Raw genomic sequence first — 144179 nt, 5'->3', positions numbered from 1 at the left:
ACAGTGTCTAAATACTGTCAGCAGAATCTGCTAAGGCTGATCTTAGTTATTACCATACATGCTTCTATCTTCTCTTTTGAATATATCTCCACAAAATAGGTCTATCTTGTAAGAAAAATAGGAATCTGAAAGCAAATAGTTCTTTTCACACTATGGACACCAAACCACTTCTTTTCTTTTATGACTGCTATAAACCCCAAGTGAAGCAGTAAAGTGGCTCTGACAGACTAATATTTATTTATGGAAGTTAAGTTAAAGCAATGAGGTTTAGGTCTTGCAGTGACAAGGGTGAGACAATATCTCCTTCCATGAATAATATCTTGAAAGATACATTTACAAATCATGTTCTTCAGCATTTTCCATTTAATTTTTAAAAATGAAATTAAAACTATAGAATCACAGAATATGAAGGTCATCTACTGCAATGCTCCTGCAACGAGCAGGGACATCTTCAACTGGATCAGGTTGCTCAGAGCCCCGTCCAGCCTGACCTGGAATGTTCCCAGGGATGGGGCATCGACCACCTCTTGGGCAACCTGAGCCAGGGTTTCACCACCCTCATCGTAAAAAATTTCTTCTTTATATCTTGTCTGAATCTACCCTCTTTTAGCTTAAAACCATTATCCCTTGTCTTAGGGCTACAGACCCTATTCAGAAGTCTGTCCCCACCTTTCTTATAAGCCCTCTTTAAGTACTGGAAGGCTGCTATAAGGTCTGCCCAGAGCCTTCTCTTCTCCAGGCTGAACAACCCCAACTCTCTCAGCCTGTCTTCAAAGGAGAGGTGTTCCAGCCCTCTGATCATTTTCGTGGCCCTCCCCTGGACCCGCTCCAACAGGTCCGTGTCTTTCCCGTGCTGAGGACCCCAGATCTGGAGGCAGTACTGCACGGGGGGTCTCACCAGAGCAGAACAGAGGGGCAGAATCCCTTCCCTCGACCTGCCGGCCAAGTTTCTTTTATAATAAAGTAATTTCTTACATGACATAGTTCTAAGGAAAACTGTAGGAGCTGAAGAGGGAGTAACCAATACAGAAATGCTTAAGGCAAATCTACATGTAGAAATGCTTGGGGGGGGCAAACCTACGTGCTGCAACATAATTCAGTTCAGTCTCACATTAGATTAAATGAGCTTTGATTGAACATTATACTGACTTAATATATTGGCTTTTAGTATTGGAGTGACCATCGTGGGGAAAATATTCAGGATCTCTGGGCTCTGTTGTCTGCTACAGACTGGCACAGTGTGGGTTAACAGAGGGCATAGCACTACGGTGCTGAGCAGCACCAGCTTCCTCACTTATTTCAGTGAGGTCTTAATTCAGCTGCCCACTGATAATTATCAAGGATTAACATTTCCAGCTGTTGTAACCTAGAGGGCATGGCATCGCTCTGCACAGTTTACAGTGGGCGAAGTCTCATTTTGCTGCCAAGTAGGGAATGTTTTGGAGATGTGCCCATCTATTGTTCCCCTTCCAGGAGACAAGCGCAGAATGTCTAGAGCCCAGGGACAGGATGATCAGGGTCTGCAGTCTACTGTGACTGATATCTTATTTATTATGTCTATAAGAATTCAGATTTCCATGGTAATAGGCAAACTCAGAAAAAAATAGTAGTCCTCCTATTTCCCAAACTTTTAACACAAAATTTGGAAGGCAAGAGGATTCCAGAAAAAGAACTATCGAATCTTACTGAAACTGAAAATAATGATAATTAGTATTTTTTCAACTATCTACCGTGCTTGTCAGGCACATTGTTCTATCTGAAGTACACATTACAGCATTTAAATAATAGCTTGTCCAATTCCAAAAATACGTGTAGACTATGTTAAATATTTGGCAGAAACCCAGGCAAATCTCATGTGGATATACTATGTCCAATCATGAAATTGCATTTCCTGCCAAAAACGCCAATCCATGATGCAAGTCATTTATTTACTGGTGAATTGATTTTTTTTAGTTCCATTCCAAGATATAGGAAATAACTGTAAACAATCCCCCCATACCTCTGTTTGCCTGGTGTTCAAATCAAAGTTAGATCTGAAAGCCCAGCAGATGCAATTCCACTAAAGTTCGCTCAGTTACAAGACTCTAAGTCAAAGGATATGATGTCTGGCTCACCGGTTAGGGAGGTATTGGCCAGTACATTCACAGCTCAGAGTAAAATAGAAAGTATTTTATAAAGGTCTTTGAGAACCTACAGGATGCGATGCATAGTTAAAAGCAGAAAATGCACATGGATAGATCTTCAGCTGATGTAAATAAACATTTCTCAGAGGAGCTATACTGCATGCCCTAAGTTTTCTGGATTTGTTTTATTTTTAAATTGAGCTGTCAAGTGAATCCTTCCTCAAATATCCTCAAGTGTTTGAAGAACTATCTCACTGTGCAATGGTCACCCTCATGAAACTCTCCTATGCTTTGAAGTTTACAAAAACTTGATGATGGGTACGGCACAGATTATGGCTGTACTGCCATAACAGTACTAGTATGCTGGTATTGTATAATAAAGCAGGACGTATGGATACTCAGTGTAAATCATCTGGTAAAAGCAAGGAATAATGAGGTGATAAAGGTTGCTGATGGCAAAGTTATTCAGAATAATCAAATCTACAGTGAGCTGTGAAGAGCTGCAGAAAGCTTTCACGTTACTGGAGAGACAGGGTGATAAAATTGCAAATGAAATTCAATGTTGATAAAAGCCAAGTGCTGAGGAAAAAATAACCCTAACTCTACATTTTCTAGTGGTACTCTACCTCTACTTCACTGATACCAGCTGTCATTTTTTCAGAGATGATCTAATTGATACATATTTAACTAAACTCTGAGCAATTGGTCTGTGCTTGTCTTTAGCTTTGAAAGCTGCTGCTTTTCTTTCAGATCTGAATATCTTATGTGCCCAAGAGCTTGTTTTTTATTTTTCAAACTATACCAGTTGTCTAATGAAAGATATTAGTTCTGCTTACAGATCTCATCCCACTTAGCTGCATATACATAATGAGCTCTTCTCATTGTTTCCCTTGAAGAGATCCTTGTTTTGTCTAGACCCAATCAAGAGCCACTAATGAACTTCATACATTAATGGTATGTACGTTTGCATAAAATATGGCTGTAAATCTGCATGTTTATATAAAATATCAAGTCTGATGTACTGGAAAGATTCACACACAGATTTATGAAGTGGGTTTCCAGCTGAAAAGAACATTTTACCCTCCATAAGTTAAGAATTTAAGTGTTCTGCTGAGAGGAGGAGATATTCTGGAGAAGGAGGGCAGTTAATAGTGCAGCGAGAGACAGAACAAACTGTCTCTTGAATAAACCACAGCTAATGAGTGTTTCTGCAGGATACAAATTCACAATACATTGTTCCAGAACATCCCAAGAATAAGAATACACAGTGCCATGTCAGCTGCACAAGCCACTTGAAGGGCTGATGATAAAGGGGGTGTCCATGGAAAAAAGTCTTGCATGTGCCAAAAAAGCTCTCCAGCCTCCAGCGATATGGTGGGGAGTATAATTGAAGCCAAATAGTCCAGGAGAAGCTTATGTCAACTCTAGATTTTATTTTACCACGTTCAGGAAAGTGATGTTAGCATCATTGTGAATAGTGGTCTGAAAGTGCCAGCTCAGTGCTCAGCAGCAGTCAGGAAAGCAAATAAAATATTACGAACTATTGGGAAAGGAGCGGAGGACAGAACAGAGAGCGTTGTTAGGCCACTGTATATATAACTGATGTGCACGTAGCTTGAAAACTACACGCAGTTCTGTTTATCTCATCTTTGATGGCACTATTTAAGTGGAGGGAAGGTTGTCTGTGATGATGAGGTATGTGGGACAGCTACCAATTGAGGAGCAATGAGAACTCACTGCAGAAATGTCTGAGGGAGATAAGGGTGCACTGTAGACAAACCCATGGAGGACAGATGAAACATGGAAGTCTGAATGCAGCCTCCGACGTGAGAAATCCTTAAATCGCTAACTGCTGGAAGAAGGAAGGATCCTATACATTGGCCTTGGTTCCCTCCTTTCCTAAGCAGACACTGCAGGTGAGCGCTGGAAATGGGCTCCAAGGCCAGGATTGCACCCTGACCTGGTGCACTTGAGCTTTTCCTGGGCTCACCAGTACATTTGGACACAGAGAAGGACAGGTTTGCTCTCATTTACTGGGGGGAAGTTTAAACTCTAGAATTCTGGGGATGGTTTCTGGATCTATTTCCAGGGTGCTCTAAAAAAGAGAGGTCCAAGCCAGAGAGCACTTGGTCAAAGATCATGTGCCTTTAGTGCATCAAGGTTGGTCAAGTTTTTGTGGGTGGGTTTAGGACAAGTTTTGTTCCTCCTGACTTTTCCAACTAGAAGAGACTCTCTCATGTCCCTTGGACAAAGTTTTGGAGCCAAGAAAACTTTGATCATTCCTAGGAAACCAGCAACCCTTGTTAGCTAACCAGAAGAAATATCACTTAGTAGATATCTATTTCAAGTGTTGAATGTACCTGAGAGGAAGCTATGTTTCTTCTTCACGTTAGCGCCAACAAAGTGCTAGTATTCACTACAGTCATTATTAATGTATGCTCTTTGTGCTTCCCAAAAGACTGTGGTGGTGGGGAGAATGATTTATATATGCATTTCCTCCCGCTTTGTGGGCTAAAATAGTCCTATTATGCATCATTAACAGACAGCTCCTGGTACATGGGAATAATAAATTAGCACCTGACCAAAAAAAAAGAAAGAAGCTAAGTACATATTGTCTCAGAAATATTGACACTGAATTTTACTGTTGGGTAATATAGATGAGCCACATGAAAGAGTAATAATATTCACAAAGGTCTGAGCTCTGTGATTTACACTGTCCCGCTGGAGGTGTTTGAAATGAAGCACTAAAAAAAAAAAAAAAAAGAAAAAGGCAGCAGTAATTAAAGCCTCCAAATGTTGGAAGTTTGTTGGTTGAACACCATAAAGAGTTCATTCATAAAACTCCTGGCACTCACAAAACAGTCAAACTATAGTCTGTGAGATTATTTTACATTTTACACATTTCTTGTTACATTTTTCCCAGGATGTTTGTTTTTCTCTTTCCTTTCTGAGGGGGAAGGGAAGGTGGGCCACTCAAGTTATATGATATATGTCTGCTAGAAGCATGGATGCAGGACTGGCTTGCTCCCTACTCACATTGCTGCTGCTTTCTGACCTATATAAAGTGCAAACTGTGAATCCAAGCGGAGATTTAGTTTTGCTTTGTCTGCACACAGTGGTGTGCTCACCAGAACATTAAGACGTTAATGTATTTTACTTTTCTAATCTTGCTGTTCTTTTTTTTTTCTCTTCCAAGATTGAATTACAATGAACTAATGCCCTGACTTTTTAAATCAGAAAACGGAATAGCTTAAACAGTACCAAATGCTTAGTCTATGCTAACGTATTTAGAGAGGTCACATTTGCCTGTGCTTAGTCTCTCACACTCACACACACTTATCCACACACATCTTGCAAGGACTCAGGAGGAAAATAAAATATTTTTAATTGTATTACCAGACAGCAGGAACAATCTCATGTCTTTCAGACCGAAGTAAGCTCCATGGGCTGACTGAGATGGAATGAGGAGAGAGCTGCCCTTTGTTATGTCTACGCAGACGTGCCTTCGAGCAAGCTCCAAGTCTGCCTTGGCGTGCAACCAGCCACCTCAGGGTTGCGTCCAAACCTTTGCTCTTTTCCCGTTAGCGCCGGCCGACTGGTGGGCAACTCCTGCCGTTGGGAGAGACTTGAGTCACCAGCCCAGCCTGGCACACGTCCTGCTGGTCCACGACAAACAGCGCGGCTCCGTAGGGTCAAAAAGGGACTTTGGCCCCAGCCTGCCCAGGACCACCCACCGGGGATGAAGGGGAGGTAGAAGAGCTCCAGTCCTGGACTTGGACGTGGGCACTGCCCATGTGGCAGGAGATGGAGAGTGTTTCACATCGGCTGCTCTGGCCCCATCCTCTGGGAGCGTAAATTTTAGCGACTTTTCCATTTTGACACAGGCCACGCTAAGAGTTCTTGCAGAGCTCCGTGTGAACTAAGCCATCCTGTCTTCTGCCCATGCTTCTTCCAAAGTCAAATTCCCTTCAGATTTTGAAATAACTCGAGATTACATCCTGGTCTGAACCTTCTGCGGTGAAATAACAGCAGAAAACTTTTGACGGTAACCACAGCTCTCAGGACTGAACCTACAGTGTCTGGTCAGAGGCGTACTGCTGAAGATTCATTTGCATAAAGCAAAGTTCTTGCTCAAATTTAGGAAATTTAGGTAAATTGTAATTCTCAATCTACTGAATTCAAGCAATTAAGCTCTAGAACTTAAATGAATGACTTCTGATTAAATGTGATTCATTATTGCAACCCTGACAAGTATTAGTTCCAAAATAAGTAAACTGGAATAGCCTGAAAACTAACGGACAGTTAAGAAACTTGTTGTTGCTTAGAAGACAATTTTTCCTGTTTTCCCCTTCACATTTAATAATTGAGTATATCCCCCTTAAATCAATTTCTTTGGTGAAATTACCCCAGGTAATAAATTTACCTTCGCTTCTAAGAAGGACTCCTTAAAAATTCTCATTTGACAGATTTTCATCTATTATTGTTTTAATAAAAGACCAGGTAGTTATTCCATTCCATCTTATTTTCTGTTGTTATGGTGAAATGATTTTTTATGACCATGGTTTGACTACAGGTATATTCTCATCATAAGGCTCATAATACTACAAGCTTTTTTCCGGAAAAGTATAAATTTTAATTTTGGGCAGCATGGCAGTCTTCTTTTGAATCAACACCTTCTTAGTTGTAGCCAGAACACAAAAATCTCCTTCTCCAGATTAAAAAAGAACTGCTGGCTTTTATACTTTTTGTGTAATGCAACTTCCCAGCCCCTCCCCAAATGTGCTACCAAACACATTGTGAGTCTTGAAAACTTTGATTCAAATGCCTCTAAAGGAACAATGTTTAGAAAGAAAAAATCTCCAAAACAAATTGCTTTTGGGGGGGGGCTGAATCAAATACCCGTGGAGGTTCATGAGAACAACTATTGTGGAGTTCAATAGACTTTGAGTCATGGGGCAGAGGCCACTGGTACATGAATGAATAAATGGGGAGGTGATGAAATGCATTGAATACATCTTTCTAGGGCAGGCTGAGGTTTGCTTTCAGATGTACCAGCCAGCTGGAATACCACGGAAGAGCCCTCAGGTTCTGCTCACACCCAACGCTTTAGGAGACGCCACCCTCGGTGGTTATTAAACACACAGTCCCATGGAAGAAGCTTTTAAATGCAAGAAGCTGATGAAGAGCCAGATTGTGACATTTAGCTACAGGCCTAAAATGGTGACTGTGCCCTTCTCGGGGCAGCTCCAGACAGACCATGCCGGAGGTGGTGCAGTCCCTTCCCCGCGGTTTCAAGCCCTGTAGTGTGGATGAACTGGTAATCTTCCTGGCATCTGGCTTTGCCTTTTCCTACCCAGATTTCCAAATACAGCAGAATTTAATGCAATTTTTTTCTCTTTTTTTCTTGGCTTTTATTTGGATGTTAACACCCAAAGTAAGGATTTGAGGAATACACACATTATTAATTCATTTTGCCCGACGTTAATTCATTAATTAATTCCCCAGGTGTGTGCTGTAATGCTTCTACTGCTGTGTTGAATGGGACGACAGACAGGAGGAAGGAGTTTGTCTTTTCCGTTATCAGCTTCCTCCATCTTGAGCTTAAACCACAGGAGCTGACGGGAGAAATCCTTAGAGCTGTCATTAGGAGAATGATGAGAGTTATTAAATCTGATGACTGTCCACTCAAATGAACCACTCTTGGAGACAGTACCTGCAAATGACTGAAACTTGGAGAGAAAGCAGAGCAATAGGGTATTTGGGGGGAGACCATCATCTTTTGATTAGACTAATTAGGAAACTCCCGAAAAGGAGACAAGCTGTCAGACTGCTCTTTTTAGAGAGCAGGTGGAAAGATATGGAAAAAATTACCAGATTGGATCAAGAGATGAAAAAAATAGTCTTCCAGAAAATAACATATGTGCTAGAGAGAGTGTTTGTTTCCTTGCAGTCTTAATCACCAGGAATAAAAGACTGTTGGAAAACCAGAGGTAGAGAAAAGACTAAAGCTTTAGCATTTTTCCTCAAAGTTATGTACGGGATCCTTGATAAAGTCTGTAGTCTGCTTCAACTGTAATATTGGGTCCCTGGACCCAGAACATCCATCACAAGAGAGCTGTGGGAAAGAGCACTCTGAAGTTGAGAAGATTTTTGTGAGGAGGGTCGGAGCTGTTTCTGAGAGCCAAAGGCAGGTGACAGTTTATTAAAAGGCCTAAAAGAACCCTGGAAACAAGCAAAAGAAACTAAAGAACCTCAAAACTAAAGAAAAGCCACGGAAAGGGACAGAGCTGCAGCCTACTCAAGTCAAAGAAAGGTTTGAAGGTACACGGGCCCCGTGTGGTGGGGACCTCAACTCAATATTGTCCAACTGAGGGTCTCTAGTTTTTGGTTCCAAATGAATTCTTTGCAATTCTGTTCTTGTTTCTGACTTGCTGTTCATATACGGATATTTCTTGATCTCTATAATTAGCATAGCAAAGCACATGAATGTTCCCATTTAGAGCAATGAGTCTATTTGCATGCTTAAATGCTTTATTTGACAGGGTTTATGAACCCAATCCAGCAGCACTCAGTGAGGACAATGAAACTCTTTCCCCTGACATGAATGGATAGTGGTTTGGGTCTGGTAAAGGTAACTATTTAAGCTTGCCAGGCTGTTATGGGAAATAAGCACCGTCCTTTTATGAGAAGGAAGTACAATTATACCATACCAAGAAACCATGTCCCTCAGGCTTTCAACATTCTTCCCAATGAATGAAGCCTTATAATTACCACCCCTACCTGTGAGAGCTTGCTAATATTGCATGGGTTAGACTCAGAGTTTAATATCTCTCTTTCAAAAAAGCAATAACAACAACAACAAACCAACCCCTGTGAGCAGCCTGTGGCTTAGAAATGATGCTGTGTTCCTGACACTATTACCTTACATGCAAATATTTTTCTCTCCTTTGCTGTATGATTTTTTTTTTTTTCCTTGGTTTACTCAGCTGGTAACATGAATATGTAGATGATCTAACACAAATGGCTCATCCCTGTAGGCATGTCTCACCACAGCTTCTTAGGTAAAAGGATCAGAAGGGGATAAAACCCAAAGGGTTCACTCCTTAAGAGGCACGTTGCTTCACGTGGGAAGACTGAGTAGAGGACTGAGAAACTTTCTTAGTGTTCAACCATGCCACCCTTCTGTCCAGTCGCTTTGGGCACACAATATTTTCCCTCACTGTGACAAAGACGTTGTAGCAATTATGAGCTCCTTTCAGAAGAGCTGCTATTGTGAACGAAGCGTCATTTGCACAAACATGTAAGATACAGAATAAGGTTAATTATGGTATCCTTATTAGAAGCGTATAGGTGTTATGGTTCTGGTCTTCTCTTCATGGGCTCAAGAGTACTGGGCTAATGGTACTTTGGTGACATACGTGCTTTAATTTTCTGCTTTACCCACACCTCAGCATCATGAGAAAATTTCCCAGGTAGGGAGGCACATTTGGGAAGTTCGGCCAAACTCAATTCATTCTGGTGAACTTGCTTGTTTTTACAAGCTAGGATCAGCTATCATTTTATAAACCAATCCAGGAAAAGCAGTAAATAAGTAAAAGGCCCTGTTGACTTAAACTATAGTTGCCTTGAAATTCCCAGTTGTTTTTCTCACTTACTGACAGAGACCTACTATGCCTGTGCCTTCTAGTGTCACTGAATTGGACCCGCAAACGTACTTTAGTAAAGTTGGCCAGGAAGAGAGCTTTGTTGGTTGCCAGGTGGAAAGATCACAGCACCTGATGGCTCTTGGCTGTAGTAGCGTCTCCACTTTCAGCATAAATCTTCCTCGCGGCGCAAGGGGAAACTGCGTTTTCTTTTCCTGTTTTGTCTTTGTCGATGACGTTTCAGTTTCCTGCAGCAGTAGGGTGAGTGTGGTGTGAAGGTGCAGGATACAACCCTGAGGGTAGGCATTGCGTTACCAGAAGGACCAGCAGGAGTGAGGCAGGGGTCGGCAGATGTTTTGATGTCCACAATAATAACTGGACTGGCAAGGGCAGTTACTTCTCTGCTACCCATCATGATCCTTCAGTCAGGAGCTGCAAAGGGGTCCAGGAGGCAGGAGGCACAGCTGGCAGCCCAGACAAACCCAAAGCCTTCAAGGGCAGGGAAAGGAGATGGTGACTGCTCTCAATGGCTGTGACCCTTGCCTCTTCTGTCCCTGGCTTGTCCCACACTTATCCAAGAAAGTAGATTAACACAACTACCCCACATTTGCTGTTTAGTTTCTGCAGGACTAGTTCAGTAAACCACAGGAATTTATCAGAAGAGAAAACCAACAAATGTTCTTATATGTCTTTATGTAGCGACTACAAAAACTGCTATTGGCACCTCTAGGTTGTGAGGAGAAGAGAAAAAATACGAAGAGGAATATAACAATCCTAAATTTTAAAAATAATTTGAATAGTATAGAGGATGAGGTCTAGATTCAAATAATCACCAAAGTAAGATGCAGAATACCTGCTGATCAGGGAGGACTGTCTGTTCTCTGGGGCAGGAATTTTGTGCAAAATTAAGTGTGCAGCAATGATTGCCATAGGCACAACTTAGTATTGCAATAAATATTAAACATTAAATTACTAGAAACCCTAGCTGTCACTTTTTGACTTAACGGTGCTTGACCTTGTAACCATAAAATTTTTAGAATCTCTTTCTGTTTCTCTACTACTGACCTGGAAAGGCCATTCATTCTAGAAAAAGGAGTTGCAAAAGCATTACAAATTGTCAAGTCTTTTTTCAGAAAAATGGTTTTCATACTGTGGGACTTAAGTTAAATGCCCATTGCTTTCCATTGATCTGCACACACTGCAGTTTAAAATTTAAAAAAAAAGTCAGAAAATAGATTGTAGGGATAATTTACCTTACTCCTAGATAAGTGTCCTGTCATAGATTTATTTTCCTCTACTGGGTAGGTTTTCTCCTCTTTGCAAGGTTACTAACACCGACTCAGTTTTCCAATTCAGTATTAGTCTTTTAAAATATTGGCTGAACCACAGTTTCAACAGCTAATCATATAGTGTCTTGTGAAATACCTTCATAGGTAGTGGGAGTTCATAAAAAAATCTGTGAAAACTATGCAAAGTAAGAGGCTTCCATACCAGAGATTCTTTTCTTCCCATTGCTGGCAAACATATCTGGGTAACGTAGACCTTGTGAGCAAGGATTTAAGAGAGTTTGTTTGCTTTAGGAGAGAAGGTGGGATTTGTTCTTTCTCCTGTTCTCACAAAATTTCCTAGCAAGTTGGTGGCTTAAAAATATTTTTAACAATTACACTATTAATTCCCAGATTTTATATTATTTATTACTTTAATTACAATATTTAAATATTTCAAAGGATTTTATTCTTCTCCTAAGGAGTTGTTTCCACAGTGGATGTGCCTGTGGCTCGTGTAGCTCATGCTTCGGTAGTGACACTTCATGCTACTTACTTACTTTTCACTTACTACTTAAGAGTTAGTGTGAAGTAAACGGGGAAGACTTCAGAGTCTCTCCTCCATAAGGAAGCCCATGCTCAGCTCAGGCAATCCCGGTGAAGTATTCCTGTTCCACCACAGTTCCACGGGAAAGTCGGACACCTAAAGGTCCTGCCCGTTTGCTGGATGCCAAATTCTTTTCTCAGCCTTTATGTCTGAAACAGTGGCAAGTCTCCAGGGGTTTCCCCTTGTTGAACATGTGAGGTGATGAGCTGAGAGGTGAGGGACCTATTTCTTAGCCTGTGTTAGGAAGTGCAATAGAAATACCACAGTTCAATGTCTCCCCCATTTACTTGCAAGTTCTGATACCAGTTTTGTCTAAAGTTTGTTTCTTTATTTGATCTTTCTTTCCTTACAAGAAAGCCTCTTATACAGAAAGCATAGCTATTTGCCAGTAAAAACATTATAAAATCCCTTCCAAGTGTGCAAAAAGGAGGTGCTGGCAGCAATGGGAGGAGCGAAGGTGGAGACAGACAAAATATAGAATTAAGACTTTTCTTGCTGTAACTTATATCTGTGATCCCACAGTCTGTGTTAGCAGCAGGGCAACACCGTTCCCCTTCCCATGCAGCCAGCCTTGGCTTTGACCAGGCTCCAGGTCAAACAGGAAAATATTTTAAAGACAACTAAGCCAAACAAAACCCATCCCACGACTCCTCAGAGCCAAACCCACAGCACTGTGCCCCCATCCGAGGTGCTGGTGAGTGAAGCAAGGGAGGGGGGCTGACACCAGTGCCCCAGGGGAGCCTCCATTCCTGCAGCCTTCTCCGGGATGGAGACCCCAAATCGCTTGTTGGTGGCTGTGCCCTGATTCCTCAGTGTCCCCAGCAGGAATGGGGACTGGGGTCCCCATCAGATGGGCAAAAGGCCCAGGGAGCTTCCTCGTGTCGCCTCCTTGCTCACTGCTAACTGAGCCTGGGCACGACTTTAAGCTAATCAGATTACCTTTACAAGCCTTCCCCTCAGTCAAAACCCCTGCTTCCAGAGTTTTGCAAGGTATTCATTTTTGGAAGGAAAAAAGGGGTTTAATGAAAGGGGTTTTTTTTTTCCTAACCCCACCCTGAGAGGCAAGGTGTTACATCCTTGTAATGAAAACAGGTATTATTAGCTATTGTCTAACCCACTTGAAAGGCTCCGGTGTATTTCCCCAGTGCCAAGGCTTTATTGAAGACTGCAATAAGAAAACTTTGCAGTTTAAGCATTTTCACCCTTGGGACTTAAACTTCCATTTAGGTTTTTATTTGCTACAACCCCAAAGAGCCTACAATGTCAGTGCCTGAAGAAATGAGGCTTGAGAGGTGATTATAGTTTTATGTGGAACAATAGCTGTTAGGAATCGGAAGACAGATGCTAAAAACTGAGTCAGATAAAGGTACCTATTTTGCACTTGCAAGATAGCACAACGCCTTCTGCTGTGTTGCAATCTTTTAATCTCTGTCAGCACATCTTGTACTACAAAATAAGTGTGGATCATGCATATGGATATATGGGAAATATTTATTTTAAGAAGACTACAAACTGCCATACATACATGTAAAATGTAATTAAAAAGTGCACCATAAAAGAACTACTTGAGGATTACAGAAGCTTAGCAGTATTGAACTGTCATATGCTAAAAATATCTTGCTATCTTGCTCTAGATGACTTTCTGAATTAATTGTACAGACACCAAAACATAACCTAAATGCTAGTAATGTCACTTCTTCTTTTCTTTTCTCTGAACCAGTTCCCATAGATTTATTCAGATGTAAAATTTACCCATCTGCTGTATTTTGATCACGGATATACTCATCTTCAGCATCAGGTTTCAAATGCATGACAACACCTAGCTAAGAGTAAGTTAAATACGGAGAAAATCTGGGAAAAGGCATGTGTTGCGTATAGATAACCTCAGGGGGCGAGGTGGGAATGACAACCACAGGGAAGTCTCTTCCTTTTCGGCTTCTTTGCACTAAGTCGAAGGCTTTTCTCCGAGACTGGGGAAACAGCCCCCGGCAGGATGATGTGCTCAGGGGGGTTTCGTGAGCGTTGCCATGACCTCAGCCCTCGGTGGTGCAGAACCGTGTGAGAGCCATGAGCTTGTATGGGGCATCTGATGGTAGTGGGTTTCTGAAAATGCCTCTTCTGGCTCCTGAGAGCTGTTAGGGGTGGTGAGGCATGGGATGGAAGGAGCTTCATTTGGCTACAAGAACCCCAAGTAAAGTTCCTGGGTGCAAAACTAGCTTATAAGAAGTGATATTTCTGCTGCGGTTAATCTGATGATCTAGTAAACAGGGAGGTGGGGAGGGCTGGAGGTGTCTGCAGGCATTGCATGCTGCTTCTACAGATCAGTTCTTTAGAATAAACCTGCATTTAATTGTTGCTGGCGCTGCCAGACTTTGCTACAAAATCATGCTTGTCCCAGACTACAGTGGTATTACCTGTAGAGCTGATGAGATGTTACGACATGCACATTTCACTTATCAGCAGTTTCCATTTGCTAGTAACTGTGCATTCTGCACTGCTTCGTTTCTCAGATATCAGCATAAGGGTGCTTGCAGATTTGGAAGCCTATGAAACGAATCTACGAAAAGTACCATGCTACTCAAAGGTCAGAGAAAGATATCTGTAAGATGTCACCTCTTCCCGCCCACCTATAACAGAAGACAAATGGGGATTAGTTGCACTCTAAATCTGGGAAATGCCAGAAGAAATTTCTCTGTGAATCCTTAATTTGAAGGGGGATTCTCCTTGCCTAACTCGCAGTGTCTTTGCCATCGTCCACACGCCCTTTCCGGTCTCTGGTGAGAAACAGGTATTTCCAAAACACGGTGCATTTTCTCCTCACAGACTCATTTAAAATGGGCCAGATAAATTGCCTTTTAGAAGTGCCCGTTTCTCTCTAGTGACTATAAAGGGAGTCTAGACGATTAGCTCAGAGACAGAAGTCTGCTGTAAACTTCTAAATGAGGAGTGAGGAGTCTCACCCTTGTACCCCTAGGACAGTCGCTGCACTGGGCAGACCTTCACTCCCATCACCTCTCTTCTCCCAGACGAATTCAGTCCTGGCTGTAGGTTATAAACGGTGGTTGATGTGAGATTCCCAGATCCCACTTTTCACTCCACAACCTTAAATTCTTCTGAACTCTCCCTTCAGATACCTACAGCCTTTTCTGGCCCTGGCAGTCTCTGAAAACTACCACATTGCTGTACAAATAAGACCAGTGGCAGTCTACACCGGTGCACTATGGCCTTTATCTTGGCAGAATATGCATACAGTAAATTGCATTCCTTTGGAGCTGAACTTGGCAAAAAATGTCACTAATATGGATGGGCTTCTCTGAGCTGTGCAGTAACATTTTATTACGGCTTTGATCTAGAGGGTTGCAAACAAAAGTTCTTTGTCCTGCAAGACCAACAGTGTATACATTTTTGAAAAAAAATTTCAATGCAAACATTGTTTTTGTTTGCACTAGTATCAGTCTAGACCACTTTATTGAACTCTTACTCCTCAGTTGCAAAGAAGGCTGGATTTCTACCAGGGTAGATGGGTGTTAGAAATCAGCTTTTCATTACAAGGTTCAGAGCTAGTACAAGCATTCACATTTTCATCCACATCACACCTCTGGTGATACATGTGATGCAAATTAAGATGTCAATGCAATAAAGTATTTGATTAATAGTGTTTAATTTTAAGCAGACAAATAGTTATCTGTGTTCAATAGGGGTACTCGGGAAGCATGTGAATAAATGCTTTGTTGGGTTGGCATCTGTATTCCCATAAGAAAAGTTAAAAAAAAAAATATTGCAGAAGAGAACACAGAAACCTGGATATGAGGAATCCTTCTAGGGAAGGCCGAGTTCTAGCTAAGCAGTGGAAATTCATGGAAAAAGGCATCACATGATGACCTCCACACTGACACATTGCATAGCAGACAGATAGTATATGGATCCAATCAGAGATAGTACAGGGAAGAAAAACTACTAGCTAATACTCAGATATTGCCAGAAAGAAATAGCTCCAGTGGTATGGCTCACAATAATCAATGAATTACAAGTCTCTGCATAAGCTGCGTAAATAATAGTGCTATGTGCTGATACTGGGTTGTAAAGGAATAGCAGCAGGGATGGAGGACAAGACTGGATTGTGTGCAGAGTACACCAGGAAAGTAACGTCAAAGCCACAAGGGACACAGAGTAGTAAAAATAGACTCATCTGATGCTATTACCTATAAGAAAACCAGAACTGGACAACAGATATTAAAGGAACTAGGGGGCCACCTCTGCTCTCCGCAGGTAGATCCTTTTTGTCATCCTCGCTTGCAGAATTATTTGCAGTCAAGTGGACACGAATCATTCATTTTACAGTGCCTGTTCACTCCAGCTTTCTCCTACTTGAGATCAGCATGTTTTCACACAGGTGGATTTGCAAATCGACTTATTTTTGGTCCTGTTCCTTATGGATTTGGAGGAACTTCTCAGGAAGGTAAAGCTAAGATGCTGCGTGTGTTTCCAGAACAGAGGGCTCCAGCCATATTTTGCCATGTTCATTTATCTGTCACATGCATGTTCCCTTGTACTGTACGCTCAGAAAAGCAGTAGCACTTCAGTGTTCGGAGTACAAAGATTTGCAATGTTTAATGTAGACCACCTACATAAGGTCAAGCCACATCCTTTCCTGTTGATAGGTGTGATGATGACAAACCAAACAGTTTCACACACTTTCAGAAAGGAGGAATCACTCTGATGAAATAGCATAATACATAAAAATAAATACGTTGAACAGAATAGCTGGGGGTTTTTAAGGATGTTTGTGCTTGTGACCTTTCAGCATGCCCACCTACTGCTTTTGAGCCTCTCACTACACACAAGACGCACAGATAAATACTCAGGTGCATGTGGTTTTGTAAGTGGCTCCAGAGTCTGATACCTGCCTTATCTGTTAAGTAAGGAGAGCTGTGAGAAACGGTGAGATTGGCAACATCACTCTGGATAAACTAGATTATAACATAGGCTTCTCTCCTACAGCAATGCTCATGTAGTTCTGGTGGCTGTTATTTAAGACTGAGATATTACTACTTGGGCATGGGACTACCCAACCGAAAGTCAGGCTGCAGCCCTGGGTACATATTTCCCAGTGGGAACGTTCTCTGGGGTACCCAGGTCACTTGTGACCCTCTACAGCCACCTCGGTTGTGTCAGCACAGCTGTTCACACAGATGTGCCACGAACGGCAGCAGGGTGAGAAATAGGCAAATTCTGCCCTGGCACAGTGGAGAGGAGGGAGGAGGAAGGGGTGGAAATAGGAGAGCGAGGATTTCTTAAAAAAGGTCGGTCTGTTCATAGTCTGACCTGCCAGAGGAGATTTAGGGCTTTCTCCTGCTGTCACTGAATGAAAAAGGCAGCCTTAATACTTGGTCCAACACTAAGTAAAACTAATTAAATTTAGCAAATTTAGTGCATTCTGGATTGTATTCTCCAAACAGATGAACCTTTTCTTTTCATTAACTTGAGAAATTTTCTTTTTAAGGGCAAACAGACAACAATGTAGCGTATGAAATTGTGCTGGTTTTGGCTGGGATAGAGTTAATTTTCTTCATAGTAGCTAGTATGGGGCTTGGATTCCTGCTGGAAACAGTGTTGATAATGGAGAGATGTTTTTGTTATTGCTGAGCAGTGCTTAGACAGAGCCAAGGGTTTTTCTGCTTCTTCCCCTACCCCAGCACAAGGGGGGGCACAAGGAGTCGGGAGGGGACAGAGCTGGGACAGCTGACCCAAACTGACCCAAGGGATATTCCAGACCATGGGACGTCATGCTCAGCAAATAAAAGGTGGGGCAAAAAGAAAGAAGAGGGGATGCTGGAATTGATGGTGCTTGTCTTCCCAAATGACCGCTTTGCGTGATGGAGCCCTGCTGTCCTGGAGATGGCTGAACGTGGGAAGGGGTGGATGAATTCCTTGTTTTGCTTTGCTCACCCAGCTTTTGCTTTCCCTATGAAACTGCCTTTATCTCAACCCACTTTTACTGTTCCGATTCTCTCCCCCATTGCACCAGGGGGGAGTGAGCGAGCGGCTGTGTGGGGCTGAGTTGCCGGCTGGGGTTAAAGCACAACAGAAAGAAAGGTATTCGTGTCACAGCTGTTCTGTTTTCTAGTGCTATTCCTTTTTCTCTTAGGTTGTCATCATCTACTTTTGGTGTGAAATTAAAGAGAGGCTTGTAAACAGCTGCTGATACGTGCAATATGCTACATGCAGCAAGAATGCACATCCTGAGTCATCCACACCCTGTTTTGTCATGTTGGTATTTCCCTCAGACTGTGCCCAAACTATATTTTTTTAAAACCTGCCATGCCCCCCCCCCAAAAAAAAACCAACAACAACAAAAAAAAAAAAAACATACAAAAAAACCAAACCAAAACCATATTTTTCAAGGAAAAAAAATCCTGAAAATGTCAAGTGTTTGCTCAGGCTCTGATCCAACACAATACTAAAACCCTTTTTAATGTCAACTGCATCCCAAACAGCCTGTTCCTCTTGGTAATCTAGACCTTGTAATGGAAATTTTAGCAGAACTGTGACTATTACTAATGCACTTAATACATTAGGAGCTCAATTTTGAATGCCTTGAGCACTTAGTTCCCCTGCTAAAGTGGATCAGAGCTGTGGTGGTGTAACATAACAGGGGCAGTCCCATAGCCTTTGTGACCTTTTGTGAGCATCTGAAAGAGATTGCATTTAATGATTTTAAAATGTCAAGGCCCATTTCAGGCAAAAAGAAAGAAATCAAATTGGGTTTCTGGACTGTGTAAGCTTTTGAAACGAGTCCACGGACATCCTCAGACATAAGGCACTGGGCTGAAATATCATGGAGGCTGAATACATTATATTTCAGAATCAGGTCTCAGAGACAGTAATTTCAAAATCGAGGCCTGCAGAATAATAATGTTACAGCACATGCCTGCCATAATTTGCTTTTTAGTTCATTCTGAATTACCTCAGCACAACCGAGTAATTCATCAGTGCATAAAGCATGCAGAGACTGGAAGTGTGAATTATGCATGAAGGATTATTTTGCTCTGATGTTCTGCTGGATGGCCATGTTTGTGCAGTGCACGCTGGAAAGCTGCACTAACAGCCCGCGATGACTGGGTGTTGGTTTGTGGAATATATGGGGTCTGGTGTTGTTTGAAAGCATACTCAACTGTGATATGACGCTAGTAAGAAAACTGCATCAACAATATAAATAAATGATAGCTTTGAAATATGAATTATGCCATAAATAAATGATCTCTGCTTCCTCACATTCTGCCTCTGTAGAAAGCTAGTTAACCGAACGTGTTATTCACTATCCATAGACAGCCTGACCAAACAAGGTTGTTTACTTCACTGACACGGACAGATCCACCAAAGAGTGCAAACTTGTCATGTAACCAGTAATAAAATACGTGTTGATGACATAATTTGTCTGGCTGGTTCTGGCATGTCTCAGGTTTGAATGAAGCCCTCTTGGGATTTAAAATAAAGATGCAGAATTAGACTTTTGAAGAAGGAATCCAAGTTAATCATCATAATTAAAAACAATATGAGAAGTCATTTCTGGTGCATTATATAATAATCACATAATAACATGTTAAGATGAAGCTAAAGCTGCAGGCATATATTGGTTGATGTGAGTGCCTATTAACTTTTCAAGAACACTAGCAATGAAAGCAATAGAAAATACAGGAAATGTAGAATTAACATGTTACTTCTTTAACAAGTTAGCTTGACCATCTTAATTGTAGAGCTGGTTGAAGAATAGAACTATTGTACGAAATGTCTTTAAAAGTCCACAATTATTTTTATTTTATAAACTCTTTAGGAAATTATACTTTTCTATTATTTTAAAGCTATATGAGGATACTACTTGATTTAACAGATTTCTGGCTTTTGTTGCTTTGTCTCACATTTTTCCTTTTTCACTTCCACCCTGGAAAGCAATATGATTCACACAGAGAAGGAAAAGACAGCAAATAGATTTTTCTATATTTAGTTGATAACAGCATTTAGAAATGCAAGAAGGTAATTTCAGATTAAAAACATCCTTTTTCACAAAAGCCTCAACACACTTTATGTAATTCTGACCTTTTGATTATATCTTGCAGGAAAAATATTCTGCTAGCTTTTCCTGTCATATTTTAAGCCACTATCTTAACCTAAGAAGTAGTAATGCCAATTTTGAGGTTAAAACATCTGTGTAAATTTTAAGAAGTGGAAAATGTTTCAATTTTAGCAGTAAACAAGTTGCAGCTTTAGCCAATCCACTGCTATTTTCATTCACATACTCTGTTTAAAAGCAGGTGATCTGTTCTTTATTGAAAACAATATTGATGATAGCTATATCTTTAATCTGCTCTGTAGTTTGCTCCCAAAATTTTAGTCCCAGATATTTATTGGGAAAAACAATACAGACTCCCAATTCATATGGTGCTGGGATCACTGCCAAAGGTAAAATTAATTCAGGAGGGAATACATGAGAGATGTTAGAAAAAACCAACAGAAACCGGCAACCCTCCCCAGGCTCCCATCCCCAACCTGCATGTTGCAGGAAAAAAATATCCCTGGGATGTGTACCAGTCCGTGATGACAACGACCAGAAATAACTCATTGCTCATGTGCTACCCTCAGGAACGCAAGTAACCCTGGGCCTGAAACACAGCCATTTCCCAAAAACTCTGGTGCAGTCACCGACGGCAGGAATCACTGCTGGATGGTCGTCCTGCCCAGGCAGGTCACCCCAGACCAAGATAAACATCTCGGTATTATCCTGGTAAGGCAAATGGTCCTGTACTGTTGCCACTTCCAACAGGCAGGAATGGGATGGTGGTGAGAAAAGGGGACGCAGAGATCGTCCCCCACAAATATCCACACCAGCAGTCGCTGGCTGTGGTGGTGACTCCCTGAACGGGGACTAGAGATAGAGATTATTGCACTGTTTTCACCCCCAAAATAACTGCCAAGTAGTTTAACAAACGCAAGCCTCTTGCCTATTTTTAGTTATTTAAGGCAAAGTGAGTCCCATCGTTTATCATAGCCTTTTCTGGCACAGTAAGCTCCAGGCTCTGCGGTAGGTTTTGTTTCATCTGCTTGTAGCTATCTGGAAGTCATGAGCCTCGGGTGAGCTAACTGCCACCCTATAGTCCATGAACAGACATGGGCACATCCAGAGACTGATTCCTCCTGCTGACATCAAACACCTATGGCTGGCCGGAGGTATCCTTCTTAGCTGAGACCTAGTGTCTAATGTTTGCATTCCTATAGACAGGCTGGCTAAATTCCCACCCTTAAAATCCAGGCTGGATTTTAAAAATAGACCAAAAAAAACCAGCATAAAAGCAAACAAAACCCCTCAGCTGACTGTGAGTCCTTGAAAAAAAAAAATCTGTGTATCTTCTTTATTCCCTGGGCTATTATGGTTTGTGAAAATTTCTAGGAATCATTCTGTGATGTAAAAAGCTAATAAGTGCTTTTAAAAATAGGATGGCAGAAACAACTCTTTGAGTCCTACGCTGCTCAACTGGGCTCTGAAAGCTTGTTGGTTATTTTCCAACAGATCCTCCAGCAAGGACTGACTTTAGACCTGATTGCCCCGGCGCAGAGAAGTCAAGCAGCCTCCTCTTTCCCCCTGCAGCCGAGGACAGAGCTATCGTTTGGCTGCAAACACAGACAGAGGTGGTTGCTGCTTCCGATGCTGAAAAGGAGCTGTGACGTAGGTTGGCAAGATGAAATTCTGCTCTAATTCCTCTGTGCTCTAGTTAGGCCTATGAGAGGAGCCTGTGGTTGCTCTTCCTAAAGGATTGATGTGAGCGGCTGGACATCGTGTGCCTCTTTGATCTCGATGTTCATAATATTTCTAGCAGCCGCCACTGGAGTGCACAAGTCCCCAGGGCTCACGACCCTCAGTACACCAGCCCCTCCATCATTTACATTCAGAGGTGGTAACAGTCTTGCAAAAAATCAATAGGTTTTAATAGGTATTTCCTGAGGTTTAAGTATCAAACAGAACTGAGACATCCACTTATTGTTTATATCTGCTGTCAATATTGCTTGCCTTTTTTTTTTTTTTTTTTTTTTTTATTAAACTAAAGCAGATGTGAGTTAGTCACTGGCAGACTTCTCATTAAAACAATGTTCGCTGCCTCTTTTGTGGATTGCATAGGAAGGCTGCGATAAACACTTCACATTATGTCGCCCATCAGTTGCTGCCGTTGTTACTAATGAAATACTAATGCTCTGATAATGCAGCTGTAAGTCTAATTTACCTCTTAGGTTTCGACATTATTCACCGAATAAAATGGCATTCTGAGAAACCAGTTCCACTGAGCCATGACAATTTACTCCAGCTGAAGATCTGCCCCCCCTACTCTTGAGGTAGACTTGGACTAGAAAAAGGAGCTGTCTGGCTAATACAAGCATACTCTGTAGCCTTTGTCAAAACAGTTTTTATTCTCATCCGATGCAAACCTCAGGCATTATTACAGGGTTTCATGGAACAGATGTTCTCGAATTTGCATAATGACAGACAGACTGCCTTTTCTTTATGAAAGGTCACTAAAAACCAATGCTACTGTTCAGTCAGTCCTGCCTTCGTTAAGCAATTTCAGGACAAAACTGCTTTGTCTTCAGTTACTGTTTTCATGACCACTACTTTACATACTTTAATCAGACAAAATTAAGGCCAAATCATTGGCTTATGTCACACCACATGGCTGTCTAGCTTCCCCTAATTCCTAAACATTGGGCATTCTTGTATGATTGTTCAAATAACAGGGTCAAATCCTCAGCTGCTGTAAGGCAGAGTAACTCCAGCGACGCTGGAGAAGCTCCCCTGGGTGATGCTGGCTAGAGAACCAGCTGTTCAAGAGAACACCCCAAAACTGGGTGTTTGGCCTCAGTTTAAATTCACTTCTTTATTTATCGGGTGGGGGTTTTTTTGCACCAACAAAATTAAATTGGTATGAATTTTCTGAACAGCATCACTATTTCTCATAAAGTTGATTTCTGTGTATGTACCCCCATGTATAACCAAGCTGGTTTTTTCTTTGTGATTTGTATGGGTACATCAAATAGCTGATGGGAAGGTTTTAAATCTTCTACATCTAATGTTTCAATGACAGACAAATTCCATCATGGAGATCCCCAAAGAGAAGTGCATGTTTGCCTTCAAGGCAAAAACTGAACTTTGCATTCTAGGCAGCATGCAGCTGGAGCGTTATTGAGAAAGCTGATAGAAAATGAGAGTCCTCATAGAAGGGCTCCGGCAGGGGCAAAACCAAGATAAATGAGCTGCATTGCACTGTGCAGTACTATCAAGTCGTGCTGAGATGTCTGAGACAGAGGAGGGAACCCTTTGCCTAAAAAGAACGTGGAAAAAACCACAATTTCAGGCTATGAAATCCCTCAAATGGCCAAATAATGGAAGGTGAACCAGAAAGTTATAATATTTTTTTTATTTTCTAGGTAGCACAGTGTCAATTTTCAGCAAGATATGCAGTTTTCCACTACATGTTTTCTTTTTCCCTGAATTGCATGCTTGCTTTTGCTGTTATACTACCCAGAACTAGATGATGAAGTTAAAAGTTATCTCTTGTCTGTATTTCAGGCTAATTTAATACAACTAAAAGAACTAATGGCTGGCTTCCACACACGCAACTGCACATGAACACAGAACAAAGCACGTGCTGTCGGAATGAGGCAGATATTGCCCAGCCCCTTGAGACAAGAGAAGAGAAGGAAAGAGCAGATTCAGTCCTTGAGTTGCTGGACAATAATTTGGAGGGAACTCTTTTAAGCAGAAGAATGGGAAATTACTGAGAAAAAGGGTGAGTCTGGACATGCTGTGCCACCCTCCTTCACTTGACAATCCCAGTCGACTGACATGAGAGCAGTGGTAGCCCTACAAGCTGAAGTGGACAGTGTTCCTCAGGGTATCCAAACACAAAACAGTATTTTTTTTTTTATTTTCATGGAAGACCCAGTCCCACGGGGCCACGGGGAGCCTGGGCTTTCCTCTGCTTCATTCATCGTAGTGCTGGTGATCCCAGCTGGGACAGTCAGGGACAATTTGGGGCAGACAGCTGGGTCAGGACGTGGCGTGGAAGGAGAGAGGACACACAGTTCCCTTCCAAGTGTCACTCCGGAGAGGAGGAAGTTCAAATAACTTGGCTGTTGTTTTTTTTTTCTCGGCCAACGGTAAAAACTGTGGCATGATCATGCGTCAGTCAGAAGACTTGAAAACCATGTTCTTTGCTCAAAGAGCATATTTCTTATTTTAACATCCCTTTTGATAGTTCTTCACTTCTCAGACTCGTAAAGTTCACACCAGCAAGGCTCAGAGTGAAGCTCTCTTCTCTGAATTATATTTTTCTCACCCTTTCCCAGCCGTTCTTTTCTCCTTACCATCCACCTCTATTCTAACAAGGTTCCAAGCAACCTTCTAATTCATTTCCAGGCATGGATGATGAATGGTGCTGAAGTCTAAAGCTCTGCCTCATTTAGGTTTAAATTCCCTAAAAGGTCCCCTTTTCCCCCAACTTCATACGCTGACAGACCATCAGAAACATTGACACTGGAGTCAGGTGAGTTATATCCAACTCTGTGAGACGAGGTGCTGCTGGCAAAGTGTTTTCTTAGACCAACATGTGAGATTTGCTCCTGTTCCCGTCCAACGCACCACAATTTTGTAACCTTCAGAGAAAGCTCTAAAGCTCCTCAGAGATAAAGAACTCTAGGTAATAACAATAAATGAGATTATTAGTGACAGGACCAAACTTCCATTGCCTTTTAGCTTCAAAAGTCGATGTGGTCGGAGCAGAGACATCTCACCTGCAGACTGACAGATCGCAAACGGAGTGACCCTGACCTTCACGGACGCCCACAGCCACCCTGCAGCAGTGGGGCTGGCAGCTGGGCAAAACCAAAGGAGGGATGACGAAAAGTAGAGGAGGACAGGAGATGCAAAGGAACAGATTTGCAACCTAGCACCTCACTGGCAAGGTCTTTGTTCCTAGTGGAGTCCTAGGAGTGACGGCTTCTTCGGTCCGTGTTCTCTGAACAGGTTGCCATTTGTAAAAGATGAGGCTGGAGCAGCAGCTAGTCAACCCATAAAAAATGATAATATAAATTACTTACACTTGGGCTTTGACAAAGAGGGGTGAAGACCTACCTATTTACGAGAAAATTCCCAAAGTTCCTTAGTTCATGCATTATGTATCTTGCTTAAAAATATATAAATGCACATTAAGCCAACCAACTTCGTACTCACTTAGCAGAATTTTAATATGGGATGCTATATAAAACTGTTCTACAGTTTCACAGTCATTTAAGGATAATTTACACAGTTCATAAGTGTCTGAATGTTTATTCCTTAAAGCAAGTACAGGTTGCACTTGCTCTTCAAGTACAAGTCGAATTTGTTTGTGCTACTAATAAAATAGATTCCAATAATAGATCATTGGTTTGCATGATAACATAGGAGGTGGAAAACCTCAGGATTTTCTGGTTTCTGATTTAAAAGGTTGATATAGTAGATGGGAAACTGAAATTAACTTCAAAGTTTTAGATTAAATTATCATTGCCTATTAGTTGATGAGCTAATTTCCCTCCAGTATCTGTTTCCTGATTTTTTTTTTCTATTAGAAGGCTCTTACAAAGTACAAGATAGAAAGTTTGTGACACCAGTCCTTCTAACAGATAAAATATTTCATTACACCACGCTTGCAAGTAGTATCTTCTAGTAGGTCAGCCAATATTGTTAGAAAAAAAACATGTTTCAAGATTTGGCTTGTCTGTTTTTATATCTTTAAAACTGTATCAGTTGACCTAGCAGTAAATATTATCTGTGTTTATAAACTTTGTCTTGCTTATACTCTGAAATCCTCATGGTTACTGTAATAAAACAAACGTCTCATTTCAGAAATAAAACAATGATGGGAATTAAGCCTTTTTATTGATTAAACCTGGTGAACAAAAGAAGATATTCTTCTGCTTTAGTGAATTCATTCACATTTATCACTAATGAATAAGTTGTTCTCAAAACATAAGTACAATCCTGTAATAAGGTAACTTATTTCTAGCACATGGAAAATTGCCATTTTCTATTCTGTGAAAGAAAGCTGAAAGCTATAGTACAGCTAAGTAAAATATTCATCTTTACTATGATTATAATTTTCTTTTGTTACTGGTTTTTAAAAGTACCAAACATACATGAGATATGTCAGCATTTGACAACAGAAGAAGCAAAGAGCCAACCCCAGACAACTATGCCGTAAGAAAACCGTGCTCATATTATACTGCTGAAATTTTTCCTAACCAGAGAAATTCTTTTTTTTTCCTCGGGAGTCAGCATGCATTCTGTCATTTCCATAATATTTGTTTCTGCCTTCTTTTGATGCCTGGAATTTGACTCCATGCTAGTTTTTAGGCTGGAGCTGCTCAGTTATGAGTGTCAGAAAAATTCTGAAGAGTTTAAAAACTACGCTGTCCACTGGCAGAAGAAAACGGAAGTGAAAACAATTATTTACATATTCACCATATGACAGATGATCTCACAAGCTCAATCCCTGGAGGGCAAATATGAATTTAATTTTCCAGGCTGCAATTTTGCAGGATACCAGCTGACTGTAGGCTCCTTTTCCAACCACTGAATCTGTGCCTGTTTTCCACAACGCTCATATCCCTTTGAAATCAAGCCCTTATAAAATTGCTTGAATATGAATTTCAGAATTTGATTTTAGACACACACGTGAAATGTCTTAGAATTTCCTCACAATGTGCATTAAGATCTAACTTTTAAGTGTCTTCTACAGTTACTATAAATAAGATTTACTATTTAATATGTAACAAAAAAAATAAAAATCTGTTCATCATCTCTCAAAAGCTGACTACCTGCACTGGGATAGGAATGGTATGTGAATGTAGCTGAAGCAAGGCCTTTTGCCAGTGGCAGTGGAGGCTGGGCAAGATAGATAAAGAAAAAGATTTGGCATAACCTGAAATTCGTCACTGAGCTCTTGTTGAGATTTGGAGGAGAGGAAGCTATATGACAGGCTTGCCTGCTTACTCATTTTGGTAACAATGGCAGCAGCAAATAAAGATGTCACGTCTTAATACTAAAGTCAGAGGGGTATAAAAATCATTTTGTATCATGGTGAAGGGAGAGGGAAAGAGGGAGAGATTCCACTGGAAATGCCAGTGACTGGGAAGAAATAGTGGAATGGCTTTAACATACAGGTAAGAGAATTCTAGCAATACCCAAGTCTAAACAAAAGCAGTTGATGAAGAAACTCATGAACATGATCCTAGGACTGGAATGTTTCACTTCGGAGTGTTTTAAATGAAAAATCCAAAGAATGTGCACCTACCATTTCCAGGCTCATGGCTGTGTTTTTCCAGGCACTTGAAAAAAGATGCAAAAAATATTTGGGGCTTTAGGCGCATTCCCAAAAACCCGTAACATAAAAATTTAAAACATCATTTCTATTACACATGTAAAATTATGCATATAGCAAGAAGCATTTACCATATAAATTGATATTTGTATAAAAAGTCATTTTAAGATTTGGTTGATAGTTGAAGCATTATGAAAATTAAAACCTCATCTATTCTAAATATTTCAAATTCAGAAATAACTGTGTCTGGCAACTTCTTTGTTTATTTCAGTGAAGGAAAAATTGTTGTTGAATAAACAAAAATGTCAAACTAACTTTCCATGCAAAATTAAGCTTAACTGAGCCTGAATATACAGAGCAAAACCAGACTACAAAAGCGCTAGTACCCAGTGTGGGAAGGTTCAGCCTACAAAGGTAAGGCTTTCTGCTAACTTTGTACCCAATTTACAAGTTGTTTAAAATCTAAAACTGGCACCACAAATAAATTGTAAGCATGTGCTTCATCTGCAAAAGGAGAGCATTCCTGAGGCTACTCAGGTCATTTAAACAGAAAGAGATATCCAAACAGTGGGTTTTCTTCTTCTCTGAAGAAGCCTAGATTGTGAAAAATAGAAGCAAGAAGTCCAAAGAGTCCATCTTTCTCACCTACCTCCTTCGTATTTCACTTATACACAGGTGTATTTTTAACACATGTCCACAAACCCTCATTTGAAAGCTACTTATTACCTTGAAGGTTGCTTAAATATATTGGTTGGGGAGCTCTTCTGGCCTTGAAGACTTTTTTGGCCAGTTCATGCTCAATGGCAAAACAGCACATAAAGAATACAGAATCAGAACCGACAATGCTGAGAATGGCCATCACGTCATGTTTCGTCCCCTTTCTGCTTCCTTGTAACCGTCAGCTGCTCTCCTTGGGGGCTGAGATTTTCTGTTTGCTCACCGCCTGAAGGTTAATATTTGTTGACTTTTCCTAAAGTTTGAATACAGCCCTGTTGGTTGAAATGGCTTTGAAGAAAAATATCTGCTGTCTCCGCATCTTAAAACGATTTTTTAAAAACAAAACAAAACAAACAACCCTCCACAAAAATCAACAAGAAAATGAAAAAGGGCTCACCCAAATCTTGCTGGCACACAACTTAAAATAGAGAAGTACAAAATGTTAACCCTAGAGCTGAGCAAACTAAAGGGTGTACATCTTCCACGGAACCCTGGGGCAGAATTGTGCATGTAGAGGCAGATACTGTGTCACTTGCTAACAGAGCTTTGAATTATTAATCACACCACCTATCTGGGTGCATCATGAGCCTGTAGTATAGAAGGGAAATGCCAAGATCTCTCCCCTAGCCTTTTGCAAAACTGAAACCAGTAGAGGGGAAACAGTTTCCATTAATAGCGAGCACCCACCATGGCAGCGTAACAAATGATTGCTCTCTGTGTGTGAAATGAAAAGGACGTCTGATGTGCAGGATTGGGTTTCGCTGTTGTTATGCATTCTTTTTGGTTAGATATGCTCTCCTGACCCACAGTGAGTAATGAATTTTCCAGTTCCTGATGTGTATGTATAGCTAAGTCTAGAACTTCTTGCTCTAATGGTTGTTTCAGCACACCCACAAAGTCCAGGTAAATGTCATATATTTTTAACAGCTTGTAGCTGGCTTACAGGTCTGAGCGCACACTCGCCATCATGGCACTAATCTGGTCATGTGCTGAGAGCCTGCAATCAGTAATCTGCAGAAGGAGCTCGAATATTATGCTGACTCCGAGAACTAGGGTGAAATCGTTGTGTCTCTGTGATAAGAACATGCAACTTTAATGGATAACATGATACCGCATGATTCCTTTTATTGCTATCTGAATGTGAAGAAAGAATTTATATATAGTTAGAGTGGCATAAATAATCCCTTTTGAGTTTTGTTGTGTTCTTTACACATACACCCTGTTCTCTTGTGAGCACAGTGTGCTGTTCTGGCTGTTTCAGCTCTAGGTCTAGCTCTGGAGGTGACACTTTGACTTTTACCCTGTCTTTTCCATTAGGTTTCTCATTCTCCACCCTACCTGGTTATACAGGCTTTTAGGCAACTATTTTGTTTCGTGTCATGGCATCATGTTATCCTTTAGAGATGGATAGAGAGATTTCCTTTTAGCATACTTCACAAAATGTGGTATGATGTTCCATATATAAAATTATTACCATCTTCTTTTAAAACCAGAAAATTAATAGCAAGATAACTATAGACAAAGGTGCAAAAATGCATCAGATAAGTGTTTTTAAATATAACTCATGTTATTATTGATCAACTGGGGTTTGACAGATTAAAGAGGAAAACTGAAATGTCTGTTCATGTCTTGGTGTTAACTATTGTCATTTATCGAAACAAAACCAAAAAGTATCATAAACTACAAATGGGGTAGTGATTATTCTATAGCTGTATGACGAGGTTTGCAATGTAAATAATTTTAATGCTGGTAAGGTAAGCATTTTCAAGAACTTTTTTTGTTTCATAAAAATATACAGAATCATTGCAGCCATTTTGTTAAGTGAAACAGTTAAAATGTTCTACAAGTTACTGCTGTATTATTGATACTCTGAAAAAAACCATGCAAACAAGCAGCACTCTGTTCCTGGGCAGTGTATTCTACTCCGTATATGCCAGAGTTGCACATGTGTGTCTGTACAGACAGATGCACACCCTGGGTTTGCAGACATGACTGTGAATTGAGTAATTCTTCCGGAGTGACAGCAACAAAGCAGATCATTAATGTGCTAATCACAGAGCCAGAAGGTCTGCAACTATGCTCTTCAGTTATACCAAGTTTGGGGGTTTTGTTACCAAGTTCTTAAAAAAAAAATGATTGAAAAAATGGCCAGAAGCTAAAAGATCAAACACTGAGCAGGAAGAGGAAAAAAAAAAACAACAAAAAGCAGAACTAAAAAGAGTGCAGAGGATAATATACCCAAACACGCACAAGTGCAAGTAGTCCATACATTAATGTATGGAACAAGCTGCTGTAGGTATTGTTTTCATTACGGTAAATTCTCTGAGAACCCTCTCACTGTGTATGCCTAACGGCCAGCAGTCCCTCTGGATTCAGACTTACATTTGTACAGAAAGGAGCAATATAACTTTATATAACATATATAACATATATATATGTTATATATATAACATATATAACAAAACTAATATATCACAAAGGATCACAACTTTCTCATGACTAGTCATGTAAGACACGTGCCACAAAAGACCTAAGAACTTCAGTCTAGGATCAAAATTGAAGTTCTCAAAGCCTTCATTAAGTTGCTGCCAGTGCTGCCAGCACTTAAATAGCCACATCTCTGAAGTTTGCACCACTAATAAGCTTTGCAAGTATTGATACTTCTATTACTTGGGGTTCTGTACATATTCATGGAAGTCCTGACAAAGCTCAGATGTTTAATCATCTGAGTTGACAGACATACTCTTTCCTCCTCTTAATCCTCAAATAATGGCTCAGGCTATTCATACCCCTAAATCAGAATCCCAAGAGGATGTAAGCATTTTTCAAAAAATGCAAAATAAATTTAAGATTTGTCCCTGTCCTCAGAATTTCTTGCTTGAACAGGCTGCCTTGTTGGCACTGTGGATTCCTCCCTGAGACACTTGGGCGCTTCTAGGGACAAGCTGGATTCTGCTCAAGGGCCGAGTGGCTCAAAGCCTCGAGGCCACTCCTAGGCAACAACGGGGCAGAATAAATGCCTAATTCCCTGAGAGAAGCAGGGCTTGACATAAATAAAACAGATCTTATATCAGTGGGGAGAAAAAAAACCCCAAAGAACAGACATGAGACTTATGAAAAAGCACAAAGTCAATGTCATGGTCCAAAGGGCTTTGGGGTTCAGGTCTCATTCAGGCAGTGCAGTTACATCTCTTGGTGGCCAGTGGTCAAACACCGCAGTTGGCTGAGGAAATACGTTACTACAGGAAACAAAAAATGGCCAAGGGGAAGTCCCGACTCCATGGAATTACAATATGGCTTTGTTCAACCCTCCAAAACTACTCAATCCCTAACACCACTTCTGAGGAGCATAAGGATCAATGCTAGTCACCTAACCCTTAAGAAATCATTACATTGTACTTTTACAAGACTAGCAGATAGCTTTCGTAATCTGTGTCTTCAAAATTAGTACAGGTAGATGCTTAGTTAATGAAAGCTGAAGTGAGATTGGTCTTGGTATTTTTATCTTCCCAAGAATCTGGCTATCAAATAATAATGAGCTCTTTTGACATTGGAAACAGTCTTTGTGCTCTGAGCTAGATTCTGCTGGTATTAGTTAGCATTGCTCTACTGACTTACTGGAGCTTTATCAACTTAATCAAAATGGAAATTTGGTCTGTTTGTTAGTTTAGAAAAAGAAGCAGTATCTCCTGATAATACCTAAATATGCATGATTTGGTAAACAGTTGAGTCAGTTTACCTGAAAATAATTGTGTGATTGTTGTGTACTCTACACACTGGAATCTAAAAGTTACATGAAAAAATTTACTCTATTATTTAAACCACAAAAGATACTTAATTTATTAATGTAACATATGCAAATATGAGTGTCAGACTTCAGCAGAAGATATAGACCATGAATGAGAAAGAAGACATCTGTCCCTATATATGTGAATTCACAGAATATATTTGAAGATGATAGTTTTCATACCTTGTGAAGTTTGTTTCTCACTTTAAAAAAATCTACTGTGATATACGAAGAATAAATAGGTCATAATGGTGCCTAGAGACCAACTTCGACAGTCACTGCAACCTTCAGAGATAGTAGCACACAAATATAAATTTGTAAATAGAAGCTTATTTTTCTGCTGATCTACCTGAGGGATACACTTGTGAGTTTTCTTTATTTGGCTATTTTGTGATGTAGACAAAACAGAATTTGCTTTTATGGTAGCTAAGCTGAAAATGAAAAGTTTAATATATTTCCTACTTAACCACATATACTTCTAGGAAATACCAGTTACCTCTGCTGAAGGATAACATGTTGGGGAAATATCCTCACTTTCATTTGGTTGCTGTTGTCTTGCAAACTCTGTTTCTCTGGGACTCAAAAGCCATACTGAATTGCATTTTAATGAGGCATTTCACTTCTTATTTGGATCCTGTTGTAGGCAAGTGAAAGAATAAATCATAATACACATATTCAAATTTATGTATTTAACTGTGAATTAGAATGTGCTCAAGATCCTTTAGAAAATAATTACCAGATTTAAAACATTTTGAAGAGGAAGAAGTTCTCACCTAATGAGGTCCCGGTATGCCATGAGTGATGAAATACAGCTGTCCTGTAAAATGAGGTTAAATACTACAGGGCAGAAGAGACACAAAAGGCAGTAACCCACCTAGCAGAATGACAGAAGGAGGAACAAAGGCAGAACTGCTACGTCAGATTCTTTACCTTTCTAACGTCTCCTCTGAAGCTAAGCTCCTCTTTTTATTCGCTGCCGTGTGCGTTACAGAAATCAACATTCACAGACCATGCAAAAATGTGAATTTTAGCATATGAATCATGAATATTTAATTCTTCTTTTTCATGTTTTTTCAAGAACATTTGACAATTACTTCACAAGACAGATTTTTCCCTAAGTGAAAACGAAAGCCTGCAACAGCTGAACTCAGATATCTGATAAGATAACTGCTGACAGAAGTGTTCAGGGATGCTCAGACTGCTCTGCAGAAATGTTAGACGTGTCATTTTTCAGTTGTGATTCTGGATTCACTAAAAAGGCAATTTGCAACGTGTAGGTACCAAGGCTTATACAGCGGCATACTTTACACACGTGTGTAGGTACATAAGTGGACAAGACACACTCCAAGACTCTTAGAACCCCCCAGAACATGTATTTTGGTACAGTGAGGTGTGGAAGCTCTTGACCCAGAGCGGGGCTGGATAAGGATGGGTGAAAAGCTTGCAGTGCCTTGACACGACTCGATGCCTCACGGCTCCGTGTGGTCCAGCATAGCTGAGGTTAACGTGAAATCATTTGTAGGGGAAAACATTTTTACAATGGAGGGGCTGCCCATAGAGAAGGCACTGCAGCAGAGCCCCCTTCTTCCAACTGAACAGCCTTTAGGCACCTACACCCCCACTTTTGTCATTTACAAATTCTCTAAAATATATTTCTTGCGGTAATTCTATTAAAGACTGAGCGCTGTGTCAACTTTTAGGGATGTGCGGGAAATGCGAGCTGAAAATCCATCTCCTTGGGTCAGAAAGCTCTGGCGAGACATTGAGAGAAGTTGAAGAACATAGAAGTTAAAGAACATAGGAGTTGAATATACACCTTCCATTTTGTTGCAGTGTTATAACACACGTCTGGAATTACAAGGTAAATTTTGGTCTAGGCTTTCTTCGGCTTCAGAATGGCACTAAGGGGCTATAAAGCTATATTAAAGCTGATTCAGATGAAGAACTTGTATAACAAACTTGGCTTTGAGTTTGTTAGAAACAGACCTGTCCCTCTGTTCTTTCTGAAGCCCCGTGGCATAAGAGGGATGAGCAGGGAGTTGGCCGAAACACCAAGGTGGGCAGCGAGAAACCGTACACTGAGCTTTAGAAAAGCAATTTTAGCCAGTCAAACAGGAGTAATGAAAACCTTTTTGGAGGCAGAGGCTGTCTCACACTCTTGCTCGACTCAAAACCAATTAAAAAGCTGTCTCCACCACGCAGACAGACCAGCAGCTCAGCAGCCGCAGGCAAGGCTAGCGCCTGCTGAGGAGGGAGCTCAGCAGAGATCTTTTGCTGCTCCTAAAAACGTATGTTGTTTATAAAGCTCACAAGTTCATTAGAGTCTCATTTGGGGTCACTTGAGGTATTTAGTCATAAAGCATCCTTAGCGAGTTAGAATAAGTCAATATTGTCAATAGTCATCACCTCCCCACTCCACATGATATATAAATAAGGGAGGAAACCATCACTGTAGCCATCCAGCTTGATCTTCTGCCTAATGCAGGCTGTAGGAGTGCCCTGAAGTCTTAACATCTCTATGAGCTTTTCACCATAAAAATGTAAAACTACTTCAGGCCCCCATTTGGCCCAATATATTGTTATTTATTTCTATTAATGTCATATCTGGAAATCGTGACTGAGATAAGGTGGCAGGCAGTGTACACAAGGGCTTGAGTCATCTCACCTAACTTTATCTACCTATAGTTTAATATCTGATTTAAATTGTTGTCAACGGGAAGAGGTAGTGAATGAGAAGATTGTCCAGTGAGCAACTCATGTTATTCCAGTCTTAGACAAGAAAGATGAATCATCCTCTGAAAGTGTCTCTCTCTCTCTCTATTAAATGTACAGCAAGTCTGGATAACTAACTGAAACGAGATTTCTCACTTTTAGAAGGCTGATGTACGGTGTAGTGTGTCTCACCTAATTCCCTAAAAAACTTACAGTTTAAATGAGGTAGACCGCAGATAGGAAGGAAAATAATTATACAGAGATGAGAACTGATTTGCCTAGAGTAATACAATTGCTTTCCCAGGTGCTTCTTCCCAGCAGACTAACGTCTTTTGGCCCATTCTGTCCCTTCACTGGGTTTTATCAAAGAATGTCATGCAGCGAGACCCAAGAAACACAGTAAAAAGAGTCCTTCAATTTGTCACCTGCACAGTTAGGTAGTAAGATGAGTTGTCAGTTTTCACAAACATTTCTACACAGTTTTCAAATACAACTTGTTCCTTCCCAGGTAAAAGAGGTGGAACTGAATGAAGTATAATAACTTGCCCAGTTTACTCTAATGTTATTAAACCTTTACTATTGTTTTGTGGGATTTTCAAAGTAATTTCCAAAATTATTTCCAAAAGGGCAATCCCAGTTACACTGGAGATGGTGGGAAGACTCAATCACTCCTGCTGGCTCTCTGCTTTCTCACAGAGTATTTAAACATAAAAGTACAGATTTTCACTTCAGATGACAACTTCATTGTCTCAAGGCCTCATCTGATGCTTCCTGAAGTAAAATTTTTAAAAAAATTTTAAAAGCCTCACATTTATTTCACTGACCTTTAGATAAGACTCTGTGACTCTGCAAAAAATTAATTGTGTTTCATATTTGAACTTAATCACAAAACTTAGGGGACCAAACTTCCTAAACTGTTTCCTGGCTCCTTAAAACATAATTAGTCACTGAAAGGTAACCTAACTTTAAAAAAAAATGTTGCACGGAACAGCTTCTCCCTGTGATGTCACATAATACCTTTGCCAGAAAATACAAATTTCTTTCTAAATCTAATACAGTTGCTGAATGTGTCATCAAACTACATTTTCAGGATTGATAAATAGAAGATTGAAGAAGGAATGCCAAAAGTATTTATACAAACTTCAAAGATCCAAAATAACTTTATTCATCCACAAAGGTATCTTATCAGTCAGAATGGATGCTCCAGTAAATATGTGTGCTGAAGACGTAACTCCATTAATAAAAACAAACAACTTTCAATGCTATTACAAACAAAGGTACAGAAATGTTATCAAATGAATGATAATATTGTATAAATCAACGGTGTGTCCTTGTCTGCAATACTATATTCAACAGAAGAAGCTGTAGCAGAAATAGATGGACTTGTGTGGAATATGAATAAGCAATGTTACTGAAAACATAGTTTGGGTACATGAGAACAGAATGGGTAATATAAAGATATATATAAAAAAAACCCCAAACAACAAAAACCAAACACACAACTACTTACTGAAAATATGAATCCCTTTCTGGTTTACCTAAAATGGGAATTTGCTCCAGCTGTACTCATATTTCTGTAACATTTGTTTTCTGTAAATCATCCAACCATCTAATTCCTGTAAGGCTTCTTATAAGAAAAGGAATTTTAATAAACTATATAAACAGAAAAAAAGAAAAAATCATGCAAATGTCATTGAATACTAAGGTTGCTAGTTTTTGTCAGTAATACAGCTTCAAGAGTACGTTTCAGAACTGCCTCCATAGCCCATAGTTTACAGGTTGGGATGTCCAACTCTTTTTTTTTTTTTTTTAGAGATCTGGCCCTGGGTGAAAGCTTACTTATTCATTCCTTGTACAATGCTGAGTGCATGTGAGAGGTCTCTGAGAGCACATAGCTGGCAAACTCATTAAGGACTATGAAATCAGATCATTTCAGTGCTGTTTGCTCTGATAGTCTCTCAGGTCTGAGCATACAAAACAATGCAATGATGTGTTTGAGCTTACACTGGTTTGCTAACATTGGCTAAATAAGTATATGGACATGGAAATATCAGCATTCATTGCCTTCATCAAACTACAGCCCAGGAGTAGTTTGGGGGATGTCAGCAGCAGGGAGGAATTCATTACAGTCCTCTACAACGTCCCTTCCCTCAGCAACCGGTGACTCACAGCTCTTGTTTTTATTTTCTCCTTCACAGCAGCCAATTTAGAGATAGGCAACCTCTGACCCAAATAAAAGCAACTATTTCTAGCTGTTTGATGGCATTTAGCTACAATCTTGTGCTGTTTCCCTCAGGCGAGGAGTCTCTCAGCTCTGTAGTAAACACCCGTCCTTGTCTCCTGAGCTCTCCAGCTCTTTTGTACCTGCCCTGGAGCTACCGGTGGGATCCCAGGCTTCCTCCTCCAGTGTCTGACGGAGAAGAGCAGTGACATGGATGGAGGCAACTGGACATCTCCTTCATTGTAGGTCTTGCCTTTCCACTACTGGGGGGCAACTGGACATCGCCTTCATTGTAGGTCTTGTTTTCCAATACTGGGGGGCAACTGGACATCTCCTTCATTGTAGGTTTTGCCTTTCCACTACTGGGGGGCAACTGGACATCTCCTTCATTGCAGGTCTTGCCTTTCCAATACTGGGGGCAGCCGCCCCCTGAGAGCTGAGCTGCAGGAGCACGGCCTGAGACAGCACCATGCCATGACAGGTTGTCCTGCGAATCCCAGTGACTGATCGATGGAGCAATCCAAGTGTTGAGATGTATTTCCTGAACCGTCGGTGTTTCTTATACATACATACATGCATATATATGTGTATATATACATTTATGTTTATATATGCATAGCTATGCATACACATATATGTACGCAAGCTAAAGAATGGGGTTTGTACAGAATAGATGTGTTTGTCACCTCCTCTTACAAATCACCAAAAGGAGGGTTAGGAGAATTTAGAAATCACCACCACGTGATGGGTTTGGTGGGCTGCTTTGGGTTGGGTTTTTTTGCAGGGCATGGTGATTCACGCATTCAGGCATTTGGGGGGGGGGAAATTAAGTCTTCTAAACTTGTCTTTCATTTTAAAAAAGGGATAAAACTCCAGTGTTTTAGATGAAACAAAATGTAAAGGCATCAAAAAAGGCACTGTGGTGCACTTTGTGAACTCCAGCACCACTGGCTCTGTAGCACTGACATTGCTGTTCCAACAATATCTGAGGGCCAGACAAGTGTTCACCTCGGAGTTGGAGCGCTGCCTGTTGTTTCTCTGCCGTCAGGTTTATTTGCCGTCAGGTTTCTGAACTGCTGTTCCTCCAAAGCTCTGAACACGCATAATGGTCACTAATGATGGAGGTGAGGCTTTAAAATGCCTGATATCAAACCAATTCATTCAGTAACCCATTTCTGGAATATTCTTTCTGAAAACAGTTGGTATTTATGTTTTACATCTGGCTATAAGACCTAAGGTATTTATCCAACCCGTAGCCCATTTTGGTCACTAGTGGTTTCACCGCAGAGACAGAGAAATCAGCTCTCAAAAAAAAAAAAAAATAATCTTATGGAAGAATGTACATATATCTGTAATAAAGGACAGAACAGAACACAGTATGCTGAAGCACTGTATTAAAACACACAACTGCAAAGGCAGAAACATATTTTTCATGAAGATCCAGGGAGAAGTTCTTGTCTAATATTTCTCTTAATAGTATTTCAAGTACTATTCATTATATCTTACATTGTTCATTTTTCTATGTATCTTTCTTAAAGTCAGCTGGGAACTACTAGCAATTATTTATCAGAGTTTAGAACAGTAATTAAGTTGAATTGTTTAACATATTTTTGATGACTGGAGCTCTGACCTGTGTTCCAGGAATGAGTCACCTTGAGCAGTACAGAAAGAAGGTTGTGCTAGATATAAATATACAGTATTGTCTCATTATCTTCCTTCCTCATTAATGCCAGCAATTCATTCATATTTCAGGTATTAGTGTTTCATTTCTATAGAGTCTGAACGTGGTGATTAGCCCTCTTTGACTCCATGGCGCTATATTCTTCTGTGCAGAAAATTACAATGTAAATATTTAAATGTACAGAAGATTCTCGTGTGCTGGTACTGTGTGCTCAGTGTACATTGATCTTATTGTAAAGGAAGGGCAGTATTACACGCTCTCAACTGCACACTACATTTAAAAAAAAAATTTACTTCTTTGTTGTTGTTTTTCTATCTCTGTTTAATTTAAAGCAAGCTCATAATGACTGGAAGAATATGGCAAGCTGCAAAACAATAGTCAGTATCCATGGCAGTTTCCTAATTTGTGTAATTCTCCTGCCACACTGGAACATACGGATCCCTTCCTTTTGCCTCTCATCCCACCTAAATGAGATTTTTATTATTTCTACTTAATTAAAGTTAATTTCTGACGACTGACTGCTTGACTCAACTTCAACTCTGTTAATAGATTTAGATCAAAATCTTCCTAGCATAACAGGACGTATTGTTGAAAAATGAACTTTTAAAAAACAAAAACTCTTGACCATTTTTCTAATTTTTTTAAATTAATTTAAAAGACAAAAAATGTACTTTTGGCTAAAGTTTTTTTTTTTTTCTTTGCTTTTCCTCTACTTTCCTCCTTTTTAAAAGCAAAATGCAAGAAGGCAGAAAAGGGAGGGAGGTAGACTCAGGAGTAAAAAACAGCTATAAAGTTAAACAAAAACATTGCAAAAGAGGTTTCAAAAAAGTTGTCTGTGTAATATTGATGAAAAATTAAAAGGAATGTCTGCATTATTCGTGCAAATGAATGAGTGAATTTTCTGAAAAACTTACATGAATTTTAACTTGTTATTGGGAAACATTTCTTTTTTTTTCTTGGTTTGAGGATGCTGTGACTGGACAAGGGCCATCAATTGACCATCAATTACCAGTTTTCCCTCCAACACAAAACTAGGTGGAAACTTGTTTAAATTTTGTTTTGAAACAAATTGAGAAAGGATCTTGATAGCCCTGGAGTGTTCCATCGTAGCCTTTACCAAGAACAGAATGTCTGCATTTTCCACTCAAAATGACCTTGTTCCATTTTCTTTTTTTTTTCCGGTGTCCTCCAACAGCAACCTCTGTTCTTCATCAGACCTGTCTTTTCCACATCCCAGGCTGGCCAGCTCTGTTTTAAAGACCAACTCCGTTGGACTGCAAAATGATAAACACCTATACTTATTTGATTTTTATCTGCTAATATCCTTTTATTTTTAAAAAGAACATGTTTCTCTTTGTATTGTTATCTCATAAGTCAGTAACTGCCTGCCTTTGGCCAGTCACAAGAGCTTTTTGTTGGTTCTTTTATTTTGGCAAGGTTTAGAGATGGATGTGAGTAAGAAAGGACTTCTGTCTCTTCATCTGTTTGCCCCACTTTTTTGGGTAAAATAAAGGCCATCTGGATTTTATTTTCCACTGAAGAATGTACAGCATGTACAGAATTTGTTTTCCATGTGAGAGACAGCATTCAGTTACGACTGCTTGGATTGTAAGCCTGCAAATGTTTGTGGCAAAATACCTGGCTTCAAGCTCTGCTTTCTAAAAAGAAATGTGAGCTAAGCCTGATCTTGGGGGTGAAGGGGGTGGGGGAAATGCCATGTTGGAGAGCCTGAGCGTTTTGTATAACCCGTGCTCAGCCATTAACGTGTCCTGAACTTTGCCTGGCCCATCTTAATGACATGTAGACTCCTACAATCATGTGGTAGTTCTGGTGAGAACAGATCAAAACCTCAAATAAGACATATAATGGCTTTAAGCCAGGGGAAGGAAAAAAAAAAAACAGCTAAAAACCAGCTTGAGGAAAGTATAAATTTAGCCTGTGGTGTACTATGTACCCGATGGATGCTGTCAGAGAGGGGTGTGGTTTGTTATTGTGAACTTCTCTGCTTTGCAATAACAACTCTACCAGCAATCCCTGCTGTAGCAATCATCGCCATCATCATCATCACAAAGAACACCTGGGCTCTGCGGGGAATATTGTGGAAATAATATAGATATGAAACATTTTTGCATCTGAATTGTTACGCCCATATACTCAAGAAAACTTATTCAAAAAGGTTGACAGTGGCTTACATGGAACGTGCTGCCTCTTCCAGGAGCATTCCATGGCCCAAGGGAGTAAGAGTGGAAGCATGGTCATGTTGTGCCCCCTTCATCCCCAGCATCCCTCAGCCTGGAACGCTTTCAGGTACAAAGAGCCCAGTCCCATAAGGGTTTCACTGAGCCAGCCTCTGCATTTCCCAACTTTCTAGGGGAGAAGAGACCTTGTTATTCTACCAAGGTGCAACAGTAGTTCAGTATTGCCCCCTTGGAGACAGGGCAAAATGCCATAGTCCTAAAACTGGATCTAAAAGCAATTCCAGAAGTTATCTGATATTCAGTGAAGTAAGGGATCAAGCTGTGCTGGAGGACCCAAGCAGTTGGCCCAGGTTCAGTCTGAAAGATTGCTGTATATGTAAGTCTGGCCCAGGCATTTGCATTCAAACTTAGCTCTGAAATAAAGCACTGCTTGCAAGTTTAGGTACTGGGAGGAGGGAGGGATGGTTTGACACATTTCCTTTCTCTTTTTACCTACTTCAATGGTCTCCAAGCTGAGAATTGAAAAAGAAAAAGAAAGAAAGAAAGAAAGAAAGAAAGAAAGAAAGAAAGAAAGAAAGAAAGAAAGAAAGAAAGAAAGAAAGAAACACAAAAAAACCAAATAAACAAACAGAAATGCAGTTCCAAAAGAAGCGTTTCACAGGTGGAGCAAAAATTTCTAAGCTACATGCCTGCTGGACGTACTTGAACAGTCCTGAGGAGAAGTTCCCAGGGCAGCAGCAGTAAGAACATGGGAGGCTGAACTCTCCTACGCTTACTCCAACTTCTGCTCCAGACATCTACAAGCTGGGGACAACATTTGTTTCAGCCAGGAGCAGCTATGTAAAATCCCATTGTTTGGTCTAAACTGAGCACTTAGGTTTCTTACTGGAATTAAGAGCAAAAAAAGGCACCTTTAGAGGGGGATTCTGAGATAGGTGTCTGGACAAGACAGGGTCTGTTGCTGTCTGGACATCGTCCGTAATGGAAATGTTGGTAACTGGCAAGCCTAATTTTTTAGATGCTAAGGAGGCTCCTCTCACAGAAATACCTACAGGATGTAGGACCCACAAAAGAGTTCAGGAAGTTCAGGCCCTGTTGATTATGAGATTTCTTTTGCTTTTTTTTCAAGTGTATATCAGCCAACAGCTTTCAAACCTCTTCATTTTCTTTCAGCTACCACTTAGTGGTACGTTGCTGCCATGCATGTTTCACACGCTGTTCACACAACTTGTTTTTCAAACCGCATCACTCGTAAAGCATTGATTAGCCTTCCCTCCATCCCAGCCAGAATGGAAACATTTCTCCCTGTACAGCATATTTCCATTTCTCCCAGAGATGATTTAATATATAAATAACCCATTATTTAATGTTATCAATCATTTAGTATCTATTTTATCTCTCACACATATAATCACAATTATTATCAGGCTACACATTTTAAAGGTATGTTTGATCTGTCCCTTGTGGTGGGTTTCATAAAATTGCTGCCAAAAAATACTGAGGCAGTTTGTGGGAAGCTACAAGAAGTTCAGCCTGCACAGTCTGCTTCATTAGGTCTAAGATTATATTTTGGTTTTAAACTCAAACAGTGCTCACTGAAATGCCATCAATCAAGATAACAAATGAATTTTTAAATGCCATATGTTCTCCAAGTGGAATTTTAATGAGATATTAAAATGTACTTTAAAGCTCAGGTTATACACAAATATCTTAATGTCAAATATCTCAGTGTCATATAAAATATTTGACTAAGTCAAACATCTATATGAGAGTTTATGGGTTGTTTTAATGGGAAATTTCTTTTCTGGTGGAAGATAAAGCTAAATAGATTTATTCTCCTGAATAGAGTGGTCTTTTTGTAGAAGCCACCTCTCTTAAGACTAAACTCACCTCTTTCAGCAGTAAACATTAACCTGACAATGACCAAGCTAGCAAGGATTTCTGCTTTTTTTTTTTTTTTGTGAAGAGTTACATGCATTGTGTTTTATTTAATAAGTTCATCACCCCATCACTTTTGTCTTATCTAGTATTAACAGCTTCTCCCTTAGGCAGTAAGATTTTAGAGGTGGTTTTCTGTATGTCTTAGAGCAAATTCGCCCTTCATCTTACAGAAGCATCTTCATTTTCCTCTAGCTTGCATGCCTAGTAATACTACTAGCGACCCATTACTTATTTCAAAACTGGTGCTATTTATTCATTTGGGGTATTCAAAACCTGCCAGCCTCTCGCAGGCGTCCCTTCCCCGGCTTTGTTAAGGCTGACGGTCAGGTCTGCGAGCGGCGGTAGTGCTGCCAGGTCGTGTCCCATGTCCTGCCCACACTCACGGAGGGTGTTTAATGGCAATCCTGCATTTCCTTGGGAAAGTTAGGAACATCAGCCATCAGCCAACTGATGCCATCTTTCCCTCACTTATTGTAAGCTCCAATAGACAACGGTGGGAACTGCACAGCATCTTTCTGAATGCAACAACTTATTTTACAAAGAGCCAGTAGAAATCATATCAATCATTGTATTTCAAGTTGCGGTCCTCTTGAGAAATGAAGAAAGTTAACCATGGGAAATGTTCCAACAGATGAGGGAATTTTCCCCACCAGCAAGTAGAGTTGGTTTTTTCCTCCTTGTGCAGTAAAAGCTCTTCAAAGTACTTGCTAGGTCGGTAGTTCTTGCCCAAATTTACTCACGTATTCTTAAAGAGCTCAAATAATGCTGTAAGTAAAGCTAGACAGGAATTTGCATGTGTGTGTGTATAAAAATATAAAAATAGTATACTTTTTAGAATCTGAAAATGTAGCGGTTTCAATGAAGCTTCATTGGGAAAACTAGCTCTCAGATTCAAGCTGGAATGTCAAGTGGGGAATGAAGGGAGGAGACAAACAAGCTAAAATAAAGTTTACTGAAATAAAAGATAACTTGGTGCCAGGGCATTCTTTCTGGGTGCGAAAAATCCCAGTTTACATCTGTGGCCTGAATCACCGAAAATTTGCCTTTCTTCTTGATTTGGGGATTATTTTCTTGGTTTGATTTGGTTTAGGGAGGGTAAGGGTTACTGCTGGTTTTCCTCACTGAAAACCTGCAGTTAGTCGAGATTTTGTCCTAAAGCAGAATAAGAAAAACAAAAAGAAAAAAAGGAGAAAAAAAAAAAGCGCCTCATACTGGAAAGTTTCATGGAACAGGAAAATGATTTCCTGCTTAGCCCAACTAGTAAGAGCTGGCAAAAGCTCCACAGCTGCTCTGGAGTGTCTCCCTGGTGCTGGAAGTTAAACACATCAGAGGGAAAGGAACGCAGCATGAGTAACACGATGAATATTCATGTCCTGGATGTGGGTCTTGGAGTCAGCAGAAGTGAGCTCCTGCCAGATGTGAGGGTTCAGCCCAGACGAAGGAGACTTTCAAAGAATCCTGTGGAAAATCTGTTGTGCTCCTACTGACTGAAAGAGTTCATGTCTCTTCTAGCTGATGACTCAATAAAACAAGTTTTTGCTTTAAATTTGAAAAGAACACAACTGGGTCTAGTGTGTGTGTGCAAGCTTGTAGAAGTGAACGAAACCAAGTGGAGAGCCCAAGTAAATATTTTTCTTCATCTTTTGAGTGACTATGAGGTGCTTCAGACATCTATGCTACTTTTTTTTTTCCGGTACTGACACAGCTAGTGTTGTTGGTAACCAGTAAGTTCAATAAAAGCTTTTTACTCACTTTTTTGTTATTGATCCTTAACCTGTGAGTGCTTCCAGGCTAATAAGACAGAATCTCAGAGAGCGTGGAAACAGCCCCGTTGGCTGCCACATCCCAACGAGTGCACAAAGGCAGCGCTGAGCAGGGCTCGCAGCAGCCGAAATTGCGGAGCCACCTCAGCCTTGCGTGGTGGAGCTCTGCCTTTCCCCTCTCCTAATCATTTCCTGCCCCCTCCACCCCCTTCCAAGTGTGTGGGCCTAGAAAGTACTGGCAGTCCCTCCGTTCATTGTACGGCTGGGCTACATATTATTTACATTACAGTAGCTGCGAATAGCTCCGGTTGGGACTAGGTCTTTTTTTTTTTTTTTTTTTCTTAAACGCTAAACAAATAAGAATGGAAAGTTTTGGGTCTAAAGAGATCACAATCGTGAGCCATAAGAGCAGCTATCACAAAAAGAGCCTGGGAAAAACAGGGGGAGATAAAAACGAGAGAGCACGAGAGCAAATGAACAAGTACAAGCTTGTCTTTGATCTCAGATCTACTCCTAATAGGGTTTTTTTAACGCATTTGTTAAATTTTAGCACGCTAAGCTACTATTTGCTCATGAACTGGAATCAACATCAATGTTAGAATCATCTGATGTGTGTCACTGGGAACCGTAAGCAGAATGGAGAGCCATGCTCCACCTAAAAGTGCTGCCCGTCACATTATTATTCTTACTCTGGCACAATTGGCAGAGAAACAACATTTGAGTATCTTGTTCTGTAATCTGTCAGACAAAGTGATCTGGTATATTAACTATCCCATCCTGTTTATCTACATGGAGATAATGACAAGAGCCAAAACAGATCAAAAGTATCTCAGGAAGAAGAGGCAAAAGAATTTGGCTTTATGATCTGCCTTCATAATCCTTTCAGTTATGGATAAAGGATCAAAAAAGTACAAATGTGTTCTGAAATTTAATGCATGGTGAAAAGTTGGTATCACAATGAAGACCTTGATTTTCTCAGTATGGTTTTCTACCTCCTGCTGGTAGCAATGCAGTCTACCTTTGAAAAACATGAAATGTATCGTTGTACATAGGCTTTGCTAATCTTACTGGGGTTGTTGTAGGATAAACTGAATGAGACTTCTAAGAAAAGCCTGTTGGTAACTTCTGATGACATTATCAGAAGAGGAACAAAAGAAAGTGTAGCGGTTCAGTCAGCTGAAAACTCTCTGTGTGTATAGACCACTGCAAGAATAAACAGAAAGAAATTATACTCTTGCAACATGATAAAAAATATGATTTTCCTGGCATAATAAAGACTTAGTGGGGTAATTCCTATGCTGAAAAATTACAAGAAGGAATACAGATTGTTCATTAACGACATGTGGGGAAAGTTAGGAACGGTGATTTGAAATCATAGAGTAAACCTGATGAAATAGGGTTAACCATGGAAAGAGGAACAAGCGTGAGGACTACAGTGAAGGAGGAGGCAGATCACCATGAATAGATGATCAAGAGCATGAAGCTTTATGTAGGCTGTCCATCAAAAGACAGGGTCTGCTTGGGGCCTGTTAATCACTCATCTTTTCACTGGGGAAAGAAAACAGCATGATATGGAGAGGTGACAATTCTGGGTGTGCTGGAAGCAGTGAGAGAGAAGAATTCAAGTAAAGAAGGACTAGCTGAGAATAAAAAGATGGTAGACAAGCTAGGTGAAAATCACTGTGAAATTGTAAGAGTTCATGATCTTTACAAAGGAAGGGAAGGGAATAGCAAAAATGCCAGTGAAATTTAAGAGGTAGACTTCATACATTCAGAGACTGGAAGATAAAATCCCCAAAGAGATAAGAAACAATTAAAAAAAAAAAACCACAACAGGTAAGGAGAGCCAGCAATTTCCTGAACAATGGTAAGGACTCAGGTACCAGCTATCTCAATGTGGAGAGAGAATGAAAAGCATAGATGGAGCCCTGCTGGCTAAAATCACAGGTTGTTCAATGATCTCAAACCAAAGAGTGGCACAGTAAGAAAGCAGAAACTAGGCAGAGTAATAAGGATGAGTATGAAAGAAGAGCACAGGCATGTGGGGACAAGAGAAGAAAGGGCACTGTACAGAATGAACAAAGAGAGGTGAGTCATAGTCATTCAGTAATCAGATCAGTAGCAAGAAGAAAAGTTGACAGAATAATTAAGAAAGCTGAAATGTTTAATTCCTGTTTTGTTCCCTTCTTCAGTAAGGAGGTCAATGGCAATCATGCAGATATCATAATTAACGTCAGTAACAAGGGAATGAGATCTCAGGTTAGAATAGGGAAAGAAAAGGAAGGGAAGAGAGTAGACCAGGCTAGACTATTTACATAAGTTGGATTGCTTTAGATCAACAAATTCTGATGCAATTTGCCCTAGGGGACTTAGACAACTGCCTGAAACAGTCCTCAGGGACATTATTTGGTATCTTATGCAATCTGAGGAAAGCAGGTGTGGGTTCAGAAGACTGAAAAAGGCAAACTTTGAACCAGTTGTAGCTGGAAAATGAAAATAAATATGACACTAGTGACCCCAATCAAACGTTGGAACTGTTTCCCTAATATTTTGGCAGATTCACTATCACTTAAAATCTAATTTAAGCTTAGATGCCTTTTTTACAAGAGCTGCTTCAACTCAAAGAGAAATTATGGGAAAACATGTGAAACTGAGTATGTAGAATGGAGAATTCTTTACCTGGGAAACTATTGAACATTTGGGGTGTTGCAAAAGAGGGGAAAACAAAATCAGGGCAGTAAGTCAATGCAATGAGCTAATCATCCTATCTCCATGGAGACAACAGTGTTGGAGTAGTAGTCATGAAGTACAAGGTACATTCTAAGACATTTATCATTGTTTAATGCAAAGAAAACTGTAGTGAAGGGTGATTCATTTGAAATGGCAATGCAGTGATTGGGATATGTGGGCAGAAAAATACTTAATACCTAGCAGTATCTCACGCTGTTAGAGCCCCTCTTGATCTTGCAGAGTCAGTGACTCCACTCTTCTCCAGACGAAACATAGTAGCAGTGTCGTTTCAGCAGACCTGGACTATCTTTCCAAAGAAGATAGTAGATCAACAGTACATAACACTTAAATTTTTGAAGAACAAGATGCTTTCTTCATACCTTCCCAATGTTTCTGAAATTCCATGACAAAAATGAAAAAGTCCTTAGAATAATCTCTATTCAGTTTCCTTGAAAAATTCCATATTTTTCTCTTTCAATTTTCTAAACAAATTCTACTTAAAGACTAAGATTGTGTTGCTTTAAGATTTGTTATTGAAAAGCACTCATGTTTTGTTGTCATATCTTTTCAGAAATAGCTAGGTATCTACTTGTAGTCAGTAGAAAATCAGAACACTGAAATCCTGGGAAATTACTTCTATACCCCAGAAAACAACTAGAAGTGATTTGGGGTTTCAGATGTAATATGCATCTTTTTAGTCAGCTAAAACTAAAAGATTTCACTCTATGTAACAATTCTGTTGTTCTGTTGAAATGGAAAATCACATAGATTTTGTAAATTCCCTAGAGCTCATCTTGGGACCTAGCTGGGTTGAAGAAATTACTGTATAGAACTGAGTTGTTTTATCATCCACTTTATGATTAGAATGACACTAGCACAAAAAGGGGCAAACTTCAGGCTGAACTATACTATAAAAGATTATTTTTGAATATAAGAAAGATCTTTTAAAATAGATCAGATTTTTTTTTTAAAGTAACTATCATCTCACACAATTTTCAGCCAACCAGAAGAATGAAAAGCCCTATTTATGGAGAGAATCTTAACCAAAAAAAGAAAAAAGGAAGATGATGCAAAGTCTATTACAAGAAGAGTATTCTGTTATCAGATGTGATTATCTCTGGCTGCACTGCAATATTATCATATTTGAAATGAAAAAAAGAGTCAGAATTAAGATCTACATTCTGCTGAAACCATTAGAGTTGCTCATAAATGCATTATCAAATAATTCTCCAAATGGATATTATTTTCACCGGAGAAAGCTGTTATACCCAAGTGTGTTGGCCATACAACCACACTGTTGTTAAAACACATTATCTAGTTTATAGAGAGCTTTGCATGGTGAATGTATATGTGCTTATCAGCAAAGCATTTGCTTGTTTTCTTCAGCAGGCCCATTTTCTTTATCTGTAGTACCTGTGACTGATATTCAGATCCTCTTTCAAGTAGTTTACCAACCTGTCAAATGTTTGCTTGCCAGTTTAAGTTTATTGATCCACTATAGCGTTAAGTCTCGCAGGTTTTGGGGGTGATTTGGGTTCGATTTCTTCCCCTCACCTCGGACAATGCGAACCACAAGAGCGCGTAGCAGCTGACATACACCTCAATGCACTAAAGCAAATATGTTGTTGGTTCGGGGTTTTTATTGATTTAGAGCAGTGCCATTTTAACCAGTGAGCTCGGCTGGCTATACCTTGTGTAGCTGAAGGCATTTCCTAAGCAATGGAAATCTGCTGTGTAATTACGCAGCGCAATTGAGAGGACAGGTGGTGTAAAAAAAAGGGTTGATCAAACCTAAGCTTGGCACAAACCCTACTAAAACCTGTTAATCTTTATATGATTCACTCCCATCATCTCCTGTGCTAAGGTCTTCCTGATAACATTTATCTTCTTCTGAGGCCTTTGTTCCCATTTTCAGTTATATAAAGTGTCTCATTTTCTTCATACCCTTCCACACTTTTTCACTTTTGTTAGCTGCAGAATTATGGTATATTTGCACCTGGAGATTATGAGGGTCAGGTAGATTTTACCTCATTATGTAATGCTCTAGACACCATGAGACAATGTCAATTTGTAGTTGCACATACTGGCTAACTGAGTTCCTGTTAGCCACATGGGATCTGCTTGGCTTTTTTTCAGTTTACGTGTAGCTCATCTGAACTCATTCTTCCTGATCAGATTTGTCAGTAAGAGTGGAAGTAGGAGCAGCTTTTAGCATTTTCTCCTGTCCTGTTTATCTAACTAAAACCAAAGCAAAAGATCCCGTCATTTTATGGACAAAGACTTTGCCTTAGACTATAATTTAAAAAATATATATTGTTTTGGCTTCAGCTGGGATAGAGTTAATTTTTTTTCTAGTAGCTGGTATAGTGTTATGGTTTGGGCTCAGCAGGAGAAGAATGTTGATAACACACTGATGTTTTCCGTTTTGGTTGAGTAGTGTTTAGACAAAGTCAAGGATTTTTCAGCTTCTCCTGCCCAGCCAGCAAGAAGGCTGGAGGGGCTCAAGAAGTTGGGAGGGGACACAGCCAGGACAGCTGACCCAAACTGGCCAACGGGGTATTCCATACCATGGGATGTCACACCCAGTATATAAACGGGGGGCAATTGGCCTGGGGGGGGCACGCTGCTCAGGAACTAGCCAGTCATCAGTTGGCAAGTGGTGAGCAATTGCATTGGGCATCACTTGTTTTGTATATGCCAATTCTAACATTACTATTACTGTTGTTATTATTATTATTATTACCATCATCATCATAATTTATCTTCCTTTCTGTCCTATTAAACTGTCTTTATCTCAAGCCATGAGTTAGGTTTTTTTTCAATTCTCTCCCCCATCCCACTGGGTGGAGGGGGAGTGAGTGAGCAGCTGCGTGGTGTTTAGTTGACAGCTGGGGTTAAACCGCAGCAATCATTTACACAAATTTATCTGAAAATAGAATCGTGAGAAGCATTAAAGTCTATTTTTTAATATCCATAGAATTTGGGAAGAATAATGTTAAAATGGTGCAGAAATATGCTAAATTTTATTTAATCCTAGAACACATGTTAGCAGTTCAAAAGGAAGGTTTGTAATACATATCAAATAAACCTCAATGCCAATACCTACGGGGTGCTTACAAAGTCCCCTTCCACCAAACCAGAATGCGCTAGGAAAATGACTGGGAAATATGGATAGCGGGGCAACATTGCTGTGGGAGAAAGCTTAAGCTACTGAGATATGTCTTGCTTCCTAGCTAGTGAAAAGTATTCGAGATTTTAGGTAGAGGCTACAACTCTAAATGATCCAAATGTCTCTCTTCTAAGCCTGACTCTTTAAAAAAAAATAGTACTTCTCAGAGGGAGCAGATATTGTCTCCCCAGGATTTCCAAAAAGGCTGCATTAATACAGAGGAGTCATAGCAATGAGAGCAGCTTTGTGGTAGCTACACTTGATCAGGAAATAATGTCTTCCCTTTACAAACATTTCTATTCAACTGAATTCCTTTTTTGTTATTACTTCAGGGATTCTGAGTGTTATCAAAACATTCTGAAACTATATTCAGAAAATAGCTGGATTTTAACAGAAATAATGTTTTGATTCTGAGCTTTGAATATTCATAGCAAAATAATACTGGTTTACAGAAGTCCATTTTCCTATTTTTTTGACCATTTTGAACAACATTTCTATTTTGTCAGAAAAACATTCTCTTAAAATAAAGGAGAGACAAATTCTACTCAGTGAATGCAGAACCCGTTCTTCTCCTGTTTATTGCTTTACCATTACCACATTTCTTAAAAAGCACTATCTGCATCTTTCTGGATGTTCTGGCTTCTCCTTGCTCTAGAATTCATTGAAGCTGATGATGTTCTAAAAAGAGATTGGCTTCTGAGAGCCGGTGCTGCTCAGTAGAGCAGTATGCAACACACACTACCTGTGAGCGCAACCGAGAACGGTCCAGAAGTGATTTGAAGCTGCCCTGCGCCTTCCTGCCATACTGACTTGCAAATTCTCTTGTTTATAGCCTTCCCCTGCTTGCAACCAGCAGGACATAACGACTACCCTGATCCTCCTTGGAGCAGAGAAGCAGATGTAGAGGCCAGCGACAACAGCCCACTACCCCAGTTGCCCATCTCCACTCCACCCTGGGTGCCCTCCGGCAGTTCTTAGCGGCTGTTCAGTTGGGATCTAGAAATGGTCTTATAAAAGCCTGGAAAGTTTCTTTGTTTTCAGCAACTGGTGAATTTTATCATTTTTCAAGGAAACTTTTCCAATCATAGCTTCTCACAAGCCAGCATTCCGTTTGTACTCAAGGCATGGTTTAAATATGCTGTCCAAATCCAACAAACCTATCAGTGTACATTTTACCTTTCCTTTCCTTTCAGCTGCCACCTTTTGTTTCATAAAGTACTACTCCATAGCAGAGTTCAGATAAAATATTTTATCTGGCTTAGGTAATTTTCCAAAGTACTTTAGTATTAAAAAGTTCTTGTTCTGATAAAGGCAAATGCAAAAATCTGCATGTTTGTGTGTCTCATACTTCTTGTATGAACTTCCTTTCACTCAGCTGATGTTTGTATGGCATTATCTAATGTAAGTCAAAGGGGAAAACTCCATTATGGGAGAATGCCAACAACTGGAGAATGAGATAGCAGCTTACTTCCAGCAATTTGCTTTGCTTCATGAAAGAAAGCTTTAACGTATACGTGCTGATCTTGGAGACATCAGAAATACCTTATTTGTACTCAAGGGACCACTCCATATTCATAGGAATTAAGCATAAAGAAAAAGCACAAAGAGTTGCAAAACACAAATGAAAATCAAATTTGTAACTGAATGACCTGGTGATCGTCTTTCCCCCAACCATGGGCAACATGAACAGAATAAGGAAATTTTCATCCACCTTAAAAAAAGCTATCTGGAAATACCACATTCTCAGAAGAGCTCTCATTTCCAGCTTTTGTCAGAATGAGATAATCTATTTACAGTGCCATTACCCCAGAAGACTCTGTAATGGCAAAGATTTGCAAGAGATGGAGGTATTCGTGACATCCCAGAGTGTTGTGTTCTGGGACGGCTTTACCAGACAGGAAAGCCTGAGGCTGTTCATAATACTTAAAAAGAAGGGATAAAAAATAGAGTGGCTTTAATTCTTCATCTTACCTGACAAGTCAACCTACATCTCAAAACAGTTGACAAGTTTTTCTCACTCATCACCTGTTCCTGAGCCTCAGTTCCACAACTCCATGTAGGAGATCATGAACTTTTTTTGGAGATATCCTTGCTGATTTCCAGAATCACTGAACAGCTTTATTTATCATTCATATTCTCAGCACCTTTATTTGATCTTTTGGAGGATTTTCCAATGGGTGGAGGTAGGGAAAGTGCCAACAAATTTGTCATCGTTGAGTAGTGGGGCAATGGGATTTGTGTTCGGCAGCACAAGTCCTGTGGGAATGCTCTGTTTAAGGGATGATGGTGGAGATGAGATATACATATGACTGAGGGGGCTCTCCTAGAAGAAGACCACCTCCAGAAACTGGCAGTCTTGGGTACGAAGGCAGCTTGGTTTGTACAGGCACAGAGAGGGAGTTAGTTTCCCAATAGAGTAGGTGAGTAGTACTCACCTCAGGACGCTGAATCAGGCTTTGGAGGTGCCTTTCTCCCTGGACAGATCTCTGATGGCAATATAGGATAGCAAGATGTCTAATTTAGGCTGCCGCAATCAACTTGGTGGGGCCAGACTCTTATTTCTCAAGCATCACAGTAATGAAATGAGACATCTAAAGCAGCAAGGGAAAATCTGGCCTAAAACCTATTGGCCAGTAACACAGTATTCACATTCTCTTTATAATCTGTCACTCACTGAGTTGACTAATTTTCTGGGAAGATAGACACTCTAGTGCCTTCCCACGAATTCACATATTTTATATTTGTAGAATTACTCAACGCCTCAAGCCTCTCTATCCCAATAGTTAGGAAGTTCTCCTTGGAGGGAGAATATTCACCTTCAAATGCTGCTCTTCAGACCCTGCTCCTAATCATAGTCAGTGCTTAAAATGTAGGATCAGTCCTCCACCTGTTCATAGGCTTATCTGGGTAATATGTCACTGTTCAGAATCTGTGTAAGCTCAGGCCACTGTTCTTACATTACACCAGACAGTACATACAAAAAATTATTGAGTAATGCAATTTGTCTGGCATACCCACACAAGACATACCATTATGCACAGCTGCTGACGTCTGAAAACAAAATAATTGACAAATAATCACAATCCAGATAATAGTGAGAGGTGATGATCTATTTTGCAAAGGAAAATGGAGATCAGCCTTGTTTACATAAAATCAAGCAAAGACCTAGACTAACCACTGAGCAATATAATTTTAGCTCATCGCATTCAAAAGAACCCAGACACTATTTTATGTGACCACGTCCAAATTTAAAACATAAATGGAGACAGATATATAGTCCAGCTTCTTCTCTCTTAACCGACTATAAATGAAGTTCTTCAACATAACGCACATGGTACCTTTCTGCTAAATGTCATACACCCATTACAAACTTGGTTTGAAACCAAGCTGCTTTATTTACTTTCCTGAAATGGCTTTGCCGTTCATTTGTGAATCTGCTTAGATATATGACTGTCTGTAAAGTCAGTGCAAGCGTGGTAGTAAAGTGGAACCAAAGTTGTCAAAGACAATGAACGTGCATAAGAACTGTTACATTAATCTGGTTTTGTTATTTAGTTTTCTAACAAATATGCTTTAGGTTCTTTTTGTTTGCCTTGTGGTTGCTGAGCCTTGAGGATACATAAGAGTCATATTTTGATGCTTTCTTCATTGTGTCTGGGCAAAAATAATACTCTAAAGGAGAAAGGCAAGAAGAAAAAATGAATAAGAGCAGTGGGAAGAATGAAGAGGTAAGGTGAAAAGATAGATGTTAATAGATGTTTCCAACTGACCAATGGTCCCAGCTGTTCTCAAAGTTAGCCCCTTTCACACCAAAGACCCTGATGATAGAAGGCAACCTGGGACCGTAGTGCAGACTGGAGCATGAAGTATAAAAGTCATAACAGCTTTCTGTTCCTTGAGGAGAGAAGACACACTGAATTTTAATCAAGGCCAAATGTTGGAAGAGCTCGATAGTAGGAACACAAAGCGTTGCAGACCTCTCTTGCTCAGCACTGTTGCCAAGCCAGGGAGTTGCTCTTGACGTTCGCCTCTCACCAGGAGGCAGGATGCTCCCACGTCGCAGGATGAGACTCTGTGAAAGGTCCTTGAAACAAGACAAAATTAGCAAACCCTGAGCTATTTCGTGTTTCCCCACTACTCTCAGTCAGAGAACTATTTATTCACTAAAGTTCCTGCATGCTCTTTTGTGTGCCCCTACTTCTTATTTCAGCATCAGCTTCCAAGGCCAAGAGGTCATTTACTCCCTCTTTTTTCTTTCCTTTCATTGGCCTCCTGATCCCCTGAAGATGGCCCCTTTGCACACCAATGCAGTTTGAAAATTGCGAGAAATTAAATTTCAATCTCTCACACAATGGCAGGTGCGTCTTTTTCTACTCTGCTGGTGGAAGAAGAATAGCAGCTGCCCCGCCAGAACAATAAAACTACTTTCCAGCTCTCTGTGACTGGCTGTCATTGAACAGCCATGCATAAATATAATCCATGGAGATCCCAGGGGTGGCATTTCTCATCTCTTATCAGCTCTGCTGCACACACCAGAATTTGATAAGACACCTAGAAGGATGATAAAAGCTGCTATTAATCTGTCTAAGTAGAAATAATAAGAGCAATAGTAACAATATCAATAGATTTATGGAAAATCAGTGGCTATATTATTTTGATGCTGGTTTAATTGCTAAGGGTGGCTAAAATAGCAGAGCTGTATTTTTATGTTAACCTGACAGATTAATGTCCTTTTGTATACCTGAAACAAGCTCAAAATATCTTCTAATTAATTTAAAAAAAAAAAGGAAAAGAGAAATGAAATCAAAAATAGTCCTTCACAGTAATCTTTTGAGCCCTTTTAAACATCCACGCTACCATGCACATACACATCCATATCTGGCCCTTCTCATCCCAAGTGTTTGCAAAGTGGTAGTATAAGTAATCCTGCTAAAATTATTTTGGGACTTATTAACACTGGAATAGCCTGATGATCTGCCTGGTTCCATATCCTTTCTCAGGCAATGCTCTATGGCAGATGTTCCAGAGGAAAACATTAAATTCCCTATAGTGCACTTGACAATTGTGTAATACTACTGCTCGAGGGGAAATTTAAAACTTTCCCCAGCTGGTAATCAGCTCATATATTGAAGTATGAGGACAGATAATTGTTATCCTACCCAGTGTGACTGCAAATGATATTTTTATTCCTGAGCCTTCCTCTCTGAATCCTACTGATTACTTTCTTTCAGTAATACCCTGTGACTGTGAGTTCCCAGGGCCAGCTTGGTGTTGCATTTGGTTTTGTTCTCGTGGATCTAAAGGAGTATGTTTCAGTTTCATCCAATTTTCTCTTGTGTGTCTTTCTCTTTTTTGTCACAGGTAGTGCGAGGAGGAGATTCTCGCTGTCCTCGACTGTCTCTGTAATATTTTAGTATGCCTCTATGGCATCCTGTTTTACCTCTCCACTCCTCAAAGGAAAAAGTTTGTGTATTAAACAATTAGTTCTAGTCAAAAGCCATGCTGCTCCATCTTTCCTTTCAAAAACACCAATAACCCAGATAGGTCTAACCCATCTCTTTGCAACCTAAAGGAAAGCACTCGTATGAGAACACAGTAATAATAATGACAGCTAATGACAATAGTTCACCCTTTGTAACTACACCCGACCATAGCACCGCAGAAGTTTCTCTTGAGTACATGATTTAGGAGTGCTGACTGACACTTCTCCATGTCAGATAACCCTTCCGAGGAGCAGTAGGAGCTGCATAAACTGCCCATGGCAGTACTGTCAGAATTGGCCCTATGGATGCAAGCACTACTGCAAAGTACAGAAAGGAATACGCCGTCAGTGAAGCACGTCCCTCCCACTGAAACCAGTTGGCAGCTAGAGGATCAGCCTCTCTTCGCTGTGGTCTTCGGGGAATTATCGTCACATCTGTGTGAGACTGTGTGACTGCAGTGTCTTAAACATAGAAGAGATGTTGGGAGCACTTCCAGTGAGCCTTTCCATGCCATAAATGTATAATTGCTGGGATCAGATTTCCACATGTTGAAATCTGTTGACTGGAAGAGGTATCATTTGAACAGATACTTCTGTGGAAAAAATGTGCCCTTTGTGGACAAGCGCTAGTGATACTTGCCCAGTAAACAGAAAGATTTTTAAAGCTTGGTTATCCAAATTATTTCCTTTTGTTTAGGAGAAGAAAAAACAAGCTATAGTTCTGGGTTTTTTTCTTATACATGCTTGATGGGAAACCAGAAAGCACAAATTCTCCCTTTCAAAAGGAGAGGAAAAAAATAAGGTCAGCTCTGTAGATCTTCTTGATGTATTGGGCAAGGAAGTACGCATGAAGCTTTAAAGGTAGGAGGCATAATGAAGCACCATAGGGAATAGAAGTCAGTGGGGTGCACGGATGCTTCCTTTCAGAATGATACCAAGGGGGTTAATGTCTGGCCTGGTGATAAAATCCTGGCATCTGTTACTGAAAACACAATGAGCATTGTTGTCATTGAGAGAATGGCTCTGTTTTTCCTGGCATGAGTTACTGTTTGGAAGCTGTTTTAAAATAGAAAAGAAAAAAAAAAATTCTCACTCTGAAAACTTAAAAATAAAGGACTATGCCAGAATCGCGTTCTCCACTGTATTTCTAGGAAGTGTTGTTGGTTCATTGTTCTGACAACATTATTCCCATACCTTTAAATGCAATTGCTGCTAAAATGCACAGCAAACTGTACAGACTTTGACATAGACACCAACTACTGCACTGAATGTGCCTAAGCTCAGAAACAGAGGCTAAGAGAAGTCTTCCCAAAGGCTGGCTGCAGGCACAGGGCAGAAGTCCTGCTGGGCTTTCTCCTTTGCCAGTGGAGACCCTGCCATCCCCAGTGCAAGCTTCAGAGCACCCAAATGAAGAATGTCTTCAAACTGCCCCTAGACAAGCTTCTTTTTTTCCCATTGGAGATTAGCCCCTAGCTAAAGTTCATCTTTGTGGAATGCCCTTCCAAAGCATGCCAACTATTTACATGTGAAATGGGATTACACCCTGCCTTCTTCCCTAACCGGTTCCCATTTTTTACGTGAGTTTTTCTCCAAAGATGAAAAGATTTTGTTCATAAATTCTAGTCTATATACATTAACAATACATAAAATACATCCTTCTGCTATGACATAGCTTCTCAGTTAATACCCAATTATTCTGCACTCACTGTTTTTGGAACCAGAGGCAGTGGAAGTAGACAGCAGGCTTTTCATTTTCCCTGCTAATTGTTCTGTCCTTGCTCTGTTGCTGCCTGCTATTTGTTGGCTATCAGCTAAATAAACAAAAGCAGGGAGAAAAGGTGAAAACAAACAGTTCTTCAACCTTGGTTTTGATGTCGCTGATTCCCCTGTTATGAAACTTCAGAACTAATGAAGAAAATAATCTCTGTAGGTGCAGAGCTGAGGAGATAGCATATGTTATTCCCAGGCTGCATTACTTGCCTCAGAGCAATGCAAAGGATCATGCTGACTATGACCACAGCTTGTAATGAAAACATTGTTTTCTTTCTTATTTCAGACAATGCTGCCAGTCTGAGCCAACTGCAGAAAGCCTAAGCTGTTCACAAGATGCAACAAATTGAACCCTGTACATTTGGTCAATAACTAAGCACACATTAGCCAGTGCAGCCCATGTTCCTTTTACTTCCTTGGAGGTGACAGAGGAACAAGAGGCGATAAATGATCCTGATTAGGATCAGATTCAGGGCCCCAGAGTGGCCCTGCTATAGCTCCTTGGTGTCAGAGCAAGTTGGGACTGATGCAGCAAAGAACTGCTGCATGAAACCATCATGGACAACCTCTCCAGCCGTAGCCAAGATATGCTCACAGCTCTGGTAAATCTGTGCCTGATTCAGTCAATTCCATGGCTCAAACCTACTGCATTTCAGAAAGCTGAGGATCCTTCCATGGTTTGACGAAGCCATCATCAAATGGCTTATCTAGCTTCCAGATTGCCTCATTGAGAAGCAATACGATGGGCCTGATGGGTAAGTCAAGAAAAGTTCATTACATCCCTTTGTGACTGGAAAATGCACTTTTGATTTTCCATAGAGTTAAAACTGAAATGTCAATTAAATTATAGGAGAAAACAAACAAAAAAGTACATTGAGAAAACCTATTTCAAAAAAAAAACAACCAAAAACAAATGCTATTTATTATTTCCTACAATGATTGATTATATTGCAGGTAACAAATTTCATTAAGTTGTAATGCATTAGACAGTGCAGATAAGTAACATGATGGCAGAAAGCCTAGTTCAGATTGGTCCAGTTATTCAAAAATAGCTTTTAAAAGCCAGGAAGCTCAGAGTTATGATTAAATATATGGGAAATTTCAAATACCATCTGCTTCATCCATTTTTTAATGTACAGAATGCATAAATAACCCAGCTAACCTCAAGCCTCTATGGTTGCACCAGCACCAAAGGAATGCCACAGGAGACACACTTCAGTCCTTCAGCTGAATGGTGCATGGATACCTAAATGTGTTTTGAGCAGTTTGGATTCATTTCCAGATTCTCATCTCTGGGCACCCTAATTTGCCTCTGGAAACCTGGAATCTATTCCCTCCTGCTCCATGCGTCCCATAACCTGCTGCCAGAAACACCAATCCTCATTTTAGTAGTAGCAGAGAACTGTCATAAAATCTGAAATTGCAGAATTCATTAGTTTCACAGTACTGGATAGGGGATCACAGAGCCTTTGCTGGCAAGCTATGTAATATTACAAGTACAATATAGAAAGAAGTTGGCATCAGAAATGTGACGGACTGAATTATGCTGTCAACTAAGGAAAGAAGCTCTACCAGCCAAGAAGCAGGCTCAGTACATAGCTCTGTCTACCCATCACCCAACATGAGTCATGAGAAGCTGGTATCAGCCTCTCACCCTAGGCCACCTCTGAAACATCTTTTTCTCACAGGGGACAACTTGGACAAGATCATTTTGGCCACGGCATCCCTACATGAGCACTTGTGGACATATTTCAAGCCACTCTCTGACACCTGAGCATGGTCACTAAGTACCGCGGAGCTGTGACTTGCTGCTGGCTGCAGGTCTCCAAAGCTGCTGCAACGTGGTGGATTTCTCCAGGAAGGTGAGCCCCAACTGAAGAGGCACAGTCAAAGCATTTACTGGATCCTTTGTGTAAATGGGAAGGAACTGTCAGTCAGCTTAGTGTGAGTGATCAGCAAAGCCACTTTGATAGGGTCAAGGTGTCGGAGGACTGTGGTCTGCCCAAGGGCATTGGCTAGTCAAACACCTTTTTTTTCCAAAAGTGTATTCTAATAAAACAAGTCATCACAGAATTAATAGCAAAACCCAGGAAACGTTTGGAGCACCACAGTAGTTCCATTTTTCTCTGAATGAGGTAACTGATCTTACCTAACTGCAGCCTTGCTCAGCCCAGCCATCTGTGACAGGATAGTGAGCAATAAACGACTCACCATTGCATAATGAGCATTTGAGCCTTCATTGTAGCTGCGTTCTGAATCCTTGTATAGATTCAAGTAGCAATACATGTTCATGTTTTAGTGACCAAGTTAGATAAAGAGATTACTTTTTTTTTTTTAACTGGGAAAACCATGAGATGAAAGAGAGAATGGAGACAGGTCATTTTCTGCTAAAGAAAATGGTCACAGAGACACTCAAAAGTCCACTCTATTTGTATATACTTTAAAATAAAACATTCATATTTTTTCTTTATATAAATTTCAGTACTAGTTCCCAGAGATAAATCACACTTGCTGAAAGACTAAGTGGGTATGGAGGTCAGAAACCTCTCAGACAATTCAGTCACTGCACATTCTGAAGTCAAAAAAGCCCCATATAAATTTTACCCTCTTCCATTCCTGCCTCCCTACAGAAAAGAATTACAGCCACCAACTGCGCTGCTGGGAATCCCACAAATTGGAGTACTTTTTAGCTCCAGTTTAAGCTGCAAACCATCTTGACTAGCATTCTCCAGTTTGGGGGGAAAAAAAAGTTTCACGTAAATGTTCACTGAAAGGGAGTCACAGGCATCCTTTCTGTGAGAATCCCACCTCTCTGAGATGAGCCATCAGCAGTACACATCAGCAGCACTCTTCAAATATTTTAAAAATTACTCCTGCATCATCATTAAGAGAAGAAAAATGGTGAGGGAGAGGAGGGCGCTGTCTTCCACACAAGTTCACGCTTACGGTGATTTGCAATACCCTCAGAGGCCAAAATCGATGCACAGCACGTGTCTAAGCCCAGGGCCTTGAGACTTCACCTGCCAGCCACACACAAAGGAGTCAGTGCATCCTTACACATGGGTTTCTCGTCGTGTGGATGTTTATGCTCCACCAGAGAAGACGCATTAAATTGCCTCCTTCTTTGGCAGCGTCTAGTCCATGCATTGGGTCTGCCAGGCCAAAAAAGTTCTTCTTGGCTATGGGAACGTGCATTAACAACTAGTCATCAAATGCTCTCCTGCACTGTAAGCAACCTCTCAAGCCAGGAAGATTTTACTACACAAAAAATACAGCTTGAAGTCACATTCACATCCCTATAAGGGCTCCTACACACTGGGAAGCCCCTCCTTTGAACACAGCCTCCCTGATGGGATAGCGTTAAATTTTGCCTCCAGTGAGATAACCTGGAGGAAATTATTTAGAAGTGTTTGTCTGTTTGTTTGATGCTGTTCTCCTTCTTTCTCTCTCATTTTTTTTCATGTGCTTTGTTTACTCTTGAGGAAGGATTTGTGTGACTGTGAAGATGATTGAAGCACCATTTTCTCAATCTTTCCCCAGATCACTTCTTTGTGCTGTGTGCCATCCTTTCTTCCTGTGACTCTTCCCTTTGTGACAAAAAAGCACTGCTAATTACATAGATTAGCTTCAAATCCAGGATCAAAGGTTTAGCATTTCGATTTTCTGCTCTTCAGGCATTTTATTTTCTTTCCCTCATTATGGGAAATTTGCAAAACCACTCACTACAGAATTGAATTGATTTTTCTCTCTAAGTTGAGGAAAAAGGCTAACTGGGGAAGGGGACTATTCTTAGTTGACCTTATCTGGTGGTTTGGGAGGTTGATATATTGCATTGTACCATTGAAAATGCAGAGTGATGGTCTTCAAGAGTGTTTACAGAATATCTACTGCTGGAAGCCACACTGCTGAGAAAGGAAAGGCTGCCACTGTGTCACTTTTACCATTCATGAGATTGATAAAACTGAACTTACTCTAGGCACATAGTCTGCTTATACACCATTTGCTAGGTTAAATGAAAAGATATGTTGTGTTCCTTGTCTATCAAAAAATTGTACATGCATTCAGAATGGACAGCTGGCATTTTGAAAAGCGGTTCTGGGTTTTTCAGAAAAAAAAATATATATACTTCAACTGGCATGAGAGACCTCAATTTCAAATATTGACAAAGGACAGCACTTGTGAGAGTGCCTTGTTCCTGAGGGCAACAAGGACTTGGAGTTCCCTGTGCACTTCTCAATCAAGTTCAGCCCCATTTTCTTGGCTGTTATCAGATTTTTAAAAAAAGAAAAGAAAAAAAAAAGGCAGGGGGGGAGATTTTCATATTTTAAATGTGGCTTTACTTATCTTTTGCCTTTGAAAATAAATTTCACCTTTGATTCAGTTTTGGCAGTCAAATTTTGCAGAATTGCTTGCATGCAATTTGAACAACTGTTTAACACTATACCTTGACATGCTGAGTTAAAACAATCCCAGGTGTAACACTCCTGGAATAAACAGAGTTACACTGAGAGTCAGCCTATGAAGTGAAAACTGTGTACATGAAAGTAGATATTACTAATGTTGTGCTTAAAACTTTCAGCCAAAGTAAAAAACTTAATGACACGGGGGTGGTGAAGATGAAGCTAGATAAAAGCACAGCTTTCCACAGCACCTTGTTGGATTTATTCTTCTTATATACAACCACTATAGAGTTTCCCTTTCCCTTAGCAGTAGCCAATCAAAAAAGTGCAAAAATGGAAGATGACTAAAGCATCCTTAACAACAAGCAACATGCCATTTGCTCAGTGTCTGCATTAGCTAATTAAAATAGAAGCTGAAAGAATCAGAAGCAGATCCATTACGTGGTTTGCTTTTATGTAAGTTGGATTTATTTGTGTTCAAGCTTACAGATAAACAGTTCATTATGCAAGAAACTGCCTGTATGTACAGTCTGTTCATGTGATATTTTGTTTCTTGAAAGCTTCTCAAGATAAAAAAAAAAATTACCCTTCCTGTAGCTACATTTTATCATCAAAGACAATGGGAGTGCAGAATTATGGTTTACTCGCCCACACACTGAAGAAAATTGTATGTCATTCCTGCATCTTGATTGGCTGATGATTGCAAGGGATGGATGTATTTTCTTTCTCCTTTCTTTTGTTTCTTTCTTTTAGGAAACTTGAATACCCTCTTTCCTTAGTTTTCCCACTTGTCCATCTACAACCTCTTAATGGGAATTTTTACCAAAGGTTCTTGGTCACACTCCCAGACTGTGGGAGTGAGGTTTTGCTATTATTTATGTTGCCACACAGATTTAAAAATATAACATATTTTTCTACTTTTACCTTTTGAGGCGGTGAGAAAAAAGGGCATTGAACAAACACACGGCATTAAAGTAATAAAATATCAAGTGAATTTCCTCTATATTTCAAGCTAATTATTTTTTCAACTTTGGTCACACACAGCTAAGAAATATTTAAAGTGATGCAAATTAGAAGAGGGTTAATATACAAACTATAGCTTCATCTGCCACTCTTCAAGCAGAGAATCACTCTTCCCCCTCAACCACCGCTTTCAAGTTCTATAGCTTACTGTAACCATTTTAATTGTCTTTTTTCTGCAAGGCATGAAGATAAACCATGCATGAATCAATACATGAATGAATCAGCCTCTGGTCTAGCTTACTGATGTACTCATCATTTATATCCTTGCATAATTTACAGAAATTGAAACTGGAGCTGGGCTTTGCATTCAGCTGAACGTGGCTTGTTTGCAGAGTCCAATAGGGCTTCATGTTCCAGAAAAACTAATTCTGCGGGGATTGCTCAAGCAGGCTGAAAACATCGAAGGCTTTGTGCTAAAATAGAGGTAGTTAAGTACCTAGGTGTCCCAGCACTTTAAGCCAAAGCTTGGTAAGATCACCAGCCTCTTGGCTTTGCCACCTGTGGTCTCATTTAATTCAAAGGGAGTTTTGGCTGCCGAGGCAAAATGTGTTTGGGCCCCAAACTCAGTAAGCTGAAATATCAGCCACGGACTATCAGAAAAGAGACAGATTCATCTCAGTGAACTGCAGTTGCTTAAAAACTAGGCACGTATTCTCACTTGTCCGTGTTCCTGCAATGCACTGAGATATGTCCCCCACCCAGCTGTTCCCCAGCCCCTGGGGCTGTCCCAGATAGCCAGGATTCAACCTCCGGGACCACCACTTCCCAACTGGCCGACTCCTGGATCTTAGCCTCAGTTGTCCTTTGCCACTAACCTTAAAGAGAACGAGATTTGAGGCCACAAAAAGCCAGTCACAGTAACTATTCCCAATATTTTTGGAAGACTCCCTTTATTATCAGAATGTTCCCTTCTGCTTTCTGTATCCTCCCTTGTCGTATATCCCAGGGACGAGGACTAATGGGAACACAATGTCTGCCAGGTTCCCTCAGAGATCTTCTCCCCGGGGAATGGTGTTCTTGCTCCGTTCTCTCCCCTTCCTCACAAACACACCCTGCAGATCCCACAGGCACCAGTGGAAACAGGGGGCCATTACAGGCTATCTGCCCCCACAGTCTCTCTCTTAGTTTGGATTTCATTGGCCTTTGGTAGGGCAACTCTGTTTCTGTCATCTCTCTTGGTCGCATTCTCGGGGGATATGGCTTTTATATTCTGAATTTTAAAAGATTCCAGGGAAGAATTTGTGCGTCTCAAAAGTCCAGTATCTGTTTGAAGTGCTCAGATTTAGCAGTTACAATTGCTATGCAGTAGAAGCCTATATGTGGCGAAAGATTTTTTGGATTGGAAGGATATTTTCACTTCGGTTGTAACTGTCAAAGGGGATTTCACAGCTATCCATATTACATCTCACCCCTGCAGCTGACATCAGAGCAACCTCTGCTGCTTGAGTAAAAGGAGACTCAGGGAGACACATTATTCAATTTTGTACAGAGAAGGAACAAAAACGGTATTGTCAGGACCAGCCTAGAGCTCCACGTTGAGTAACATCTGTATTTAAAGAGAAACATGGGGTCGTGGTCTTAATGAGTTATTGTTATTTCCTAAAGGCGCAGATGAAGTGTTTGGTTCTGTGAAAGTCAGAAATCTCAAAACAGCCATGTCCCATTAACACGGCACATCAAACACCGCAGGCTGATTTTTAGTTCAGCTGAAGGCTGAGGATTTACACCACTGACAACAGCCACGCATCTGGTCACATACAGTCAGGAAATGAATAACTCTGCTTGAACCGAGGAGAGCGAGGGTGCAATAAAAACATATCCTGCGAAGGGATCTGCGAGGGGAAATGGGAGGAGAGCTCATCTCGCATGAGAAGAACAAAGCCTGCCTCCCGTCGGACCCCACTCTTCTGCAAAACACAGCACAGGAAAGGGCCTGAACCTCAAAACATTGCCAGGGAGATATCTCCAGACCAGTAACTCACCCTGAACGATGGTCTGTACCCGGCGTGCTGAGACGGCACCGAGAGGTCCTCCTGCCTCCGAGCAGAGCCCGGCGCTGGGCTGCAGGATGCTGATGAGTATCTTTGGCTCATCAGTCACCCAAATGCCTACGGTCACTAAGAAGTCAAGGCTGCTTGGTCTATGTCTGCTTGTGAAGCAAGAAACTACGTGTTTTATTTGGCTAGGCCAGGTACAGGTTTGGGTATTCATTTCTGTAATCAGATGGATTTTGGCAGCAGTTAAACAAGCACGCCCAGATGGGCTGGGAGAGAGCACAAGAGCGTGCGCTCTCTTGAGACTTCTGATATTCCCAAAGTGAAACAAACACAGAAACCCCCCCCCTGTAGTCTTTTTTAACACATCATAATGCAGTGAGAAGGAGCATAAATTTTGTTTTGTTTTGCTTTGCCTTGTCTCAGTACATTGCCCTCAATGGCCTCAGTCTTGCCCACCTCAGGCAAATAAAACCCCTACTGACCTGCCTGTGTGTTTCCAGAAGGGAAGCAGGACCAGTCAGTCCTTAAGAGGATTAAATAGAAAATGTACCTACTCTTGCTTAAAAATTAAACAGCTTTGCATGGTGACACTTTGGTGGCTTGGGCTGTTTCAGTGATATGGTACGTCTGGAGATACCATGAGCGTGCCCCTCCTGTTTGCAGGGAGACGTTTGCATTGTACAGACATATGCCTTGTTGATATCTTTGGCCACCTGCTGTCTTGCTTTATCTGATTAATATTTTATTGATGTAATCGGCATATCCACTCCCATTGTAGTTAAAATCAGAAGTATTTTTTTTGTGGAGGTGTCTGCACTGAGTTGTGACACCTGGCCTAGATGGTGTACGTGAACATCTTTTATTCATAGATTTTGTGACCTAGGACTAGAATTCTTTTAAAGTAATTAGCCATGACAGACGAGTACTAAATCAGATGACAAACAAACACAATAAAACATAAAATGGATTATTTCTTCTCTCACATTGCTCATAAATGGCAAGAAACTTCAGTGTGTTTGGCGGAGTGCTCCACTTCCTCTTCTCTATGTGTGTGTGAAACGAAAGGTACATTTTGTATTAATGTAGGTACAGTACATCTAAAAATAAATACATTGTGATCTCACCTTCACCCAGGAGTAATGAGACCAAAGCTGAACTTGCATTTTCAGAGGAATGTAGACAGAGCGCTGAAGGCACTCCGACAGAAGAGGTGCTTGGGCCACTTGGGCTAATGGTGTTATTTGTAGAGCCAATTCAAAGGGCTCTGAAGTCAATAACCACCTAATTGGCCTTGACAGGCTTCAGATCTTTGGTTCCTGTGACAAAAGTAAGAATCTGCTCAAATTCATCTGAGAATTTCAGTTTGCACTCAAATTTCAGGAAAGCAAATGGTGTGGTCTATACTTTCTTGAAGGCTATTGCAATTTCTTTTTGTCGACAGATGAGGTGGGATTGTTCCTCAGATGCAGGTGGGATGTATACTTGTATACTTTTTCTGAGAAATCAGATGTCAGAGCAGAATTAGGTGCTTGAGGATTCCTGACAGTAAAAGACAAAGGGAGGTAAGACACACTGCAGCAAAAGCAGACTGTGCATATTGAAAAAAAGGGTTTTATTGTAACTGTACAAGAAGAAATCCTTCAAATATCTTTCAAGAGGCTCAGCCTTACAACTGAATTAATGGCTCACTCTCTTCCAGCTTTCTTAGGACCCCGGATAACTATGTTGAATGCACACTTGCTTTTTATATTTGGATTTAGCCTCTGTTGTGTGGGTGAATCCTACCTGCTGATCCCACCTGCCTTCCCAAGGGAAGCATATCTCTGGTTAGCTGACAGCGCGGGAGGGAAGCTGCCAACCACCACCAGGACGGGACATTTCCCAGCTTGGAGCTTTGCCTGCAAGAGACGGGAAGAGCCTGTCCGACTCATGAAAGAGACCTTTCCCTGGGAGTGAGCTGGGACCACCCAGCCACCCCTTGAGCAACACTCCTGCACCAACCTGAGCTCCAACCTCCCGCATCCCGAACGGCAGCGGGACCCCCGCGAGGCGCCCACGGCCACAGGTCGGGAATTCGGGAAGGAGCAACCTCCCAACCCACCTCCCCGCTGTGGGCAGCGGTGCCTACAGCCCTCCCCGCTCTGCGCGCAAAGCGCGGCAGACGGCGGTTATCTGATCCAGCCCCGCTGACCTTGCACCGATGCGGATATGGAGCAGCCACATGGCCAGGGCACTGGAAAAGAGGCTTAAAATCTGCTCCCAACTGTTTCCCAGAGGGTGTTTACTTCCTCCCAGCTGACAGGCATGACTGACTGTCCAAACACTCCTTGCCCCTTTGAGGACAAAGTCGAACGAGCAAACCTTCAGCAGCCATTTAAATTGGCGTGACTTTGCTCTCAGACACATTAAGAGCGATTATATGGCGGGTAACTGCCTCTTAGCTGGGAGCTGGTAACAAAGAGCTGGGAGTTCAAAGAGTAGCCGGAGTTACCTATTCAGTTATGATAATAACCGGGGTACAAATGTGTCCTGGTTTCAGCTGGGATAGAGTTAACTGTCTTCCTAGTAGCTGGTACAGTGCTATGTTTTGGGTTCAGTATGCGAAGAATGTTGATAACACACTGATGTTTTCAGTTGTTGCTCAGTAGTGTTTAGACTAAAGTCAAGGATTTTTCAGCTTCTCAAGCCCAGCCAGCAAGAAAGCTGGAGGGGCACAACAAGTTGGCACAGGACACAGCCAGGGCAGCTGACCCAAACTGGCCAACGGGGTATTCCATACCATGGGATGTCATGCCCAGTATAAAAACTGGGGGGAGTGGGGGCAGGGGATCGCCGCTCGGGGACTAACTGGGTGTCGATCGGCAGGTGGTGAGCAATTGCCCTGCGCATCATTTGTACATTCCAATCCTTTTATTATTGCTGTTGTCATTTTATTAGTGTTATCATTATCATTATTAGTTTCTTCTTTTCTGTTCTATTAAACTGTTCTTATCTCAACCCATGAGTTTTACTTCTTTTCCTGATTTTCTCCCCCATCCCACTGGGGTGGGGGAGTGAGTGAGCGGCTGCGTGGTGCTTAGTTGCTGGCTGGGGTTAAACCATAACAAAATGATAACAGACTGTGAAACAGAATTGCCACTAGACTTAACAACAGATGGGCAATTGTTCCTAAATCCCTTCAATACTGAAAAGTGCACCTCAATGATTTTAGCCCCATGAAAAGAAACCAGGCTTGGGCTCTTCCAGGCAGGGAACCTCAGGTATGGATTCAGGCAGAAGAGTGGCAGAAAAGACGGACCTCCCCGAGCAACGGCTCTCCAGGGTAGCAGCATCACCCATCTCATTCCCAGCCCCCCCCAGCAGGTCCTCCGCCTGCGGGAATGCTGAGCCCCCAGCTGGAGAATCACAAGGAAAGGAAGGGTGGGCTGACCATGAAAAAGGGATCACAAAACCTCAAAATGGGGAAGAAACCGAAGAAGCGGGAAGATGAGCGGGATGTGGAAGGGAAAGTTATCCAGAAGAAGTAAGAATGGTGTTTGTGGGAGGGTGGACATCCCCCCCCGAGCCAGGACCGAAGGACGGGCTGTGCGGCACCGCGATGGGCGACCGACTGTACGGCGGGAGGTGTTGGCGTCTGGAGGAGACATAAAGCCAAGGCCTTGTTTACTGTGTCTGCTCATCAAAGCTCTTATCATTTTTACTTCGGAAGAGCAGGAGGTTACACCTAGTTTCCTGCCCAGATTTGAACCGGGTCATTTATTTTTCCCCTTCAGTGTAAACAGTGTTTTGCTTTGTGGTGGCATTCAGTGCTGCTGGGCGCCCTTAAATGCTGCACTGTTGTCCTCCCTGACAGAAGTCATGGTTGAGGAAAATAATTTTAGAAAAAACAACTATTTTTCCAGTAATATTCTGGTTGAAAATGCTTATCCACCCTTACAGATCTACCACCTATGTCTCAGCCTCAATTCTGTGGCAAGACTTCCTGTAATCTCTCTGGTAAAGCTTTGCTACACACAAATCAAATCAAGAGAAGCTTTTATTGACGTGAAATACAACTGAGAGAGCATTTCCCAGGCTATATGTCCTAATCAAATGGATTTTCCTTTCAAATTTCCAGCATGATTTAGATTTTTCACGTGTTACTCTGCTGCAAAAATTGTTGTCATGCAAGACCAAACTGCATTATGCTTTCAAAACTGTCACCGTGTTGAAAAGAATATGGAATACCAACGTCAGAGATAATTCAGCTTCAGATCCTTCTCCTTTGTGGGAGGAATTGGGTTTTGGCCAGCAGGACCTATAGAGCAATTGTCCATCTCTCTGAGATAAAATGCAGGACAGCACATGTACATGTTTGGGGGAGTTTGAATAACTAGTTCCTCTTTATAGCAGCTGTTAGTATTCTGGTGTTCCTGGACAAATACCTGTTATTCCATATTTATTAACCATCAATTTATAGGGAAGATCTTTAGCTGGTGTATGTCTGCACTGCTCTGTTGAGGTTGCTCCCTTGTATTACACAAGCTGCCGCCCGACCTTAACATTCTGCACATTTCCTAACATTTCCATATTTATAAATAAGGTATTTTAGACAGAGAAGAACACTCTAATACTTTGCTTGGAAAGCAGAACACTCTTCTTTTGACATGAGTGCATGAGAGGGGCAGGGACTGAGGGCAGATAGTGACCAACGGAAAATATGGTGTTTTATTGTCTCGCATCCACGCATAACCGATCCAAGGATTTTAGGCTTCAAAACTTAAAAGTACTACTCAGCACTGACAAAAGCACCAGGTGTTACCTGACAAAAAAGGGTTAGTTCAGAGCTGCAGAAACAAGACATATCAAATGCCCTTAGGTTTCCTCCCTTGAAATTAAACACCTCTCATAGAATACTGAGGTTGACAAATTAACAAAATACCTAAATGAAGTAGGTGCTTTCGAACCAGAAGACCATAGTTCTCTGTCTGAGGTCACGGACAGCCGTATCATCCAGCATTCCCAACACAGGAATGAGCCACACAGTCACCTTATATGAGTCAGTCACGGGTGACTTTGCTTGTGATTTCAGATAATTTTCACAAACACACCACTTAGGACCTGTGGGGCCAATTATTGGTACCCCTTAGCTGAGTACAGATTGCCGAGCAGGACTTGATGGGCCTGATCGACCAGTCTCTGCGCTGATGAAACACCACCGACGCTGCTGGTTGTGCACGGAGGTAAATGGAGGGGCTGCCGGGGGGGCTCTGATTGGAGTCGGAAAGTCCTTCAGTGGGAATCCAAAGCAACAAGCGAGGGCTGACTGCGCTCCAAGCAAAAGAAAAGGAAGAAAAATTAATGCAGCTGCAATTGTTTTGGTTTTTAAAGGCATGTCATTAAATGCAAATTTAGTGATTCTTTTTTTTTTTTTTCTCCCAGAGTACTCAGCTTTTGAATAAACCACAGTGCTCCCTCTCCTCCCAGTGCTGTCAGACAACTTGTCACAGACCGTGCTGGTCAGCCGTGTCCACTTCCAACCCCTTTGTCTGCTACTTTAACTGACATTTTTGGGTGCCCTGTTAGCTCCAACAGGTTGCACGAGGAAAGGAGCGTAACAGTATTTCTGGGCTTTGCACCAGTGTTTCAGCCACGCCAGCGTGTGCTGAAATGTTCTGTCCCTTCTTCGAAAGAAACCTCATCATAAATTCAATCAGTCTGAAAAAAATGAACCACGGCAGGATGTTTTATAACCAGCTACAAAGTCCCTTTGGTTACAAACAAAACGCTGAGCTTCTTTGCAGCAGAATGGGAGCGGTATGAGCAAACACAGTCACCTCCGCCGCTTCTGTTCCCAGTTGCTCCTTGGCTTCTGTTCCCAGTTGCTCCACGGCTTCTGTTCCCAGTTGCTCTCCAGCTTTGGCGAGGGCAGGGCTACAAATTCCTTCACGTTCCCATTTGCCGGGTGATAACGGCGCTAACGACGGCGGTGTTGACAAGGCAGGGCCATTTATCAGTCTCTTGCCTGACCTCATCTGGAGCCCAGCTAGAGATGACGCACTGGGGGTCACCGGCCACCGTCCCCTGCCCTCGGGGTCTGCCAGCTCGGGACCCCTGCAGACCCTCCGATGCTCTCCAGAGAGGCAGAGCTCCTTCCATTTGCCAGGCCCATCAATTTGGGTTGAACGTGGGTCGCTCGAGCGTGACGCATAGCGCTAAAAACGCCAAAGCTCTGCCTCCGGCATCGTTGCAGCCCGCTTCCATCCCACCTCGTCTTCACTTTCCCGGGTGGAAAGCCCACCCTCCTGGGGTAGCCGAAAGAAATCAAGGGTCCTGCACGGCTGCTGCTGCTTTTTCCATGGTCTTACCTCTTGCAGCACAAAAAGGTACACACCGAATGTGGCCCTCGGGGATGTGCGTAGTGTAAATCAGATTAAAAGGGAAAGTGCAGATGGAGCTACTGGTGCCATCAAGGTGCGTGGTGTTACCTGATTCTTCTCATCCTCAAACCCTGTTTTTCAGCTGTTTATGGTTTTGTCAGACTCTGGGGGAGGGCAGGAAGAAGTTTTCCGTGCCAGGTGTCTCCCCAGGGCTGAATCTTTTATTTAATTATTTGACAGAGTTTCAGCAAAGTGGTTTAGCCATTTCCAAGAATGAAACTGGGGGCAGGGGAAAGAGAGAGAAATGTTGTCAAGGCAACAGTAATCCCATTATTTTCTAACTTCTGAGTGCCTGAGTAGGCAACCTTTATCTTCTTTTCATGCCATTTTTGTACATAATAATAATGTTGGAGACAATTATTCTCATCAGTTTTAAGAAAAGAGCTTGCCAGGGTAGTTAAGGGACAGTAAGACATGCTTTTGCAAACAAAACAAACTGCCACCTTCATATTGTTGGCTGCTGGATCTCCCACTGCTATTTTGAAAACAGGCTTTCAGGGCCTAACTACTCTGTTAGCAACATCTCTTTAAATTGCCCTCCATCCAGACAAGATCAAGAAACCTATTTCCCCGGCTTGAAGTGCAATTGACAGCCTCCACGCATTCTGGTATTGAAATTGTTGAGCATATGTCAGTGTTCAGTAATCATTTCCCTCCAGATTTTATGGCTCATTGTCATTTTTCACACAACAAAATGTTTTAATGAGAAGGAAGTTTCTGCTTTATGTTTTGGGGAATGTCCCTGGGGAGAGGATTTTAATTTCTGCATGATGGGGGAGACTTTTAAATCATAGTGCATCCGTTACCATTTGTCAGATAAGATGTGTTCTTACTATAAACTGAGCCTACAACACATTTGTAAAATGCACTAAATGAAAGAAAAAAAAAAGGAAAAAAACCCAATAATTGGCCTTTCAGGAGTCCTACTGGATTTGCATGCTTTCCTTTCCCTCCTCTAGAGCAAATTAAGTTGGTCAAAAAATTTCAGGGTTGTTTGGGGTTTTTTTTTCCATTGGTAAAATACAGATCTTTCAATACTGGCAGTACATACAGGAATGCAGATCAGAGATTGTTTTAGGAAAAAAAAAGCAGTGTGGAATGTGACAGTCACACTTGAATAGATCACTTGTGCTTCCTTTCAGAAAACATTTTATTTCCAATTTTTTTTTTTTTTTTTTTACATTTGTCTATCAATTTTCTTTGAGTCATTTCTGGTATTTTAATACCATTGCTCCACATTTTAATATTTTCATTCTGCAAAATACGGAGGCAAGAATTCCTAGCAAATAGGCCACTGGGCTACAGTAAATGAAATCTAAATTCTGTTCAGGGTTTTGCCACTGCACTTCTGGCCTGTATGATAAGCCATTTCATTTCTGTTTCTCTGTTCCCCAGCCCATGAAACGGGAATGGTATATGATCTCACTGATTAAGTACATTGATATCTGTGATAAAAGGCTCTGTGGAAAAGTTGGGTTTCATTATTTATATGTTATATACAAAACATACTATAAAGAAAGTGTTTACCTATGCATAAGCAATCCAATGGGCATGAGATCAGACGTGTTATAGGAGATGTCAATGTTATTCATTTTGTTCTTATTCAGGGTGAAAGGTCTCCAAAAGCAGGACCTTTTCCAGAGAATAGAAGTCTTCCTTGGCTTCTGCTCGTGTTTTGCACCACCCGGCAGGGCCTGTGTCTTTGATTTGCCCTGGGTATTACCCTGCTGTGCCACCTCCCACATCATCAGGGCTTGTCACCTTTCCGCTATAGGAAGCTGAACTAACATTTCTTTTTCAAGTGTGTTCTGACAACCCATGCAGCTTTGTACCTAGCTAATACGTGCGTAGGTACTGAATCCAATCCAGCACTGTACACCAATTAAGTAAATGCACTTTGAGAACACATGTGGCATTTAAAAAAATCCCAGCACATCCTATTTCAGCAAAACATCAAGCAAAACATTAGCAGCGCTACGAAGAATTTCTCAGAATATCAGAGATGATTTTACCACTGCAACAACAGCAACAAAAATAAACCCGCGGCAGGAACAGGAAAACACACTTGTTAAATAACAGCCAAATCAGCCAGTGTGAAAATCTGATGAGAAGTTATTGGCTGCAAAGGAGTACGTGTGCATGCACCACATCACCGCCACAGAGATACAGGATGTTATTAGTACAGGGCGAACCTTCACTCAGTTGTCATTAAACCGCAGGCTGTGCTCGCTCTTGGGTTAACTAATTCTGAGATCCATTTCATGGAATCAGCTGTTCTGCTGTATGACTTACACCAACTGTTCTCCACCTGACAGGGCGAACTCAGCCACCGCTTCTCATGTGGCAGCACTGAAGAAACAAAGCTGCACGTGGCTCCCCCTCTTCCCCAGCCCCCTCAAAAACAAACTGTTGCGGCAGCGCGTAGGGAACTCGGACCTCACACCTGCGAATGCTTAAACGTGTGCTGAATTCTACTCCTGAACTTCCCAGTTTGACCTAGTGCAGGGTTGCATCCTGCCTGCAATCCAATAAATGGCAGGATTCCCACTGGAAGGGAGCGAAGTTCTTGTGCCTTTGCAGGAATAAGAACGTGGTTCTATGCCCGCGGAAGGACATGTGATATTTCTCACTAGCCATGCATTTAATCAAACCCTCTGTTCCAAATAACAACAGTAATTAAGTACATCACGTTCCCAAGAGTCAGGTACAGTGGTGCAGGCAAGGGTCAACACAGTTCATGTCGTTCTAACATGGTCAATATAGAGTTTGCTCATTGCTGGGCTTAGAAAACAGACACGGATACTGTTTACCTGTCATTTTAATTACTAGCATAGCGCTGGCATGGTGGAGAAACCCACAGCTGTGAAACAGCAGCTGGCAGCTGTATTTCCTGCACTACTCCTATCAAAGAGGTAAAACACCTGACATTTTTCTAGCTCTTCCAGAAAGGTAAAGGTGCTTTGCAAAGAATAACAGCAGTCTTGTTATGGCCACACATATATACATGCACATAGACAGTGACATCTCTGTAATTACTGAGAATCTGAGGGTCAGAGACAAGAAAACCTGAAGTTTTTCAAAAGTAGACAGTAACCAAACCTAGAAATGGGCCGTAGATGTCCTCACTCACAACCTTCCTTCGAACATTAGGACACAGTTCAAACAAGAAACAACAACAAGCGCAGCAGCACCGAGCGAGCATTAATGGGCTTGAGGAGATGGGCTCCCTGCAAATGCTCTGCAGTTTTTGGTCTGAAAGGCATTTGCAACAGGCTGAAATGCCCCGCTGTTGCTCTCTTCTCACCTAAGCAATGTATCTGACCTTTCCATATCGATTCTTGGGCAACATGGCTAGCATGAGAGCTTTAACCAGGCAAGACAAATAGAAGCCAACATACATGACTGCAGTCACGTTATCTGTCTTGGATGCTTTTGCTCAGGGATTGCCACAGCTTCATTTGCTTCGTTGGTAGTGAATGAATGGCACTTTTGCAGATGTAACCTTTGCTTCATGTTACTTCTCATTTCTCTGAGTCACAAGGAGTTTATTCTCTGTTCTTGCGTTCACCTGCGAAAAGCACAATTTCCTTCCTCTGCCACAAAACATGCACACCCAGCGTAGAGACAGAAGAAACACTGTTATCCTTTCTCCTTGGCTGATTTGAAGAGATCAAATAGCTAAAAGCAACCGTGTCTCTGCCTTGTTTACATTCCTGCTGAGCAGGTACAAGCAGGGCACAGACCCAGATGTGTCTACCAGGGCACTGCTGCGCACGCACAAAAACTCCTCGAGAAACTGAAGCTCTGCCAAAGGGGAACTCAAGGGTCTTTTCACAGTATCTGAGCTGGGAATTAACATTTGCAATTGTGTGCAGCTTTTAATTTCCTTGGGGCAACATTTCTCATGCCATAAAGGCATAATTCTGTGGTTTGTTTTGCTGCTAGTTATTCAGCATACCTCTCGTAAAAAGAGTAATAGAATACTATCAGCTGACTTGCTCTTGCTGTTTTACAGATTGTATTTTGCCAGCAGTGCCTTGTCCAGTCTGAGGATGCTTTCAAAAATGGTGCAGTCAAAAGGGACTGTTTTCCACATTTTTTAACCATTAACTTCTCCTTTCGTGTTAATTTTTTAAATGTCTGACTTGGCCCAATTTTTCACATGGAATTCCCGAATCTGAGTACCTCCTCTTTTGCATATCTGATAAGAGAACAAAATTTTTCTGAGAATGACTGTAAGGACTTTCAGAAAGTCGGGCCTCCTCTTAAACATTGCTCACTTTGGATTTAGCCAGAACTGTGATATCTCAAATAATCAGGCATTTTTTAAAATACGAGCAAAATTTGTACCCTTTCTAAGGAGGCTTTTCAATGCTGAATGCTTAATGATATCTTCCCACCAGCGGGCTGGTGGGGTGGCACATTTCAGAAGAGCCCTGTTCTTGTCCCACCTTGTTCGTAGAGCTAGGACAAATCTCCCTACATAAAAATTTTCACAGCCTCATTTGTGGAGTGATTTGAAATGCTTTAAAGAAAAGCATTCCTCAAAATTGAGATGTTGTTAAAAATACTATGTTAGCTATGAATCCTCACTCCTTCCCTCCACCAAAAATATTTATTTCAGCAAGCAAGATGTTGCTTTATATCTTGAGGACTGTATATTTGCCCTGACACAAGCCTTCCCTGGCCCTTTCCATAGATACAGCTCAGGAAAATCACCTTTAAGTTTTATGGGTAGACACAATGACTTGAGTAACATGGGCCTCATCTTCTTTCCAGCAAGGCCAGCGATTGACCTGCCCGTGGTGTAGTTGAGCAGGATTTTGCCCAGCACCCACCCAAACAGCACCAGCATCCAAAGTGGGAGAAACGAGCAGGGCTTTCTGAGCCAGGGAGACGGCTTCCACTTGAAGCCGCTGTACATACGGCTCCTCATCCCTTCCCTGGCCACGTACGCTTGATTGCTCCACTCGTGCAGCGTGAATTGTGCTATCAGGAGGATGCACTCGGGATGGCATCGCTGAGGGCCAGCAATCTCCCTGTCGCCAGCTGCAGCAGGGTCGGGCCATCTCCGAATAACGAGCAGCATGTGCAAAGAATATGGACTTTGCTACCGGGGAAGGGAGGAAAGCAAACAAAGTGAGAGGGAGGCAGGGTATCTTGGGAAACTGCAAACGTATTATCTAACAGGCTCCCAGGGTCCTAACACCACCAGTTTGGCCCAGTAACCCAGCCGTTTCTTCCAGTTGCTCCTCGTGTCCAAATGCCTGCCTTCTTCCACTGCACTTGCCTACTTTTCCATTGCAATTAATAAAGCCCCAACTGCCTTTGTGCAGTTCTGGTGCACTGCTGCTTAGTGCTGATTCCATTAATTCTCTTGGAAAACTTTGCAACATTTGAATCTAATTGGTCCTGACAAGGAGGGACAGGCACACTATTGGTAAACTGTCAGCAGCTCGCGTTGCCATGACTGGTTCCAACTTCTAGGGTTTAACTGGGAAGAAGTGGGGGGGGAAACCTCCTGGAGCTGTAACAGTTTGCAGTGAAGCAAGCAGTGCTCGCACCAGGGCTGATCTGCTGCTCCAAGCTGCGCTCTGACTTTTGCTGTTTAACTGCTTAAAATTTTCCCCAGCCCTTACTGCGAACATTTTTTTCAAATAATAATTTGAGTAACCATAGTTTCTTCATCATGACTTAGGCTGTTAGACGTTCACATCTAAGCTGAGCTACTGCAGCAACCTCCACTGAAGTGGAGAGCTACACGCAAGCAGGGAAGCGATGCCTGGATGAGCTGTAGTAACTTCCTAAGGTTATGCATAAAAATCTGTGGCTTGATGCAGGAAACGAGCTCGGATCTTGCAAGTCGTGGTCCGGTGCCTGCACCCACACAGAAGGTGGTGGTGAGTCGTTCTGCAGAACGACAACGCTAAAGAGGAAAGGACGCTTCTCAGAAACGGCAAAACTTAAGCTCAAAAAGGCAAGCAAAACCTCAGCGCTGTGAAATCCTCCCACAGATGATGCAGAACGACCACCTGCGCCCGGCCGAGATGAGATTCACCCTTGCGAGCAGGGCCACCTCCAAGCCGGAGCACCCCGGCGAGCTCTGGCTGTGAACAAAGTCTCGCGGTAACTGCGGGCAGCGACAAAACACCCTCGGCAGCTTCAGCCGCGCTGGAGCCAGCCGTGTCTGCTCCCTTTGCAAAGCAAGGGAGGAAGCCAGGGTGGATGTCTGTCAGAAGCCAGCACGGCCACCCCTTGCCCTCCTGGCAGCGGTGAGAGCAGCAAACCGGCTCCCCACACGTCTCCGTCCCACGTCCATCCTGCCTCTAGCTCTGCTTTCTGGCAGGAAGCAAGTTTTTAATTTTTTTTTTTTTTTTTTTTTTTTTTTTTGAGCTGGCTCTGCAAAGCCCCACTGAAATCCCAAAGAAAAGCACGAGTCTGAGATTTATGTTAGCTTTGGCTAAGGGATAAATCTCACCTGCAGCGTCCAGATGGCCGCTTTCTGCAGTCATTGGATCTACTGCAGTTTAGGATAGCATGTCCAAAGACATACCCGAAGGTAGGAGTTGGCCAAACAGCAAACAAGAGTTCAGTTCATGCACCAGCAGAGACCGTATCACATTCCTAACTGCCTCTGGGTCACACAAACCTCCCTGTGAAAAGCATCCTGCACCTGGAAAGCAAAGGGCTGCAGCAGCTGCCCCGCTTCAACCCAGCGAGCTTTTCTCTGAGGCCGCTGTGTTGCCTTGCTCCAAGAATCGCAGATTTATCTCCTCAGCGTGCCAGCTCTTGGCAGACCTACCTAGTAAATACACAACACATAGCATGACACTTTGACAGCTGCTCTGCCACGGACATACCTTAGGGTCCTGTTACTACTTTCCTTCTCGGCTGTGGCAAAAGTTGCCTCGGGAAGCCAGAAGGACAGGACCAGTAATGTTAGTGGGCACTGGGGTCTGCCTAGGGCCTCCAGGAGTGCTCCACACCCCCCCACTGCTGATAGCGTAACTACTTCTACTCATTTGTCAAGATCTAATATATCACACAAAAAGGAGAATGATCTAATGGCTTAGTTAGCAGCAACCAAAACAATGAAAAAAAACCAAAAAACCACAACCCCCCCCAAAAAAAACCAACCCAGCCAAGCAGGAAGAACACTGTAGTGGTTTCTAACTTAATTTCAATTTGCAGGTCACCTGCTATTTTCCACTAGTGGTGTGAACACTATGAGAAATTTCATATATGAAGGTCCAGCCTTTATGAATATGGTTTTTATTTTTGAGACACCTTTGGCTCAGAACAGTGAACTGTTCTCTTTTGAACTTAATTTCTCAAATATTTCTTTACTGCGTAGACGTAGACCATAGGCTATGACTTCTGCATCAGTGAACCATAGACTGTGTAAGGATATTTGCAATCGGGAGTAATGGCATGCAGATTCACAGCTCTGGGTTTCTCCTGAGAAAGAGTTGAATAGTACTTGGCACCAGGCTGGAAATAGGAAGCTGCAAAATCTAGGGTCTCTGGCAAAAGTCTGAAAAAAACATAGCAAATGTTAAGAATCCAGGTTGGCTGCACTGGTAGCTCACTGTGTTGCCTTCAGCTGGTCACTCTCAGCAAACCCACAAGCATCTCACCCGAAATGAGCTTGAGCAGTCCCCACACACGTATGAACACACACGCAGTATCCAGTAAGAGAACCATAAAATGTACCTAGCAAACAGCAACTGGCAGGAGATATCTAGCTGCTGCTTGAAAGATTAATGGCAAACCACCAATATCCTTCATGCCTAGCTTCACACAGCGTTGTTTATTATTTATTATTTACGGGGCAGCTGGGAGAAAAGTCTAGGATGATCGACCTCTATTTAGTAAGTGGTACAGTGTGCAGGAGGGAAAAAAAAAAAGGGAAAGGCCATGTGCACCTCCTGTATGAAAAAAACCTATAAGCAAACAATTCACACTCTGGTAGCTCTCATGCTGCCTGTAGGATTCACACAACAGGATAGTGTGAATTTATTTGTCCAGAAACAATGAGTTATTGTCTCTTCGATTCTGACAAGTGTGAAGTGCAAGGATAAAGGTCTGGAAAAGTTACCATGAGATGGATTTGAGCAATGAAGGTTTTAACAAGTACCCATGTGCTAGGCTACTTCACTCTTCAGGTTGCACTCTTCATCTTATGCGAAGGATACGCAACAACCTTCCACCAAGCTGCTTTGAGATTCGGGGACATGAGGCTGGATGGCAAATGAACGTTAAGGACTTGCAGGCAGAGTGTTATTAACCTACCAAAATTGGGACAGATACATGAAATGTGAAAAGAGAACACGAAGGGAAATACTCTGTAAGGACTTGTCTACTCACAGAGGTTACGCTTTTATCTGGATTTTATGGAGACATACAGTATTGTGACATCTCTTTCCTTACATTTGGGTGGTTTATGTATCACTCCTTATCATTTCAAAACAATGGTGAGAAAATGGGGGAAAATCTGTTCTTAGCAAAAATTTCTCAGTGTTTCCAGGAGTGTTTGCCTTTCCTGGAGGGAAAAGTTCCAGCTACTATTTCAGTAACCCATCCTGTTGTGCTGTCAGCTTGTTCAGTCTCTCTTTTAAAAAAGGGTCATACAACTAGCACTAAAATCCTCTTCAGCACAGAGAGCAGCCGTACAGCATAAAACTGTAACAAGTGCCTACTGAGTCAGACCACTGGTCCATGTTGCACAGTATTTTTTTCAACACATAAAAAAACCAGATGCTATTTGGGAGGTGCATGAGAGTGAAGACACATTCTTCTCTCCTTTCCCCTTGTTGGAGGTGCTGGAGGACAACTCCTTGCCTATTGCCTCTAATATTCACAAATGTGTCTTATCCCTTTCTGAATCTGTTGATAACAGCTGCAGCGAGTTCCAGAAGTTTGCTGCCCAATGGAAAAAAAAAATCCTTCCTTTTACTAACTTGAAGCTGGTCCTTTACTAATTTCACCAAGTAGCACAGGCCCACAGTTCCACACTCAGTATATCTGCCACCTTCTTTTTATGACAAACCTCAACCTTCTGTTTTCCAAACTAAACAGTCCCAGACTTTTTATTCTCTTCTCTTAAGGCAGCTGCTCCATCCTCTTGATCACAGTAGCTGCCCTTTTCAGTACGTTCTCCATCTTCACTAAATCCTTCTTGAGATGCAGAGACCAGGATGGCACATGGTACTCAAGATGGGGACACATCAGGTTTAGAACAGCAGAAAATCATACCTCCTGTCCTGTTCTCAATATCCTTCCTGATGATGCCCAACATTTTGAGGGCTTATTTGGCCATGCTGCACACTGAGTTGATTTTGGCAACAGCAAAAACTGAGTTGTAATGGCCAATTTCAAGTTCAGCATCATGTAAGCATGATTTAGATTATTAGATTACTAATGCAAATACAGAACTCAAGCGTATTTTGATACTATACCTAAAATTAAAATGCAAACCAGCCCTTTTTATAGTCCTTGGAACATGGATATATTTCATCCTTTGACAACTTTTCTGGCCTAAAATCTGATAACTGTTTTCAAGGAAAAAAATGTACAAAGTGTCTTAGAAAACTAATTTCATAAGCATTTGCTTGGGCGTTTGAAGTACAGCAGGTTACTATCAAAAGAGTTCTGCTCACTTTTCAGGGCCAAAATTTAAAGCAGACATCCTTCTAAGCTTGGCAAGCTCATAGTCTTATTTTTGTATTGATATCTATATGATGATTATAAATTCATTACAGATGTAGCATTATTAATTCATTGAGAACTGATTGCATTAGGCATTGCAATTCCGATAACTCATCAGAACTGTCACCACACACAACATATAAAGCAGTTATATTCAATCAAATTACATATTGGATGTTATAGCTAAGTTTGACAGATAAATTTTAAGGATAAGGCCAAAGGTCATAGGATAAAATTTCCCTTCGTGTTGAAGGTTGCTGTCAAACTATATATTATGGGTCCCACTTTCAAACTATGGCACTGGAGGGAATTCCACCTATTGTAAACTGGAGCTGTTTATTGCTTTTGCAGATGTTTTTGCCAATTTGCTGGACTCTTACGTGTGTGTATGGAAATGACCTGCCTCAGATGATTGCTTTTGCTCTGAGTGAACTTGGCTATTTTGCTAAATCTGCTCCTTGTTTTCTACCAGGATGTTTTGGAAGTGGACTAGACAGCAGCCCCGCCGATTGCTACAAAACCAGCATTTACCAGACAGAGGAACTGATGCTTATGGATTTGTGCCAAAAACAATTGACCTGGTTATCCTGACTGGGTAAATATCAGAATATCGGTTGTAAAGAGCCTGAGAGAAATGAATTCATGTCTTGGTTCTAAAATTCTGTTCATTGATACTTTTGCCAAGGGGAATGAAAAATAAATACACAGAATAGCCACTGTAAAAAACCACTAGATGCTTGTTCTACATGGTGTAAACTGCTGGAATATTCTTGGTCCTTGCCTCTTTATATGACTTCAGTCTGCTGAAATCTGTAGGAGCTAAAGTCACCTGTTTGAAATTGCTGCACGGGCTGGCGAGAAGATTACCTAGTTTAAAGCAGCACTGCTGGGTTTGATAGCCCCGAAAGGAAACACCTAATCATTTTAATTTCATATTTCCTTAGTCTTGAATAATTTCCTACCTCCCTCCGCAGTTAACAACAACTTGCCTCCTACCTCCCCTAGTGAGAGCCCGAGCAAGCCCCAGATACATAAACGAAGGCTTGCGGGGAAATCCTCCTGCCTCTGCATCTTCTGCGCTGGGACCTTGGACCCTTGTCATTGCAATTCTCAATATTCTCTGTCTGGCAGAGATGTCTTGCTGCTTCTGGACAGCAGGGAGAAAAGAAACGCTCTGGGAGATGGTGTCTCCCAGTTTGGTTGATAAATCTGCCTGGGCTGGCAGGTCTGTGCTCTGACTTTCCTTGGGGCTCAGACAAGGCCACCCATTACCTCCCTCCTGTGCCACCAGTACATGTTTTGTCTTATGTCACGTACAGACGAAGAGGGACTCCATCAGAATATCCTGGGATGTCCTCATCTGCAAGTCCATTTGAAAACTCCTGGCGTTCGGGACAACGCAGACCGTTCCAACGCCAGAATATCGCCAGCTGAAGGAATATTCTTCACCTCAAGGACAACTTGTCTCTATCAGGAGACCCTCCTGCAGAAAAGGTTGGATCTGAGGGCGGACAGGAGATCATTCTGATTCCCTATCCCTCTTAACATGGATGGGAGGATTTCAGTAGGGGTCTCCAGCAGTGTTATCCAACACATCAGAGTCTGGGGGCACCTTTATGGATGTGAGGAAAGTGCAGCTCTTTTTTTAAGTTAGGATGTGATGCTGCTGGGAATCAAGAAGGTCATTTTCTATAACTGGAAACAAATTTCAAAAGCAGGCTGATGCTTGTTTGATGTTTTCAGACATGCCAGCTTAAAGCTAATCAGGCAAAGTAATTTTTTCTAGTCCTCTGAGTTTTGAGCTAATGTTTTTTGCTGGCTAAAGGACTCGATATTAGCCCTACCGTAAACAGCCATGAAATCTGAGATGTCTTCTGTCTTTTTGTGATTCATGCAGAGACCTGTAGCATTTTAAGCCCAGCAATCGGTATAAAAAATGACTTGATCAAGATAAAAATGAGGTTTTATTTTTCAAAAATGAACTAGCTATCAAAGAGCTAAGTAAAGTTGAAGAGTTAAAGCAAATTAGTGCTAAAAGCAGGGCAAAGAACAAAACATCATTGCCATTATCTCTCGTGCGAGTGGAGGAGAAAATGTGAATCCTTCCTGATTTCTGTATCACCTGACAAGGGGCAGCCAGCCTCAGAGCTGTGCTGGCTTGCAGCACTCCTCGCTGCTGCTTTCGTAACAGCACCACCCGCACCGATTCTGCTGTGAGCAAATCTGAGCACACCAGTGCTCTGACCTGACACCAAGTGCAATTCCCTCCCACTTGCTGCCTGGGACAAATAGTTGCCTCAGTGTTAGCAGGAGAAATTTCATGAGTGGAGGGAAAAAGATTTGGTTCAATGTTCATATACTTCAAATGAACTTTCTTCTCACATATATAGGTATAGAAACATAAACCTCCTCCCTCTTTCCCAGGAAATTAGCATCTGTGTTCATTGCTTTCCACATTCTCAGTTTTCAGGAAGAGCTGTAATCCAGCTGCATAACCCTCAATTTTTAATTTCCAGAGCAATACAGACTTTCAGGCCCTCACAGCATTCCTCCTAACACATCATCACTGTCCGTGAGAGCAGAATCAAACCTACCGTGTCAGCCTGGCATCGCTCTCTGTAACGGCAGACTTGGCAGGAGCAGAGGAGGAAGGAGGGGAGAGCAAGAAGCTCTGCTGCGGTTGTAGCTGTATGAATAAAAACCCCTGAAATTTTCATCTCTCCGAGACTTTGATGGAAAAATTATTTGTTTCTTCTTAGCTCAGGGATGTCTTTGGCTGGAATTGAAGATTCAGAAGAGAATAGAAAATCAAATCAGGTTTTAAGAAAACAGTTAAAAGTCTTAAATGCCATCTATATTTTAAACATCAGGAAGGTGCCTCTGCTATTCCCCTCCCTGCCCAGCCCCATGTTAACATCTCAGAGTAATTTCTATGGATTGCATCATGCCAGGATATCTGGTTGTTACTGCTCCAGTTGATGTTTTACCGGCAGGCTGCTGACGGTCAGCTTCTGTTTCTACCCTGCACAACAATGAAAGCAGACAGTTTGTGGGAATACACCATGGGGAAGGACACCGATAGGAAAACAGCTGTTTAAACATTAAGATAAGTATCTGAATAGTTCCTGACTGGGAGCTAATTTTTAACAACCTTTGTGGATGTGGGAAGACGTGAGCAAAACATTGGAGCCACCCATTTATAATTCCAGTCTGCAGGCAGAAAGGTTGGCCATGTCACATCTTTATTTTCTGATAGGAAAAAGTCTTTCAGTTAAAGAACAACAGGTCTAAAAAGTGCTGGGCCACTCCTCCTGAGTAAGAGCCAAGTCCTGCTCCTCCCAAGGAAATTTTGGAAGGGGCTGCAAAAGTGCTGGTGCAGGGCAGGGGCAAACATTGCTCCTCGGGGGCAGGTAAGGAGCACTTCCAGAAAAGGAATAGCAAATGCTCATTCTGCAGCCAGGAGGAGAGAAACAGGCGGATGGTTTAAGCAGACTCCCCTTTCCCAGCAACAGCATTTGCAGGAAATTTGTGAACTTCTCACACAGAGGCGTCCGGCAGCGAATCTGTGTCGTTAAACAGTAACTACCTTCTTTTGGGCAAACCATCCCTCCCCTCCTTCTCTTCCCTTCTACCACCACCACCACCAGCCTCACCACATGATTTTAAAGCAAACGGGAGCCCCTCAGCAACCACAACTGTCACCGGGGAGAGAAAGAGCATTCATCCTCGCAGACCACGACCGCCCCACTGCCACCAACGCTGTGTACCCCCACGGGTGGGGAGACACTCCGCACACAGGCACGTGTCCTGGGGCCGGCAGAGCCAAGTCACAGGCAGTGAAGACACCTCTTTTTTTTTTTTCTAAGCAGTCTGATCATAAATATGAGCAGTAATCGGGAACACGTGAGATGATCTGTCAAAGAAAATAGTCTTTGGATGGATTTCAACTCAGGTGGCAAACTCCTGGTAACAGAAGCTGTTTTCCACTGGTATTATTTTTTTATTAATATTTGAGGGAATACATGTGATACTGCTTGCCTAGGTCTTTTTTTTTACCAAAGAGAAAAGAGCATTTTTCCCATCTGGTAGTTTTGAGTTGTGACAGAAAGCCTTAGTGGGGACGGTGGGCATACGAGAGCACACAGCAGCCCTCCAGCCAGGGTCTGGTGTGCCAGACCGTCCATGGCATCATCTGAAGCAGTTTTGGGATCTGAAGCAAGCTCACTGACAGCTGCCATTGCCTCCACGGGGGTGAGGAGCGGGTAACAGGCTGGCATCGCCGAGGGTGTCCTGCTGCCTGGGCGGCTGAAGAAGGAAGATAACTGAAGAAGCACCAGCTTCTCCCACAGGTGACCCATGTCCCACCCTGCCCTGCTCCCACCTGGAGAAACCCGGAGCTGATACCTCCCCAAAACCAGCCGTTTGTGCCAGACACAACTCTGCCTTGCTCCCTCCCTCCCTTCCAACATTCCTTCTGACCCTCAGTAGTCCCAGCTCCAGCTCAGAAGTTATCCTGCAACCTTCTTTTTGTAGGAGGTGGTTTCCTGCTGCAGGAAGCAACAGTTCTCCTTCGGCTTCACCAAAGTAAATCACCTCTTGTCCTTCACCTGTGTTTTCAATAAAACAGATGAGTTATAATCCGTGCGTATTTTGCTTAACAGAATGATAGATAAAAATGCTCCCTTTCCATCAGACTGTTTTATCTCCCGTGCCATGTGAATGGCAGAAAGAAGAAAGCCCAGAAACTCATCAAAAGAAGATCAGAGTTTGTCTCTTCTCGTCACCTTCTGCAGTGCTCTGCAGTGAGATGGCAGCCGCCGCGCCACTGCCGCAGCGAGCAAGCCCTCTCGGTATGGGGAAATACAATAAGGGACTGAAACAACTTACTCTATCCCAAGTGTACCATCCCTTTTGTTTGTTTGTTTTAATTTCATATAGTCTCACATCTCACAACTTTAAGCTTGAGCTTCACATTCAGCTAATCCCTCAGGATCTTTACATGAAATTTGGTGTTAAATGATCAAATTTATACACTTTCTCCTCATCTCGTTCCATTAATCGCTTCACGGCCCCAGTTTTATCCAAATGTCTTGCAAGCTTTTCTGTAAATACAGATTTTTTTTATTTCTAGTGAACTTGCCTGGTTTGCAGTTTGAGGAGGGGTGCTGCTCATGCCACGAGCTGGGGTGTCCTCACTGCTGTGCCCAGGACAACTTTGCAGCCCCGGGAATGGCACCCAAAGGCAGGTCCCGAGAGCCTGCTGGCTGACAGCAAGAGAGGGCGATTTTTAGAAGTTCAGCAGAACAGCCCAGTCTGAAGCATCAGATTGCCCCTGCAAAACTGAACGCAAGCAGCAGTTGTAAGCACTAGAAAAAGATGTACTACTATGTTGTGTCCACATTAGCCTTATTACATGCAAAAATAAAAATCTTATTAAGACCAATCAAGTGCCCAAAAATGACCAAGTCAAACTATATCATACAGCAGAGGTCTTCTTAACCTGAAGTTGCCCAAAATCTTTCGGAGAGCCCCAAACGAGGAAAGCCCTTTTAAGGGCACTATAGTTCACTGCTCAACCATGACGTCCCCTGCCAGAAACGCTGACGTGAGCAGGTAAGTAATGCCCTCGGTACCCGTTGGATACAGCCATTTCATCCTGGTAGAAAGTTTTCTCAACTGTTTCCCATCTTTAGCACAACTCAGTCTCTGCCAGGAGTATCCAACCACATTTTGGATGTGTCAGTGTAAGGGACCGTGGCATCTGGGGTACGGGGAGAGGATGGGGAAAGTATTGCACAGGACTGCAATACTGTGGCTATTCAGTTGAAACACGTGCCAACTTTGGTGGTTTCATTGAGCTGTTTACAAAAAAAAAAAAGGAAGATGAAGAGATAAAAATATGAATGTTATTGATGCCTGTAGCGTGGGCATTGTGTAAGAAAGGGATTTATGAAGACACTGTAAAACACTGTGTTCTGAAGAGTACCAAGCAATGGTAATCTGTCTATAACATCACACAAGAGTGCTCTACAGACAAGAGCAAGGGGACTCCTCCACAGCCATGCATATAAACAGCTGTTAGTAAAAGTGTGGGAGTGTATTTCCTTCAGAAAACAAATTAAAAAGAGCGCCCAAACTGAAAGCATCGCTCCATAGCATGAAAAAGTTTTTCATTCTCACAAGCATGGAAGCAAAGGGGCTGGGAGTGGGATTTTACAGTCAAGGACATGGAGAAGCTTCACAGCACCCTGTGATGGAGCCAGGATGAATCCCCCTGGAAGCCTCTGTGAGATTACTCTAATGTTTGTTTCAGACAGAATAGTCATCCGCTCTTCTGGTCGTCCAAAGTGTGACAGCATAACATGGAAAAGTCATGGATTAATATAGCTCCATCTTCAAAACTGAGCTAAAATAACCCATTCAGAAAGATACCTGCATAGCACTATGGGTATTACACCAGTCCAAAAGAAAAGAAAATTACTAGTCACAGAGAGAAGGAATTAAAGGTGGAGGGAATGAGAACAGGGAAGTCTTAGGGTGCCAAAATATAGAATGAGTCGAAGTGAGGGTTCATTACTGTGAGCACTCTTTAACCTTAGAATGTGTGAAGTAATGTGAATTATCTTAACTCATATTCACTGAAGTTTAGGAAACAGTATGTACGCTTGCCTCGGCTATGGCTCAGAACATGCTTGTGTACATTTAGTGTAGCAATGATAAACAGTAAATTAAGATACGGTAATTGGATTGAGAGTCATTGGCTTTAGAGTGAAAAGAAATCAGTAAGATTGAAAAGCTCAGCAAAATAAGGCTGGTGGGTACGCATGGAGGAAAGGGAGCAATTGGAGGGTTGGGAGGAAGCCCCACAAGTGAGCAAACACCGTGTCCTCTAAGAAGGAAAAGACAGAGAAGATGGATGCTGAGGAAACCATGGGAAGGAGGCCTTGTCAAATATTGCAGTTCTTGCAGAAGTCATCTACCCATGATAAAAGCAAGAAAGAAGCTTTGAGGAAGAAGCTAAGGCAGACCAACAAGGCGTGGAGACTGTAGGCACAAGATGTAGGAAGACGGAGAGATGGAGGTGCTAGACAAAGCAAGCAAGACACTACTGGATTCCTGCGCTGTCTCCAGACTGCTCTCAGTGTGTTTGTCAGGAGGAGCTGATGTCTTTTAGGTTGGATGCATTTGGCAGGATGCAGGCATACGTGTTTGGCTTCCAAAAAGAGATACATTGAATTTTGGAATAGACATCTAGGTTAGACAGTATAAGGTGTGCACTGATTTCATGGGGACACTAAGGAGATAGGTAAAGCCACTGGTCCCGTTTTCAGATGGTTAATTTTTGATTTGGAGAATCCATCTTTAGGAGATCTTATATCAGTCCCATTGCATCACTGTACATACCTACCACACTGTAAACACACCCTTGGGGCAGCTCACATGAGGTTTTCAGCTCATTTTCATTCCATTAATCGCTCCACGGCCCCAGTTTTATCCAAATGTCTTGCAAGCTTTTCTTATATTTCAGCTCATACAATTATTTGGAGGGCCCTTCCCCCCAGCTGTCCCCAGTTTTGAAAAGCCCAAACTAAACACTGTCATGGGCCTGGCACCAACGAGGTGATGGTTTTAGCAGGTTACCTTACACAGGTTCACAAGACCAGGAGGAACCTTCTCCAGGCTTACCGCCATTACTTTACTCCCTAAATGCTCCAGACTCCCAAGTGCTGTGTTCGTGCCGACTGCCTTTCCCGCAGCGGAGGCAGCCGAGCCCTGGGGTCGAGCGCGGGAGGAAGGCAGCGAGGAAGAGCGGCCAAAGCATGCACAGCAGTCAGCGCCCAGCGTTCGGGGCGTGAAATGACATTATTCCCTAAATACGTGACCTAATCACTTCAGCATGTATCTATCTCACTGCAAGCATCTCACCCAGTTCTTACGGGTCTTAATGTTGTCAGCACTGGATGCCGGATTACGGTTGCTGTGATAAACGTCCAAGGAAAGACTCGAGATAGGACAGTGGTATTCACCCACCAGAAGTGGGAAGGAGGCTTTCTAGCTTTTAAACTGTAGTTATTGCTTCACCCTTGTTTACCCTATTCTTTCTTGTCAGTTGAATAGGAATTTAAAAGCAGAACTGAATTTTTTTTATATATAAACATTTGTGGTAAGCACTGAGCCACAACAGTGTCGCAACCAAAACACAGTTGCTCAACGGCACCTGTTAGTGCAATTACTTGACATAAAATGTGTTCTTTACTGTTGTCTACAGGGAAAACCAGCAGCAGCCTGTTACCCTGCAGCTCCAGCTGGCAACAAAATTTGTTACCTTGATCTTGCATAATATTGCAGATGAAAATAACAGAATTCCAGTGATCAAACTTGTTTTTCACTTATTACCAAGTGCAAGCTATACCCTGCAACCAGATAACCTTGAGAAACAAGACTAAACCAAGCTGTTTATTTACAGATAAATATTTTCAAGGGACCTGAATTTATATGCATCAAGGAAAGCATACCTGAGGGCGTATTTTTTCCTTTATTTTTCTCCATGGCTGAATTAGTGCTGGAGAGAAAGCAGAGTCTTAACAACAGTCACCTATTTCTTTGTATGTTCTCACAAACCCTTCCACAGTCCTAAGTAGGGGGAGACTCCAAAGTGGTGGCTAAAGGCAAAAGGGCAAACATATAATTAGGATCCGATCAGAAGTTCTGCCAAGTTTCTCCTAAAATAACTATCATTATAGACTGCAGAGTGCAGATGTTACCCATATATTTACGGTTAAGGGCTTTTACAGTTGTTAAAGACTATTTCTAAGAGGTATGCGAAAGATAACTGAAGAGAGCAAGAGCAAGCTGGGGAGGTTCTAGTTCACTGCAACGGGGTGTGTGCTTCTGGTGGGAAAGGTTTGTAAACCTAAAAAAGGTGAAACTGTTTAGCCAGCGTGGAAGGTCAAAGAGACACATCTTCTTGGCAGGTCTACAGGGAGCCTGATCTATAGGTCCCCGAGGAACTGTGTGAAATCGGGAGATTTCCTGACAGTGGGCTTTTGGAGCGGATTTTTATACATCTATGTGCAAGAAGCAACACAGGGAAATAGTGTGGTAGGCATGGGCTGTCCAAAGCCTTCTGGAGGGCTTGGGATTGGCATGGCTCTCTGTCTTCTATGCAGAACTGTAGCACAAGTATGATAATTTGGCTCTGAAGGTGTCTACACGGTTTTGACACCATTACAGCAATGTATAGTGCCTTACAGACAGTCTATACAGTCACGCTAAAGCCAACTTCGTTGGAATAAAAAGGCAGAAAAAAGTTGGGAAGCAAGCAGATAGAAGGATAAAAAATTTCATCTATCTGTGAAATGAAAGAGCATGAGAGAGGTGCTAAAGTTATCACGGACAGTTTTCATTATCAAGATAAGACTTCAGGCTGATGGACCAAATACTGAGAATCAATACTAAGAATCAGCATGGGTTGAGGGCTCTTCTCACAGAACATGGTCAATGGCCAGCAGGATAAGGTCTTATTGAACGAATTATGATGGAGTGAGGTCTGCAGAGAAAGGGCTCACTGCACCATTTAATGGAAGTGGGAGCTGGTAAAATTTAGGTTGTGCCCCACAGAGCCAAGGAAAACAGCATGAAAGCAGGGTCCTATAACAGATGTAAAGGAGACTCAAAAAGAAATGGAATTTGAGAAACCTGAAAGTGGACCCACAAATCTATGTTTAGCATCAATTCACAGCACTGAGTAGCAGACTGGGAAAGGTCTCTAAGCTTGTTGTTCATTTTTCTATTTTTATATATTCTTTTCACCTTTGAAATTGGAAGAGAAAGAATCTCAAAAAATGAGCAAAAAGCACACAAAAGGACACCTGAGGGAAAAAGGTTGTTCTTTATAACTTGCAAAGCTAACATTGTATAACAACAGAAGGAATAAATGTCAGAAGAAAAAACATTGTGTACAGTGCTAGCAAAAGGGCATTACTCATAGCCTGATATAAACAACTAACAACTCCCATCTGGCAACAAAAGTCTTTGCGAAGGGAAATACACTAAAACTCCTGCCGTTGATAACTGAGGCCTGTTATGGGAAATGCCTGCAGGATCCAACTGTGATTGCAGCAGAGGGAAGGGAAATGACATGCTCATGTCCAAAATAGCTTGAAATCCAACGGTATTTGAGGCGTTTCGAAATAGCACACATTCAGAAATGAAAAGCAAGTAAAAGTGGGCAGCGGGTACAGAGCAGTTCAGGCAGCTGAGCTCTGAGATGGCTCCTTGCCCCTGACTTTTTCATGACGGAGCATCCACATTACCATCAGCCCTAACATCCCATGCAGGGAAGGGAAGAGCAGAGCCAGGCGGCGATGGTTCAAACTGAAAAATACGGGTGACACCCTTTGGGAAAAGAAAAACAGAAACTAAAAATGAGGAATTTTTGATAATTCCAGAGAAGAAATTGTCATTCATATAGCGCGTGAGCCAGAGCCCACCGAAGCCAAAAAGAGCCTTGCTGTGAGATTCAGTGGGCTTTGGCTCATGTCCATAGGCTAAACGCTTTCTCTGGCAAGTCTACAGAGTGATTCAGCCCCAAACTGCTCAGCACAGCCAAATTCAAAAGCCCTATTCATAGTCTAAAAAAGGCAACTGGACATCATTCCATGGTCCCAGTTGCCCAATTGTCTTCAAACAGGTGGCAGAAACAACATCCGTCGCCGGCCAGAAAACCAAAGAGAAAGTTAGGAGCCTGTGCTAGAGCAAGATTTTACATCTAACACTTGTACTGTGGAACCAATTTAACATTTTCCATTGAGATTACTCTCTTTAAAAGCACTGGTCAGGCTTTTGCTTTTTTTTTTTTTTCCTGATTTCACTGCAGAACTCATCTATTCATCTCCTCTTACAGGAAATCATAATAGCATGTGGAACTGATATAGTAAACAGTAGCAGGCGTGGTAAGATACTTGAGGGGCTTTCCATTATTGCAGGAAGTAAGATACCTAGAAATTAAATTAGGATTTTTGGATAAGGGTATTAGTATTAGTATTTTGGATAAAGGAGACTGGAGAAGAATACAGGAATTTCTGGTGGGAAGAAAGCAGCTATTTTTACAGATTACCCAGGAAGGATGCCAATCAATAGGCATAAAGATACATTAATGGGCCCATCTCATGTAAATAAAGCTATTTCAAAAGATCATAGTTTCCAGCCTTTATAAGACTAATATCCTAAATAGAGGGTAGTGGTCAACGGCTCAATGTACAGATGGAGATCAGTGGCAAGTGGTGTCCCTCGGGGGTCTGTACTGGGCCAGTACCATTTAATATCTTCATCCATTACATAGACAAGTGCACCCTCAGCAAGTTTTAAAGATGACATCAAGCTGAGAGGTGCAGCTAACATGCGTGAGGGATGGGATGCCATCCAGAGGGACCTGGGCAAGCTCGAGAAGTGGGTCTGTGTGAACTTCATAAGGTTCAACAGGGCCAAGTGCAAGGTCCTGCACCTGGGTTGGGGCAACCCCTGGTATCAACACAGGCTGGGGGATGAAGGGGTTGAGAGCAGCCCTGCCAAGAAGGACTTGGAGGTACTGGGGGATGAAAAGCTGGACATGAGCCGGCAATGTGCGCTCCCAGCCCAGAAAGCCAACCGTATCCTGGGCTGCATCAAAAGAAAGGTGACCAGCCGGTCGAGGGAGGGGATTCTGCCCCTCTGCTCCGCTCTGGTGAGACCCCCCCTGCAGTACTGCCTCCAGATCTGGGGTCCCCAACGTAAGAAGGACATGGACCTATTGGAGCGAGTCCAGAGGTGGGCCATGAAGATGATCAGAGGGCTGGAACACCTCTCCTATGAGGACAGGCTGAGAGAGTTGGGGTTGTTCAGCCTGGAGAAGAGAAGGCTGCGGGGAGACCCTATTGTGGCCTTCAAGTACTTAAAAGGGGCTTACAAGAAAGATGGGAACAGACTCGTTAGTAGGGCCTAAGATAAGACAAAGGTTAATAGATTTAAATTAAAAGAGGGTAGATTTAGACTAGATATAAGGAAGAAATTTTTTACGATGAGGGTGGTGAAACCCTGGCTCAGGTTGCCCAAGAGGTGGTCGATGCCCCATCCCTGGGAACATTCCAGGTCAGGCTGGACGGGGCTCTGAGCAACCTGATCCAGTTGAAGATGTCCCTGCTCGTTGCAGGAGCGTTGGAACTAGATGACTTTTAAAAGTCCTTTCCAAACCAAACTACTCCAAATCCCAAATTACACCAAAATAAGCATTCACACTGTGGGAAAGAATGCAGTGAGAATGGAAGGAAGCAGCAAGTTAGTCACCCAAACTTCTGTCAAGGTTTTCCGCTCTGAGCAAGAGAAGGTTGAATTATATGCAAGCAGCACCAGCCTATGATATACAGAGGTTGAAATGCAAATAATAGATCTCATGCTTTTCAATACCCAAGCAGAAGATGCTTCAGTGATTATTTAGTTTTATAGCTGGGCGAAGTATACGTGATGAATATGTTTCTGTCTCCCCACAACTCCCAGGGAATTCAAGGGAAGAAAATAATTCAGGCTTTACCTATCTGATGGGAGAGAGACTAAAAAGTAATAGGAAAACATTTAAATAGTGACTAGTGACATTTCCATTTTGACATTTTAAAATTGAAAGGCTTGTTTGGAAGAGGTGAAATGTTTATTTTAATTTTTTTTAAAGGAAATTTTTACTTTTCCTTTTGAAATAACATGTTTTGCTTTAAAACAATCCAGCTGACAGGGAAAAAGGTGGTGAAGATCCCACAAATTAAATCAAAGGGTTTGAATTTAGCTTAAAATTTGAATAGTTTCTTTTCTGCTTGACTCAGACTCTTCTCGCACTCCCCTCTAGCTTTTCAGATTTGGGCCAATGAACAAAAACATCTATTATTTACATGTGTTGTTTGAACAATGACATAGGGTGAATCTGCAATGTAGTGATGCTCCAAGAGGACAGCCAATATCTTGGCAAGGGAAGAAGAGCTCCTTATGAGACCAACACTGCTGAATTCCCTGTTGCTTTGCACTTGTAAACAGTTCATGGAGGGTCAATGCCTCTAACACACCTTCACTCTCTTAAGGCAATATTCCTCAACCATTTGCATCTGCTGAAAATAGCTACAGGACAATACACCATCAGGCCCTGTGGGTCCACACCATAAGTAAATGTTGGATGGTGCTGCAGCACAAAGTTGTTCTAGAAACCACTTGATGAGAGAAAGCAAAGAATAAAACTAACTTTCCAAAGAATTAGAAGGCCAAGTTTTCATCATCAGTGGAGAAATCCTGGCCATGCTTTAAATCATCAAAAAGTTCCCAGAGACTTCAGTGGGAACAGGAATTTAAGGAACTATGCACCAGCCTCCCTACGGACAATTTATTTCCTTTTGTCCTGAACTTAATGTAGGGAGGTTTTTTGCCTGCTTTTTTTTTGAGTCCTGGGCAAGGACACAAGGAGGAAATCTCCCTTCTGTGGTAATAGGTGCATGTAGGAACTTGTTGAGGAAGAAACAATGAAGTGCATTCCTATTGGCATTTCTGAACTTCTGCAATTTCACTGTTCACATACTTCTAGCACTAAAACATAAAGGATCATATAAGTATTCCCATTTACACTTTTTGTCATTTTTCACCATGAAAAGCATCTTGAGGAACTTGCCTTATTTTTGATGACAAAATCCAAAATTCATTGTGTGATAAACATTAATATTTAATAGAGTTTGCTACAATCTTGTCCAAAAGAGGAGGAAAAAGAAGAATTGAAGACAGGCAGGGAAAGGACCCTGTCACACAGCTATGCTCCAATACTCCCCATTTGAGCTCTGCTTGAGCTTGGTAGAAATGAAAACAAGGTAGATCAGAGGATTCCTTCCTTTCCCATCCCCCTTCCCTCCTCTCCGGTTGGGAGGAGAACAGGCTAGCAGAAAAAAATCCCCCTGGTGAACTGTAACCTGTGTTTTACTAGTCTTGAGGCCAAATTATACAACTGAATCAACACACTTTGATCTCTTACTATCACTTTTCTATCTTCTCATCTCACATAAATCATTCTGCTTTCCTCTGAATTTCTCCCATTCCCCTGTAAACACACCCATTTGCAGTCTGCCATGGAGTTCTGACCTTGTCTTCAAGATCCCACCAACCTGGCAAAAGGTGCATCGACCTTGCCAAGGAAGAAGGACAAGGGCAGGTTGTGCAGGTTTGCTTTCCCAGGCAATTCTAGACATACGAGAAATTTATAACTGAGAAGTTTAAACATGTTGTAAGAACATAAATATGCTGTATATAGTACATAATAATATGTCCTAACAGGAACACTTGCAAGAACTTTGGCAAACAATCAAACGGTATTAAAAAGCTTTCCTCACTCCACATTGTGATGTTTTCAGTTTCTTATTGTTAAATTAAATGAATATATGGAATAACAAGAGTTGAAAGGAAAAGGTGTACTGCGGAGCCTACCCAATCACGAGCTAGATCTGTATATAATTAATTCTGACCAGCCATATGGCCTTTTGTGCCACATCTCTACTGTTTTCTATTCATATATAGTTAAAGTGCATTAAAACTAAACCAAAGTTGCAGAGTCAGCATTCAAAAGGTTGGAAATGCCAGAATGAAAGCTGCTTGGGCAACATCAATCCAGCCTGCTTATGCGAATGCATTCAGGTATAGTCTTAATTTTATGATCACACATTTCTTCCCTGCCCTCCTCCACCCTGCCTCAGTGTGCTCAGCGGGCTCAACAAGCAGCTATTTCAAATTCTATTTTGTACTTCCTTCTTGAAGGTTGATTAAACTAAAGAAGAATGGGCACATAATCTGGCAGGGAATTTCACAGACATTTGCTGCCAGTGAAGAAACTGGCATTTCATTCCAGGCTGCGGATAGGGATACGCGCAGGAGAAGACCACACGCTCTTGTCCTGACCTATCTGTCCTGCCCAAACTGCCCCGCTCCCATCCCTCTCTTCCCTATGCCTTCTACTTTTTCTCCCAGTCCCAGCCTTCCCACCTCAGCCTCCTTATCCAAGGCCCAAGCATTCCCTCCTATCCCATTCAGTTGCAATCTTCCCAACATTTTTCACGCAAATACCCTTCATTCCCAATCCAGTTGTCCCTGTTAATTTCCTAGATTTCCCCACAGCCTCTCTTTTGGTCTCACTCTCCCAGACCCTCATGTTTCTTCTCTTTCCACCACGAAGCATTCCCAGCTCATCCTTCATGATCCTTATCTTACTAAGAAACCCCCTACTACCACCGGGCTTGAACCTTGGCTCTTGATCACTCCTCATACAAAGCAAATTAACTCCTCTTCCAGACCACCTGAGCAGCCCCAAGCAGTCTCCTCACCTTCTACAAGAGCTCCCAGCACCCAGGTAGCACCTTCAACTGGGAGAAGCAGCACCAGAGAAGTCCTGGTTTAAGCAAGGCACCCTGGAGCTAGCATACGTCTGTGAATGACAGATTTCTTTTTCTTCTTTTTTTCCTTTTTCTTCTTTTTTTCCTTTTTCTTCTTTTTTTCCTTTTTCTTCTTTTTCTCCTTTATCTTCTTTTTCTCCTCCTTTATCGCCTTTATCTTATTTTTCTCCTTGATCTCCTTTTTTATTTTTTCCCCTTTTGCTTCATCTCTTTTTCCCATTTTCTGAGAATTTAGCTGCCAAAATGTAACAAGTCTCAGCAGAGCACATACGAAGCGATTTTTTAAAATGTTCAGGTTGTCCAACACCGGTCAATTTGTCCAAAGGAGAAGAAGGCAAAAAGAAATTTCCTTAAAAATAAAAAACCTTGTCGGGTTTCAGAATGTCATTTCAGACCTGTAGAGGTGCAAGTGTTCCCCAATTAATTCATTGAAGGGTTGAGGGGTTTTGCCTTTTTATTAAGAAAAAAATCTTTTCTCTTAAAAGTAGATTTCAGAAGAGACTTAACTATCTTGCTTTTAAAGTTTTTTTCCAGAAATATTCCATCCAAGGCAGATAACCATTTTGGAAAATTTCATATGGACACATTTCATCAAGAAAGATCTTTGCAGACCCACAAAACCTGAGCTATTCCACCCAAATAGTCATCCCGTTTCCACCTTGCCTCCTAATAAAATGCTTTGGTTCCTTAATCAAAGCAGATTTTTATAAGATTTCATATTTTTTTTCTCCCAAATGAGTGTGTTTTCTGCGTTTTGTCATAAGTGAGTAAGATATTAATTTTTTCCCTCTTGAAAACTCAGTTACTGGAAAATGGAAATTTGGCTCACTGTAAAGCACTTGAGATAACTCAAATAAAATCATGCGTATCCATCGCATTCCTGATACTCCGGAGTATCGGTGAAATCGGAGAGAGATGCAATTCAGGAACCCTCCAAACAAGTCTACACACAATGGTTTGGAAACACTCCCTGATTTTTTTGTTGCAGTTTAGTTTGGCTGATGTGCACTTTGGGAAAAAAAGTGCACATCTCGTTCCTGCAAAGATTGACCTACATGCTTAATTTTACCATTTGAAAATTCAGTAAGATTAAATATGTGCACAAATCTTTGAAGATGTAAGGCCTAAACAACCCTCTGATGGAAGTACAGGGGAATATGTGTGATCATAGATGACATCTTCTTTTTCTTTCTAGATACTACAAAGGCTAAGTGCAGTCTGCAGCACCTTACAGATTAATTATCAACTACACACTAAGTTTTTTCATTTCTTTCCTCCTTTCCTCCTTCTTCTAGCTGACAGCTGGTAGTTTTACTTTGTTCTCACTTTGAGAGTGCCTACATTTTACTGGTAATAAGTCCTCTCAAAGAATTCTGCTTGCAGTTTCTTGCAGCACAGAGGGTCTTCCAATCAATCCCATTTCTTCTGGCAGCAAGCCCAGAGATTTCCAGCAACCCACTTTGAATAGATCAGAGTAATGGCAATACCCTTGAAGACTTCTCCTGGAGAGGGCTGGTCTGCTCTGGAGCACTCTGGAGCTCAAAGGCAATTACAAAGCATTTCCAGGAGAAACTCTGACCTGGTGGCTCAAAAGTACACTACCACGCTGCTGAGAAAAGGCAGTCAGGAGGATTTAAAAAAAAAAAATAATCCACAAAACATTCTGGTTTTCTTTTTTACTGTACTCTAGAAATTATGCTTTTCTGACTTTTTTCCTTTGGAAATGAACCACCTAAATGCATTGTTTTTGAAGAAGACTGTCAAATGCTTTGTGGACTCCAGCAGATAAGACGCTGTACTATAGTGACTCATAGATTTGCCGGTGTAAGTATGCTAAATTTCCACAGAGGTGGGACTGGGAGAAACCCTTTGAAGTCAGTCCTACAGCAGATGTTGAATCTCACTCCTGAGAGACAGAAAAAATCTCTCTCAAATGCCATGCACCTCTGACAGACTCTGGCTGGGAGACAAAACTCAAAATGAATGTAGAGAATGGGGCCTGATCTGCTGAAGCAAATCCGTGCACATCTTAGGAAACTAACTTTATTTAAGGTATTTGTATTAAAACAAAACAAAATGCTAAAGCAGAATCAGCATCAAAAGCACACGAAGGATCAAACGACTCACTATTCTTATAATCCAATTATTAATATAACAGCTTCGGTGGTTCAAAGAAACACTGCGCTAGTGGCACCTGCAGCGGAACGAAATGGAGCTTGGAATGAGCTCAGGCTGCAGTCCAGAAAGTGGAGGTTTCGTTAAAAGGACCTCAAGAGACCATCACCACGTCAGCCTGAAAAGAGAGTGGGATCCATCCTGTGTGTCGCTTCAGCAACCCCAGATGTCAAAAGAATCACTTAACACATTATAAAAGCTAAAGATGGATGGTTGAGAGGACTGATAAAAATGCAAATTGAAACGGCCAAAAATTCACAAAGTATGAGCAATGGAAACGAACCCAGAAAACCATTCAGCCAGGAGGTTAGAAAGCATGAGTCAGGAGAATGATGAATGCTAATGTGCCTTTGAAACATGTGAGGCAAATACTTATACAGAACTGGACAGAAATGAGGTTAAAAGAGCCAGCGTAGAGCTGAGGGAATAACCTAAGCGTTCAGCCTAAAAAGAAGGAGCAAAGCAGATCCACTGCTGGTAGCTGAAATGTGAAGAAGTGAGAGGAATTGTAACCTGGTTTAACATATCAGGAGTGGGATCGCTCAGGAGATGAACAAATCTCAACCACCAGACATATACTGCCTGTTTTAAAACATGCCATAATTAGAAAAACAAAATTCAATAACCAGGGTCCCACTAGGTGGTACATAACCATTCAGCACAGTGTACAAAGAAATAGCAATGGTTAACAGGAAAACCAGTTTAACTATCTTCTTTATCAGCCCTCGGCACACATTAGGTAGACACACAGACTTGGGCATAGACAAATTCAGTATTGGCTAGTGTATTACACTGCTATCATGCTTTGCCAAGAACTACATTTTCAAAATAACCCCCTAATTGTGCATCAGTTAATTTGGAATCCAAAATATTAGGCACTTAATTGCTTACCATCAGCAGCGTTTCTGCACTTAACTCTCTCCTGATTGAAGCTCCAGTTCTGAACATCCCGTCCAATTCCTGAAAAACTGAAGGGCTCGCAGAGACTGTTGGCTTTAGCTGTCATTGTGGCCATTCAGCTTCTTGCTCAGCCAAGGTCTTGGAGCCTCAAGTTTGAGAAATTGAAACCTAGTAACCTAAAATTTGTAAAAGAACTGAAATTTGGTATGAATAATCAATCTTTGGGAAGCTTAGCTTAATCCATGGCGTATTCCACCCCTCTCCCTCCTCCTCACCTACCACTGAGGCCAAAAGAAAAACAAAACACATTTTGGAAAAGTATTAGTAGGAAGAAAGCCCCACATCAGAGATTATAGTAAGTAAATCGTAGGAAAGCTGGCTCCCCATTACGGATAAGGCATTGACCAAGCAGTCAGCAGTAAATGTAAACAGGCAGAACGCTCAATAACTGAGAAATAGCAAAACTTTGTAAATCACCCAAATCAAGACAGAAGCCACTTTATTAGCCGATCTAAAAAGGACCAAACTACATTTTGTGGTAGATAAAAGAATCAAAAAGCCAAGAACCACAACGCCTTGGAAAGCCGTATGCTCGGGAAATACTGGATGCCTGCATTTATCCCACTGAGCTCCCGGCATTGCAGGGCTGACGCCTAAATTTGGATTTGAATCTCACACTTAAACTCTTGCAAAAATAAGTTTAGACAAATTGTCGGAAAAGTCAGGCTTGTTTCCTATGTTCTGATACTTAAGCTCATTCTATCCTTATAGCAGGTACATCTAGACACACACAAAAAAATCCTGCGTGAAGTGACAGTTGAAGAATTAAAATATATTTTTTTTTCTGAACTGTGGAGGAAAGAGTTCTATTGTAATTCACTCGAGGTTCTGGGAGAGCAGTACATGAGTAGTTAATATTTTGCCTGACCCATTGCAAAGAACTAATAAAAGTAAAAGCTGTGCAGCTGCCCCTTCTAATCTGAGAACAAATCACAAAGGCAGGCACAAACAAAAGGTAGGTGAGTTCTCAACTGAATGATTAGGAGGAGGACAAACAGGGGAAAAAAAGGTAAAGCAATCCACCCAACCTCTTCGACAAAATTTAATCAGAAAAGCAGTTTAGAAAGGGGCCGCAAATCTACTGAAAACAAAGTTTCAAATAACAAACACCAATAAAAGTGCAATATAAATAATAGCCTCGAGGCCAAAGTCTAGAGATTAGCAGAGCAATCAGAAAGAGTCAGAAACAAACAACCGTAAGTCTGCGAATCAGTCTGTCAAACAAACAGCTCTCAAAACCAGATTTAAAAAACAAGCTCTGTGGAAGGAATGGTCAAAGGCTGACTGATAGAGCCAATATATCCACCCGGGCTGGGATTTCTTACTGAAGATGAAACAAAAAAGACTTTTCCTAAAAAGCAACAACACATTGCCAGGATAGGGGATCGTAAGGAACAGATCAGAAGTTTGCTGCCATAATCTTAGTATTCAGTAGAGCTATTCCCACTTGGCACTGAAAATTCTGGTGACGTTGACTTATGTTTACTCTTAGGAAATACATTAGAGCTGTACTGTGGGATACAGTACACATTAGCCTAAGTGACAATAATCAATACACCTTTGGCACACAGTCAATGAAAATACACACTGAGATTCAGCAGCCTTGCCCTGAGCATGGATCTGGGACTTATTTGAGACAAAGTATGCAAAATGTCCCTTTTTTTAATCTTCTGCCCCCTCCTGAATCGATGAGATTCGGAGGCTACCGTAGCTCTCAGGCAATCATGGACTTCTATTCTGGGGATAAAAGCGTCACAACATGACCATTTGGTCAGACATGACCCTGCCCTTGCCTGCAAGATCATAACACTCAGGACAGTAATATTTCAGAATAAACCAGCCCTTGAATCTAGACAGCTGGCAAGTTGAATTTTATAATTGTGCATGAATATTCCAGAATTTAACTATCAAAAAATAATCTTTTTCTGCCAAATAATAAAAGACAGAGCTGATCTCTTTTTCCCCAAAATATTTATGACAGTAAATTCAATTTTCACCATTTACTTTTTTTATGATGAGACCTCATTTCAAATCTCGCATTGCACCTTCTCTGCTGTTGCCGCCTTTGGCCGTGGCAAGCCCCACACCTGCAAAGTCTGTGCGTATTCTGAACTTTCTGGTGACAAACCGTGGCACTGAGGTTAGCAGAACTAACGACGTGCATGAAGATAAGTGCACAACTAATCAAGTATTTGCAGGTCAGACCCCATTATAATATTATTAAGACAGGATCATTTAACAGAGAGACCAGAAACTTTTCTTTGTTTTCAAGGAATAAATCCCCTACTGTTTCAAAGCTCCTGAACAAATAGGGTTTTCATATTTGTCTGTGTCCGCTGCCTATTTTGGATCTTTGTCATTTACCCTGCCCCACATTTAGGCCTGGAGCAGCTGAGAGAAAGGACTGGATGTGTTTATTTTTTTATTTCCCATGGAGCTGAGCCACGAGAGAGTCCTCCCCAAAAGGAAACTAACCCTGATTGCATGACTGACAGGATTGGAGTAAAAAAAAAAAAAAAAAAAAAAATACAGCTCATTTTAAAGTTTACCCAAGAGCAGCGTCTCTTCAAGCAGCATGACCCTGTGGCTTCATTTAACATTTCTAGGACAGAGTCTGCAAGGTTAATGTGTTAAGACAGTAAAAACTTTCCCTGTGCCTCGGGCACATCACTTCTATTCAGCAAGGCAAATAATACCCCACCTACAGCAGCCTGCCCACAAGCCCAAAGGCTGCACAGCAACAAACCTCCGTTTCTTCCCCGTCTCCTTGAGACTGACATTGCCTGGGTGCTGAATAGCCTGGTGGGAAGAGTTCAATGCAGGGTTTGCACTTTCCCAGCCATTAGCCAGCTGCCACCGCATTTCATTATCTTAGGGGGTGCTTTTATACATCAAAGGCGCTTCCAAACAGTGTGATGAAGTGGAAGTAACCGAGCTCGGTCCACGTCGCAAGTCGCAGTATTATTTATTGTCGTTACTTCTTTTTTTTTTTTTTTTTTTTTTTTTTTTTTTGCGCCCATCTCGTGCCATCTGGCCTGCTAACTGTAAAGGCCGGTGATGGAAAAAAGGCTGAACACACCCCTCTCGGTTTCTTGGAGTGAATTCTGCTGAACAACCAGGCCTTGGAGCAACTGCCTGTTGTTATCGGGACTCTCTATTGTTTTGCACAAGGAGCCCTCTAAAAAGCTAGGGGGAAAAAAAAAACAAAGGTAGCATACAGAATCTCATGTGAAAACAAAGTAAGCAGAGCATGAAAAGCGGCACTGAGCTGGCTTTTTCTTTGCTTGCTTTCCGACGTAGCCAAGAAATAAAGAGTTGAAAAAGGTTTTCTTTCAGTCTTCTAAAGAAGCTGCCTGTGAACAAGCCAAGGTAGCGGGTTTTGCATAAGACCGCCTCAGATCGCTGTTCAGCTGTTTTAACTTACTCCGGCTTTTGTCTTATTACGGCTTTCTTTTAATGACAAAAGCCCATATGGTTGGTGATTTATTGTACTTCTCCAGAGTTTGAAACCTGCTTTCCATTACCGGAAATCTCTAATTGATACATTCATAAAATCTTGAGAATTACATTAAAAGGTGAAAAAGAAAGCAAAATCTCTCTCTGTGTCACAGACTGATAACGAGTGGCTTAAACAGGAGTTGTCAGTGGATGTATGATTAAGTTGCACTCTTATGTGGTGGATTGGTTTTACAGACCAGGGAATAAACAACACATTTCTCTCTCTGCTGTGCCTGCCTGCCACCAAAACGCCCTGTTGCCAGAAAAATAAACTCAACAAGAAGGGCTCATACTTCCATACTGACATTTTATGGCATAGATATTTTGGCTAATGATTTATTTTACTTCCATTTAGCCATTAACTTGAGGCTTTAAAAATATAGCAGTTTGACTGCGAATGAGACGGAGCAATTGACTGTGCAATGTCAAGGTAGTGCGGCTTGAAAAATGCCCCAGACACGCAGGTCATCCCTTGCAGAACATTAATTCTCTTTTTTACAAAATCACATTTCTGCATTTTTGATTGCTTGCTATGACAATAGATATTTGGCATGGTCAATCCTGGTGTATAAGGCCCTGATTCTGTAAACTGAGTCACGTAGGTAAAGCTTTTGCTCGTACAGCTTCCAAAGGTGAGTGTGCATGAAAAAGAGTTTGCAGCATCAGGGTCAAATTTGGCAGCCCTTTAGTAGGCTTGATTAACTTAATTTGAGATTGGCATGAATAGGGGCTGAGACAGTACGAGACTTTTATTTTTGTCCTGAAATCTCTTTCTGCTCTGTGCTCAGAGCAGCTAACCTGTAGCTGTGAAATATCTCCCTGTAAGCTAGCAATTAGATTGCTATCCGAGATTGACTTGGAAATAGTAGTCAGAGAAGCCAAGCTACTCTCAGCCAACATCAAAAACAAAAATCCCTGACCTTGACTGTTCTTAATACAAAAGCCTTTTTCCTGCTGTTTTTGAATGAACAAACGAACGAGAGCCAGCAAATGATATAGCAGACACTTTCTTCTGAAAAGATAAAGCAAATTTATTTTATTTCTGTATACAATCTGCTGCCCAAGCACAAAGACAGGAAGCAATATTGGGAAATTCTTAAAAATATGATTTATGCTGGATAGAGTCTCTTCCTTCTCCTTTATATCACTTGGAATAAATAGTGAGCCAAGAATTTCCTGAATTTTGCAATTTGCTTGGAAAATGTGTTCTCCCTTCCTTACTACCGCACTGCGAAGAAAGCGTTTATTTCTAGTAGTAGGTTTTAAATTTCACTTAGAATAAAACTGCACCTTATGCGCTCTGCTCTGTCTCTGCTCCTGCCGTCCTGGTTTTCTTTGTAATAGGATTGAACAGGTGCTGGGACACAGCGTCGTTTTCAAGCTGCCCACAGATAATCTTCCCCATTTTAGAGCACGGCAGGCATCCCTTCTTGGGTAACCAACCCCGTGCCATGCAAATGGAGGGAACAGTCGCAAATAAAGAAGTCCTTTGCTCAGTTTTAGAAACAGGAGCAAACCAGATGTATCCAGTAAGTCTCCACCAGACAGATTTGTGAAATGTCCCAAATGAGCTGCCCATAGGAGATCCGAGGCTCACGGGATAGATATTTTTATGCGCGGGAACGAGGGAAATTGCTCAAAAGCAACGTGGCCGATTTCCCATCCGCGTAAGGCAATAGGGTAGCACCTCTTTTGTCATTTCGATCAGCATCTCTTCCCCACTCAGGACCAACCGTGTAAAACGGGGTCCCTCGATAGGCTGGACGGGCGGTGTTTTACCCCCGTGGCCCCACAAGCTGTCGTTTCGGGCTAGGGCACCTGGACCAAAATCCCCCTCGGGGACGCAGTTTGCGGTGTCTTCTGCGGGGAGGTGGGCAGCCAGCACGACCAGGAGGAGGAAAACTCAGCCGAGAAGCACGAAGCCACGGGGTGGAGGGCACCGAGCAGCCGGGGAGCGGAGGGAAAGGCTCCACGAGGGGCTCGTTTTCTGGAAGGGCGAGCGCTCGGTCTTGCCAGTACCTTTGTCTGGGGCGGGGGGGAGAGGCTAATTTCACCCTCTGATAAACCGGATTAGGGGAAAAATCACTGAGTTAGCCTTCAGGCTTGGCTCCTCACCTGAGGAAAGCAGGACCGGCTTTCGTCGTCCCGCTGGAGCGGAGCAGCAGCTGAGGACGGGGCCCCCAGCGCTTTCTGCCCTCCCGGGGGGTCTCTCCTGACAGCGACGCTGCCGGACCCTGGCTGCGGGCAGGCACACACCGAGGGCCAGATTGCGGCTTGCCCGAACGCGGCTACCCCGGAGAGAGCGCGGTCCTCTCCAGCTCCCCCCTCGCCATCCCGCGTGGCGGTCAGATGGACGCTTCTCTTTGCCAGCTGGTTTGGAACAACCCAAATTGCTACCGTGGTACGGCTCTGGCGTGGTAGGAAGGAGAAAGGAGATTGGAGCTGGGATTTCTTTGCGGCTCTCGGGAAAACAGGGGGGAATTGGAAAGAGAAAATGCAAACAGTGCTGCATTCGGAGTATCTCTTCCCCTCCCGGAGAATGGGGCGAGGTGGAAAGATGCTGCGGCTCTCAGGATTGCCCGTCAAACCGTGTAGCATCCCTGGCTGAAAGCTGGTCAACCAGGTCCTAAATCTGATGGTCAGAGGGAAAAGAGAGTTCAAGTGACGCATGCCGTTCACCAAAACAATGAAAAAAGTAGGCTCCCATGTGAAGATATGCTTCCTCTGCACTAGAATATCTTTAAATATCATGACAGCAAAGACTAGAGATAATAATAGTTCCCACTTTGTTTCAGATGTGGTAAACTAAAAGCGGCTTGCTTTAGCTTTGCATTTCATTAAAGGTCACCATGAATTATGAATCGCTCCTCTGAACTACTCAGCTATTTCCACGCAGTGTCACTGTCTGGACAACCTTCCTAACACATCAAGAGCTAACGAGCAGTGACAATAAGTTATGAGGCACAATTCAAGGAAACGAAAAACAAAAATGGAAGGATGTGAATTCCATGGAGCGCACGAAGAAAAATGGGTGGGATGCTCGTTTCCTCAAATTGTGTATCAACATCATCATAAGTTAGCTACAAATTATCCCCCGTGAAAGGATGAGGGTATCATCTTACATCCCACCTTTGTGTTCTTTTTCCAGCGCTCCGTTGCGGAACCAGATCTCTGCTGCTTCTCTTTGAAGAACTGTAATTTTTTCACATGTTTTTGAAACATGAAGTACAGTTGTTGAAATGATTCAGCACTGGTCTTGCAGCTCAGAAAATCAACGGATGACTTCAAAATATCTGAAAAACAGAAATCACAATGCAGACTTAACACTAACTTATGCTCAAATGATAGTGCTTAGACTATCTTTAGCAAGACAACAAATTAAGGATGAATTACAACATCTTGAAAACAAACCAGATTTTTCATACAAAATCTTGCAGCAGCTTTTAGTCAGGATGTCTGCATTTCTGAATCAGATATTTTTAATACATATTATTTTTTCAAGTTCTGGTTTTAGCTTCCTGTTACTTCATTGTCTCTTTTTTCTCTAAAAAAAAGCCCCACTTTCCTCTTTCATTTTTTGTAACTTTACTTAAGAAATGCATCTTTTAAATCCAGATGTTTAGTTTCTGCATTATCATTTATGTCTTCTGCTTTCAATAAGATACATGCAATAGCTAAAAAAACGCTGTTGCACTGATATACTGTATGCAGTACATGGTATACCAAATGTGTGTTTGTTTTTAATGCTTAGCAGTTCTCAGTCATTAGGCGAGCGGAACTTTTTTAAAATTTTATTTTAATTAGGAAAAAAAGGAAGATCCTGAATCCATTTTAAGAAAATAGTTTCTTCTCTGGTATCAAAAGGTTTGAAACATTGGTAAAGTGCAAGTTTTCCAGGACACAATGAGAAGTGACTCCATGTAAAAATACTGACCCAATTTGTATATCTTTTGCTTCACAAATATGGACTTGCAAGACAAAACAAATGTGCTATAAGATGGCATTTTCTAAGGAAATACTTACGTGCCTAGGAGACACTAAATTTATGTTACTGTAGCATAGATTAATTAAATACCACCTCGCCATTACAGCAGAGAACATATTTGTTTATTTTATTACATGAAATAGACACTTTCTCTAGACCAGGAAGAGTTGCAAATAGATATAACAAGCATGGGTTTGTGTTAAAAGACAAAAGAGCAAACATATAGTATAGTATTTTGAGACAAAGCAAAATAAATGAAATAAATAATTTTTTCCATTGTTTGAATTTCACAAAATAGATGCAAATTCAGAGTTAATCAAATCTGGAAACAAATGAAACTGAAAGAGGATGCTCTGTACCAAAGAAAATTTCGTTTGACAATGTTAAATAGATAGCTGGGATCTGCTGGGAATACATACCTTGGTTTCATCTGACTGACCTCATATCATTGCTATGGCACATAACTACACCTGACAGGTCATTGATTTGGCAGTATGTAAAGTGGATCCTTAAGGAAATAACTTGGCAGAGAGCAGCTTCCCATGTTTTTCACATTCCCACAGCAAAAATTCAAGTCCCTATCGCAGTATTCATCACACAGAGAGAGGAAAGAAAAACAACACTCTTACAAAAGGCTTTATACACAGAAAAGATGGTTAGCAACAGCCTCACATGTCAATTAACAGACTTCAGGTCTCTGATCACAAAAATGACAGAATAATATTGATTTCAAATTTCAATATTTTTTTTTCTCTTATCAGCCCAGCTTTCAGCCCAGAACTCAAATAATCTTAACACTTTTCATGCTTAGTCCTCGATAATTTTGCCAAAAGTATGCAGCGCACACACGTGCACAATAACAAAACCAAATTAGGATGCTATTTATTCTGCTGCCACAAAAGCAATTTTACTCTACTTTGTGCCACCAAATGTACCACAATGTTTTCATCACCAAGTTAAAGAGAGTATGGCTAATGGCTTATACAGTCCTACTGCACAAGAACCCTATTCAAACATTTGCTCAAGTCATGCATGGTTTTAGTCACATGCATAATAGCCTACAGACAAAAGGCACAAGAGACAAGGAGGGCTTTATGTATCAAACTGAAAGTAGTATTTCCCTGTGCTAATACTATGTAAACAACAGAGAGCTGCAGGATATCATATTAACATGATTTTTTTGTAAGAGAGAAAGATTAATCGATTCCTTAAAAACTACAGTACCTGTGTTTGGAGAGAATATACGCATAAACAAAAATGGTAACAAGAGACAAAACATTGATTTAGATGATGCCAACATGAAAAAAACCAAACCAAACCAAAACAAAACAGTGATTTTTACATGTTTACAATAAACTAAATTACATTACTTTAACATAGTTTGATCAAAAAGCTTTTTGTCAGGATACAAAAGAGCCAAATTTTGGTTTTTTGTCAGATGGATGGACACGCTCCCAATTTCAGGAAGAGACATAAATAGGGAAAACATCACTATATATTGAAAGAAGAGTGTTCAGTGATAGCGTACTTCAGTGCCCAATTCCTGCATAAAGCCTTATGCACTAACACAGGGGTACAGCTCTGGAGTCAACACCACCCATCAGGTGTCACCCCAAGAGACAAGAGTAGGGAGAGGGAAACCATTAGGCAAAAATCATTAGGCAAAATCATCAGTTGATGTAAACTGACAGGACACTCCCTGCCCAACCCCCCTGGCCTTCACAGCAGCCAAAGCTGCACTTCACGACAGCAGACAAAGATGACCACAAAACTATGAATGAAATCAGAGTAATCTGACCAGATTCACGGACCGGACACCCAACTCTTCTATGAATCCAGAGGACAGGTCATAGTTAACAGGGCTGTCTCAAATCAGATGCCTACTGCGTAACACCAGACTGGTTTGGGGATAAACTGTGCCATTTTTCCAAGCAAAAAAAGCAAAGGACCTGTAGGGGATGCAGTCCTATGGATCAAGTTCTTGTTCCCAGCAAGAAGACGACATAATGTACCTCTTCTACATGGTTCCATTATTCAGGAGTGCCAATAAAATTAAATGTTTAGAAAAGCCCAATCTTTGAATCTTGTTGATACAAAATGTTGCCTTAAAATATGCGTAAGTCATATAGATAAAATACACGTGTAGCATTTCCATCTGTAGATTCTGAAGCACGGTGTGAATGAGATCAGTATCAGTATTCTCATTTTCAAACAGAAATCAGCATATCAGGACAAGGGAAGTAAACTTGCCCCTGTCACTCAGCAACATGAGAATGAACCAAATGCTTTGTAGAGCAAAACTTTCTGAGTCCAAGTATCCTACCTACAAGAATGTGTCATCTCCCTCAACACCAGACTGGGACCCCAGCTGACAAAGACCTCTCTATGGCAAAGAAAGAGCTGCATAATTCTACAAAGCAGTGTGAAACGGAAGTTCATTCCACACTGGAAAAAAATGTTCATTTATAGAAATGGAAACTTTCATGGGAATGGCTTACTTTTGATAAAAGGTTCAGAAGGAAATGGTTTCTCAGGTCCAGAATAAAATTTTGATTCAAAATGAATGAGAGAGGTCCCTAAAATAGCTTCATAGTTTGAATCTCCATGTACAGTGTGAGTATTTCCCAATTAATATTTCAGACTCAGGCAGTTTTCCACACAGCTCTAGAAGACAGACTGGTGGCATGAGGTCAAGGGAAGAAGGGCTTCAGCTTAAGCCTTCTGCCTCCCATTGAATGCCTCATCAAAAAGCTATTAACTGTTCTGGTGTATTTATATCTGGTTTGCGTGTGGCACACAGCTTCAGTGTCAGGAGGACTGAATTTTTGAGGTGATATTTTTCAAATATTCTTCCAAGTGTTAATGCCAGATGATCTTGACTTATTCATTGCATGGGAATAAGAGGTCAACAAAATCCTCCCCCCCCCCCCGCCAAAAAAAAAAAAAAAACAAACCAAATAACCAACAAAACACACAAAAAAGCCATATGCCCTTGTTGGGATACAGGATGATGCACCCTTAGGAGGAAGCAGAGCTGCTGATCTGGCAGTTAGATACCAGCACTGCCCTTTGCAGAGTGTTTTGCTGGAGAGCTATCTGGCTGCTGCACACACAGATACACCCTCTTCTAAGGGAACACCACTATTCCTACACAATGCATTTTTTTGCTTCTCGTATTTTTTACATATTGCTTCAAAACCTGAGCCTTGTTAAGAGATTATCTCTACTTACCACTACATGTAGAGTGCTTCATTGTCAACATATTTTTTCAGGCTGGCTATCTGTGTGCACTAGCATTTCTAAAATTAAACGAAAAGTTTAACATATGTGAAGATTAACTGTACCCTCAGGAATTTGAACTATTACAGAAGAATCAGCAATATTACCTTTCAGATACCCGCCGCAGCCTGCAGCGAGTCACGGCTCCATCGGTCGGTGTGGTTGTGTTTGCCATGGGTTCAAACTCCCACCAGAGCCACCCAGAAAGCCTGGCAGTCCCCAGAGCCTGCCCTGCCCATCATGTTATTTTCCTTTTTCCTATTCCCAGTTGGGAACAGTTGACTAGCGGTTCCCCTGGCCACCCGATATCAGCAACAGACAAGAAGCAAAGGAGGAAAACTTCGCCGGGACTCCAGATTTCTGGTCTTTCCTCCTGTGCCATTTTGACTCACTTATCCAGACTGACCCTTGGATGAGCCTCATACCACCATTTGCAGCATATAAGCCTATAGGTAGTGTTTGAACAAGGCAAATGGAAGCGTGTTAAAGCTTGAAACTAAGGTTTTGACCTTGGCTTAACATTGGTGACAACATACCCAGATACAAGATAACAGGCCGCTCCTTTATTTACCGTCGTACAAGGCGTGCAGGTATATTAACCTTAAGATTGCTCTTTTAGTACTGACAGAAACAAATCACTTACTAATAAGTGAAATTTCCCATTAGCTTTTAACACTAAGCTCTGTCGAGTGAAAATACAGTCTCTCTGAAAGCCAGGAATGAAACTATCACAAGCTTAACTGAATAGATCTTCAGGTTATAAGAGCTACGAAGTACATGAAGAAGTAGTTTTTCATTTTCTTTAGGGATTTAGAGAAAATCATGAGAACACAGGTGAAATTACAACTGAGCTTTTGTTGTTGAGATTTTTTTTCCCTTTTGTTTGCAAAAGAAAAAAATAAACCACTTACTTAAAAACCTCTTTCAGAGATACCAAAAGCTTTGCAAATTTGGATTAAATTGAGTGAATGAATTTGACAGGCTGAAATGAGGAAAAAAATCAGAAACATAGAAACCTTTGCTTTCCACATTTTCTAGTCAAACCACATAGGTTTCTGATTTTAGGATGTTTTCATTCAGAAAGCTGCTAAAGCTTTTTACAAGCAGTAAGAATTTTCACGGATTTTGCTTTTGGGCAATTTGAATGCTTTTTTCCACTGTGTGGTTTGACCCCTAAATATATAATTTATGTAACATCGATTCTTCAGGTTATTTATTATGACATAACACTTGTGTAACCCTGAGAAACCAGCAAACTCATGTTTACCGTGAACCTAATGCAGGAGAAGAACGTACAAAGCTGGTCGCTCTCTCTGGCGTTCACATCTCTCTCGGCGGTTCCTCACCGCTACCCAAAAGCGGTGTGAAACTATAAAGCTGTCCACAGAAGCAGCTTTCTAACAAGCCTGGGCTGTCCGATGACGCAAATCTGGTGTAACATTTGTGGCGTTGCTCCCCAGGGCTGCTCCCAAGGCACATTTCTGCGGGAAGAGCCACAAAAAGGCACGGGATCGTGGCTTCTAAGAGGACAAAGCGGCTTCTCTCACCACCAAGATGGCAACGCACGAGCTTTCAGGTCCCTGAAGTCCTTCTAGTCAAGCACGCCAAATTCTTTCAGTATTGCAGTTTAAGCCCATTTTTAAATGGCTACTTCCACCACCACAGCTGCAGGACAAAGACGTGCACCAAAATGGGCAAAGATGACTATTTTGTATCAAGGAGCATGGGCAGAAAAAGATGTCCAGGGCCTTTACTTCAGCCCCCTTCCCCTCACGGAGTTGCAGGAACTATAGCATATAGCCTTTTTCACAAAAGCTGATGGGAATCTCTATGGATCTTTTATTTAAGGAAAATAACAAAAAGTAGTATTCCTGGCAAAAGGTGATTTCGGAGCCACCAAAAAGCCGAAACAAAATGTTGACATTAAACCCAACCGCAGCTGTAAGCTTCCAAAATTAACTGCTCCCAATCACGACAATAAAATGCAGGGAGAACCATCATCTGCTTATTAATGCAGCGTCTGCAGGACTGAACACAGGAATCACTTCCATGGATCTGACCGGCTCACAAAAATGCCCAGGTTACAAGAATTTGGATTTGTTCAATAGTGATTGACAAAGTGTGAAAAAGTGGCCGGTCCGGGTAGAAGACCAGCTTCTTGTTCATTTAGGCTTCTTGTCTGAATTTATATTTAAGCAAAAAGAAATCAAATATGAGTTCTGTAACTGCTGAAATAAGAAATACACCGCAATTAAGACAGCTGGATAACCTGTGTTCCTCTGCTGCCCCTACAGCAGACCACACTACTATAAGTTTTGGTCAACATATTCAAAATGCTACTGCCTTTCAATCACACCTATTGAGCTTATATATTCCTTACTTGGGGGACCCTCTTCTACAAGCTAGAGCCCAATCTTGGTTTTCATTTCTAGTCACTAATGTACTCATGAAAATAAAAACCAAGATCAGTCGTGCTCCTGTCTTTCAATACTGCGGTCCATTCTGAAATACTGTACTCAACGCAGGGAGGGTCAAAAGCCACGAGGAACCTGATGCAGGTAACTAATTTGGCACTGTGAAGTGACAAAGTATGCTCTGCACTTGTGAGATGCATTTGGGACTCTAATACGTATTTAAATGTGCATTGAAACAACTGTCCCTTGTAGACGTTCAGTCACTTTTCCTATATAAACTCTGGGCATGTTTTTGTTTCCCTTTTGTATTTACCTTATCATCTACTCGCTAAACTGTGAGCTCAAAATGATAACGCAACCTAAGCAAAAAACAGGCATCAAAGCAATGAAAATGTTATTTTTGAAAGGTAACAATTTCAACACTATCAAATAAGCAGGAAAAGCACCTTTGCCTTTCAGATTCCTTGAGCAGCTCTCCCCTTCTCTCCAGGGTTCCTCTACCAGTTCGGGTGAACGTACAAAAGAGTTTATTTTCATAGTACTACCTGTATGCTATTTTATGTCTGCTCAGAGCAGTTTTCTCATATTCCTTCACTGCCATAGTAATAGAGGGGTTGACTACACTCAGAAAGGTGGAGTAACACCAAGTATTTTGAAAGGCATAGTTTATAGGTATAGATAGATTGTTTAATTATGCAACTTTTTTAAAGAATCAGAGCTGAAAACAACTTAGTGATCCTTGAAAACAAAGGAAGTGTCTCTAAATGTGTATGCATCATTGATGTTAATGGAAGGAGGGTTCTTCCTCTCTAAGAAAAGGCTGATCCCTAAATACTCTTATAAAATATTTAAGACTTTTTTTTTTTTTTTTTTTTTTTTTGGTCAGGACAGCTGCAATAAGGCACAGCTTGGGAAGAGGGTACAAAAAGAACTGCACACCTTTAATGAACCTTAGACCTATATACAAAGAATGACTACCAAGACAGCATGGCATGGCCAGTTACTGCTCAGGGAATGCAGGGAAAAGTGAGAAAATGCCCAAAATACAGAAGCTTAAGCACTTGTAAACTCAGAGTTTAAGGACAAAAAAAAAAGGGGGGGGCTAATGATCTAATATTTTCTTTACTGTTCTATTGTTTCAACCTCTCATATATCACAGACCTCCACATTTCATCCAGTTTTTCTAATTACAAACTTACTAACTTATGTTTAACTTAAATATATCTTCCAGAAAGTCACATGTTCTTGATTTGCAGCCATCAGGAAATGAGGCCCTTGGTTCCTTTGGTGGGCTGCTCGAAGGATCAAACCGTCTTTGTGAAAATTGCATAATCTACTTCCAAAAAATGCCTGGATTCAGGCATTTCCCAAACTTCTCATTATGTCCCTCTCCATAAGGCTGTGGGATTCTTGGTCACCCAGTATTTGATGCTGGGAAGGTTCTTTCGGGCTGTTAAGCGGTTTCTCAGTCCTGTCCTTTCTTGCAGTCCAGTCCTGCAGCTTCCTAGCATCCGTCACGCCATGTCGCAAAGTAAAATCACACCTCTCCTTCCCCCGAATGTTAAACACGTAAGGGTCTCATTTTCCGCCCTAACATTGCGCTGTTAGCTGCTACTCTTCCTCATCTGCCGAGCTGCAAATTCATTCCAGCCACTGGACAGAGGACCTGTATTTCTTACTCCTAATTGAATGAATGACTTCTTTGCATATGTTTCAATAAGGTCAAATATAACATAAATGGACTGCTTATCAAGCACTAGAGATCACTCAGTATCAGCACTTTATTGTCCTTGTTTTATGCTCCTCCAAACTGTGGCATATAGGCATTTTAAGAGCAGAGATTTTATATTGCTTTTCAAAACACTAATGAAAATCTTTAATAGCACTTTTACAGTGCTCGTCCCTGCAGAACTTGACTGGAAACATTTCCATTCAGTGATGAGTCTCCATTGACGTTCTCTGTGAGAACAGCCAGTTCTACTCCATTTATTGTGTTCCATGATACATTACACAGTTCTTAACAAAGCTATTATGACTGGAAAAAATATCCAAACAAATGAAAGCTCTGTATGTTGGAGCACCAAGGGACAAATCCTCTTCTCTCTAAAATCAAGTAGAGCCTGGGAATGTTCTTTGTTGGGAGCAGGAGCAGACTCAATCTAAAAAAATTAAACCACAACTCACTCCTATACTGCCAGACACACAGAGGAAATTCATTTGCAGCAATCAACAGCATCTTTCCCTCTAATCCAAGGTAACAATAATCTATTCTATGTAATCTGAATGACATTAGTCAACTGAGAAAGTTTTTAGTGGATTTAACTAAAACGAACCATTAGCATGCACAAGTATAGACAGCAAGCCAAGAATAAATAGCAACTTACTTTGAAAAACAAAACAAAGCAAAACAAAATAACCCACAATTATTTATTTCTAAGTGTATTAATTTACAAGTGGGATAAATTCACACCATGACCATATTAAAGGATCATCATGCAAAAAGTACGATACTGTGGGGGTTTGTGCAGTCACAGAATATCCAAACATTCAGCTGAAAGGGGATGTTTGATTATAATTGTGCAATAAAATGCACAGCGCAAGATAAAAACAAACAGAACCCTCCTACCATTTAAAAGGAAAAACAAACGAAAAACTTATGAGAAACAATGAAAGTCGATGGGCTTGTGTGCTGCTGCGAAGATGAGCCCACTGCCTGGTCCTTTTCCCCATCACTGATCTTAGAACTTTTAGCTGGACAGAAACAGGAGTAGGAGGCAGCCTTATTTACAACAAATTAAACGAAAGATAAGGTGTTGTTCAGTTCGCTACCTAAACCAGGGACACCTCTAAGAGTCTATCTCTTGCGCTCTGCTCCTTTAGTGACCTGGCTGCCCTTCCCTCCCATGACTAAGCATTTTCTGTGCCATGAGACAGTCCTGTTTCACAAGATGCTGAGTCAATAGGACCATCCTCCTGGTTTCATGGAGCAAAAAGAAAACAAGCACTTTAGCAGAGTTTAGTAAGAGAACATGTGGGCAGCCCCTGCCGCTTCCAGAATTTATTTCACTATTTTATAACAGTGATGTTTAGAATTGCCCTGGGTCCCCAGCTGCCCTTCTGGATTTTAGAGCCCCGAAGCTTGGCAGCAGCGTGCCCCTCTTGCACAAAAATGGATGTCTGAGAAGACAAAGATAGCAATAATCTGGAACTGTGTAAGAAAAAACAGTTGTAAGCTTATTCTGGCTCTTTATGGTTCACTGTTGATAACTTCACCAGCGGGTTACAAAAAGTAAACAGGTATGTGTTCTCTAGCTACTACCTAAAAGTAATGTCATGTTATGGTACTGGGAAAAACACTCAGATGGCACAAGCAGTCTTTGCAAGGCTGCAGAGTACTACAGGCAGCATCTATCGCCTGGTGGTGTTTGACTGGGAAAAACAATCATGTTAAACCGGCAGAGACTCCCTTCACCAGGCGCTTCCCGGGATGCAGCGGGAGTACGTCCCTTGCACTTTGGTAGCCACCATCAGAAAAAACGCTTTTCTATTCCTCTGCAACGCCACCTGAAAGAAGCAGAGAGACCTTGTCCTGCCCTGAGATCCCTCAAACTGTTTGTTGTCAGCCTGATACTCCTGTCTAAACCATGGCACAACTGAGCTGGGGGTATCATTCCTCTGGCAGAGCTACAACCCCGACAGCCACAGCCCAAGAGCCGGAGTCCAGCTGGGTTCCCCACAAAACCCAGGGCTGCTGCCCTCTTCAGTGCATTTTACCTGTAAATTCAGTGTAGCTAATACAAAAAACACGTGTGTTTAGGTCTTGTTAGAGCACTCTTTTCTCAAGGAAGCTGCACTTAAAATGTCCAGTTTTATGCTTAGCGAACTTAACTTTATTAGCAAGTACATTGACGTCAATCCAAAGTGAATCCCATGATTTCAGATGAGTCATTTTACTTCGACACTAAACAGCAGAATTTGTCCTCTTTGTGTTTGGGAGCTGGCTTTTGAAAACTGAGAAAAGCATGAGATGAGGACTGAAATAAATACTTATTTCTTCTTTACATCAAGAAAATAATACAAATAACAAAATTCCCTGGGGAACAGTGTGTATGCCCACAAACACAGAGCACGGGAAGCTGCCCCAGGACGAGCCAAACCCTGCCACTTCTCAGAAATAAATTTCCACCGTTCCAACTACTCAAGCACATGTTCCCGAAATTCAGGAAGCATATTGCTAATGATTTCCTCTAAGGTACTGCAATTCCAGTGGATTTCAAAATGAACGTGTGAGCAGAGTAAGCTATTCTTCATTTGGGGCATTAGGCGTTAATAAAATAGTAACAGGTATCTATCTAATCAATATATTGTGAGTTAAAGCACATTAAATAATCACATGTAGGACCGTTCAGAAGGAGAGGGTGAGACTCACCTAACTGGATGGAGTCGGCGATATCTGAGCACGCTCTCACTCTCTTTCTGTGAAGAAGAGAACCCAGTGCGTATGCCAGAGTGCATCCCTTCTAGCCTAGGACACAGACATCAGTTTGAGGATTTTCCCATGAAGGGTCTGTTTCTCTTCATCGACCACCAGGAGAGCGTAGGGAAGAGGTCTCAGACTCGGGCATGGAGATGACTGGAGAGAGTTAATGTTGGGAGAGGGAAGCCAACAGGCCATGGAGAGGCATTCTCAGCTGGATGCAGGGCACTGATCAAGAGGTGACAAGCCTCTCTGAAAGCATTTTCTCCACCTGTGGATCAGTCTCTCCAACTCCAGCTAAAAATCAACCAAATTCATTTCAATTCAGATTGATGACACCTATGTCACAGTTAGTTCAGCAAAGGACATTTGTTCATGGCTTGAATATTTTGTAATGAGATTTAACATACCCTAACACCAGATTTTCATTTGACTTTCCACCCTCCAGTGTCTTCAGTTCCCTCCTCTCATCATTGCCATTTCTCCAAAGGGCAGGACTTCCAATAGAAAGCCTAAGTATAAGAATTCTCCCCATTTTCCCAGGGAGAAGGACAGAGGGTGCTTTCTTGCCGTTGGTTGTCCCTACCACTTTTTTTGCATAAATATTACGCAACAATAATTGTTTAACCATACCAAGGCATTTGCAGAAGCTTCTCACACATTTTATGCCACTCCAATCTCTTCTTTCACAGCAATGATTTAGGTTCTTGTATATTTGCGTGGATGCACCTTTACGTACGTGCAGCGTGTAACTGAACTGTTAAACATTTTTAATAACCTGACCATTCTTGAGAAGGTAAGGCAGCCCCACCACGGGAACAGCCAACCAACCACAATTACCTCTCCCCGAATAATTTCCACTGAAAAGGGTTCGTTCTTTAGAAATCATTAGCCAAAAAGGCCTTTCTGCAGTTCATATTACACCCTACCACCACCACACCGATAGAATAACTGCCGTCTCCATCCCTGCAGCTCCCCTGGCCACTGACCTCATGGTATCTGCAGCCCAGGCTGGATCCTACAGCTACATCTGGAAAGCAGACTGCAGAGAAAATAATCACTTGAGAACCTAATTCCAGCAAATCAGCACTGCCATTTATCTTGGACATGAGCAATATATAGCAACGGTGGAGGCAGTCGAACACATACCAAACTCAAGGACCGTGAAGATGAAGGATAGGATTATCCACTGAATTGTGAATGTGCAAAGTCAGTTTCCCAAAGCACCGCTGCCGTGCTACCTAACAAGCTGGTAACATGACCGCTGCAGAGCGGTGCCCCGCGTTCCTGTAGGTGTCTTAAAAGCAGCTGTACAATTCTTGTAAGGTTTCTAGCAAGGACGCTTAGTTCACGAGCAAAATTTGCCAGGCTTATTAGCACAGGAGCCTGGGGCAATGAGATATAGAATAAATGGAAACTTTCAAATATACACAAGGAAGAGGTAAGCTAAAATTAAAAGCTTGTTGGGTTTTTTTTCCCCCTGTAAATTCCCTCGTTTGTCCTCAAGGACAGCATATAAATGTGTACGTTACAGCCCATGTGATCAGACGCTCTCTCAAGTACTATAAACAATGGGACTGTGAGTCATAATTAAGCTGGAATCGCATTCAGTTCTTTCCCACTGACTCACCCTATGGATTATTTGTCTGGTCTTTTGCTCTCTCCACTCCCTTCCCTCTCCCACAGATCGTCCACGTCCCCTTCCCAAAATTTCAGCTCGGGCACGTTTGCTTTGCCCATCCCAGCTCCGGCGGGCAGGTCCCACGAGCAGTCTCTCCCCACGTACGGGATGCCAGCTCCCCACCAGAACCCACCGTGGCTCGGGCGTCGTGGTCTGCCGTGACCCAAATCAACCAACCCAAACAACTTCAGCTAATTTTGAGCAAGAGTCCAAAGAGCCATTTCTTGCCGGCCCACCTACCAGGAGGGGAATTTCTGGCAAAGTGGAGGAAGGAGTGGGTTTGGATAGTTACACATCTTAACCCGCTGCAGCTAGGTCAGAGCTAGCAATGCATCAGTCAAAGTTGTCGTCTTTCATTTAAAAGAAAAAGGTAAAGCTAGTTCCTAGCCTTCACAGTCGTAGAAAAAAAAAATGTGTTGAAGTTATGACTTCCAGATCTTCAAAGGCGGATTGTAAATAAAAGTGCTGACATTTATTGCTTTTAAGCAAATCACATACTGGAGTGTGACTCATGAACATTGGAACTGGCAAGCAGCGAGGCAATCATGTTGAGAATGAGATCATGATGCAGTAGGTGTGCAGCATTCTCTTTTCAGCCTATTCACTATCTCTATTCTACAGTAATAAAGAGGAAAGTTTCTTTTCAGTCAATAATAAAGATTTTAATGTGCCTTCCAGTACCTATGGAAATAATGAAAAACACATTTCTGTTTCACTGAGAAAGCTTTTGACACATACTTGATCTCATAAAATACTGAAGGGCATGTGACGTATTCACATGAATAAGTCAAAAGGCTTCATGGTACTTATAACGGTAAAATGAGGAATGTGCAAAGGCTGGGGTCTTAGATTTTAAAAGTGCAGATCACATCAGAACTCCAATCTGCCTTTTACTGATTGTAAACTGCTCACAAAGGGATGCTCCTGTAGATAAGGGGGTGTACCAAAAAGGGGCAAGAAAAGCAAATCAGCATATTTGTACTGCAGAATTAGTCACGGGGTTACATCGGTTTGATAATTCAGGAGACATTTTGCACACATATCAGCTTGGCTTGGACTTAACTTCAACTTCGGTAAACTCTGCGAATAGTGATTTCAAATTTGAATGACGTGCACATATTTTTTCTACTGAATAATTGCAGAAACTATCCCTTGCAATATTCAGAGACAGTGTTCTGCTGTTCATGATGCAGGACTTGTCAATCCTGCAAGCAACAAGCTTTGAAGATAGTCACAGGAACATTTGGGTAAACAATCAAGCAGATATATTTGCTCAGCTGTCCTTCTGAAAAGTACTTACATATTTGCAACATGGTTTTTCTCAGTTGTATTACAAAAGCCTCACCCATGATAAATATATCCAGACAACAAATAAAGTATGATAAATATCATCAAAATTTTGAGTCTGGTACCTTCGTCACCCAGAAACAGATCCTTTACAAACATGGAACTAAATTTATCATTTGCTTTAATGTCATCATGATTCAGACTGATACTGCCATTTCCACTGCCTTATTTTTTCCCTACCGATCTTAAGTCTACAAACAGAAAGACCTTATGCTGACTGCAGGCTGGGGAGTTAGATGATAAGCTGTAAATGGCAAAGGAAGCAAGCAGTTAGGTGTTAAAAAAGAGATTATTGTAATGCAAGCTAAATTTAGAGGTGGAACTGCAGAGGTTGGTTAGTATCGCTGGTGTAACTTTATAGGATTAGGTGTACCACACGGGCAGGTTGATTTTATTTTGCAGTTATGATGTAAAGCCTTTCAGACTTGTAAACAAATTTCTGATTTACACCCTATAGAACTTGTACCAGACAGAAGCAACTGTTCCTGTGCACCCCCCCAGTGAAGGGTGCTAGGCTCAATCAGAATGGACCTTTTGCTGATCGCTCAGACAACTGCTTACCAGAAACCAGAGCAATCTCTCTCCTGCGTTACAAAGTATTAGCATGAATATACAATTAAGATTCTAAAAGTATCTTAGCTTTCTTTCCTTTCAGCCTGGTATTAAATTGATTAAAACATTGCAAACATTCCTTTAGACAACTACAATTTGCTTTAAAACTCTACAGAAAATCTTGAAAATCTGCTCAGCTGAATAGCAAATTGAGTCAAGCTGCAAATTCACATTCAGAAAATTGAAAAATAGGAATGCATGTTCTTGTTAATACCAACGTATTAAGGCATAAAAAGTGAATAGGGAGGATAATTTTCCCCCATCTATGTGAATTTACAATCTCCAGAACACCTGCAGTGACCTGTGAATTAAATCACAGCAAGCAGGGACTTCAGGATGACCCACTAAAAAAGACTCTAATAATTAAATATGTGTCTCTATATATATTTATACAAGAAATTTACATATGTGCCCCTGTGTATATACAAATAAAACTTGGTTTAAACTTCAACGCATGGAAGGAATGTTGTATTTCAATATTCTTCTTAAAGTACAAGAAACTCGTTAATTAACCTGTGGCCAAGACAACTCCAAAGACACCACCAATTATTACATGTTCCTAGGTTACAAAAAGCAATAATAATTGAATTTTACAGAACACAAAACAGCAAGGGCACACTGTTGGAATTTCTTAATTGCAGCCAACATCAGCAGATGATACTACTGGTACTAGAAATCTGTCTTGAAGCTGATCTTGGAGTTGGAAGCTGTACCCAAGCTTTAGCTCCATGTTATAGCTCTTTAGGAACCCAACGGTGAAAGCTGGGCAGCATCCCCAGCCCTGCGCCTGTCGTTGGGCATTTCAGACATTGCTGCTCCTTGCAGATATTCAAGGCCGCTCCAAGAACACTGAAGTTCTCCTCCCTTGCGTCCTTAACAATGCTAACGGATCCATTTGTTTATCATTTTATCCCGTTATATAATCAGCACATAAAACAATCTCGCTGGATTTTACAATGCCCCAGAGAAACTGCAAAGCTAGAGGCCATTTCCTGACATCCAAGAGGTAAAAGCATCAAATAAAGCTACACCTCTCAAGAAAACTTTCAAAGATTGTTGCAAGCCGTGATGAGACACTGAGCGGCTGATCACAGGAATCACAAGGTAAAAAGACTTCCCTCTGCAAAAACGTACTTGACATTCCCTCAGCCTGGGATTTTTCTCATCCAGCATCCTCACAGTCCTATTTCCCTTCCTCGTAGGTTGTCACGGGTCACTCTCAGTGGAGAAAACCTCAAAACTTGAAGATGCAGCATTTTCCTTGTTTTCCTTGGTTGCGAGGCGCTTCTTGCCAGCTTTGCAGTCACAGAATTAACACTACAAGGGCAAAGATGGGCTGTCACGCATGTGGCGTTACTGCTCGTGTGGATTTCTTCCCAGCAGCTGGGAGGAAATGTTCTTCTTGTTTAGACAAAAATATCAAATGGCTGGGAAATAAGGAGTTAGGAAAAGCTGTATACAAGGTTAGTGCTAGAGAAATGCAAGGGCGCAGAAGACTTAGCCACTAAGAAAATTCCACTGGACATTAAGTTGCCATAATTTAGATCTGTTCATTTATGGTAAGTCAGCCATTTTACTGTTGACCTACTTTGCATCAGCAATAATTTGTCACAGTGCATTCTCCAACTGCTACTGAAAGAAAGGTTGAAACCATACATTAAGAGCATAGTGTCAAAGCAACTGATGTTAATTATACCCTGCAATTCCTATGTTGATGAAATTGTCACTGCTAACCATTAATACAGCATTTACTGTCTAAGCCCAGCTTGCTCTACCAACCCTTGAAAGCCACTGAATTAACATCCTGCTTCACAATGTTCACTTTATGCCACATTGGAATGTAAATCTGAAACATGTAAAAATAACCTCTGCTATTACACCAAGAATGTGTAAATATACATTCCTTTTTAGGAGAGCTATTTATCTCCAGTCTATACATGTTTCACTCTTTAAACTAAAAACAGCTTTAATGTTCTTCAGTCAAGTGGCAGCTTTTGCCAATACAAACTATTTTCCCTAAAAATTATGGCATCAAGCAGAGGAAACTTTGGAAAACGTAGAGTGCTACTTGATTTATGGAAATTCAGAAATAAGCTTTACATAGATACACAAAAAAAGAAAAGCAGCAATGTTCTTCATTTTATTCATTGCTAACCTGCACAATAACAAGAGATCGTATTCTCCCAGCATAAGTAAGCAAGGTTAATTAGAAGGACACCTTATGCGGATTTAGTGTTCATGTTCAGCGACATCTGCTTAATTTGGTGACAGAAATGTTTACAAGCATCAGCACGAACCAACCACTCCGGGAGCATTAACCGGATTCTTTATGGTTTGCACATCAGTAAACTGTTTTGTAAGGTCCTACTGCTGCAGTACAGTTCCCCCTGCTTCTAAATTATCTCTCAATCTACTCTTTTTTTTACCTATTTAAATTGAAGGCCGTCGAGAGCATACAGGCTTAACAACATTTAGCCTTCAGAATTGTCATCACTAGCTATGACACGAGACGGCACATCTTGATCTTCTGATCCAAGAAGACGCTTTTTAGTGATGAATAGGAGAGACGTTTTTATCCTATGAACTGATTCAGTACAAGATGACAACAAAAGTAGAAGCTGGTGATGGTATTTTCACATCAGAAGAGTGCCTCACATTGGTTATTTCCAAATTCTCATGTAGACTGATAGAACAAACCAATAATAAGAAAATCCTGTGGCACAATGAGGCCTGTCGCACAGATCTACCAGAAAATCTTTGCAGAGTCAGCAGAAAAGTAGAAGACCAAGATCAGCATTATCAGGGATTGAATGAAAGCCCTCACATCTCTATTCAGACCTAAGAGTGACCCCAAGATCTACAGGAAGAGAAAGACCATGGTCTGAACGACTGCTTAAGCCAGATGTACATCTCCAGAATAAGCAGGAAAAAACAACACAACTGCAAAGAGAACAGAGCAACAGAGATTCTTACAGGATACACATAACACAAGTCTTTATAGGAGGAGCATCGTTACCAAACATGAAATACAAAAGCAAACTCGAGTGCATAGGATCTGATACCACACATAGCACAGCGGGGGAACATGCTGTGAGAAAAAGAAACATTTGCTCACCTGGCATAAACTAGGAGGCAATTGTACACTTTAAAAAGACATTCACTGAATGGTCAACAAGTCTTAGCAGACTGGTCCGTCAGTCTGAGAAGAGCTGTAACATTAAAGCTGCAAGCAGCTGAGCCTGCCCTCAGAACACCAACAGAACAACAGGATTATTCAGTGCTTCACAAGGAAAGTCCAACTAATTTAACTAATGTGCACTGGGCAAGCAGGTCTTGCATCTTGCTCTCTCATCTCTAGTATTTGCGTTAAAATAAAAGCCTTGCTGGTTTCATAATGGCACCTTAAATGAAATTCAGAAGTGGCAAGCATTTAGCTTAGTGCACTGTTTGTTCTACCTGCACCAAAACATAGGATTGGCAACAGCCGCCTCTTACAGACATACTCCATTTCTCTCAGGAGTCCTTCGTATGCCCTGCCGCCACAGTATGCTAAGTACTTTCAAAATCAGACAAGGGCACATTGTGTGATATTTAAATTCCAGCTGGAAGAAATCCCAACAACTCTGAGGACACAGGTTGTACCAATTACTAGTTACAGCTGCAGTTAAAAATTATGTCATGAATGAAAGCACCCTACCGTAAAAGGACTAAAATGTTAACCATCTCAGGGAGCAGGCTCATTCTTGGTTCAGTGTCGCATGCCGGACTCGCAGATGGAATACTTGTTGCCTCGCAAAGCTATGCTTAACTTATCAAAAAGAAAGTACCGACAGCTGATGTTTTCATAACGTGCATGTCGAAGACAACTATACAGCCACCCTTTCTGATGCTGTTCTTACTGTGCAGCAGAAAAGACTATAGGCAGCACCACGATATACCAAGCACAGCTCAGTCAGCAGCGAGCTTCACGAGTTTAATATAGCTTTACACGAAGCCAAGCTCAACGTTTTTCATTCTATTTGTATATACTTATGCTGCCTACGGACACATAACCCAACGGAAATGTCTTTGAGTACTCCTGTTGCTTGAATAAATATCTTGCTTACAGACTTAACAACTTGAAAGCATCACCTTAAAAGTAGTAGAATTTTTAAGGTATCGAGATGTGAACCTAAACTTTAACTCTACGCATGAGTAACCCTTGTGCTGTAAAGCAAGCTTATTCTGAAGCTTTGGTAATAGATCTCTTATTGCCAGATCCAGATCCTGAGCAAGCTCTTTAAAGTTCCCTGCTTCAGGAGCACTTATGCTTTCACCAGTCTATGCCAGAAAGTCATAGTACTGGAGAAGCCCTAGCAATGCTTTGAAGTGCTGAATGTTGACATACATATGCAGATCATGGTAAAAATAGTATTTGTAAAGCTGAACTTTCAAAAAAAAACCAAAAACAAACAGTGGGAAAGAAATTGATAAAAAAAGCTAGACAGTTCCATCTTATGTTTTGCTTATATATAATCAGTTATATCACAGATCAGAAGACAAAGGTTTGGACTGGAGATACAACACATTACTATCGCCACACTGTAAAGGCTCATAGTTGAGCAGGAGCTGCCACAACGCATGGCGAGTCTGAAGCTCAGTTCTATCCGTAGCTAGCAAGTTTAGTTGGCAAGTAATGATTGTTTTCTTTTCCTTCAGAGCAACAGCTGCAGTTCTCATAACTGAAGTGACCAAGTTGGGTAGGCCTTTTATTAAACACTCACTGAACAAAGTACACAGGAGGTAAGGAACAGAAAGTTCTTGAGTTTTACTCCAGCACTTTAACAAGTGTAAAGAAAGTGGTAAGGAATTTTTCTCAAGTGTAACTAACCGCTGTGCTGTATACAAATGACATTAGTGTGGTGCTTAAGTGAATCACATCTCCACATCATTCATTAACTTTGAATACACATATAAGTATGGGCTTCTCACTTTGCCTCAACCAACCTTTTAAGTTTGGGAAAAAAGATCTACATACCTTTTGTTGAATCCCATCTTAATGATTTCTAAAGTGAAAGTCTTGCATCTGAAGAAAGCAAAAGGCGAGCAACCTTTCTGTAGAGTGGTTAACCTGCTCTTAAGGCTAAGGGACATTTGTCCCAGAAACTCTTATTGAGCAGGGAATCCATCAGGGAGGAACTGAGAACTTGTGAGCAAGTAGGTCAAAATGGACATTTAGGTTTGCTATATCCTTCATCAGGAAGCCAAGTAAACTTTAATCCTCTGGATTTATTCAAGTCATCTCTGGTGGATGTTATTTCTGTACCTTTTCCTCATATCCTGGAATTACTGGCCCTGGAGTTATTTCCACATTGACTGATTTTAAAAGGTTTAAAGTGACATGTACATCATTGTGTTTCCCTAAACTTCCCAAGCATTTATATACGAGGTCTTCATTAATCCATGTCTGTACCACGTGTGCCCTAGCATCAGGGTGCCATTGATGCTCTTAAGCCTTTATAGTACCTATTTCATTTCTACTGTGAGACAAAAATAGTTTAACTGATCCTATGTAATCACGACAAGAGATTAATTAAAATGCCAAGATAGGAAACAATTTATTATAGAGAGAAGAAAAATTTCTCATCCAAAATATAGAAATCTGTACAACTTTGCCACAATCAATATACATGAACTGTACAAATTTACACCAGTTCATAATTTACCAAATAAAAGATGACTAACAAAGTTCACAAAATAGATGGTGGTTTGTGGAAAAGACTTTTACCCAATTAAGAACAAGGAAATTACAAACCAGACCTCCACTTTCTAAAAATAAGAAGTTTACTCAGTCTTAGAAAACTACAAGCTAGCAAATGTACAGATAGCTGGCTGGTGCTAACACCACAGTTCAGACAGTGTCTTTATATGGTCTTTTTAAAGCCTGTTGCCATGGCAGATTCTGATCACTTGCTACTTCTGAGGCCAATGTAAAGATGTGACCATTTCCCCAGGTCATCCTTACTAGTTTATCTTATGTACATTTATACATATTTGTAAGTGCTAGGTAAAAGTCTGAAAAATAAAATTTCCAGTACTATGGTGTTCATAACAATAAGTCTTGTTACTGAGCTGCCAAAAATGCTAACAATTAATAAATGTAATAGTGCAAATTTACTCTGCAAGACCTACTGCAGAGAATCACTTTATAAATACAGATTGGGGTTGAAAATTGGTGTAGAAATTAAGATGTCTTGGAGAAACTGACCCTTCCTAGATCTTCTTCACTCCCTAGCAAGTTGCAATCATTTTGACTCACAGGCTATTAAATCACTGAAAGGTACTGTCCAAACTATGGCACTGTCACTTTAAAGTATACCACTCTAATGCGTGCCAGATCTTCACAGCTGTGACATGGTTTAAATTCCATAATCCATCCCCAGAGGTGCCCACCCAAAGTAAAAACCAAATTTATCCATCCATTTTAAGGTGATCCATCCACAGACTATATCTTAACCTGATACAGTCATCATATTGTAGCTTTTGGAAGGGCTAGTTCTGCCCAAGAGAAGTTCCTCCTTACAGCTTATTCTGCTGTCTACCATTTGCATGTTGGTGTTATTTTGGCTACCTCCTGCTGGTGCAGCTTCGTACAGCACACAGATGGAGCCATCCTCTCCAATACGGTAGGACACTTCATACGGGTCAACCCATAGAGTGAGTTCGCTGGGAAGAAGCTGGAACAGTTCCTGACTGCTCAATCCAATCCGCTGTGCTGCCTGTCCAATGAGAGGATCCATTTTATGGTTGATTCGGATACATCGGTAACCTGATCCCTTGCATGGCTTTTCTGGGAACCAGTGGTGTTTATAATGTTCTATAAAATAAAAAAATAAAAAAAAGATTATCCTCCTTAACTCTGTGCTCAAAAAGACCTACAGTGATCATTGTTCTCTCACAAATTTCACACCTCGAGATGTTGAAAAGCTTATTATTTTAGCATCAAGTGACTCAAAAAAACATTGTAGCCTTTATTTTTGCTGAGGATTTGCAGAAGTACAAAGTCCCTTCCGAAGTACTCATGTACAAAGTTACTGTTTCGTGCTACCATATACAGAGAACAACGTCTGCCATCTGAAAGGAGTGAAGTGCAACTTCCTGGCATTTGCAGAAACAAATACAAAAATACAGACGCGATTACATACATAGCAGAAAAACTCAAGGGCTTCAAAACTCCGTAAACCAAGAAGGAAAAAAAGCACCTTTCCAGCATCCTCTTGAGATCACACCCATGTTCCTCACATTCTAAGAGCACCCAAAAATAACTAGGGAAGGAGCTGGGCAGCATTTACCGACTGACTCAAGCTGTATTTCACCACTGCTCTTCCCAGCCTGTTTTCCAGGGCAAGATACCAATGACTTCACTTACCTTAGGAGTTTTATCCCACCCAAAACACTATCGGTCTGAGGCTACTTGTAGCCACCATTAAGCACACTGGGACACGGGCTCGGGATTACAAAACCCACAGGGCAGCGAAGAAACCCCTCGGTCGGTATTCGATCCTAACCGGGGTTTGTTGGGTGGCTATGAGATGTTTCCAGAAGAAAGGGGAACCGAAAATCATCGTCCACCGCTGAATTTTACTTGACGACAAACAAAAAAAATTAAAAAAAAAAAAAAAGCAACTTTGGAGTATTTTTCCTTCCGGAAACCGGGCGGTTTGAGCCCTGCGAGCAGAGCCCAGGTCTAGGCTGCTCTGAAAGCTTTGTCTACCAAGCCGAGACGAGGCGGGGGGGGCTGCCTGCACGACGCCCGAGCCCCTTTTGTTTACAGCCCTCTCCTGCCTCCCCCCACCCGCCGGGGGCCTGCTCGGCACCGGGGGCGAGGAGGGGGGGTCCCGGGAATGGGACCACGGCAGCTCCAGCCCCTCGGAGGGGCTGTTCTACCCCTTTTTTTTCCACACACACCCCCGTTCTCCGGCCGGCCGCGGACGGAGGTGCCACCCGCGGCCCCGACGGGGCTGGTGGGGGGGGGGGCGGGGGAGGTAAACCTCCGTCCGCGGCACGGCGGCTGGCTCCCCGGCTCGGCTCACCTGCCAGCAGCTCCTGCAGGCTCTGACTGAAGGTCTGCAGCTGCCGCTCGTTCATCAGCCCCTTGGTCCGCAAGAACTTGGAGATGAAGCCCACGGCCGCGGCGATCTCGCGTATCATGCTGGCCCGGGTGTACAGGGCGGGATGCATGGAGGCGGCGGCGGGCGGCAGCCAGCTCTCCCCCCGGGGGCGGCCGGCGTTGGGACGGGACGGGGGGCTGGGGGGGGGGGGGGGGCCGAGCAGGGAGTTCGGAGCGGTTCTAACTGGGAGAGGAGCGGGCGGCGGAGCCCAGATCACATCCCGGGGGCGGCAGCCTCCGCCTCCTCTTCCTGCGGCAGGGGGGAGGCCGCGGCAGCTCACCCCGCATCTCCTGCTGCGAGGGGCGAAGGGAGCTGCCCGCCGACCGCTCCATCTTATAGCCGCCGACGGGCGGAAATGGCGTCAGGGCGACGGAGGAGGGAGACGAGAGGAGGAGGGGCGGGGAGGGGGGGGGGGGGGGGCCGCGCCGCCGCCAATCGGGCGATCGCACCACGGTGATGGGCGGTGGGAGGGGGCGGGGCCGGCTGAGCGGGGGGGGTGACGTAATCGATTGTAAACAAATAGAGCCGCGGCCGGGGGGGGTGGGTGGAGGAAGGGGGGGGGAGGCAGCGCGCGCCCCCCCGCTCTGTGAGGGCTTCCCGCCTCCGCCCGCTCTGTGAGGGCTTCCCGCCTTCCGCGGCGGCCGCCCCCCCTGGTTTTTTTTTTTTTGTTTGTTTTGGGGGGGTTTTTGTTTGGGTTTGTGGTTTTTTTGTTGGGGTTTTTTTTTTTTTTTTTTTTTGTTTGCGCGGGGTGCGTAAGAGGGCGATAGAACCGCCGAGCGGCCGCCGCTGCGGTGTCGGGAGGGAGGCGAGAGCGGCGGCCGTGCGCTGTATCTGGGGGGAGCAGAGCCACGTCAGCGGCGGGGGCGGGCGGGAGGAAGGAGGAGGAGGAGGAGGAGGAAGAAGAAGAAGAGGGGGGGGGTGCGAGGTGAGGGATGGCAGGCCGCCCGACTCCCTCCGCCCGTCTCCCGGTGCGTTGTGGCCGGCCCTGCCCCGCCGCGGAGCCCCCACCTCAAGGCAGGGTCGGGCAGAGAGCCTCGGGGGGGTTTATTGATCCCCGCAGCCGGCCAAGGCGAGGTGGCTTCCCCCCCCCCAAAAAAAAAGTTGTCCCGGTGGGCCCGAGCGTGGCTTTTGTCCTCAGGGTCGTTTACCGTGGTCGCAGCGGGGTGTCCCACCGGGAGGGTCCTGAGGAAAGCCGGGCCTGTGGGCAGCTGGTGGGCCACCGAGGGGATGGGGGCAAGCCAAGCGAAGGGAACGGCTGGTCAGCAGGGCAAGTGTCTTCTTCTCAGCGGCCACTGGCCGAACCTCAGCCCTGGTTCTTTGAGGACACCCCAGAAAGAACAACCTGTAGTCTTCTGTGCACCTCATGCGCGCTGCTGAGGGGTATGTTCTCCCTCGGGATTGTACAGCTATCCCGGCTTTTCTGCTTCTTGCTTTGAAAGGGGAAAAGCCCCAGGTGGATGGGAAGACTGAGGTGCGTTACTCAGCTAGCGATGGCCAAGAGGAGTGTAAAGCCTCAAGCCTCCCAATGCCGTGTGTGTCCCTTTTTGCAGAACCAAAGGGGAGATGAAAGAAGCAGCAGAACTCCTTTTTTTTTTTTCTTTTTGTTAAAAACATAAAGTGTAGCTTCTTTGATAGAAAACTCACTCTTCCCCTAGGATATATGCCCTGCCCCTATGCAAAACTGCTAATGAAATACAGCCTGGTATTTACATGTACAGCTCTTCCAGTCAAAGATCAGAAATCAGGCCATTAAAGGCACAGCAATAACACACAATTAAATCCTAAGATTTCTTTTTCAGTAAAAATAATTCAGTAATGAAATATATAAAAATACACGTGTGAAATAATTTGAATAAAAGATGAAAGTACACCATTTTTGCTTGTCTGGTGTTAGAGGTGTGCCTGAATAGCGCTTTTGGTCTTTTCTCTGCACTCAGGATCTATTCTACTGTAGACTCTCAGCCTCAAGAGACTGTCTTTGACTCTCTATACCCAAGGGAGACCTGCAAAACACCTTCAAAAGATAATTCTGAGAGCTCAAACTCATAGCTTTACTGCATACTGAAAATGTTGGTGTGGGTTTTAGAGCACAGTCTCATCTATTTTCCCCCTGCTAAACCTCTGAATATTACATTAGGGCTCATGAACTGTCCCTCTGTCCTGTGAGAAGGGAGGAGCTGCCAACCTGGCCCCTCCTTTTGCTGCTCCATAGGTGCCAACCGTCCCTTCTTCTCAGTGCGTCCGCAGTGTATGTGAGGTGTATCCAGAGCTGCCACCTCTGCTCTGCTTATAGGTTGGAATTTGCTCTTTCAAACCTCGAAGCAGCTGACGCTTCTCTGCCCCTTCACAACGTCCATTATCCTACTGGAAAATACCACTTTTCTTGTGCAAAATCAACATTATTCTCAGAGCACTGCAATTACACCGAAATAACTACTGGAAATACTTCCAAAAAAAAAAAAGGAGTATAATATTTGCCACCTTTGCTTAGACCTGAGCTTTATCTGGGCCATTTTCTCATCTCTTCTACTTAGTTGCAGCCAGAATCAAATGCTGAGAAGGAGTTTTAGGAACTCCCAAGTAGATAAGTGGTCTTATGTAGTAGCACCCCAAAGCATGAGGTTTAAAAAGCTCTCCTCAGCTTGCTACAGCAGTAACTGTTACAGACAGCAAGGCTGTCCGGTTCAGATTTGAATCATTCCCCTTGAATTGTAATTCTAAGAACATAATGTGGCAGCACGCACCTCATGCCACACTCTGGGAGGGGAAGAAATTGAAAGGATTTTTTTATCTTTTTTTTTTTTTTAAAAAAAACTTGCTAGACCATCAAAGAATTTCCCTCAGATCTCCTGCAAAGTCAATACCTTCAGACCCCTTTAGCAATCAAGAAGTTTTGATAGTTCCTATTGCTTCCAGACAGTTACAGCATGCATAAAGAGGGTCTTGTCTATGGAAAGGCAAAATCTGCGCATACAGATCCAGTCGACTAGTGAGGAATGAACTACCTCGGTGTTCTTACTGTGCAGCCAGCAAGCAGTTCAAGAGTAACTGCGAGGCCAAGGTTCTGCGAGATGCCTGCCAGCAGGACCTCATCCCTAGCTGTGGGAGGGAACGAGGTAACAGGAGCAGCTGATGCAGAGAACCGTCTTGTTTTCCCAGTCTAGGCAAGTCCGCCTCCATCTCAGTGCTGTGGTGGGATAGCAAAGGAGCTGCTGCCATTTCCTGCTGTGAAATGCTCCCAAAGATCCTCATCTTTAAAGTATGCAGGCTCTTAGCGATGATGAAGACTTTGGCATACAGCTCCCAGGATCAGGGAAAGTCAGCTTTCCTTGACAGGACTTCAGTGGAGAACATCAGAGAAACTGGCCGTGCCTTAGCCTGTTGCTAGTTTGTACCTTAGCTTCCTGCCAGTATGCCAGCGTGTCTCACTGATCTGCTGTTTTGCTCTGAACTTCTTCGGCGCTTGTCCGTTTTGGGATATATGAAGTGGTTCTTGCTTTCTCTGGCCAGGTCCTAGCTGGCTACTCCTGCCTCTGCAGCTCCAGGCACAGAGGAGCCAGTTTGCCTGGTCAATAGTGCAAGATACTCCCCGATACCTTAACGGCAGGGTGCTGAAGAAGATAAATGTAAACATTTAACAACTGCCTTATTCAGCCCATCTGATACTTTAAATGAAGCAGGGGCCCTAGGGAGAGAAAATAAAGAAAAAGAGTATGGGATCATGTAATTAAAGACTGGATCATAATGAATATGCACAAAAGGGTTGAACTAAGGTTGTACTGGCAACCCAGCTTCTGATATTTCCTAACTTTTAAGCAATGCAATGCAACCTTTACAACATTTCTTTCATGTTGTTTTGGCAGGAACTGTTTCTCGCCATTGGTTTGGAGAGAGCCTAGCACTTTGTGAGTTCTGTCATAATGGAAATAAGTAATAGAAATACAACTACTTTTATCTATGCCACACACACACATACACACCCTGCAACTATTGCAACATGCTCTTTTCCCAGCTTTTTCTGAAGGAAGCTACTGAGTGTTCTTTATGGTAAGTGGGAAGATTCAAGAGTTCAAAGGAGAAGAATTAGAATTATTTGATTTTAAAAAAATTTGTTCTGGTCCTAGAAGCTGAATTAATACATATTTGTTTATGAAAATAAATACACTACATGTACAGCATGGATTTTTAAATATTTTTTTTTCCTGTTTGGGAAAAACAATTCCTGACGGAATAAGGAAATGCAAGGAAGTGTGAAGGTGTTACAGGCTTTTTAAGCGGTATCTTGTTAAAGCCTTTCAGCATAGAAAAGCGTTAAGTCTGTTCTCTTCCTATTCCACTGTCAGTTCTAGCTATGGTTTTGCACTGTTTGGCATTGACCTAATAAAGAAGTAACAGTAGAGAAATAATTGGTATTTGTTTCCAAAAAGCTGTATATGTGCCTTAGACTGGCATAAGCTTTCTCTCACCTGTTAGCTGAAGAGTCCTGTTTCCAGTACATAAAATATATCAACAATCCATTCTATGTATAAAGTTTATTTTTAGTGTAGGTTGATGTTATTAAAATGCCACATTCTTTTTGTCATTTAGCAAGCATTTGAAAGCATATAGCAAGAGGTTGTCTCTTTGTTTTTCTTTCTGCAGAGGAAAGCTTACCATGGGATGCATAAAACATTTATTAATGTTTTAGCTCTCTTCAGTCTTTGCTCTGAATATGTAGTTACAGCTGTAGAGACATTAAGTTGCTATTCCAGGAGGCAGGTGTAACCCAGACAGTCCGTAGCCGGCCCTGCATGTCCACGCAGCTCCCCACAAGACCCCAGCGCCTGGTTGTGAGTTCCCACCTCGTTCTGTCAAGTTTTCAAGCAGGCATCCCTCAAGCTACGGTGGCGGTACTGGAGTCCTTCTCGGAAGGACTTTGGCTGCTTGACGTGGATTAAGACGGAGACAGAAGCCGTTAGCCCCCTTCTCGCTGCAGGGTGAGTGCCCTTTGGTGCCTGTCAAGGGGTATCTTGGGCCTGATTTATTTCCCTAAAGCCAGTCCTTGAGAGCGGGTTGCCATTCATGTTGTGTTGCCACAAGACTTGTTTGGACTTGAGCTGGGGCTCAGACCTGGGCTCAGGGCTGTCTTACGGATCCAGCCCACTTGTAAAGCGGCACTCTGCAGCGAGGCAGGGATAAGGGCTCTCCAGCTCTGATTGTAAGCCTTTCTCTCAACCCAGCATTACGACATTGAAAGTAACCGCAGCGTTGTAGCAATGAGTGTTTTATCCTGAAAAAGTGTGGGGGTGAAGAAGTCAGTCGCATATTCTTCCAAAATGGAGAAGTCGTGCTTACAAAAGTGTAAGATAGACTGGTATGAGTCAGAGAAAGGGCAAAAGTCTGATTTGTGACCACACTGGGAACCCCCCCTCTCCCTTCAACATGCTCATGCGTGCACACACACACACACGTACACACATGCACGCACTCTGCATTTGTAGATTGGTCTATCAGGCAATAAATTCCTCAAACCATTTCTCACACAAGTAGAGTCCTGCTTAAGGGTAACTGGCATAAGCCAGAGTCCCATTCTGCAGTCCAGCAACAGCTTGACAAACATTTCTGCCACTGCAGGAAGATTGAGAGGGGATGAAAAGACTCAGAGGGGCAAGGGGAAGCTGTCAGCATTGGTTGTAACTACAGCACATTCTGCAAAAGTAATTTCAGGAAAAGCAACTTGTGACGTCCTAAAATGACAAAACTCTGCTGCTCTTGCTCCCTACAGAAAAAGGCTTGCTCTGTGAGGGGTAAGTTTGATTTCAAAGGGTCCACTCACAGAGAAGATACTCCTTGTGGCGTGAGCCTCAGGTGGCAGAAACCGGAATCTGGCCAGGACAGATTCAACAGAAGGCTTTTCCTATGCTATTGCTTTGATTTCAGCAAACAACATGTGACAGCGTGCACATGTAGCAGATGAAAAGCAAATTCAGAAAATAGTAATCTTTTTTTCTTAGAAAGATGAATTTTTTTTCAAGAGGGATAGTAGCAGGTGTGGCAGGGGTGCTTGTTTTTAACAAAGCAATCAGTGTGGATCCAGTAACAACAAAAATTTAAGACAATAGAAGCAGATTATTTGCAAGCTTGTCAATAGAGAGCTCCTTGCAACAGAGTTATACATAACCATTATTACACATCCATTTTTTCATTTGTATGCACTTATGAATAAAACAGGAGAGGCTAATATAGATGAGATAAACAATCAGACATTGCAATCCTGCATGGGAAAGTTATTAGCAATAATATTAAAGTGAAAGGAGCTTTTAAGTGAAAAGAATGATTTAACCATTTGTTGTCATGCTCTGCAATCAAATGATGTCACCTCAAATTCCAAATTTTTGCCTCTCCTGTAGTTTTTCATAGTGCAGCTGGGACGGGAGGGGTGATAAAAAGGTTTATAGTTTGCTTCCCAGAGCTTTCTTTTCTGGCCTGCAGTATAGTTTTAGGAAGGCCTGAAATAATTTCAGAACTCCCTTGTCCACAGTAGCTCCGGCGACCGCCAGAACAGCCCGTGCTGGTCAGCGTGGGGCTGTTGGTCCCCCCATGGTCAGGCAGAGGGAGAACCCACAGAGGTGACCTGCTGGAAGAAGAAGATCCCGACACCCACTTAGGCATTTCAGGGATTCTTCGTGATGCTGAAGCGGCTTGAAGAAGCAGGGCGAAGCCTAACATGTAGTCCCGTGTTTAATCCCACATTCAGTGGTCTTGAAGGGTTGATCTCTAGGTTTGAAGGCAATGGTTCCCGTCAGCAGGGGTCACAGCAATGACAAGTACTGTCCTGAGCTCAGCCGAGAGTTGGTTTCTTCTGGTGCTTATGCTGGTAGTCGAGGAGGCATGAAATCAGCAGCAGGGAAACAAGATTACAGCTAGAACAAGCTTATCAACTACTGCGTTAAGGACAGCAAAAATCGTTATGGATTATAGTGTGGCCTTCTGCATAATGTTTGTCCACAGAATAGGCATCTAAACAGCCGATCCATCTAAACATGTCTGAGCATATTTTTTACAAAGGTATTTCCAGAGCAGAGCTCCGTGCAGTGGAGAGTCCACCAGCCTAACTATATTAGCCAAAACCCAGGAATTTTAATGATACTTTTATAGCAGTATTTCCTGTCTGTTAGAATTAAAACTGTGACTGCCTGTGGATCTTAGGTGCAAATTTCATTAAAATAATTTAAGATTTTAAGAAAATAATATGTTGGTTCTGCAAGTATTCATTTTTCGATAGTATTTGCAGCATATGTACTTTGATTTATGATGCAGTTAAAAAATCTAGACAGATTTTTTAAAAAAATCTTAAAATATCTGAGAAAAAAACCCTTTACTTTACTTTCCAGTTAGGTCATAAAAATTTCTTAAGCAGCATTATTTAGGTTTGTGATTTGGGAACTAAATAGACTTTCAAATGGATGGCCCCTTTGGACCAGTTATTAAGTACTATCTACAAACTTTCAGGAAATATGCGTGTCTCAAAAATACCTCAAAATAGCAAAACATGGAGACCTTGTAACGGTAACACTGGAGGGTTTAGGCTGGGGCTGCACAGACTACAAAGGAGGTTGCCCACTATTATTATTAAGACAGAAGAAACAGTAAAACAGTGACTGTGATAAGTAGCTAGACATACACACCTGCCTCACAAACTCCTCACATCCCTCTGCCAAAGCTGGACATGATTTTTTGGGGTTGTAAATCAGGTGCTCCTGCATGTGTTTCATTCAGTGCAGGGTCTGGCTTTGGAGGACAGATGATTTCAGATTAGCTGCTTTTTTAGGCTTTCATTGTGGTCTGTCATATCTAAATCCTGCATATCAGTGCAATGAATACACTGCTGTAAAAACAGGCACTTACTTATCTTTTTTTTTTTTTTTTTCATTTTTCCTAGCCAACACTTACCACAACTTACTCTCTTTCCCATTGTCATTTGTAGTCATGGCACTGCTCCTGTTACAGCTTTTTCTTCTCCTTGCAATGGTATTAACTCAGGCATTTTAATCAGTCTCAGACAGAAATTTAGCCTGTGAATTCTCAGGACAAAATTAGTATAATTAGTTCTCTAGGACAGATTTGGCAGGCTGAAGGAACATCACATTGAGAGTCTGTATATTACCTTCCTTTGAGTACTGATAGATTTCCTGGATATAATCCGGTGGAAAAAAAAATAAAATTAAAAAATCACAGAGACACAGTTCTTACTTGGTTGTGTAGCTGTATATATATTGCTGTTCAACTACATTTATGTGTGAACACTTCAAACATGCTTGTGTGAAAATGTAGCCATTCATCCCTTTAACGGGATTGTATTGCATGTTGGATGCCTAAAATTAATCTGTTTGGCCAGTCCTCATACAACTCGAACTCTTTCCCCAGAAGCGATGCACAAACGTGAACAGTCAGTAACTTACTTTCCTAAATTCACTCATGTGAGTAATCTCCCTGACTTTGATGAGATTATCCATATAATTGCAAATGAACAGGATCGTGATTTTAGGGCACCTAACCCAAGACTTTGCATCTCAGAGCTCCCACCACATGCCTTTTCTCCTTTCTGAGAGATGTGCTATAAACTGAGGAACCTGCTTTGTCCTATATTGCCTATAAATTGCTAATTTCTAAAAAAAAAAAAAAAAAAAAAGAAAGAAAGAAAAAAGGGGAAAAATGTTCCTGGGTTTTAATGGTACTATTTTTACAGGACACAAGAGCTATCTGACTGTTAGTACGTTACATGAGCATGCTTGATAACTCTGGAAAAGGAGGGAGAGGGGCCTAAAGACAAGCAGAGGCAGTAGTCTACCTTTATCTCACCAAAAAAGAAAGAAGTTTTTCCTCCATTGTTTTTAAAGAACATCAAAAATCATGACAGCAGAAACATACACCTCTATAAAATTAGGCCATTGGTTCTGATTTCGATTAACCAGATGTCTCAAACAGGCCTGCGATGAAAACCAAGAAAATCACAGCTTTTTAATTAAAAAAAAAAGAGATGCATAGCATTTATGAATCTAAAAAGCACAGCCTTGTGATCTAAGGCTTTTCGTCTTGTGCTTCCAACACCACCTTCAAACAGTGACCGTTTTTCCCCCGTGTTTGTCTCTGATGCATTTCCAGAGACAGAGGAACAAAAAGCTGCTTGATACCCCTCTTACAATAGAAAGGAGATGTGCCTGCCTGTGTGGGAGGAGCCGCTCGGTTCTTCCATGTAGCGCCGGGTACACATGCTTCGAGCGGCATTAAGTGTTCCTGGGAGCAGGGAACAGAGTGTTCCAGCAGGATCTAACATACAGGCAAAGATAGAAAGCCATTTTCTTCACAGCTACGCAACGCATTAATACAAGGTCCCGAGCTTGTAGAGGATGAACCTACTGTTTTGGAACTTTTTCCTTTTCTTTTTTGCATATTAATTCACTTTTAAGTTATTTAAGAGGACTCTCTGATTTTTTTCAAACATGATTTTTTTTTAAATTCACTGCTTCGTGAAAGCCTGCCTATAAAAAAATTACATAAGAGATACAGCAGTCGCATAAAGCATCCCTTAAATATCTGCATAAAAGGTCTTTGCAGCAACATTTTCTTCACCTTGGGTTTTGCCCCACAACTCAGCTAGCAGCCAGTGGAGAGGCAACAGGTAGAAATTCATGGGAGATAACAGGGGAGAAGGGAGAGCTAAAGCCAGGCACATCTCTCCTACGGAACAAGACCATGGTGCTGTTCCCCACCACAAGCAGGCGAAGCCCCAACAACTCTCTCCTCGGATGCCACGTCATTGCAGCCAGCTCAGGCCCCGAAACTGCACTACTTCATACCAAGAAACCAACAAGTGCAAGGCCAAAGCAGGGAATGTCTGTAGCACATTCCTTTCCTCCGCGTAGACATGCCTTCATTGTTTCCACTCAGTTTTGTTACCCTGGAGCTGTAGGGTATTTCCTGCAGAGTCATCTCCTCCCACCGGCTCGGAGCTTCGGTCTCATCTACCAGGCAGCGTGGTTTCAGTAGAGCCACACCAGAGCTGCTGCTGCCAGCACCCAAACATTTCTGTTTCACATACAATACAATTAAAAAAGCAAAACCCAACAACAAAAACCTTTGCCAATTTTTTCCCCCCCCAGAAAATTCCAGATCTGTTCAAAGCTACCTCCAAGTGTGGGTGCATACCCCCTGGATTTTTTATATTGATATCACAGTATAAAGAAATCACTAGGGATGTCCAGGAGTGATCATAAGAGAGCTCCTTCAGTTGCTACAGTCCTAGAGGAAATGATCTGGCCATCAGTTATGCAATTTCCTACTTTATATCAAAGGCAAACTCACTAGTTTATATAAAGATGGCTTAGTAATAGCTGATATTTCCTGAGGACTGGTCATCTTCTTCTTTCTTAAGGTAGTGGAATGTCCAGTAAGAAATAGAGATTGGAACCTGGATTTTTCATGTCCGTGTTTTAGATTGCTAGACTATTGCAGTGATTTCCACACAAAACAGACAGTCTTAGAATGATGAACCAAACCTTACTTCTGCTTTGTTGATTTAACCTCAATATTTCAGCCAATGGCCAAAAGTATAACAAGGATGAGCTTCAGTTGCTCGAGATTTGAAGAGAAGAGTAGTTACAACCCTCTGACTAACACAACAGCTGTGAGGGCTCAGTACCTCAAGGAGCTTTGGTGAGGAGAAGAATCCCACTTTCTTGGGGTGGAGATGGAAATTTTGCCTTTTGTCAGCTCACACTGCATTTGATAACTGTGGATCTCCTTTCATTTTTAATCTAATAATCTCAAATCACTTTGACCCTGTGTTTGTAAATGCCAGAAACTTGCTTTACTTTCCCCACTCCAGCCCTAAAGCAGTTGCATTGACCACAGAAGTGCTTATGTCATCAGTGGAGGTTTTAGAACAAAGACAGTAGCAGTTTTACTATTCCTGATAAAGGTAAACAGAGACATAAAAGATTACCTGTAGTAAATAAAGGTATGGATGGTCACATAAAAATGCAATAGTGTTGCTCATTAACTCCAAAGACTGGAGACTGAGCAGATGCTTAATAGAGGGTGGAGGAGAATTTTACATGCACTCATTTCTGAAGCAAATGAAACAAAGGCAGTGGAGTATTTTTGTTTTATAACTGCCATGAGTCCTCACCAAGTATTTTTATAGTTGTCGTTACTAACTTCTTCATTGATTATATATCAATCGCACTAACACCTTGAAAAGAAGGTGACCAGCCTGTTTATCCATACCTTCCTGTTCTGGAAGCGTAGGGTCAGCACATTGCTGTGCACCACTGGGAGCTATTTGCTGGTGTGTACACTTGCCAAATTCAAAAGGCTTTCTTCTGATGTCAAAAGAGTTTTGCCATTGACTTCTGTGGAAAAAGGGTAAGATTTTACATTTTTCACTGGGCTGAATGATTTAGAAACCTTTCCTTTTAAAATTTACCAAGCCAATTTTCTTTTCCTTCACCCAGCTTTTGACCTATTGACTGTCATTCACGCTTGTTGTTTTTCTCAGTTTTAACTGACAAAGCGTTAAAATGCTGGGAAATAGATTAGTTCCCTCTTGCCAGTAGCAGAGTAGGAGATCAGACGTTGTGGAGATGCAGAGTCCAGAGCATGCTTGTCAGGACCTGTACCTTCTCAGGAGCCCTTTAGCAAATAGCAATAAGTCCTAGGACTGGAAAATTTTGGTTACCCCATGCACGTGACAAATGGGTTTAAAAGCTATCATCAAAATTATTGGAATACTGAAGGGTCACTTCAAAGGGAGTTAGGCATATACATTATTGTAAGAGCAATTATTTTTATTTCTAGGATAGTTGAATGAACTGTTTCTCCCTTGCAAATCAAGCAACACAAACAGCAATGAATGTCATTCCTTTGCTAATTTGAATTATTTGAATCCCTCTATGAATACTAAAAGAACAAAACCCCATTTTTTAAAATTGATGCCAGAATAGTTAAAGTTTTGAATGGCATATTTCACTATAAAACTCAAGAAATTTTAAATTTTAAAAACTAGTAGATTACCACATGGATTACAGCACTGATAAAACACAGTCCAAGTAACAATTTCCTCAACAAGTTGTTCGCAATTTAGATGCAAACAGAGAATTAAATTCTAAAGAAGTTTGAAGATGTTTTCGGTTAACAGACTTTGAAGTATTACTATTAAATTGGGACCATTCCATTAACACTAATAAGGTCCTACTTCCTAAGAGGAATAAACCCATTTCTACTTTCAGTTTCATATGCGCAGGTAGCACTTTGAAGAGAATCAAGTATGTCCCCTGGAAAAAAAATTAAAATTGTAAACACTGTTCAACTCGCCAGGACAAAAAACAAAGACAATGTATAACTGCAAGTAGTAAAGCATTTCAAATTTATTTAGGTATGTCATTTGTGCATCCCAGAGCTCATAGAAGATGGGTAATTGTTTTTACCTCCCCTTAGCAAAGCCTTTTATGAAAAGAAAAGAAAAAAAGTCAGCCCTTTTCTCAAATTTGTGCAGGCTCTCCCATACCCCCTTGAAAAGCCAGGACAGGAGAGTCTTTTTGTTCCTGTAGGATTCCCGTTTAACCCCTGATTAACACTCCTTTAGGCTGCTACGTGTTTCCTCACCCTGACTTACAACACCTGGCCCTGTCCACGAGGCCACGCAGTAGCTGCGCCCGTGTGCTGTGACCCAAGAGGAGCAAATTTACAGAGCGAAACTTTTGGTGCTGAGGACCCAAACCCCACAATATACAGCTTCTGGAGCCTGGTCCTGTGGGCTATATGTGACCACCTCTCTCCTGGTCGCGTGGGCTGTACGTGCATTAGTGGACGGAGCCCATTAGGTGCGTGGTCCTTCACAAGGATGGCATCAGGCTACTGATGCTCTGTGAGCAAGGAGAAAGGCATCACGGCGGGGGTAGGGGTGAGCTCCAAGTGTGGGACATGCCGTGGAGAGCCCCGGGACCGATGGGACAGATGGATGTCGGTCACCTCAGAATATTTTTGCTGCCTGCTCGTGATAGCTGCACCAGGCAGAGTGTTGGTGCAATGGGGGGTCTGGGCTCTTGGCAGCAATCAGGTCCACCTTGCAGCTGATAATGTGGCTGTCTAAATATATCAGTGATTAGGGCTACCCTGCTTAGATTAAAGTCACAGCTCTGTATCTCCCATCTGAGGCACAACAGTTGGCCCGATGACAGCACAAACATGAACTCTGTGACCTGTTTTTCCAAACTGTTTTTTAGAGTATGCTTTAAATATACTGGGTCACTGTTTGTAATAGTGGATCGCAACAAATGCAATCCCTTCTCCGAGGATGGCTTCCTTAAACTCTATAAATTGCACTAGGGTGGAGCAGGCTACATGATTAGGAGGTCATATCTTCAATGTTTCAGATGCCTCTAAGTGTGCCACCCTGTATTTTTAACAACAAAAAAAAAACCAAAAAACAAACACCAAGAACAAAAAACCTGCTAACATTTGTGTATAAAGCATCTTTAAGCAAAAGCTCAAATTCAAGCATTTCATTTTATCACCACTATAGCAATGATGCATAAGATACCCTGCTTTGATATAATGCCACCTCTTCTTATAAAGGGGCCTCTGTTATCTGTCTTACACATTTCAGGGGACAGAAACTGATCCTGTGATCCTGAACAAGCCGTTCTAATTGCTTGTCTGTCCAGAGCTGAATTTAAGGCATTGCTGCCTCGACAAAGAGGAGTCCCATTGCTCTCCCTCAGAAATCCCCAATATAATTATAGAAGATTCAATTCTTCCTGTATTTTTCCCTAGGCAGTGACCTGCTTTGCTTGTATGGCAAAATCAACCCCGATTTTATCATCCAGAGGATAACAAAGTTGCCTTATCTTTTTCAAATAAATGCAACTGGGAATTGCAAAAAGAAAAAAAGACCTTATTCCTTTAATTGTTCACCATTTTAGCATGAAGAAGTTACTCACAGGGGAGCCTTGAAACTTCTTTCATGTTCATACCCTTTAATTCAATTAAGGCCCTAAGCTAAAGCAAAGAGCTAGCAAGAGTCAGATACTATTGCTACTGATAATGTAACTGCCAAAAAAATTAATGGCATATAAACAATTCAAGTAGCTGTTTTGTTATAAGATTCCCCTTCCGAAGCAGGTTAGTTTGCCTAGTAGATGACAAAATTATGGATGAATTCCTGACTCACTTTCTTCAGTCTTTGATTTAAAATAGGCCACTGGATTTAGGCACTTGAGGTGCAAAGAAGTATTTATATTTTCTAAATGGCCTTCTGTGATCTGAAGAGATCAATGGCATACATTTTGCTTGCGTTGCCTGCGTTTGGAGCCTAGGGGAAAAACAAAAGCACAAATAATGGATTGATTTAGATGGAATTTGCGATTATAGTCTAAGGATTTCAGACACGTTTTGAGGATGTGTGAGAGGTCATGTAAAGACCCAATCACATGGGGGGTTTTGTATGGTAGAAGTATTGGCTGCCAAATGTGTGACTTCAAAGAAAATGGAATTTAGGCTTAAAATCATTAATGTAGCCAAAAGAAAGGATCACCAGCCTGATCCTGAGCCCTAAAGAGTGAATAACAAAAAACAGGCCATCAGAAAGCAGAAAAATATTTTACTGAATTAAAAAATAAATGTGCAGTCATGATAAATGCTTTTACACTGATACATTTTCATGTAGTACCAAATAAAGAACTCAGAAATACCTATTCCGACCCAGAGAAGAAAAAAAAGAAAATATATAAAATGAAAAAAATACTCAGAAAAATGTCTAAAAAATCCTATCCCTGAAACCCGTGAAAATACCTAAATCTGCTGAAAATACGCGAGGAAGTGGATTTCATGATCTAGCAAAGACACTGAAATAATTGGCAGTGTATATTTGAGGAGCCGCATTTTTCTCAGGCATGTTGTTTAATTAAATAGTGACAAAAAAGAAAAGCATGGACAATATTGGCTGCACACATTTGGGATGACTGGACTAAAAAAGGCATCAAATTCTCACCTCCACACAGGAGAAGTCAGGTAGCAGCTGTCGCTCAAGTATCTACATACAGATCCTCTCTCACTACAGGGATTTTAAAAAGCAGATAGCTTTATCTGCTCACCCTTGCAGCTCTCGAGTAGTGCCTTGGATCAAACTGATCAGAAAGTTCCCGGTGAGGAGTTCTGAATGGAGCTGAAGGCAATGAGACATTGGCAAGCTGGTTTGCTTGTCATCTTCTCCCAGAAACTCTTGAGTCACAGAGTATCTCAAACTAAGGGTGAGGTGGGAGGGAGGAACCCGCTCCCTACATAATACATGCAAATGCCCAGCATCCAATTTGGTAGGATCTTCTTAGGAAACCAGTGTGGAGCGTTGTATGAGAAATAAT

The 144179-nt window shown here is 41.8% G+C and overlaps 1 protein-coding gene and 1 long non-coding RNA gene across 2 annotated transcripts; both read right to left on the bottom strand.

The window, feature by feature from the left end:
* Positions 1–69318: 69318 nt before the first annotated feature.
* LOC142045018 (uncharacterized) lies at positions 69319–118200 on the bottom strand. The gene is made up of 7 exons (XR_012654497.1): positions 116941–118200; positions 105963–106126; positions 99267–99451; positions 85898–86097; positions 85278–85364; positions 83352–83533; positions 69319–71268 (listed from the first exon to the last, which is right to left on the bottom strand). It is a non-coding gene; the product is annotated as an uncharacterized LOC142045018 (long non-coding RNA).
* Positions 118201–126200: 8000 nt separating this feature from the next.
* On the bottom strand, positions 126201–129097 carry BTG1 (BTG anti-proliferation factor 1). The gene is made up of 2 exons (XM_075058120.1): positions 128701–129097; positions 126201–127484 (listed from the first exon to the last, which is right to left on the bottom strand). The coding sequence occupies exons 1-2, from the start codon at positions 128846–128848 to the stop codon at positions 127120–127122; spliced, it is 513 nt and encodes a 170-aa protein (XP_074914221.1). The 5' UTR covers positions 128849–129097; the 3' UTR covers positions 126201–127119.
* Positions 129098–144179: the final 15082 nt, after the last annotated feature.

Source organism: Buteo buteo, chromosome 26, assembly GCF_964188355.1.
Source record: "Buteo buteo chromosome 26, bButBut1.hap1.1, whole genome shotgun sequence".
Taxonomy (NCBI): domain Eukaryota; kingdom Metazoa; phylum Chordata; class Aves; order Accipitriformes; family Accipitridae; genus Buteo; species Buteo buteo.
Note: the sequence above shows the minus strand (reverse complement) of the source record. Positions and strands in the feature narration are given on the sequence as shown.

Excerpts from the sequence above, each read along its gene's own strand:
- BTG1 (XM_075058120.1), bottom strand. The coding sequence starts at position 128,848 with ATGCATCCCGCCCTGTACACCCGGGCCAGCATGATACGCGAGATCGCC. Across the intron at positions 127,485-128,700 it reads CCTGCAGGAGCTGCTGGCAG|AACATTATAAACACCACTGG; the intron begins GTGAGCCGAGCC and ends TTTATTTTATAG.